Here is a 124597-nt window from a genome sequence, read left to right on the forward strand (position 1 = left end):
TCACACTTCCTCCTTCTCATCTCATTCCTGGGCTCAGAAGAGAAATAGTCAAGCAAGAGATGTTTTAGGAATCAGGCAGAGCTCTTCCAAATTCTGCCATCATCACTCATGCATTATAGTTCACTCACCTCTGTACTTCAATTTTCTCATTTGTAAAAGAGCATATTATTTTTATTACTCAGCTCTTAGGTAAGTGTTTAGCCCCAAACCTGGTAGACAATAAGCACCCACTAAGGGTCAGAATGTTAGCCATTATCATTAGCTGTTTTCCTTCTTTTATTTTTTTCCTTCAACAAAATGCTGTCTAAGTCAGCCACATGCTAGCTTCTGTGTTAGATCTAAGATCAGGCAGAGATACAAGGATAGAGAAGTGTCCTCTATCTTTCTATGTCTTCTCTCTCTCTGGACCCCCATGGTCAATCAGGTGTCACTGATACATGTAAAACGGGTTATGGTAGGGTAGGGCCAGGACTTGAGTGAGTCAAATGAGACATTTGTCTTGGGTGAAAAATTAAAAGGGACACCAAAATATTCAGTAATCGAGATAAATAAGATTTTAATGCAATATTTTAAAAACATCAAAATTAATGCAAAAAATCTATGATGAAAAAAAGATTTAAAAAATCTAAGAAATTGTGGGTGGGGTGCAGTTATGGCTCACTGGTAGAGGTCTTACCTAGCGCGCGTGCGCGCGCACACACACACACACACACACACACACACAGTGGGCTGGGTGTTATGCTCGAATTCGAGACCCCCAAAAGACCACCAGAGACCAAGATCGATGTAAACAGCAAAGAGGTGTTTATTGCGAGCTAGCTCGGTCCTCCGCGCGCACACACAGCAACTGGTGACGCTGAGAGGCCCTGAGCCCAGGGTTTGCAGCAGTTTTATACATTCTTTGGAGAAGGCAGGGACCCCCACATACATCATAGCATCTCTTAGCAAATCATCACACACCGCGGGAAAATCAAATAACAACTCTAAAACATGATTAGCACATTCACTGGCGGGAACAAGTTGGGTAAGGGTGATTGGTCAGTACAAAAGGGGTATTCATTTGAACTGATTGGTTTAAGCCAAGAGGGGTGTTCATGCTGAATTACATGGTTTCCCAACACGTTATCAACCACCATAAACTACTGGGAGGGTCATCTGGCATCCCAGGTATTTCCCTGTCTCATGCTGATTGGTGGCTGCTAGGGGGTTACTATGGGTCTCCACCTAGCCTGACTGAGTCAGGGACACCTGGCGCAGCAGATCTCTCCTGTTATTTGTAGATAAACAACTTAGCAGGGTGGGAATGTGCCTAGGAGTGCTCTGTGGATCTTTCCAAGGACAAAGGTCATGTCCCTTCCTTGGACAGGCTTTGCTCTGAGGTAGAGGCTGGTTTTTCACTGGGGATGCAGCTCAGTGATGGGGACATATTTAACATGCCAATCCCTGGAGATGAATAGGAGGAAAGGTAGCTGGAGTGTTTTATCCAAGAGGCCCTTTGTGATGGTTAGTTGATTCTGTGTGTCAACTTGACTGGGCTATGGTACCCAGTTGTTTGGCCTTAAGGGTAAAGACAGGTTTCCTGGGAGAGGATCAATTCTGCCTCAGGATTGCCTGACTTTCCAGCCTGATGCCTGTCTTGAAGATTTTGGACTCAAGATGGCAACATCAACTAACTAACACACACACACACACAATCAATCAATCAATCAATCTCTCTCTCTCTCTCTCTCTCTCCCTCCCTCCCTCCCTCCCACTGAGCTGTGTCCTAGCCCTTTTTGTTTTTTATTTTGAGACAGGTTCTCACTAAGTTGCTTAAGGTCTTGCTAAATTACTGAGGTTGGCCTTGAACTTGTGATTTTCCCATTTCAGCCTCCTGAGTTGCTGAGATTACAGGCATGTACCACAGCACCAGGCTCAACATTAGCTCTTACATGATTTTCTAGCCTGCTGCACTGCCCTACAAATTTCGGATTTGCCAGTCTCCATGATTCTGTGAGCCAATTTCTTTAAATTACTCCTTATCACTTTTTTTTCAAAACCTGTTGGTTCTGTTTCTCTAGAGAACTCTGACTAAAACAGTACTCCTGCATGAGATAAGACTGTGGACATTGGGACAGATACTCATAGTGGATGTTGCACTAGAAAATGGAGCTTGTTTACAATTTAGGCCCAAATTGTCCAGATCTCTGTCCCATCTGTTGCAGAAAATTCTGATATTTTTATCTTTGATGAAGCCAGGTATAACACAGACTTCATCACAAATTAGTAACTTCCCTTCTCTGGGTAGGACTATGAACTTCTCTTGCTTTCTACTGCAGTGGGTACTCCCATTTTTACAAGTGAGGAGTTTATAAGCACAGCAGTTTCCCATGACGGCAGAGTCTGAGCTCTTGGCCACAATTTTTTTTTTCTTCACAATTCTCCCCATTTATTCAAGTCTCTATTTTATGATCCTCAAAAAAAGTCTTCTCAGATTATCTCTCTCCAATCTGCACATTGAGGAGAGAGAATAATTCTTGTTAAAATCATTCTTTGGGCTTTTATAATACATTTGCTATTGTAAATATTAGACTGGCAATATTGTAAATATTAGACTGACAAAGCAGTCCTCCCAGGTGTGGTAGGAGGAGTGGGCAGAGCCACACAGAGGCACGTCCTTCCCCTTGGTCCTCTCCTAGAATTTTTCCACCTGGACCTGTGGATATATCCAGAAGGCTTTGATCTCAAGGATTCCTAACCACCCAAAGATCTAGAGAAGAGGCCAAAAAGGAAGCCCTAAGCTAGAATAACCTTTTCTTTCTCATGGGAAATGAGCTATGTTTGCTGAAAGCTAATTAATATAGATTATAGTGTTTGAAATCAGGGATTTACAGAAACTCTTTGAAAGCCACTAATTATCAGATAGACTCTATAAATTCCCATTGTGGTAGTGGATAAAACAGTTGGGTACAATGGCATGTGTATAGGTGTTCTCAGAGTTGAAACCCATTGCCAGTCAGGGAGTTGGTGGTGTTTGGTGCTGGTGTTGGGTGAGGATTGGCACTAAGAAAACTATGTTTATGAGGTAATCTCCCCCCGTTCCATGAAATTTTATGTTTTAAAGGATGCCCCCAAACATCTCAGGGATTATGATCCCTTTAACCACTCAATGGAAAAGGTAACTGGAGGTATGGATTATCTAATATGTTTATGACATAACTTTTTTCAGCAGGACCTTAGAGGAGCATAAATAAATTCCTTCACATATTTTTTTAAAATTCCTTTATATCTTATCCTACTAGGAGAAGACAAATCTGAAGTGGTGTCTTGACATATGTGCATTCTGCCAGACTATAGTAAGATATGACAGGCACATATTGTCACAACAAGGGATCTGCACAGTCTTTGAAATGATATTGTCTTTGCTTACTAATGATTATGTCTTGAAATATCCTGGGGTTTAGCTGCCATAAGAGGTTTATGAGAAGCTATTCCAGGCTTGCCAAACTGCTGAGGGACTTATGGGCAGGGAAAGCAAGAATGTCTTGAAAATTCGAGAAGCAAAGCTACACTTTGGTCGCCTTGATATTGGACTTTTGGAATGCTGACAGGCTCTGTCATTAGTTATGCTGTCCTGGCCTTTGCTGCTGTGTTGAACCCACAGGTGCTAAATTGGAAGGTTCCATTGGTCAGGAGGTTGACCCCTTAGCATTTATTGATTCCTTGGTGATTTATAGTCCAACCCAATGATGGGCAAGCAAAGGTCCCTGCTGGGGGTCTCTGGAACAAGTTTTCATTCTATTGAAAGAAACACATATAAGAATAAGGTGGTTCCTCGGGAGCCCCCTGTGATAAAACCCAAAGAGTGAGCAGGGGATGAGAGAATCTAGGCTTTGTTGATATGTTGAGCTGGGGCTCAACATACTGGTCATGAGGTCTACTCCACCTTGGCATCTGTTATGTGAAATAACTCAGTGGGTTGTTTTAGAGCCAAAGGCAGGACCAACGGGGAATGTAGAGTACACCAGCCGAAAAGGACCTGGACCTTCTCCAAGGGCACTGAGACTTTGCTTTGAGTCTGCAAAAACCTAGAAAGCAATAATGAATAATTCTACCTGGGGAGATAAAGAGTCTTGGAGCCATTTCGAACCAACCTTTTAACTCAAGAGGTTGAGAAAGCCATGTCTTGTGGGAGGCTTAGTCTGTTGCCCATGGACGAGCTTCTCTGAGATCTCACAGATGAGGCAAGTCCTGGAGCTTGGATTTGTGCACTTTTTGGCTTTGGAACCAGAACACTAGGGACTGGGGAACATTCTGGAGTTTCCAGTTCACTTCACCTATTCTTCCCAGGGTTATCCCATACTGGATGCTATGGTAGAGGTGTGTCTCGGTATAAGGGTTATGGGACTCTGATAGAACTGACCCCAACCAAAAGAGAAGCTCTGAGAATGACAGTATGAAGTCCCACAGTTAGGTTGCAGTTCCGTAATCATGGGAAAGCTGTTTAACCAGTTTTCTCTTTATTAAAAAAGAGGATATTTGTATTGATCTGTTGTGAAATTTCCATGAGATAATGTATGCAAATCACTCAGAACAGTGCTCTGAACATTATAAATGCTCTCTGTTCAACAATGGTAGCAACAGCAACACAGGCACCCACTCCTTCCTGCCTCCAAGGGGACCCAGGATCATTGAACTACACTAAAGGTGCTGAGATCACTCAAACCTAAATAGAAGCTCAGTAGAGCCAAGGCCTGGCTTGATCTGGGCCTGTAACCCCACCAGAAAGTTTTCCTTACTTATTTTCAATTTGGACAGGTCCCTCCACAGCTCATTCATGAGCTCGGCTAGACCATGAAGTTCAGGGATTGTATGAGAATAGACAAGTATGGCTACTAAGATAGTGCTCAGGGAGCTTTCATTTTAGTTTACTCCCCAAACAGTTGAAAGCAGTGTAAAGAATAGAAATGAGACCAGGAACTATCCAGGTTGGTGGTTGCTGTTCTTCTGGCCTCTGTGTCACTCAAGGAAATGCACTCTTCAGAGCTTGGCCATGTTGGCAATCAGTGGGTGGAACTAGATATCTGCCAGGCTGTTGGAGAGAACCCTAAGTCCAATGCACCACACCCAGACACAATAAGAATACTTAATAAGGCAATAATTCTGTTATTCCAGCCATGTCACCCAGGTGCAAAGTCCAAGCCTTGAAATTCTTCTTCTTTTTTTTTTTAAATTGCTTTTATTTTTAAAATACATGACAATAGAATGCATCACAATTCTTGCCTTGGGGCAGTTACCCCTTATCTGTGCCTGTGCTGCAGGCAGGGGGTATTGTTGGCCCATAAGGACACTTGTGTGGCATTACTAAAAGGCACTCTTTGCTCCAGCAAATGCAGATCTATAATCAGGACACTTGGCTTGACCAGCTAAGCTTGTGCAGAGCACAAGTTGCACAACCACATATGGCAGCCATGGGTAGGGCCTTGGAGTTCCCATTTTTGTTTGGGGCCTCTTACAGCAATCTCTGCCTCAGGGTTCATGAGGGAAGTCAGCTTCACACACTTTAGGGAAAAAGTTAGGACCCTTATCATTTAGCCATGGTTGTTCTTTGCTATAACACAAGAGCAAATATATATATGATGCCAGGAGCTATCAAAGGGGATGGATGGATTTGAAACCCTGGGCTGCCTGGTGAACACTGAATTGCCTGTCTGTGGAAACTGACCTATGACCAAATGGAGAAGAGACTGGAGAACTTGACTAGGTACAAAGACAGGGTCAGTCAAGTGTAAAGTACCTGCTTTTTTTCTTTAGCATCTTTTTAGGGAACTTCCTTCCTTCAGTTTTAACTCACCTCACTTCCTAGCACTAGGGGTGGACCTATAACCTTTTGGCTATAGTGATTGATTTAGGGGTAGGCATATTATCCAAGCCAGGCACTCAATCATCTCTGAGACAGTCCCTGGAACTAGCAAAATTAAATAAATAAATATAACTCTCTCCCCTGTTCTTCCATCCCACGTCTCCACACAATCACTGATGGAATCATTAGCTGGGAAGGTAGGTGATAGAAGCTTAGAGTGGCTTGTGGCCATCTTTGCTATTACATAAGGAAGGAGAGTCAATTTGAACATTAAGCCAACACTGAGAAAGCAGAGAAGGGGAAAGAGAGGGTGATATCTGTTGGACTCCTGGATCCTTCTGTACCTGAAATCATTTATTTCTAGGTGTCTCCCTTCTTCTATTTCTTTTCCTTCCTTTCTTCCCTTTTCTCTTTTCTTCCTTCTTTTTCTTGTTTTGGTTGAAACATGTTTGAGTGTATTTTTGTCACTTTCAACCCAAAGAATCTGACCCATAAATAATAAGATGCACTGAACTAATTTATTGCTATAGGGGAGTTGGTAAAAGGGTTGTCTATATTCTCTTAAACTCAGGTCTGACAGGGAGAAAGCCGAGAGAAACTCCCTGGAAAAACTTAGGAAATGATACTTCTAACTCTCTAGGGAACAAAGAAAGAGAATCAAGGATTTGAATAGAGAAGTGTGGCTTTATCCTGTAAGATGCTCTTGAATCAGGCAATTTCCCAGGTAGGTCTTAAAGCCAGATGGGAGACCAGGAAACCAGAAGAATTTCCATTATGAGAGGAGGTGATACTCAAAATAGAGAGATAAGAGGCTGGTCCAGACTCTGGCCTCCTCTAAGTCCCTCAGGGCATGCTATACTTCAGTCCCTCCAAACACTGGTAAGATCATAATTTTTCTACTCGATTACAACCTTAAGCTCAGGCCTGCTGGTATTCTGTTGCTAACCAAGTCCCTCAGGTTTGCTTTGGAGAGATTGCACCCAATTTCCCCAGTGAGGTCTCTCTCTGTTGTATGTATGTATGTGTATATATATAGTGCCTCTGTAAAACCCCTCTTCACATGACTATGGCCATTTGCTTAGGGTAAACTTATAGAAGCAGAATTTACTGGGTCAAAGACTATGAACATTATTAAGGTTTTTGATTCATATTTGAGGAAGAAATATGATCATTTTCTAATTAGCTGGGTGTAGTGGTGCATATCTGTGAATCCAGCTGCTGGGGAGGCTGAGGAAAGAGGATTGTGAGTTCAAGGCCAGCCTCAGCAACCCCATCTCAAAATAAAAATAAAAAATAAAATGAGCTGGGATGTGAGTCAGTCAATTGCAGAGTGCCTCTGGGCTTAATCCCTAGTACCAATAAGTAAATAAACAAATATATAAAAATAAAAAAAGAAATATTATCCATATCTCAAACAGAGATGTGAAAAGTTCCAGCTCTTGTCAACTAGAAGGCTGATTGCCAAATAATGGATATAAGAGCTGACCTGTTTTTCAGAAAAACAGAGCCACATCACAATATCTATAATAAATTAAATTAGGACCATAAAATGTGGTGTGAGTGCAGCAGATCATGTGACATTAAGCAAATTGGATTGCCTGGTTCCCTGGAGACACACAGGACAGAAAGCACTGGAAAGATGATGTAATGGAGTTATCAGGATGCTTCCTTGAGAGTATCCCCAGAGTAAGAAAGTGTGGTGGTAATAGTGGTGGTGGCAATGGTGACAGCAGCAGCTACAGCAGCTATAGTTGCTTTTCTTTCTGAATAAATGGAGTTAGGACGAGGGGAAAGTGAAGAATTTTCATTTCTCTCTCAGGAACTCTTTGTCTAATGAGAGAGATCACTAACTACAAATAAAATTATCCTAAGGGAGAGATTTGGGCCCAGTATAAAAAAGAGCATTTAATAGTTGCAAAGATTAAAGTATTTGAAAGTACTGTAGAGACCATAAAACATTATTGGGGTGGGATAGGACTAGGTACTAGGGAGTCAGACATTATGGACATGGTCCCCATGGCTGGAAGCTCCCTGGACAATCACTCTAGAATGTGGTGAGACCTGTGACAAAGGAGTGTTAATAGACCCAGTAATGGAACTAATAAGAAAGCAGTGTTTAACTTCATCTACTGTTTTAAGAGGATTTAGAAGAGGTAACATGAGCTGATTCATGAAGAATGAATAGAAGTTCACTGTCAGGTGGGAAATTGGGAGAGACACAAGTAGAGTGAAGGGCAAGCATGGATCATATCAATGGTCCCCACAGTTTGGGGTGTAAATAGCATTTCCCTACTAGTCCCCTGAATTTAGTAGGGCCCCACATAGAGTGACATTAGTCTAGTCTGTGGCCCTCTGAGATTCTACCAGGATCCTTGGGGTTACTAATGTAGAGGGGAGGAAGTTAGTCTAGCTTGATTTTGGTTTGGAGGAGGGGGTTGAGGATTGGGGTGGGGGGTGTTATTGTAGCAGAGGGCTGTGGCTAGTGAGGAAGAGCCAGTCTAGGCCAGACTGCCCTTGGGGTAGAAGCTGGCAAAGTTTGAAGCCTGAGAAAGGAAATGGCCTTTTATTTCCCAACTTTGGGTTATGAAATTTTTCAGAGAGAGAAGACTAAAAATGAGGGTATTTTGTCATATCTGCTTTATTTTATTTCTTTTTGTATCTATCTAGGTGTATCTATTTATATATATATTGCTGTATAATTCAGAAGTAAGGTGTAGACACCATGATACTCCACCTCCATACTGCAGCATGTATCTCCTGGAACTAAGAATCATCATATAACCTCAATTGCATTATCATCTACAAATGGTGACAGTCTTTTTAAACTCTTCATTCCATTGCTGGAAGTTCTCTTAGTGGCCTAAAGTCATAGAGATGCAAGTATTTGTTGGAGATAGGAATCCTATCCTATCATACCCTGTGCCAGAATAAGGGAGGGTATCAAAACTGGCTGCAAGTATTTGAAGGGCTCTTGTGTGAAAGACTGAGTTGGAATTCCCTTTGGAGCCAGAGGAGTGCAATTGGAAAAAGAATGAAAGTTTCAAGGAGGCAAAATTGAATCTGGATTGGGGCTGCCAGGCCCAATCAGAGTGAGTTCCCTGTCACTGGAGATAACCAGGGAAAATTGGATGGCCCCTTCTCTGGGATGTTGGGGAGTGCCGCAGTCTGGCTGGGCACAAAATCACGAGCCACCACACAGCTTGTAGATTCAAACAGCAACTCTTTTTTTTTTAATATTTATTTTTTAGTTTTCCGGTGGACACAACATCTTTGTTTGTATGTGGTGCTGAGGATCGAACCCGGGCTGCACGCATGCCAGGCGAGCACGCTACCACTTGAGCCACATCCCCAGCCCAAAACAGCAACTCTTTATTCCCGAACTCACACCAGCCGTCTACAATCGCGTTCTGGGGAAATCCACGTTCTCTGCCCAAATCCACCCCCACTGGGCTTCTGTCTCCCAAAAAATACTGTCTGAATCCCGTGAGAACTCAAGGAGAACTCAGGCAGCAGGATACGCCCTATTCCCAGCAGGAATAACCTTAAACCCGGATTGTCCTAAACCGGGAACGCCCTAAACCCGGATTATCCTAAACCGGGAACACCCTAAACCCAGATCCGCCCTGGTCCTTGAGCAAGGTCACCTACATGCAATGTCACTGCAAAATGTCCTATTTCCACGAGTCCTTCCACTAAGCAACATGGGGTACGCTGGCAAGGAAATTGTCATACCTACTTGGCTAATGGCTCCCAGCAGGGGAGAGAAATTGTGTTGGGTAGAAACTGATTTATAGGACTTTTAAATCCTTTCCAACAATTCTCAGAAGACAGAAATAAGAATTTCTGGAGAGACCTCCAACTGATATGTAAGTTATAATCTCATTATAACTGTTCTACTCCACTCTGCCTACCCCAATAAAGCTGATTGTTCCTACATGAGTTCTGAGATTGGATTTTTCTCTGCAGTTCATTGACTGACCTTCTTATAGCCTGGTTGATTTTGGTAAATCCGGCAAATGCTCTTTCTTATATTTTGTATTGGCTTGCATAAAGACTTAGAAAACTCTGCTTTCTTTAGAAAGGAGGCGGCCTTTTCATTTTGGCAAAAGATTAAAGATAGGAAAAGATAAACAAGTGAAATAAATTCACATTCTCTGTCTGTTCTCTTCTGCTCCAACTCAGAGGTCTGAATGGGTCTCTTTTCCTTTTTATTAACTGCCTCAAGGGATGTATCACTAGACGTAAGAGTAGCTTAGATGGAATTTATATCTATGTCGATAATATGCTTCTTAAGATAAGAAGCAGCACTAGTTATTTTTAGAACTTCATGGGAGTTTGACTAATGAGTGGTATCACTGATGAGATAAAACTCAGGTCTGATAGGGTAAGAGGGGAGAAGCCCTGGGCTTTTGCTTGGTGGTGATGGCAGCAGGTATTGTCAGTTCTAAAGGAGGGCCACCTTTTCACTGTTTGATGGAAGTCAATTTAATTTTACGCAGGAAGTGGCTGAAGGGAATTATCTTTCTAAGAAGCCACACATTTCATTGAACTGTGTGTGGCTCTTCTGTTAACTGGCCAGGGCAAGTCCCTATATGTAGCCATTATTTCAGCTTCCTATTCTATAAAAGCTTTGTGTACATTTTACAGACCCATTGAAGACAAATGGGAAAGTGTTAATTCTTTAAAAAGTTGAGTATATAGGGTTGGGGCTGGGGCTCAGTAGTAGAACGCTTGCCTAGCATGTGTGAGGCCCCGGGTTTGATCCTTAGCACCGTATAAAGAAAAATAAAGGTACTGTGTCCATCTACAACTAAAAAATATTTTTTTTAAAAAAAGTTGAGTATATAGAATTACACAAATGTGAAGTATGAACTTGCTGCCACCTAAAGGATATCCCAGGCCTACTGGCTAAAAGCAAAGTGAGAACTTCCTACTTGGTATAATAAGCTTGCTTGGGAGGTCTTATCCTCAAGTAGATAAGATGTGAAGCGGAACTACTTTAAACAGACCTGATTTCTAACAAGGGTTTGGATAGAAACAGATTAGATAAATGTATTTAATATAATACAAATGTGTTCAAATCTGGTATCAAAGACTTTGGCAAGTGGTCCTTGGTGAACACCTGTTTCAGGTGTTTCAAATTGCTGAATGACTTCCCATCTGGCTTCACGGTCCCACAGTTCCTTTCCTTTAAGGCCTATTCTTGATTTATACACAGTGATTTTTTTTTTACAGAACGCTTTTCTGTGTTGCTCTGCTCTCTCTGGAAGTCTTTTCCCCTACTTTGGCTTCTGTTAAATATCTTAATTGTGACCATAAAGAAAGCAGGGGCTAGGATTTCTCCTTTTTAATTGTATTCTATCTCAGAGTCTCAGCAAGTATAAATGAGTGCAGCATAGCCAAGCTCTATGGATGATGGTGGTGGTGGTGAACGAAGGGGGAGTGATTTTTCACACTTAGGAGCTCAGTTCTCAGTTTTTGTGCTGCTTCATATTCTTCCTTGTGATGTGCAGTGTTCCAGGCTGGCAGCATGCTGTGAACAAAGAAAATTGTATTCTATAGCCTCTTTCAATATGCTGGGACTTGGCAAGGGCTGAAAGCTAATCATGCACCTGCATAACCTTTTCATCATGACAAAGAATCATGTCCCTCTCTTCCACAGGAAATGCTCCCAGATGACAGCACAAACACACCCTAATTAAGTCTTTCCTTGTGTTCCCAGGTCTTTTCCTTCAATCTTTTCTTGGGCTTAGATATGTAATTAAGAGGAAAGTAGAGAAACAAATCAGGTATAAGATTGAGAAGGGGATTGGCTGGGGATGTAGCTCAGTGGTGGAGTACTTGCCTAGTGTGTATAAGGCCCTGGGTTTGATCCCCAGCTGGGAGCAGAAATTTGGGAGCTTGGTAGCTACCTAATTACAAGTAAAGACTACCTATGGTGGCTTTTTTTTTTTTGGTACCAGGAATTTAACTCAGGGTGCTTAATCTCTAAGCCACATCCTCAGCCCTTTTTATATTTTATTTTGAGACAGGGTCTCGCTAAGTTGTTTAGGGCCTTGCCAAGTTGCTGAGGCTGGCTTTAAATTGGTGATCCTCCTTGTTGGGTGTAGAGCAGGCTGAACTGTGTTGTCTGCAGGGCAGGCTGAACATATGTTGGCTGCAAGATAGCCCACACACTCAAATCCCCCTCTATCTAGTCCTTTATCACCTGTTTGTGTCAAGTCCTGCTTAAGGCTGAACACTCAACCCCCCTTGGGCCAACAAGGCAGCTTGCAGACCCAGAGGCCCCATTAGATTTGGGCTATAAAAACTCCCTCCTGCCAGGCCCCCCTTTCTCTCTTGCTCCCTCTCTCTCTTGCTCTTTCTCTCTTGCTCTCTCTCTCTCTTGCTCTTTATCTTTCTTACGCGCGCGCTCTCTCTCTCTTTCTCTTGCTCTCTCCCTGTTCATCTCTTCTCTTTTCTCTCTCTCTCTTTCCTTCTTTCCTTTCTCTTTGTTGCACTGCTGCAATAAAGATCTTTTGGTTGCTCCGAGTGTTGTGGTCACTTTCCTTTCACTCCTGCCTCAGCCTCCCGAGCTGCTGGGATTAGAGGGATGTGCTGCTGTGCCTGATTCTTCAGATGCTGTTGATGAAAAAATCGGTTGCAATTATAGAACATTTTTTCAAATGTTTTGAGTTTCTTGCATTTCTGTCTTTTTGTCTCTGAATAAGGGAATTTCAGTGTCTTTTCAAACAATACAGTCATGCACTGCGTAAAGATTTTTTAGTCAAGAATGGATCACATATACATTGGTAGCCTTATAAGATTATATTTTTCTGTGTGGTCTCTGTCTGTATGTCACTGGCGGTGGTCTGAGGACATCTCAGAGAGGGAGACCTCTGCTCAGGACCACTGGGGTCCTTGACCAATTTTACTAAAGTTTCTAGATGCATCAGATATGGAACCACAGAGATTTATTCAGGAAAGCAAGGAATACACATTTAGGGGAGAATGTGGGCTATTTAAAGAGTGAGATGCATGACTGGGGACAGTGGCACATGCTTGTAATCCCAGCGATTTGGGACTCTGAGGAAGGAAGACTGCAAGTTCAAAGCCAGCCAGCCTTAAGCAATTTAGTGAGGCCCTAAACAACTTAAAAGACCCTGTCCCAAAATAAAAAAATAAAAAAAGCTAGTGGGGAGGGGGCGGTGGCAGATGTGGCTCAGTGGTCAAGTGCTCCTGGGTTCAATTATCAGTACCAGAAAAAAAAAAAGAGTGAGATACAGTTTTGGGTCCTGGGCTCTTCTTTTAAAGGAAATTTGATAAAGGATGAAGGGGTGGGCATGGGAAGGTATGTGGGGATGACATGAATATGGTCAAAGCTAAGATGGTTTATGATGGCCTGGCAATTCTCAGTTGACATCATCTCTTATTATCTGATTAATAGACAACACTGAGAAAGTACCCTGTGTTATAAGTTTCATATTTCCCTTACTCAATCTATTCTAAAAAATACATGTACTAATGAGATAATTAACATTGCATAGGAAAAAATTTCATAAATGGGTGAATTTCAAGCAACTTTAAGATTGTGAGTGAGGGTCTGTAGATTTTTCAGAAATTTGGGAGTATCAAGCCTGGGAGAGAAAAACAGGCTTGGGGAGTGAAGGTATGAGGAAATTTCGCACAAGGCTTTCAGATTAAAGTTAAAGTCTCCTTGTCCTTCTTTTTGTCTTCTTTCCATCTATCTTTTTAATTTCTTCCTTCCTACCTGATCTTATTTTCCTGTCCACTTTCTGCTTCCTTCTAGGCCAAGTGAAGGCCCCAGAAGCTCAGAGTTCAGTAGAGCTGTTTTTTTTTTTTTTTTAATATCTTATTTAGAAAAATAATCCAGTGTGAGATGGTGTCCTTAGCTGAATACTGAATATTTTCTTTCCAGTTCCTGAAGGGGCCCATTTGCTGGACAGACCAAGATTCACACATTTGCACTTTTCTAATCAGAGTAGGGAGCAAAAGAGACCAACAGTCTGGTGGTGCCTGAAAACCCGAGAGTCAGTCTCCTTTGGGAAGGAGAAACCAAATCAGTCCTGGAAAGGGTGGGCCTGTCTCCTGCAATGCCCCAGTTAGCAGCAGCTTCAGGCTGTCGCAGACTGCCTCTATGGCCTACTTCCTTTTGTAATTTGCACAATAGACCAGAAGATGGGGCTCTTGACCCTGGAGTCAAGGGCCAGAGGCTATGTTTTCATATTTGAACTGGAGGAAGGTCAGTTCCAACAGAGCTCATAAAAATCATCTCTATCTCCTCATTTCTCTTACTATACTGTCCACTCCTACTTGGCTGGAACCTATCTTCCAGGGGAATGGGAATGTAGGCATATCTTCCTTTTGGACAGCATCCTAGGCACCTCTTGAATTAGTATGTTGCCTGAGTCAGTCTAACTGGGCCCCTTGTCTCAGGTTTCTGCCTCTAATCCATTGTGCCCTCATGGCAGATTTCAGAGATAGCACTATTTTCATAAAACAGTATAGGACAGTGTAGCATAGGACCAAGAACTCTAGAACTAGGCCCTCAACTCATTTCAATCAGGTGAGGCTTTCCTCATCTCAGAGAAGCTCTCCTTGATCATCTCCCATTCTGGGAGCCCTCTATCACATAACTGTCATTTACTTCTTAGTAGCTATCAAAAATTGTAATAATCTTGTTTGCTTACTTGTTTACTGTCTATCCACCTAACTGGAGTACCCAAGCGGGCAAGAACCCTGTTTGTCTTTTTGCGGTTTCCTCACTACCTAACACAGGGCTGGATACATAAAGTCTCAATAAATGTATTCTGAATTAATAAATGAATGGTCAAATCCTAGCATAATGACTGCCTGAACTTGAGAAAGTTTCTTGACTTCACTAAGCCTTAGTTTTCTTAAAAGTGAAATGGAAAAATAATAAATACAATGACTATTGCAGGAATGTGTTTCCCTAAAACTTTCAGCAGAATTCTACCCCGTGTAAGAAAATAGTCTGAACTGCCAGCTCTCCAAAATTTGACAACAGGCCCCCCCACCCGCTAACTTCATCCTTTTTTTCAAGGTGCTGAGGACTGAACCCAGGGCCATGTGAATGCTAGAAAAGCACTCTGCCACTGAGCCACACCCCAAATCCTAACCATAGCCTTTCTTTACTACAAGTTTGACTTCCTACTGATTTTCTCTTTATATGTTGACTTTAGCTTATTACAATATCATAAGTTCTTTGATGTTAATGATTATTTTTCTTATTCCTTTCTGTATATTCCACAGAGCTTTGAAGAATGCTGGATACATAGAAAGTAGTTAGCAAATATGCTGGGCACAGTGGACACCTGTAATCTCAAAGACTTAGGAGGAAGGGAGATAGCAAGTTACATACAGGGTTTGGCCCAAATCATGACTAACCTGAATGACCCATATACATTACTACTCTTTAAGTTTTTGCCCAAGACTTGAGATACTTGCCCTTCTTATCTTGGCTCAATTAAATCTTACCCATATTTTTAGACTTAGGTCAAACTCATATCCTCTTCTGAAGTACTCCAAGTCAAAGAACATTTCTGAATTTTCATAATCTTCTAAGTTTTTGTAATCTTTGTTCCCCAAGCACACCTTTCCTTTATCCACCATCCTTGAAAGGAAGGGTTCTTGGAAGAGATGGCTTTTTGACTTAACTTTGAAGGACAGTTATTCATATGGTTCTTATTCTATGTTCTATTTTCTTGTCATTATATTAACATGTCTTCTCTTAGATTGTTAAGCTACTTGGAAATATAGTTTAGATTTCTTTGTATCTTTAGTGCTATATCTACATAGTAGATATTCAATATATTTTTTATTAGATTGAATTAAAAGGACATATATTTGCTAACTACTTTTTTCTCTTGGGGGGGTTACTCGGGATTGAACCGGGGGTGGGTTCTTTATCACTGAGCTACATCCCCAGCCTTTTTAAATTTTTATTTTGATACAGGGTCTCTCTAAATTGCAGAAGCTGCCTGGAACTTGTTATCTCCTTTCCTCCTGAGTCTCTGGGATTACAGGTGTCCACTGTGCCCATCATATTTGCTAACCACTTTCTATGTATCCAGCATTCTTCAAGGCTCTGTGGAATATACAGAAAGGAATAAGAAAAATAATCATTAACATCAAAGATCTTATGATATTGTAATAAGCTAAAGTCAACATATAAATAATGTACTTAAATAAACACTGCATAGTAACTGTTATGAGAAACATATGAAGTGAGGATTCTGAAGAGGGGGAGATGACATCTGTTAAGGGTGTCAGGGACAATAGCAATTGTCAGGGACAATTCCACCTCTTGGAAGAGGTGGCCTTTGGGACTGACTTTGAAGGATGGTTAAGACTTTTTTAATATTTATTTTTTAGTTTTAGGCAGATAAAATATCTTTATTTTATTTTTATGTGGTGCTGAGGATCTAACCCAGTGCCTCACACATGCTAGGCAAGCCCTTTACCTCTGAGCCACAACCCCAGCCTGACAGTTAAGATTTTTGATAGGCAAAAATGGGGGATGAAGATGGGATGTGAATTAAGATTCAAGGCATAGGCTTTATGCAGACATGGACAGAGAGTGTGGATATAGACATTAAAACTCAGAAACAGGGCAAGGAGATTATGCAGGGTTGAGAAATCTGTTTTTTTTTTTTTTGGGGGGATGGTAAACCCCAACTTTGTTATCAATTTCAGGGCCAGTGTAAAGGATGGTATGCAAATGCTGAACCTTAACATGTTCCCCAAGAGTAGTTTCTTTGGAGGCTGAGAATTATTTGCAATGATTTTTTTTCCCTAATAATGTGGACTCATCTACAGTCTGATATGATAAGTGTGTATAAGACAAAAGGCCCCTTTCTTCATCTTAGGGATAGAGAATATGTTGGATTTTAGCCAGCCTTTTCTTTTAAACCCAAATCAAACTGAATACATTCCTCATGATTTTCTAATCTCGTCATAGATATTAGTTCTGTTGTTAAATGATAATTTGCCTTAGATCATTTCCTGGAAAAGCTGAAGGGTTTTTTTGTGTGTGTGTGTGTGAAACTGCTTCAACAATCATCCCTTAGCCCAACTCTGCTTTTTGAAGCGGACCTGGGAGGGAGAAGACTTAAGATGTAGAGAGCCTGTGGAGCGGGCCTGTTCACTGCCTACCTACTATTCTTTAACGCTTTTAATTTGTCCATTAGCTCAGGGATTAATGATTTTAGAAGGCTGCCTCCCATCATCCTCAATGACTTCCTCCTGTAATCCCGAGGTTCATTTTCTCAGAATTTAAAAACCAACTTTTAAGGAATATAATCAGAATAGACAAAACCGACACTTTCTCAGTTTTCAAGAGTCAGGTGCAGTTGCAAATAGAAGCAGAGATTTTCAATGTCTAGCAAGCAGCTGGAAGGACCTTCAAACCCAGAGGCCCCTGAAGGGAGGGAGGCGGTTTCCACGGCAACCGGGCCCGGGAGCAGACGGCTCCTCCAGTTCCCTCCTCCTCCTCCTTCTGGTAGCCCAGGGTACCGCCGGACAGCGTCCTCCGGTGCTCTGAGCCCTGATTGGCTGCATTGGTCTCTCGCTGATTGGCTGCGGCGGCTGCCTCGCGGGCCGGTGGCTATGGAGGCGGAGGCGGTTGATGGTTGACCGTTGGCTCCAGGGTAGGGGTCGCCGCTCGTGTGATCAGTTCACACACGACCAGGGGGCGAGGGCTGCTGACGTTCTGCCTGGAACCCACTGGGGGGACCTAGTTCCGCTCCGCCATGCCGGCGGGGAGTAACGAGCCGGACGGCGTCCTGAGCTATCAGGTAGGGCTCCGCCTCCCGCCCCTCCCCGGGGCTGGGGCTCAGCCTCCTCATCCTGTGCCCACCCTCCTTTCTTCTGCCCCCAAGCCCGGGCTCCCTGGGCCACTCCCTAAGGACGAGGGGAGGCCAGCTCGGGACAGCAGGGGGCGCTCCGGGCGATTGGGGATCACGCCGTGGCTGCTTGAGAGGATGACCTTGGGCCGAACCGGGAGCCGGCCCATTTCTGCTGCATCCCTTGCACAGCCGAGGAGCCCTGGCGGCTGGCGGGCGGTGACCTCTGTTCTCGGGTCTTCGGGGTGGGAGACGCCCCCTTCTGACCTCTCATTGTCCTGAGGAACATGGACGAAAGGGTATCTAGGGAGCTTGCTCTGGTCTTTGTATTTTTGTTTCTGGGTGCTTTTGGTTTCTCAGTGGCTCAGAGGAAGAGCATAGAAAAGCTGTGGAGGCTGAGAACTGTCCCTGTTAGTATGGCCGGCTTTGTGATTATCCCACCCCATTGCACAGACATTTGACAAGTTCTAGGCAGGGGAAGAACATGGGCTGAGGAAATGTTGAGGGTTCAGAAACAGGTACTTGTTAAATGGAATGAGGAAATCAGGTTTAAGTAATTGATGACAACTGTGGGATAGCTCATGTAATGAAGCATTAGACTAGGTTTTGTGACCTTGTGTAAGTTACTTGCTTCCTTGAGCCTGTTTGATTTCTTAAAATGGAAATGGTGATACTTGCTTTGCTTACCTCATATGGCTGTTTTGAGGATCAAATGAGATGCATTTGTGAAGAGGTTTTGTGAAGTGTTTATAGTGTGATATCCAGTGAGTGGCAGCTTATTGAGTTCTCACTCCTCCTTTCCTGTGCAGGCAGATGGTGTGGTTACTGTTCTGGAGAGAAGGCTCTAAAGGGTGAGGGAAGTCAAGACAAGTGGAGGTCTGTGAAGACGATAATGACCATCTCAGGAAGGATAACAAGTGTTGGAGACAAGTGCCATCTTGATGTGACTCAGGGATAGTTTCTGAAAGGATGAAAGGAAAACATCTCGAATTTGTAGCAAAATGGATATCAGACACTGATTCCTTCCTTTCCTCCTGGTAATAGTTTGCTACTAGAAGATCCATAATTCGTTCTTTGTTCAGTCAAAAAAGGAACAATATCTAGATTTTGAAAAAAATCTTTCAATATCTAATATTTTAGAGGCCTGTTACATGTATTCAACCTCTGTTTGGGATACAATATTGAGCAAAAATAGGCAATGCTCTTGCTTGTCTGGAGATTACCACCATCTTTTGGGAAGCAGGATGAAGTAACCTTTTCTCTTTCTGTGTGTGTGTGTGTGTGTGTGTGTGTGTGTTTATGGTAATGTGGATTGAACCCTGAACCTTGCACATGCTAGGCAAATGTTCTACCACTGATTTATGTTTCTAGCCCTTTATAATTTTATTTTGAGACAGGGTCTTACCCAGTTGCCCAGACTGGCCTTGAACTTGTAATCCTCCTGCTTTAGCCCCCAACTTGCTAGGATAACAGATGTGCACTATGCCTAGCAGAAATCACCATTTTAAATAAAATAATCACTCAAATGATCATATTATTATAAACTGCGATAAAGGCTTTGGAAAAAAATATAGGAAGTCCCATGAGTGTAAATAATGATTTCATTCTCAATCTGAGACTAGAGAAGTTTTGTTATGGAAGAAAATTTAGATAAAGATCTAAAGGATGGGTGAATATCATCTGAGGAAAGAGGGAGATCAAAGGGACTTGGAGACAAAGATAACAGCATATATCAAAGTCCTGTGGCAGAAGGGGTATATACTAAAAGAAGCCTCGTGGTTAGAACCACAAGCAGCAATGAGGGGAATGGTGTAAGATATATTTGGGGGTTATAACCCCTGTTGAGACTCTTGGTATTTATCTGAGGAACAAGGAGATGCCACTGGCGGAATTTGAGGGGAAGGGGAAGGTTAGGCAGGAGAGAGGCCTCAAGAGAGAAAAAATGAGATCATGATCAGATTTTCCTATTGAAGATTTCTCTGGCTGCAGTGGGTAGAACAGGCTGGAATGAATGTGAGGAGACAGTGTCTTTAACATGCAGAATGTGTGCAGGTTATATTGACAGCATAATAGACCAGGTTTCTGTTAGTGTTCTGAGAAACTGATAATCCTGAGTGTTTCTGGGGTCGGGTAGGTAATAATTATCTCTTTTACAACAGTTTGTGAAACTTTCACAGGTGGTGGAATGAGCAGAGGAAATGGAAAAGAGTGGGAACATTAGGACCCTATAAAGACGAGTTAGGCATTAGGCAAATGGAAACATGAGATACAGTGAGGAAAAGAGAATGAGTGTAGTAAGAGGAAAGGAAGTGGGGTGACTTATGGGGAGAAACAGTCAACCAATTGACAATTACCAATTAAGCCTCCTGTGTGCTAACTAGGTTGTGTGCAGGGGATGGACCTGGCAAAGTGGGTACAAGTTTTATGACTTGTAAACAGAGAGGTTCCAGACATTACTTCTGTGTATCAGAACCTTGTGCTGTTACCTCTGATGTGAACTACTGCCCTAGCCTTCTACCAGTACCCTCTGTTTTCTTTCTTGACCTTCTACAGACCATTCTTCACATGCCAGTTAAGAGGGAACTTTTATTTATTTTTCTTTTTTCAAGATATTGGGGATTGAACCCAGGACCTTGCACATACTAGGTAAATGCTATATTACTGAGCTATATCCCCAGAGGGAGTTTTTAAAAACAAATCACATCCTATCCTATCCTGAAACCCTTCAGTGGCTTCCTAGTGCATTTTAGAATAAAGTCCAAATCCTTTGTCATGGTTTACCAAACTTTATCATGGTCAGGGTCTTACCCACCCCTGCTCTGGCTTTCTTTCTGTTTTTTTTTTTTTTTTTAAATTTTTTTTTTTAATATGGACAGCTCCTTCAAACTTCAGGAGCTTTGTTATTGTCATTCCTTCTGCCTAGGACACTCTTCTACCCAGGCCTCCTCATGACTTAGTTCACATCTCACTTCCTTGGAGTGGCTTTCCCTGACCTTCATCACTAGCCACTCTCCTTTATTTGACACACCTCTCTCTCTGTTTTCTGCTGGGGATTGAACCCAGGGGTGCTTTACCACTGAGCTACATCTCCAGCCCTTTTTATTTTTTATTTTGAGACAGGATCGTACTGAGTTGCTAAGGGCCTTGCTAAATTGTGGAGGTGCCTTCAAACTTTTGATCTTCCTGTCTCAGCCTCCTAAATTTCTGGGATTATAGACATGCACCACTACACCCAGTGCATTTTTTAATTTTCTTACCACATATAACTTATCTGAAATGTTCTTGTTTTGACTTCTTATTTATTATTTTTTCAAATAAAAGCTTCATGAGGGTAAGGACCAGGCAGAAAAATCTTACCAACTAGCACAATGCTTGGAGTAAAATTACTGCTTGGTTGCATGAGTAACTGAGTAATTGTAGTCTCCTGTATCCAAAGCCAAGGTACCTCTCCTTGGGGAGTTTATGGTCTAGACAGGATAGCATAGAGCAATAGATAGCCATTATTGATTACACAAACACTCTCACTTCTTTGCTGCTGTTCCTTTGCTCAGTGTTCAAAGTGGAAAATCTTTCCCTTCCTCTCTACTGAGGAAATTCCATTTGTATTTTAAGGTCTGGTTCCATTTCACTCTATCAGAATTACAGTCTTCTTTACCCACAGAGCTTACCAAGTGCTGTCACCTTCCACAACCACTTGAATACACATGAACATACATGTTCATCTCAGCTGCCCAATTGACACAGCTCCCTTTGCTTTTGCTGTTGAGTTAATTTTTACTGACTATAGCTAGATGTGGTGGCACACACCTGTAATCCCAGCAATTCAAGAAGCTGAGGTAGGAGAATTACAAGTTTAAGGGCAGCATGGGCATCCCTGGTACTGCAAAAATAAAAATTAATAAATTAATTTTATTGAGTGTTTGCCATGTGCCAGGCACCATGCTAGGTGTTTTCCATGCACTATCCCATTTCCTTTTTCCTCCTTTTTTGCCACATTGGTGAACAAAATCCAGGGTCTTGCACATGCTGGGCAAGTATTTGACCATTTACCATTGAGTTACACTTCCAGTCCCACTATTACATTTAATTCTCTCTATAACCTTAAAAAGGAATAAAAAAGGGAAAAAAAAAAAGGAATAAAAATAACCCTTTTTATTCTTTTTTTTTTTTAAACTGGGGATTGAACTCAGGAGAGCTAGTAGAGCTACATCCCCAGCCCTTTTAATGTTTTTTTATTTAGAGACAGGGTTTCCCTAAGTTGCTGAGGCTGGCCTTGAACTTGCCTGTCAGCCCCTTGAATAGCTGGGATTATAATCATGTGCCACTTCACTCGGCTTTACTCCCAATTTTCAAATGAGGAAACTCAAGAGAGGTTAAGTAACTTCTAATAAGTGATGAAGCTGCTTGTGGTTCTGCCAAAACCAGGGCTGCCTCTTTCCAAAGGATGTGTGTTTAATTACTGTGCATTACTGAAGCTTGTGTCTTTGAAATATGGATCAGTACCCGATTCTGAGTGAGTGCTTAAGAAGTATCTGGGGGCTAGGGATATAGCTCAATGGTAGAGTGATTGCCTACTGTGCATTAGGCCCTGGCTTGAATCCCCAGTACTGCCATAAAATAAAATAAAATAAAAAATGTTTGGAAAGATACTGATGGCAAGGTGTACAAAGGCTGTATTAGAGTGGGAGAGGCTGGAATGAGGGAGGCCAGTTAGGGGGCTATTGGTGAAGTTTAGGTTGAGTTAATTAAGGTCTGCATTATTCATTTTGATGAAATATCTGTGTTATTGAAACTTTAAGAGTTGATGAGCTCTTATAAGGAGTAAGTAATAGAGGAAGATGACCAGACAGCTTTAGGGAAAGCCCTTTCTTTAGACTGGAACTGGGAACATCTTGTAGCTTCACATTTCTCCTCCTCATCACTTTCAGAAGTGACCAGATCTGAGGAAGTGCTAAAAGAAGAAGGCTGCAGAATTGAAGGGAGGTTTAGGGAGAACGGAAGTGGAGGAGGGGGAAAGCAAGTGATTTGGGGCAATTATGAAGGCTTTGTGCCAGGGCTGCTCAGAATGGAACATTTTGGAGATATCTTCAGAATACCAAACTCTGGTAAATGGTATTAAGATGCATGACTAATGGAAAGAGAGTCACAACCCAGGTCTTATGGTGGATCTGAAAAAATTCCCAGACAGGAGTTTCTGGTGCTTGTTAGCGCTTAGTAAATATTTGCTGAGTGAATGAATGAATGGCTCTGTAGGAAGCGTATCAACTTTTCTGAGGGTCATGCTCAGTTGATGGTAAGCAGTTAGTAAATATTTGCTCAATGTTATTGAATAAAACTTTACCTAGATAGCAGTTTCTCCTCACACCATATTGCAGTGTGCATTTCATGCCCATCCCCCATTCCCAACACAGATGAATTGGTATGTGGGAACTAGGGAGTCTGGGCATTCTCTTTACCAGCCCTGCAGGGAAGCTTCAAGAGAGATGTTGGTTGTCTGTTCTGCCAAGCAGAGACTTGAGCAGAGAACTGGGGGACAATTCAGAATGTAAGTTTACTTCCTTCAAAATCTATAGATAATCATCTTAGCTTTAAGGTTTGCCTTGGCAGTAGTAATCAAGACAAAGAAAAGCAACTGTGCTTGTTCTAAATCTGCTGCTAGGTTGCAGTAACAAATCTTAGATAATAGAGTGGTTGGTTGTTTCCCATAAGGTAATAATAACAAGTTTACTCTGGTCTTGGTAGTTAGGAAGTCATAATATTTATAGAGTATCATTTTCCTATTGTTGCCATGACAAATTATCACAAATTTAGTGGCTTAAACAATAAAAATTTATCATTTTACAGTTCTATAGTTCAGAAGTCTTGACACAGGTCTTACTGAACTAAAATCAAGGCGTTGGCGGGGCTTCTTTCTGGAGGTGCCAGGAGGAAATCTGTTTCTTTGCCTTTTTCGTTTTCTAGAAACTGTCCACATTCTTTGGCTCAGAGTTACCTTCCTCCATCCCTTTCTCTATCTACAAAGCCAGAAACCTCATCTTTTAGACCCCAATTTTGTTGTCCCATCTTCCTCTCTGGTTCGACTCTTCTGTCTCCTTCTTCTACTTTTAAGAATCCTTATTATTACGTTGAGATTACTTTGTAGTTTACATAATTCATGATCATCTCATTGTAAGATTCCTATCTGCAATCTTAATTCTCCTTCCCCATGGAAGGTAACATATTCATAAATTCCAGGGATTAGGATGTACATATCTTTGGGAGTCATTATTCTCCCTATCATCATGTACTAACCTAGTCATCTATACTAGATAAGAGTGAGTCCAAGTGGGATTCAATAAAAAAAATCACTGAGTGATTTTTTTGGAATTTTAGTTCCTTAACAGGCTGCTGAAGAGTCAAATGGAAAGCTCGTGGGTATTTAGGAGCTCATGGCCCTGAGAAGAGGAGGTCTGAAATAGCTGCACAAGTTCTCACAGAAACTTTTTCCTTGCTATTGGGTGTTTGTAGTTAGTAAGGAAGTAACTGAGGGCATTTGAGTTGGTAATCTGAGTTAGATTCAGAGACAGGGTCTATGAGGGGCCAGAAGTCAGATGCTCTGCTGAATGAAGAAGAAGATGGAAATGAATAAGGAGATGGAAAATAATTGGAGTTCTGGTCAGCAAATGCACAATTGGCATATGAGGTTCTGGAGTACTAAAGATTTAATGAGGTATTAATGTGGATCTTGAACTATTCTCTTTGTGGGCATTAATCCATGATTCAGCATCCTGAACTCTCTAAAATGACTAGGTTCTTTGATTTTGACAATATTAGCACATAATAAGAAAGACAGACTTGAGTCTTCCTAGCCCATTCAGCCCTTATGAGAGCTTATTTAGCCTTGACTTAGAACTGTTTCAAGGATTAAGTGAGGTAATACTTGTAGAGAAAATGCTAGGCATATAGTGAGTGCTCAGTAAACATTTCTTCTTAATTCTAATTGTACCAATTTGGTTTGCTGACTTGTAACCCTGGAAGTAGTGCTGAGGATATAGTTCAGTGGTAGAATGCTTGCCTAGAAACCCTGGAAATCATCTTTATATTTGCTGATTTTAAAATGGTTTAATGTTATCAGAAGTCAATAATTTTTTTTTCCCTTTGTGTGGGTGTGGATGAGGTTTTTGAGGATTGAAAGGTTATGTAATGTCTGAAAACATTGGATCTTTAGGAGAAAAAAACAGTGAAAGGGGTCTTTGAGATAAAAAGTCAGAGACAGGGTTCAATTGGACAGGTCCACCATCACAGGGCCAGAGTGGAGCTACAGGGATAATGTGTCAGGGAGAGGGCTGTAGGTGGGCTCTGCCCATGACTTCTTCCTCTCCTGTAGCTTCTGTGGTTGCTTCCAGGAGTTTGGACCATCATATAAGACTCAGCACTGTCCCTGCCTTTTAATTTGTTCATTACTGGAAGTTAGAATCTGTCTGCTACTCAGCCATTAAGTAGCTGTCTGCTACTCAGCTATAATTCATTCATTTTTCAAGACTTATAAGAATGCTTGTAATTTTAGTGTCTTAATATATATTTAACCCTCTTAGTTCTTTTTATTTTATCTAGTCCTTGAAGTAGGCACCCTCAGGTTTACGTAGCCAATCATGTCAGTGAACTAGGAGGAAGCACAAAAAAGAATACTTAGAAATTGGGCTTTTTCTCTATTTAACTCTCCTTTCTGTTTCCCTCTGTCCTTTGTATCCTTTTTCTCCTAAACATATTTAGTATGATTCTCATGATTTTAATCTTTTCTGAGTAACAAGCCCCTTTGAAAATCTGATGAAAGTTATGGAACCTCTGCCCCACAAAATTCACATTCTCGCATGTCACTACAGATCCTCTGAAGCCCATTCATAGGTACCCTAGAAATTTATGGACTCCAGGTTGAGAAATATACTTTGCCATAAATAGTGATGATGTAAGAGGAAATAGTAGCCAACTGGTGAGAAATCTGCAGCAAGCATAAACCAAAGAGACCCAATGTTCCTTTCTTTTCATTTTTAATGATTTCAAACTTTGGATATGCTTGAAATTTACCAAACATTTCAAGCATATATCAAAGTAGAGAGATTTGCATAATGAATCATCATGTACTCATGATTTGGCTTCAGCAATGAGCACACCATCTTGTTTCATCTATGTCTTCATCTATTCTCCAAATACATCAGATCATTTCATCAGTAAAAGTTTGTAACACAAGATTATTACCATACTTTCAAAAGTAATGATAATTACTTAATATAATCAAATACCATTTAGTTGTTTAAATTTCTATGAGTGCCCTATAATTATTTTTATTTTTAAATATTTGGTTTATTTAACCATGATTCACACATTCACATTCAACCTAAATACTTTGGCTAATGGTCACTGAAAGTGGCTCTCTTTTCTTTGGCAAGACAAAGAAAGTGGATGAACAATTTATTCAGTGAATTTAGGCTGTGGTCAATCAACCTAAATTAAGAAAACTAACAAAAACACGTAGTTTTCCAATTCAAATTTTCAGATGATTGACCTTACTCTTCATATTTTGATTTTATAGTCTTGGAGTTAAGAAATTGATCATTTCTTCCCTTCCTCCCTCCAGATTCCAACTATGTCAGCTGTTTGTGGATATACCAAGTATCTGAATCAATTTATCCCTGCCCTTTGAATATTAAAAACAGTGGGAAACCATAATAATTATTCATTTTATAATATTTTTATTCATATACTTGGTTTATGAGAAAATATATGATATCAAATAAAGAATTCATAAAACTAATAAATACTTGTTGAAGTTTATTGGATATTTATCATGTGCTGGGCATTGTACTGGCTGCTAGGTGAACATAAGATACAGTAACCACCCTCCTGGAATTTAAATAGGTGCATAGGCTACTTACAGTGGTAAGCTTTTATTTTGGCTTTTGGGAGAAAAGAAGGATGAAGAACACATTATGGAAACAAAAACATTATGCTGCAGTCAGGGAATTCATGATCTAAAAGATAAGCTAGGTGAGCAAATAATAAGTCCAAAATAAAGCCAAGTTTATTTCCACTTAAAAATTATTCCTCAGGGGCTAGGGATTTAGCTCAGTGATAGAGCCTTACCTAGCATGTGTAAAACCCTGAGTTCAATCCCTAATACCATAAACAAACAAACAAAAAACAAAATGCAGGGCTTTCTACATGCTCAGAAAAACAGTATGCGAGAGTCTTTACAGCTAAGCTGGAACTAAAACTAATATGCAAAAAATTGTGTTAATTAAATCAAAACACCTATAGTGTTGAAGAAGACATTGAGGTTAAATATTTATCTGTATATTTTGAATATTATTTTTATAAAATTTATAAAATTAATATTTCTAAATAAATTCTTTTGCATATATAAATTTTCTGTTCATCTGAAAATATTTCAGTATATATCTCTTTTTTCCCCCGGTATATATCTCTGAAAGGATAAATGTATAATGACATTTATCCACCATTATAGTATCATACACAGCATTTTCATTCCCTAAAAATCTGTGTTTACCTATTTATCCCTCCCTCCCCTCTAATCTACCTGATGACCATTGATCTTTTTACTGTCTCCATTGTTTTTCCTCTTCCACAATGTTATATAGTTGGAATTATACAGTATATAACCTTTTTTTCAATTGGTTTCTTAGTAATATACATTTAAGGTTCCTCTACGTCTTTTTATGGCTTAATGGTTCATTTTCTTTTAGTACTGATTAATATTCCATTATTTAGATATACCATAGTTTATTTATCTATTCACCTATTGAAGGGACATCTCAGTTACTTCTAAGTTTTCACAATTATGAATAAAAACTGTGTTCAGGTGTTTGTGTAGACATAGGTTTTTGATTATTTTGAGTAAATACCAAGCAGCACAATTGCTAAATCATATAGTAAGAATATCTTTAGTTTTGTAAGAGCATTTTGCTCTTCCATCAGCAATAAATGAGAGTTCTTATTGTTTTACATTCTCTTCAGCATTTGGCATCCTGGATTTTGGCCATCCTAATAAGTGTGTAGATAATTTTTGTGTGTGTGTGGTGCAAGAGATCAAACCCAGGTCTTCTGCATGCTAGGCAAGTGTTCTACCACTGAACCACATCCCCAGCCCTATGTAGATAATTTTTTAGAAAGCTTTTAGTTAGTTGTTTGAATCAGGATCCAAATAAAGCCTACACATAGCAATTGGTTCATTGCTTCTTTTAATTGTTTCTTTTAAAACTGATTCCTTTTAGTAGAGAATGCTATTTTAAGAGACTGCAGTCTAAGCCAGGCATGGTGACTCATACCTATAATGCCTCATAAAACTGAGGCGGGAGGATCTCAAGTTCAAGTCCAGCCTGGACAATTCAGTGAGAACCTATCTCATAATTTAAAAAATTTAAAAAGAACTGGGATATTGCTCAGTGGTAGAGTGCTTCTGGGTTCAATTTGAAGAAATAGATATATAATTTAGGTACTAATGATACTCATTCCTACTGATTGATTGGTTGTGTTCCTATAGTGTTGTTTTCCATGGAACTCTGTTTTATAGTATTTTCAGTAAGTTGGTATTTGAATTTAGAGGATTAATCAGATTCACGGACAATAACTTAAGATTACATCATGGATTTTCTCTCTTGAGACATTAGCAGCCATTGAAAAATCTATGTAGGTCATTAGAGATTGCAAAATGGTGATGTTGTATCAATATATCTATATCTATATCTATCTATATATATATTTTAAATCATTCCTTTTTCACTTATTGACTTTTGCCATCTATGATATGGTATAATTTATGTAGAAAATCCCAGATAAATGATCCTTTTGTGTGCACACATGTGCAGGGGTTAAACCTATGGCTTTGCATGAGCTAGGCAAATGCTCTACTGCTGAGCTATATCCTGAGCCCTTTGTTTAATTTTTAAAGTGACATTATAAACTCATGGATCTTAACATATTTGATATATACAATCTGTGGCTATTGATGTTCAATTTTTAAAAACATATTTTTAGTTGTAGTTGGACACAATACCTTTATTTTACTTATTTATTTTTATGTGGTGCTGAGGATCGAACCCAGCACCGTGGTTGGCTAGCATTCTACTGCTGAGCCAAACCCCCAGCCCCTTGATGTTCAATTTTTCCAGTATTTGACAAGGGTTCTCTTTAGATTGGCTTCACAGCTCTTTTGACATGACCCCAGGTGGTCTTTGAGTGCTTTTTAAAACTATTTATAATGACAAGATGTTTTAGACCATCTAAAGTCATTTCCTGACTCAGAACTGTGACCAGCCATTTATCCAAGGAGCTCTGATTCCTTTTAGTAGAAAACTGTATTTTAAGAGACCACAGTCCAGGTGCTAATGATACTCATTACTAGTTCATCATATGTGCTAGACTTTTTGAAGGGATAGAGCTAAAAAGAAATAAACTTATTAACTTAAAAACATTTAAGAATAACCAGGCATGGTAGCCAATGCCTGTAAGTAATCCCAGTGTCTTAGGAGGCTAAAGCAGGAGGATTGCAAGTTTGAGGCCAGCCTGGGCAACTTAGTGAGACCCTGTCTCAAATAAATGATAAAAATCCCTATACTGAAAAAATTTTTTTAAAAGACTGAAATGTACCTCAGCGGTAGATTGTTTGCCTAGCACATGAAAAGCCTTGGATTGAATCCCCCTTTTGGGGAACATGTACAAAGTAGTAACATTGGAATAGTAATCTGGAAATTTGAACAAGATCTGGAAGAAAGGTGAGGACTAGTGTGCTAAAAATTTTAGAGTAAGGGCATATTAGATAACCAGATCTCATACAGTTTGAGCAAAGGTATGAAGGTGGGAATATGCACAGTGCTCTTGGGATCAGTCAGCCTGGCCAAATCACAGATTTGAGAAGGAAAATAGATTTGTTGCCATATCAGTTAAGAGTTTTTTGGAAGCAATTCAGGATTTAATAAGGTAGGTGCTATTTTATTTTTTTAACAAAGATTTACTGAACACCTACTGTGTGAAAAAGCTGTGTTACATGCTGGAATAAAATGTTGAGGAAGATAGTTCCTCCCTATAGGAGCAAAAAGAAACATTTCATTACTAAAGAGAATTGTGGTATACTATGAGGACATATAGATGGGGGACTTAACTTAGTTTAGAATTGGGGATAAGTTAGGGACATCTTCCAAGGAAGTGCATATATGATGAGATCTAATAGATGATGACTATGTATTAGCTGCCCATGTGGGGTGGGAACAACAGGGAGAGAATGGTAGGAATGGTAATTCCAGGCAGAGAAAATAGCCCTCAGGGAAGAAGGTGGGTGTGATTCCAGCACCCCCCAAAAAAACTCTTTCTATGATCTAAAGGACTAAAGAGTGTAGGGTAGAATGAATGAGAAATGAGAGAAAATTTGAGAAAAATTGCAAATAGGGACTTGATAATAAAAGGGAACTAATTCCCTGAAGGCATATGGTAGACATTAAATACATGTAGAATAGATGAATAAATAAGTTTGAAATTTCTAACAAGAACTAAGAAATGATGGTACCTGGGTAGTAATAAATACATCACGACAGGGTACTACTTTTGTATTTTATCTTTTTTAAAAAAATTTTTATTTGTAATACTGGGGATTAAACCCAGTGCCTCGTGTATGCCAAACAAGTACTCTATCACTGAGCCATATCCCCATCCCAAGGGTACTACTTTTTAAAAATTTTTTTTTAGCTGTAGTTGGACACAATACCTTTATATTATTTATTTTTTTATGTGGTGCTAAGGATTGAACCCAGCACCTGGCACATGCTAGGCGAGCGCTCGACCGCTGAGCCACAACCCCAGCCTCCCCAAGGATACTACTTTTGAAAGGAAGGTTTGTTTGCTTTTAGATACATAGATTTTGAATTGCAGCATCCCAGTGCCTCATCAAGTCCTGAGCAACACAATTTAAGGCTGTGGTTGAAATTGTAAAACTCAAGGAAGAGAAACAAAGAGAAAAGAACTCTTCCTTGGAGCATAAGATGGTGACATATGCCTGTAATCCCATCATCTTGGGAAATGGAGGCAGGATGGTTGAAAGTTTGGGGCCAGTTTGGGCAACTTAGCAAGACCCTGTCTCAACATTTAAAAAATAAATAAATAAAAGAGCTGGGAGTATATAGCTCAGTGGCAGAGCACACCTAGGTTCAATCCTCAGTATGGTCAATAAAAAGGAGGGGCTGGGATTGTGGCTCAGCGGTAGAGCACTTACCTAGCATGTGTGAGGCCCTGGGTTCAATCCTCAGCACCACATGAAAATAAATAAATAAAATAAAAGGTATTGTGTCCAACTACAACTAAAAAATAAATATTTTTTTTTTAAAAAAAGGAGAGCTCTTCCTTGGAAATTAAGGTTAGAGGAAGAAGAAGATGAGCCTTTGGATGAGACAGAGAAAGCCTGATCAGGAGCAAGGAGGAGAATTTCAAGGACAGTGTAGCAAACATTCAAATGTTGCAGAAAGGTCAAGGAGACCAGTTTGCACCAAAAGAGACAATATACTTGACAGCATTTGCAAAATGCCAAATCATTATATAGATGCATAGGTGGAGTAGGGTGGTGGAAAAGATACGAGATCTGCAGTCACAAGACCTGGGCTCAGTTCTAGCTCTACCTTTTATCATATTCATGACCTTCAGTCAAAATTATTTAGTGTTCTCTGAGTCTCAGGATGCTTATTTATAAAATGAGAAAAAGAGTGGCTGCCATATTTGCATCTCAAAACTACTGTGAAGTTCAAATTTAAATATTTATGTAAACCACAAGCTCCCCACTCATAATCTCAAAAGGGTCTGGGCTCAAGATACTTTAGTGTTTGAATGAATATATGTGTAGTACTATGACTATTTTTTGTGTTTGTGTTTCAACAGAGACCAGATGAAGAAGCTGTTGTAGATCAGGGTGGGACCAGTACAGTTCTCAACATTCACTATGAGAAAGAAGAACTGGAAGGTAAGAGCTGCTGCTCTTGTTTAATAAGGGAAATTGGCAAGAGGCAGCCTGATGCAGGAAGAACAGACCTGGCTTTCCCTCAGGAGACCTAGGTTTGAGTACTAACTATTTCTCATGCTATAAGACCCTGAGGAAAAATCACTTAATTTATTTTAGCCTCAATGTACTCATCTGTTAAATAAAAGCATAGCTAATAATCCCATCCCATCTGGATAGGGATATCCTTAGGAATTGACAGCATATGATACAGTGTCTTAAGCGCTGTAAGGTTCAATCTAAATACTAATAAATAATCTATTCCTTGAGAATGTGAAGTATTCAGTTCAGAGTTCAATTATTTGATTCTTGACAAATTCCTGGAAGTATGAGTACATAGAAATTTTTAAAAGAAAATAAAATACAAATAGTTTTTAAAACTCAATTTGGCTATAAAACCCTTTTTTTAAACCCCATTCACAATATTTGCTTTTCCTATTCTAACTATACCCATTTCTACTTGATGTTTCACCTAAACAAGAAAAGAGAAAACAGGAACATACCTGTGACATACTCTCTAGGAGTTCATAGCTCAAAGTTATATAAAAACCTCAGTTGAAAAACTCAACTGACGGGGCTGGGGTTGTGGTTCAGTGGTAGAGCGCTTGCCTAGCATGTGTGAGGCACTGGGTTTGATTCTCAGCACCACATAAAAATAAATAAAATAAAGGTCCATTGACAATAAAAAAAAATGTATAAAAAATTAAACCCCAACTGACTCAGAAGGAAGAAAAAGGCACTTTTGCTGACTGGCTCTAATTTACCTTATTAGGACTCTTCTTCCTTTCTCTTCTCTCCTCTCCAGCTCCCCACACATAACCGTCGCGATGTCCTAATGCTTTTCTTTTTTCCATGGAGCCTAGTTGGAACTTTGGCAATCATACGCACATTTAGCCATGATTCCTGATATGTAATGTTCAGTTTTGTTTAGAAGAATCTGTTTTATGTATTCCATAAGTATAGCTTTCTTAAGAAGTCACATTTGGCCCAAAAGTCTTTGTGAAGTATCTGCAGCATCCCCTGCACAGCTGAAAGCTATGATACAGCAACTTTCTGATGCCTTAGACAGCATGTGAAATGTTCTCTCTGTACTGCTTGTTCCTATGATGGGGTTTTTCATCAAAGTTGTGCAACCCTCAGAGAAAGCTTGTCCTTTGGATGGGGAGATAATGAAGGCTGACTCAGCCATGAGAACTTATATGGGCGGCTCTATGGTGGTCAGTGGTGTTCAGGTATATCAAGGTCAGGTTTTTCAAGTTATTTTGACCATACAGATGAAAAGCCATTGTAGGTTTCAGCAAATGAGAGAAAGTAGGAGAGACAGGGGAAGGGTGTGGAGCGAGAGACTACTATTTATCGAATGCCCTTTAATTTTAGGCATCAGATTAAGCACTTTATGCAAGTTGTCTTTTGCATTTTCTTAGTACTCTAGAACAGGTATCATTATCCAAATTTCACATCTGGGAAAACTGCACCAGGGTCATCTAGTTTAATATCATTGGATAGAGTCCTGCTTCTTTCATTTTGGCACATTGCCTGCAAGGGAGGACAGTATCCAGCATTAAAGATCCAATTTCAGTTTTACTCCATCAGGTAGGTATTTTAATGTTGTGCGTGCCTCTTCTTCTTTGCTGATAATCCTGTTCTCTACCTTCTTATTACACTTTGGGGGACATGTTGCTATTTGTTTAGTTGTCCTCTAGCAAAGGAGGTAAGCATTTATGAATACTTTTGTCTACTTGGGAATAGAATTATAGAATTATAAACCTGGCAGGCATTCAGTTCCTGAGGACTAGGTTTCATCCACAGAAGTCAGCTAAGTAATTGGCAGCAGGAACAGCATCTCCAAATGACATCATCTGTTCCTTCTACAATGCTCTATTTTGCTGTAAAGAAGGCCGCATATGATGATAGTGTTTCTAGAGGGTAGTGTATCGGGAAATGGTCCTTTATGCATAGACCTTTCTGAAAGCTAGGATCTTTTCTACGTAAGCATTTTTTTTTTAAAAAAGCACTACAGGCAAATAGAGGACAAATGGTACCCACTCCCTAGGCTTGATATGGTTTGAGAGCAGCTCTGAAGAAGAGAGGGAGTTGGGATTTGCTGTAGGATTGGCCATACTGTGGGGGCCACCCTTGGCTCACTACTGAGTGCATTCTTCAGATTCAGTAAGGCTGAACTCAGGGTGGTGGTGTCTCTTGAAGAGATGGAATAAAATCAGTCCTCATTTGATGGAAGACAGAAATGTGTTGTGACTCAATAAGGACAGAAGAATAAAATTGACATTATTATTGCTGTGGGTAAATACGTGACTGCATGATCAATGTAATTCTGCAACCACTACACTCAGAAAAATGAGAATTATATCCCATCTGATTCAAATGTATGATATGTCAAGATCATTGTACTGTCATGTGTAACTAAGTAAAACAAATTAAAAAATAATAATATACATGCTATGATACAAAGTTCTGGCTGCAGAGAAAGTTACAGATCTTCCTGTCCCTTTATTCAACACCTGCTACCTACATGACATAAACCATTCCCTAACCCCATTTTCAGAACAATTTCTGTGGGTCTTCTTGCACCAACTAATTCTATCAGTAAGAGAATATATACTATATCATGATGTTGCCGTGTGTGTGTGTATAATATATACATGTATTATATACCATATATACACACATATATATACACACACACACATATATATATATTCAAAAGCAAACATTAGAACAGAGTTTCAGAGATAAATGCAAGAAGAGAAATATTCCATGATGTGCTTTATAGTCCCAGGGGAAAACAGGGCAGTTGCTTTAGTTAGAGGAATGTTTTTTCCATTTTTTTTTTTTTGGCAGGTCATTATTTTTGATTAAATACTAGATTTATAAATCCTGGAACAAGTTTAATGACTTTGTAAGTTTTAGCAGATGTAAGAGCCATTTGATCACAATTATTACTTTTTAAAAAAAGGCTTACATCTGTTCTACACATAGGTTACCCCCTGTGATTTTGAGTCAACCTCTCAACCCAGAGGAGCAGAACATCCTTTAGTATATGCTAATGGTTCTCTGTGAATGTGGAGTAAACAGTGTGAGTGTACTGCATTATATATTGGTCACATGGTAATACCTATGGTTTCTATCCTGCTCCACAAGATTCAGTGCCAGCTTAATAATGCTTGTACTATATATGTGGATATATACTTATTTTAAAAAAATACACACTAAAGTTACATCTTTCTCATAAGTTTTGCTTAATTGGAATACTTTTTTGCACACGGATAGCCACAATAGACTAGTTTTGATACTGAGTAGAAAAAAGAATGAGGAATTAGATGGGAAGAAATGGTTTTTTTGTAAGTTGGTAGGTAGATGAAAGGGAAAAGACTGTGGGTAGAAGAGTAATTGAATGACCAATGAAGTGGCCACAGGATTAGTTTGGTAAAGGACTGCCAGAATCCAGTTAGATGGACTGAACTTTATTAGTGCTATATTTCTTCCTAATAATGTATTTGTCATCTTTTCTGCTAAATTTCATCCAGAAAATACAAATTCCTACTTCAGAATCCCCAGCCTAGAAACTGATATCAAATTTTCAGACAACCATTTGGTCCTTCTTAGCTGTGACCCCTGTTGAACTTGTTTTCATTTCTGCCCTTCTCTCTAAAGGTTTTTCTAGAGGTAGGCAGAAGGTCTTCCTTTCTCAAGATTTTTGTCTTACTTGCTCCAGAAACTTGCTCCCATTATACTCAGACTCACAGAGTGGGAACTTAGATATCAAGCAAAGCCATATATGAATTAGTCAGCAAACATTTACTGAGTGCCTTCTGTGATCCTTCTCTGAAGAGATAAGTAGAGATAGTTAGAACAATTGAACCATTGTGTTATCTCTAAAGAGTGATCTGGCCTGAACCTTTCCTAGAAATTGAATATTAGAATCTGGACTCACCGTCATCTGGACAAGATGTAGGAAGTCAATAAGGAGATCTACTCTTTTTGTTTTTACTAATAGTTACAGTGAGCTAATTAACAAACAAAATATGATCTAATAACATTGATTCTAATACCTAATCACTGCCTTCTCAATTTCTCTTTAGAATATAATTAACATTAAATAATACTAGCAACATTCCAGTGTAAGCCTAGTGGAAGTATTTGGAATGTGCTCAATGAGAAGTGGGGGTCATAGCCTGACTTTTGGGGGCATTTTGAGGAAAGAGGAAGCCCATGGTTGAGGTGGATGAAATGAAAGACTGAATTTCATCCCTCAGTGAGGTGGTTCTTTTCCCAAGTCCAGCTGTACCTACACGAGCCAAACTTTTCAACACCAACATCACCAATTTAAGGGCCATTTGAAGTGGTTTTCTGGGATCTAATTATGTTTTTCGTGGCCTATGGATTTACAATTTGCTCCTGCCAGTCTTTCTGTCCTCTTTGAAATCCTTTCCTTCCTTTTTCTACCTTGCTCTGGCATTACTGGATGTCATTTTACCTTGGAACCAGCCCTGCACATTCTAGCTTAGGGCATGTGCACTTGATCTTCCCTTTCCCTAAAATAATCCTCTCCCAAGTTTTCTTTTGGCTTTACTATCTCATTATCATGACTTTCCCTCTAATCATCTTAGCTAAGGTCTTGCTTCTTGCCAGGCATTGTTGAACATGCCTGTTATCCCAGTTTCTCAGGAGGCTGAGGCAGGAGGATTGCAAGTTCAAGGCCAGCCTGGTTAACTTAGCAAGGCCATAAGCAACTTAGTGAGACCCTATCTCAAAAAAAAAAAAAAAAAAAAAAAGAACCGTGGATATAGCTTAGTGGTAAAGCTTTCTTTGGTTCAATCACTAATACCAGTAATAAATAAATAAATAGTCTTTCTTCTCCATTCTACCCCCTATTACAGACACTTTGGCACTTTACCTTTGATTTTCAATTATTAATATTTGAAGTAACACCTTTTTATTTTTGTGATGTCTGTCTCCCTCAACTAGAAATACATCCTGAAGACTGTGCCATTCACAACTGTATCCCCTGCCTTTGGGACAGGATTAGATGACTCTAGTCTCCTGTTAATGTTACCTGGATTGATCTCAGTGGTGTACCATAAGGACTTCATTGGTATACTATAGTGGAATATTATTAATTAACAGATGATCTTCAACTTAATCATTTTCATATTTTATACCCTTTATATTTTATAATGTCAGAGGTCTAGAATCCCGATTCTTAGCAGCTGATCTCCTTTGGCTCTATATTTTTCTCTTTGTGGTACAGGGGTTGAATCCAGGGGTGCTCCATCGATGATCTATATCCCCAGCCTTTTTATTTGTTTATTTTGAGACAGGGTCTTACTAAGTTACTGAGGTTGGCCTTGAACTTGTGATTCTATTATCTTAAGCCTCCTGAGTAGCTGGTATTGCAGTTGTGTGCCAACATTCCTGACTCTCTTTTTCTCTTTCTATGAAGTTGTAAGATGGCCACATTATATTTAGAGATCTATCAGTCAAAAATGTGCTGAGATGTGTATGAGGCAACCTAAGACTATTCTTAGACTGGAGGAGGGTAAAGGTGCAGTTCTATCAGATGCTAAACATTTTATCCTCCTGCCTCTCCACAGTCTAACAAGTCTCTGACCATTTCTCATTTAGTTCTCATTGTTTCTGTTCAATTTTTCTTTATCACTTTGGAATTTAGAAAATAGGAAAGACAAAGAAAGGAAGGGGGAATAGACAAAGGGATATTAGAGCAGTACCCAAGACACTTTATCACCACTTGGAAGTGGGGCGTGCTAACAAGGAAGCTGAGTGCAGTTTTAGGAAATCCCACTACTGGGGAAAAATGTATAGTTGGCAACTCTTCTCCTAAAGTCTGCCTTTCTGGGAAGTCTTCCTGATTAAGCTTTCCATTCTCAGGTTGCTAAGGATCTTCTCAATCCCCCATGCTCTGGTTAGTGCGTCATCTACCCTAAACACCCTTACTTTAGTTACAGGTTCCTTTTGTAGCATCTTTCAGATCAGAGACCCTCTTAGGTCAAATGGTATAGTCCTGAGGGAGTCCTAAGGGTTTATACTCCTAGGGGAGGCCCTTAGAAGACATTCCATTTGCTGAATGTTTGTGGAGCACTGACAATGTGTAAGACCCTGTGCTAGGGATTCTGAGAGTCCGTCCTAGGACCTTGAGGAGCTTGTAGATGAATAGTGAGGAGATAAGACACCTGCTAGACTTTAATGCAAGGCAGAAAATAAGTGTATAAGAAAAGTGCTAACCAAGGGATCTGAGTATTTAGAGAAAGGAGACAGCACATCTGATCAGGGAAATCAGAAATAATACTAAGAAGGAAGGTGCATTTGCAATGAATCTTGGATGAGAGAACCAACTCAGTGCCCAGAAAGCATTGGCACATTTGTAGAATAACAATTTGGTTCAGGTAGAGAAGAACTGTATGAGAAGGTAGTACATGGAGGATTTGCCTTTTATGTCTCTTGAGCTGATCTCTTGGAGGTCTTCTTTTTTCACATTGAATGTATAACTTGTCCTAACAGAAGAAAATACTAGAAAGGAGGCTGAGGATTCATCATGAAGAATCGTGAATTCAAAAAGATGAGCTGTGATCAGAGATGTGACCAGGAGGATTAGTTTGTAAGGTTAAATTAGTATGAGAGGCAGGAAGGAGGCCCCCTGCTTTGTTAACTTCTATGGAACATGGAACAAGGAATTGGTAAGGAAAGAGTTAGGTCGGTGAGTTCTTGAAAATGGTTTGATGGAAAAGGAAGGAAAAGTGGAAATTTGGGAGAAGTACTGCATTAGGAAGTTTTCCTTTTAAGATCAGGGAGGGGAGGGGGGATAGGAAGGGGATAGGAAAAGCAGCAGAATACAACAGACACTAGTATGGCAGTATATATAAACGTGGATGTATAACCAGTGTGATCCTGCAATCTGTATACATGGTAAAAATAAGAATTCATACCCCACTTGAATCAAATGTATGAAATATGATATGTCAAGATCATTGTAATGTTTTGAGCAACCAAAAAAAAAAAAAAGATCGTCAGAAACCTGTGGAAGGGATGGATAGAAAGGAGAGGCTGAGGATAGCTGAGGCACAGGGACTCCAGAGGGGTGGGCAGCAATGGGATTGAGAGCCTGACAAAGAGAAGAGCCAGACTGAGATGGAGAAAGTTCACATGAGAGGGCCTTGGTCTTCTGGGTAAAATATAAAGCAAAGTCACCTGATCAGACAGAGGGAATATGGATAAGGTTTCAGATTTGTAGAAATCAGGTAGAAATAAGGGGAAGACCAAGACTCTGTGTTTTGGGGGTGGGAGAAGCTCTGTAGCTAGTGATTCTGAGCTCCAGGTTTGGCAGGAAGGCTGATGAAGCCAGTAGGAGAATCAAAATAAAAAACAGGCTTATTGAAGGAATGAGGGAGTAGGGAGGAACTAGAGTGGAATGTTATGGATCACTTATTTTCTCATGTTCCTCACTCTTTGTACAATATTTAATATTTCTCTTTAAACCCAGCATCATGCTCCTTATGATTTATAACTAATCTTTTACTACTATTTTAAATTGTGTATTCTATAATTCAAGAAAAAAAATGCAAGCCTATCCTAGAATGTATTGGCTGATGTATTTCGATATTACATTAAGCATTTACATGCATTATCTTATTTACTACTTATGACAAGCTTATGAGTCTAAATAGTAAGCTTTTAGTATTTCTTCTAAAAGATGAATCACAGAGAGATTAGATAACTAGTTCAAGGTGACATGGCTAGCAAATAATGAAATGGAGTCTTGGATCCAGGCAGGCTCTTTTGAGCCTTAATTGTGCTCTTAAACACTTTTCTAAACTGCCTCCCTGCCAAGACTTGCCAGAATCATCATAAGCAAATTGTATTGCATTTTTAAAAGTTAGATTATCATTGTAATAATAATAACTTAAATCATATAGGCCTTTACAATTTGCAAGTCATATTCATGTGTCTTTTTTTACAGGGGTGGGGGAGTTCTAAGCATACACTCTACCACTGAGTTATATTATCAACCCCTAATGCACATTATTTCTTTTATCTTCCTAACATCCCTGTAAGGTTTGCAGCCACATGCAGGACAGAAGAAGACACCTTCATCTCTGAGATTGCTATATCTGTAGTCCTGGAAGTCTTTGAAATTTTTTTTTTTTAATCAAAAACTGATTTTTTCTGTGATCCTTTTGCTCTTAACTATGCTAGGCTCCTTTTACTAAAGGAGCTAATTCCACAGACCTTCTGCTTCTTTCCAGGTCACAGAACTCTGTATGTGGGGGTTCGGATGCCACTGGGCCGGCAGAGCCATCGGCACCACCGCACCCACGGCCAGAAGCACCGAAGACGAGGGCGGGGCAAAGGAGCCAGCCAGGGGGAGGAGGGCCTGGAAGCTCTAGCCCATGGTAACAACTTGGGGAGGGAGGGTGGGTATCCAGAAGGCTTGATGAGGCGAGGAGCATGTGAGGGACAGAAGTAGATGCACTTGATCCTCTAGACCTTTGGAACGGTTTTCAGAGCTTGCTTCCAAGTGGAAATCCTCTAAGAACCAAAAGTATCTTCATGAAAACTCAACAGTTTAGCAACTCCTCCCTAGTTTATACAATAACAGGTAAAATCCTTTGCTAGAGAGTTAACCATTCATTTTGATCAAATTTGTCATACTTTAGGGTTTTTATGGGATTTCTGTAAGTGGCCTTAGTTCATAAATTTTCCCTCTCATGAAACTACTTCCAGAGAATAGCTTTTTCTCTGAAAATAAAGGAAAATTTCTGATCTGTACTAGGGATCCTTTTCTATACATTCCTGAAGTTGTTAGGTAAGGCAGAATGCTATTTTTGTTCTAGTTTTGAGGCTAGATGCAGACATTTCTCTGTGATTGATTTCATAGACACACCATCTCAGCGTGTTCAATTCATTCTTGGCACTGAGGAAGATGAGGAGCATGTACCTCATGAGCTATTCACAGAGCTGGATGAGATCTGTATGAAAGAGGGAGAAGATGCAGAGTGGAAGGAGACAGCCAGGTAAAGTCCTAAAATAACCTGGATCAAGAACTGCTTGGGCAGGCAAATGAGAGTCCTGCTTGTCTTTTCTTTTTGGGAGAAGTGATAACTGACAATGAGGACTGATGTTCCAGAGTTTTCTATGAGGAATCTTAGTATTGGTCATTTTATGATGTCTCTGGTCATACCTGTTGCTTAGTGAACTTGAACATGGGATTGGTGACATACATATGTAACTTTCAGGGATTCCTCCATTTGTTTGATGGTCAGAGTAAGTTCATGGGCTCTCTTGATACTACAGGCCTTGTTTAGAAGATGCTGAACAGGGCCACCTTGGTTGTGACCCGGCTGAGCAGACAGCAAGCATAGGTTCAGACTTTTTCTGTGGGTAAACCATAGGGTCATTTGGGTTTTAATTCATTGACAGTCCCAGAATTTTTGAGACTTTAATTTCCTCTGGGACAATTTAATCTTACAGAGACCATTGAAATTATAACTAGCTCAATACTATATTTCCTGGAGTTGCTGTAGAGTGGTTCTGTTTGTCTGAGACTCAAGTCCCAGAAGAGTCCTCAGATTAACCAGGGTCATGTCTAGGCTCCTCTAGTAACTGGCCAGTGATCTTGACAGATGATACAAAGCCAACATGCCTGAACTTTGGGAGGCAAGGTGGGTAACTAGCAAAATGTAGCATCAGCTCTCATTGAAATAGCTGTTCCTGGATACCTGCTGTATCATGGACATTTTCTATGGATAGAGAGTGTTAAACAGGACAGTCAACCTGATATCAGGTGAAGAGGCAATTATTCTCCTGCCATTCTGTCTTTGTAGACTCCTAAAGGTCACATAGAACATAGAACTACTAAAGATCATACAGAACACGGATTAAAAAAAGAAAAATATTGATTTATTAATATGATTTGGCAGTTTTGTCCAAGAGATATAAACTAGATCTTTTTTTAATTGTTCAGGTAATGCATGCTTATTATAGAAAGAAAATAAAGATAAGCAAAAAGAAGAAAATGAAAATTATCTATAATCCCACTACCTTAGGAATAACAAAGAATATATTTGGTATCTTATACATGTATATAATTGTATTTTAAATTTTTTCTTTAAATAAAAACAAAATTAAACTATGGTCAATATTGCACTGTTACATTGACAGTGAAAAAAAATTGCTTTTTTCATCGAACAATGTATCCTAAACATATAGATCAGATTTTATAATGTTCAATATGACTATTCAGATGTTTTTCTCTCTTGAAAATTCTTCACTTTCTGTCTTTGGCATCTAGTTATTTGTAATGCTTTTAGGTGGCTGAAGTTTGAAGAAGATGTTGAGGATGGGGGAGAGCGCTGGAGCAAGCCTTATGTGGCAACCCTCTCATTGCACAGTCTCTTTGAGCTAAGGAGCTGCCTCATCAATGGAACTGTCCTTTTGGATATGCGTGCAAATAGCATAGAAGAAATTTCAGGTAAGGTTAGTGAAAAAGGAATGCTTGTGTATGCTTTAGAGGGAAGAATAGTGGTGGTGTGTCCTTAGGCAAGTCATAGCCTTCTTGACCTCCATGTACTCAGTAGGGGGAAGGGTTAGCTACTCTATTTCCCAGGCTTTTATGGGATTCAGATGACACAGCACTTAGTCTTACATTTGCTGGTTCATTTGACAAACATTTATTTTGTATATATTATACACTTCATAATGTGTGAGGCTAGGGTTATACAGGAAAGATTGTTTCTACCTTCAGGGAGCGCATCTTTTAGTCAGGTAGTGGCTATGGAATCAGCAATTAAAGTAAGTGCATCAACGAAGACATGCTTAAGAATAATTAGGTCAGTAGTAAATTGCCCCTGAGTTAAATGCTTAGTACCCTCCTCCAAAAGAATAATTAGAGAAAGAGGCAATGGGAGTTGTGCAGAGAAGAGGGAGTTAAAGAGAATCAAAGGTTTTAAAATATGGCATCTAGAAAAGATATGTAGGAAATCAAGCCATAGTATTCTCACATTTTCAGTAAGATGTGAAGGGGAGATCCATGTCTTATGGAGTTTTCCTGGTGTGATTGGATGTTAATTTACTATGTTTTGGTATCACAGTTGGAGAAACACCTAGGTATTCTCACCTATGGGGACTTTCCCCTCAAATGGGCTTTGTTTAGCAAGACAAGTTAAATAAAGATGTTTTCATGCCTTTCTCCATTTCAAGAATCTAAGTAATTCTGCTTCTCTGCGGTCACATGGAGATTTCTTGGAAAGCTGGGAATGGAGCCACCATTTGACCCAGCTATTCCCCTTCTCGGTCTATTCCCTAAAGACCTAAAAAGAGCATGCTACAGGGACACTGCTACATCAATGTACATAGCAGCACAATTCACAATAGCAAGACTGTGGAACCAACCTAGATGCCCTTCAATAGACGAATGGATAAAAAAAATGTGGCATTTATACACAATGGAGTATTACTCTGCATTAAAAAATGACAAAATCATAGAATTTATAGGGAAATGGATGGCATTAGAGCAGATTATGCTAAGTGAAGCTAGCCAATCCCTAAAAAACAAATGCCAAATATCTTCTTTGATATAAGGAGAGTAACTAAGAACAGAGTAGGGACGAAGAGCATGAGAAGAAGATTAACATTAAACAGGGATGAGAGGTGGGAGGGAAAGGGAGAGAGAAGGGAAATTGCATGGAAATGGAAGGAGACCCTCAGGGTTATACAAAATTACATACAAGAGGAAGTGAGGGGAAAGGGAAAAATGATACAAGGGGGAGAAATGAATGACAGTAGAGGGGGTAGAGAGAGAAGAGGGGAGGGGAGGGGAGGGGAGGGGGGATAGTAGAGGATAGGAAAGGCAGCAGAATACAACAGACCCTAGTATGGCAATATGTAAATCAATGGATGTGTAACTGATGTGATTCTGCAATCTGTATACAGGGTAAAAATGGGAGTTCATAACCCACTTGAATCAAAGTGTGAAATATGATATATCAAGAACTATGTAATGTTTTGAACAACCAACAATAAAAAATTTAAAAAAAAGAGATAATGATGATGGCAATATGAAAGGTGAATTGAAGGGAGAAATGCATTAGACTATTATAGTAGTTCAGGTGAGACTACTACACTATGAGAAATGGTAGTAGGGGAGGAAAAGGAGTGAGACAATTTCTAGTGAAGCTGGGCATGTAGAACTGATGAAACCCATTTGACAGATTAGTTGAGTTCTGAAAGAAAGAGAGTTAAGGATTCTGACTTAGGTGGTTGGGTGACTAGAAAAGAAGCAGGTCTATTGGAAAAGAGAGTGGGTTTGATTTTGTACATATTGATTTCCAGAGGTGTGTGGAACATCTAGATGGAAATGTCTAGTGGGTAATTGGAACTTCAATGTCATGCTTAGGCGAGAGATCTGAACTAGCATATAGTTTTTGGAGTGATAAGTTCATAGGCAGCTGGTGCTTAAAGTCTTAGAGGTGGTTGAGATTATTAAAGGAAAGGAAGATCAGAAACTGGGAACCTTCAATGGGTAGCATAGCGGGCTTGTGGATATTAGAAGAAAAAAGTTTAGCCAAGGAGTCAGAGAAGGAGTGCTCAGAGAAGTGGGAGAAGAATCAGATACTGGCCATAAAATTTGTATTAGTTTCCTAGGATGGCTGTAACAATTTCCACACAAACTTGGTAGATTAAAACAATAGACTTTATTCTTTCACAGTTCTGAATGCCAGAAGCCCAAAAATCAAGATATAGGAAAGGCCATACTCTCTCTGAAGGCTTTTGCAGGGAAATCTCACCTTGAGATCCTTAACTTCATTATATCTGAAAAGACCCTTTTAAAAAATCAAGTAACACTCATAGGTTTGAGTGGGGCAGTTGGGACAGAAATCTTTTGAGGGGCTACCATTCAACCCATAACAAAAACTAAGAGAGGGGAGAGTTTTATATATCCATGTCAAATGCTTTAGAGAGGTCACCCCACCTGATGGCCTCAGTTTGAGTGTTCTTATGAATGCCTACTTTCTAGACCTGATACTGGACCAGCAAGAACTGTTCAGTGACCTAAACGATAGCATGAGGGTTAAAGTGAGGGAAGCCCTTCTCAAAAAGCATCATCATCAGAATGAAAAGAAGAGAAACAACCTTATTCCTATTGTTCGCTCTTTTGCTGAAGTTGGCAAGAAGCAGTCTGATCCACATTCAATGGATAAAAATGGTAAGGTTATTTTGAATGGTTGTTGTTTCTTTTATTAATAAGTGATGGGGGGAACTCATTGGAGATGCTGAGTTACTGTACTTGTCAGTATGTTTCCATGCTCACTTAGACACTGTACTTCGGTGACTGGTGAGGTGAGTAGCTGGGACTGGTACTTGTCTCTCTTGCAGCACTTGGTATGCTTGCTTTTGATAGATCTTAGTGGACTCAGGATAAAGGACTTATACCCCAGGGTGGTCTCATAACTGATGTAGCTTTGGGGCCATATAAATATTGGGAGTAATTTGGGGTCAGAGAAGGTAAACTGGAGCCTTTTAGGAGTAAACAAATATCTTAGACTGGGGAGGCAAAATATGATAGTGTAGACCCTTGAGTCAGACTTCTAGGCTTGTGTTTCTGGCTTTATCACTTGCAAAGCATATGACCTACTAAACTTCTTTCTTTCTCTCTGGTAAAATAAAGATAATAATAGGACCTACTCTTTCAGTATATTGTGAGATTTCAATGAGTTAATCTCTATAGAGCCTTTAGCCAGGTACATGGTGGGTTGTAACCACTCATTGAATTTCGGTTGCTGTTTGCCTCATCTATGTTCATTTCTTGGTCTCCTCATTTATTGAATTGCAATGTGCAGAGATATGCCTGGGAATCTGTATTTTTGAAAAGTTCTTCAAAGGAGTCTCTCCTATATACTTCTGGTTAGGAATTACTGCTTTAACAGAGAAAGAAAAGAGAGTCACTAATATGTTTAGAAAGGTACAAAAGTAATAAGACTTCTGTTTCCCTTACCACTAACTAGTAGGTAAGGAGATAGGTATGAGTGGATCCCGGCTTCATGGTCACCTTAACTTTTCTCCATGTAGACTTTGCAGGAGAAGTCCTAACCAACTGGTGATGGATAGGGTGTGTCAGACAAGGAAAAGGGCAGGCACTTAGAGGATTCTATTTGATTTTCTCCAAATAGGTCAAACTTTATCTCCTCAGTCTGTTCCAGCTACAAATCTTGAAGTGAAAAATGGAGTGAATTGTGAACACAGTCCTGTAGATTTAAGCAAGGTAAGCAGAGACATGGGAAGTTGATTTCAAAGCTTAAGGTTATCTCTAGTGGAACCATAGGTCCAACTGCTGGAATCTGGGCAAGCTTTGCTATTTTAATACCCTTTTTGCAAGACCAGAGTTTCTTCTGTGGAAAAGGAGGCCCATCTGCTCAGGTCTTCTCCCCACTACCTGACCCCCAGGTGGGATTGACTTGTCAGTTTGTTCCTCCAGGTTCAAAATGCTGAAAATTGTGACCAGCTACTGAGAGTCCTCCCCAACCCAGACCTCTTGATTTTTTTCACGTATTTTTTGGTAGCCAGTCTCCTGCAGCTCCTTCTTATATCCAAGAGTTTTGCCAAAACAGTACTTTTGCTACCTCATGGTAGAAACACGTCTTGCAGGCTGTGACTGTGTAATCTGAGGCCTGCAGCAATAGCAGCACCTCACTGCAGTTTCTGGTCTAAACCTTGATCTCCCTGCTTCTAACCTCTCCTTGCTCTGGTCTACCCCGGCACTATTTTTCTAAAACAAAATAGTGTCATATCACTTTCTCTGCTCGAAGATTCCTGCTTTATTTAGAAAACCTGAAACCTCTGACAATGGATTCAAGTATTTAAAAAGTGAAATTATGTGACCCAGAGTTTCAGAGTCTGGGGAAGCATGGTAGAGTAGAATTCAAACCAGAATACCTGTATTTATGTTTGTTTGTTTGTTTGTTTTGAAGTGCCAAGAATTGAACCCGGAGCATTATACATGCTAGGCATGTGCTCTACCACTTAGCCACACCCCACCCCCAGCCTTCAGAATACCTAAATTTAAATTTGATTCTTTATTTTACAGCCCTGGGCAAGTTAACTTTAGCTCTCTGGATCTCAGTTGCTTTATTTTTTAAATAGTAATATTATTATGGCCTGTCTTATCTATCCATACAGAGTTTTTGTAATGATCAAATAAGACTATGAGAAAATACTTGTTAACCATAAAATCACAATGTGAATTTCAGGTATGAGGAGAGTGGTTTATATTTAAGATGATGGCTCCCAAATTGTCAGAAGGCTCTTTTGCACTTTCAGGTGGACCTTCATTTTATGAAAAAAATTCCCAGTGGGGCAGAGGCCTCAAATGTCCTGGTTGGAGAGGTGGATACTTTGGACCGGCCCATCGTTGCCTTTGTGAGGCTGTCTCCAGCTGTTCTTCTCTCAGGCCTGACAGAAGTGCCAATCCCAACAAGGTAAAGGCAAAGATAAAACTTTCTATCTGGAGTATAAATCTATGTGAACACTGGTAGAAGATAGCTAATACCAAAAGTTAGAACTGATTAATTTAGGAATGGTGTTAAAAAATTTGGCAGCAAGCTCAGAAAACTGGGGTATATTTGATTAACTGCTATGCAAAGAAATTCTGATTTTTAAGGCTATGATTACATGGTACCTACAGCCTTGAAAATGGAAAATGGAGGAGCAATCAGAGGGCATAGCAAAGGCCAGTCACTTGTTATAATAGGAAGCCTAAATCTTACTCTCTCAGTTCTACAGAGCCATATTCAAGGGAAATTCTTTAAGCAAGGGTATTGGTGTCTCTTTCCACAATTCTGGAAGGGTTTATGTGCTTTGCATATATGCCTGCATTTGTTCAAAAGGCTATTCATGTGCTCTGAAGGTGGTGATGCCATTGATCCAGAGCCCCACAAATTATAGATAGTATTCAGATGTCCAGAACAGAGGTTAAACTTCTTTATAAGGCTTGATCATTTCAGCTTCCTTATCCCTTTCCTTTTTCTGCATTTTCTTATTAGAACAATGAATAGGAGTCAGATAACCTTGAATTTGTACAACAATGCCATGTTTTGAAAAGATGTCCTTCCTACACTTAGGAATTGTGTCTATGAAAACCCTAAGAAATATAGCCACAGTATTGAATGATGTCATACAAATAGCTTTCAGTGTCCATAGTGGGGCTATTAGGTTAAGGCAACTTGAAATGATCCATCTCTGTTTCTCTGTCTCTCTGTCTCTCTCTCTGAAGGTACAATGATGATTTTTTTTTTTTTTTTGATAGGAGAGAAAAATGTTTTACTGTCTAGAGAGGAATAAGATGCTGCTTCTACAGAGTTACTTATGTAATTTCTTCTTCTGTGTGTTTTGCCAGATTTTTGTTTATCTTATTGGGCCCAGTAGGAAAAGGTCAGCAGTACCATGAAATTGGCAGATCCATGGCCACCATCATGACAGATGAGGTATGTGCCATTTCTGCTTTTCACTCATTCATCTCATAAATATTTATTGTTTATTCTGTGCCAAATACTGTGCTAGTGATTGGAGATAAAATAATTACAATTGCATTGTCTGATGGGAATCAGTTCAGGGCATTTTTCTGAGAGCCTCTTGTAGGAATACCAAGCCCTCTGGGAGATTTAAAAATTTTTTTTTTAATTTGTTCTATTTGATTATACATGACAGTAGAATGCATTTTGACACATTGCACACAAATGAACACAACTTCTCATTCCTCTGGCTGTACATGGTACAGAGTCACTCCAGTAGTGTAATCATACATGTATATAGGATAATAATGTCTGTCTCATTCTATCAACCTTTCCATCTCCAGTGCCCTACCCCTCTCCTCACTCCCCTCTGCATAATCCAAAGTTCCTTCATTCTCCCCACACCACTTGATCATGGGTCAGCATCCACTTATCAGAGTGGCCTCTTTTTTGGGGAGGGGGATTGGCTTATTTCACTTAGCATGATATTCTCTAGTTCCATCCATTTACCTACAAATGCCATTCTTCTTTAAGGCTGAGTAATATTCCATTGTGTATATGTACCATATTTTTCTTATCCATTCATCTGTTGAAGGGCATGTAGGTTGGTTCCATAGTTTAGCTATTGTGAATTGAGCTGCTATAAACATTGATGTGGCTGTGTCATTGTAGTATGCTGATTTTAGGTCCTTTGGGTATAAACTGAGGAGTGGGATAACTGTGTCAAATGGTGATTCTAAGTTTTTTGAGGAATCTCCATACTGCTTTCCATAGTGGTTGCACCAAATTGCAGCAATGTATGAGTGTACCTGTTTTCCCACATACTCACCAACACTTATTATTGCTTGTATTCTTCATAATTGCAATTCGGACTAGACTGAAATGAAATCTTAGAGTAGTTTTGATTTTAATTTCTAGAGATGATGAACATTTTTTCATATATTTGTTGATTGATTGTATTTCTTCTTCTGTGAAATGTTTGCTCAGTTCCTTAGCCCATTTATTGATTGGGTTGTTTGTTTTTTTAGTGTTCAGTTTTTTGAGTTCTTTTTTTAAAAATATGTTGAGGGCTGAAATCAAGTCAAGATGGCGCCTGGCACTTTGCCAGGAGGAGTGGTCTGTGAAGCAATGCCAACAAGCCATTAAGATGATGAGGATTCCTTATTGGTTGACTGCTGTATCTTGTTTATGTTAATTGAGTTAAGCTGTGTGTAATTAGTTAAGTATATATACCTCTGCTGTCCAGCAGAGAAGCGGCTGCTGCTATCTCGGGTGCCCGCTACTTTGAGTTCTCGCTCAGTTCCTGCTGAGTTCACTCGCAGTAAAGTAGTTCCTGATTCAACCTTCAAGTTGCTTGTCACCTCTCGGTTATTTAACCCAGCCGGACTAGGGCAAAAATACTCTTATTTATTTATTTATTTTTATGTGGTGCTGAGGATTGAACCCAGTGTCTCACACATGTGAGGCAAGCACGTTGCCACTGAGCCACAATCCCAGCCCATTGAGTTCTTTATATATCCTGGAGATTAGTATTCTGAGGTGCATATGGTAAAGATTTTCTCCCATTCTATAGGCTCTCTCTTCACATTATTGATTGTTTCCTTTGCTGAGAAGAAGCTTTTTAGTTTGATTCCCATTTACTGATTCTAATTTTACTTCTTGCACTTTAGGAGTCTTATTAAGGAATTTAGGTCCTAAGCCGACATGATGAAGATTTGGGCCTACTTTTTCTTCTGTTAGCCACAGAGTCTCTGTTCTAGTGCCTAAATCTTTGATCCACTTTGAATTGATTTTTGTGCAGGGTGAGAGATAGAGGTTTAATTTCATTTTGCTATAGATGGATTTTCACTTTTCCCAGCACCATTTGTTGAATAGCCTATCTTTTCTCCAATGTATGTTTTTGGCACCTTTGTCTAGTATGAGGTAACTATATTTATGTGGGTTTGTCTCTGTATCTTCTGTTTTGTATCATCGGTCTACATGTCTATTTCGGTGCCAATATCATGCCATTTTTATTATTATTACTCTGTAGTATAGTTTGAGGTCTGGTGTTGTGATGCCTCTGGCTTCACTATTCTTGCTAAGGATTGCTTTGGCTATTCTGGGTCTCTTATTTTTCCAGACTAATTTTCTAGTTCTATGAAGAATGTCATTGGATTTTTTAAAATATATTTTTTATTTGTAGATGGTCACAATATCTTTATTTTATTTATTTATTTTTATGTGGTGCTGAGGGTCGAACCTAGTGCCTTTACCACTGAGCCACAATCCCAGCCCCATGTCATTGGGATTTTAATGGGAAGTGTATTATATCTGCATAACGCTTTTGGCAATATGCTTTTGACAATATTAATTCTACGTATCCAAGAGCATGGGAGATCTTTCTATTGTCTAAGGTCTCTTCAATTTCTTTCTTTAGTGTTCTGTAGTTTTTTCATTGTTGAGGTCTCTCACTTTTTTTGTTGGATTGGTTCCCAAGTGTTTTTTTTTGTTTGTTTGTTTATTTGTTTATTTTTTGTTTTTTAACTATTGTGAATGGGTAGTTTTTCTAATTTCTCTTGTAGTGGATTCATCACTTATATATAGAAATGCGTTTGATTTATGGGTATTGATTTTATATCCTGCTACTTTGCTGAATTCATTTAGTTAAAGCTAATTTATTTATTTATTTATTTATTTAATTCTAGAAGTTTCTGGTGGAATTTTTTTATCTTCTAAATTTAGAATCATGTTGTCAGCAAATAGTGATAGTTTGAGTTCATCTTTTCCTATTTGTATCTGGGGATTTTTCTTCCTATGTTATCTCTCCCTTTTTGGTTAATTAAGGATGAGGAGAAATCCTTTTCTGGGAAAATTATTATTTCCAAGTAATATATGGAGAGAAATACACTTAAAGCTGACTTAATTTCCTAGAGAATATGGTTAATTAAATATATCTAAGCTATTTGCATAAAATCTTCACTCCCACATAAATGAGACCAGTTTGTATAAGGTCAGGTGTACGATCTTAGCCAGTGTCATGTGAATGTTCTTGTTTGGCATTGTACGATCCACAGTGCCAAACCCTGGAGAGGACCATGTTGCACATATGAACTGCAAAGCTGAGCTTTCAAGCATATGTTGTAGTAGGCAAAGGGAGGTATGGGCTATTTTTTCAGCTCTCTTTGGGAGGCTTATTTCAACTTCCTTAGTAATTCCATCCAGTTTTTCTAAACATTATAATCAAAAAAATTTCCATACATCATTTTCCCCCATCCTTTGAGAATATAATAGCTTTGTATATCTTTAGAGTCATATCTATTTCTTCTTATACTAGCAGATATTTATTAATTCTTTTTGACCCAACTCATCTCTAAAGGTTCATTTTTTAAATATTTTATCTTTGCACTTGTTGCCGCCGTCTGGCTGGGCACAAATGCCGCAGTCTGGCTGGGCACACAATCACGAGCCACCACACAGCTTGTAGATTCAAACAGCAACTCTTTATTCCTGAACTCACACCAGCCGTCTACAATCACGTTCTGGGGAAATCCACGTTCTCTGCCCAAATCCACTCCCACTGGGCTTCTGTCTCCCAAAATATACTGTCTGAATCCCGTGAGAACTCAAGGGGAACTCAGGCAGCAGGATACGCCCTATTCCCAGCAGGAATAATCTTAAACCTTAAACCTGGAACCTAAACTGGGAACGCCCTAAACACGATTATCTTAAAACCGGGAACACCCTAATCTGCCTTGGTCCTTGAGCAAGGTCACCTACATTCAATGTCACTGCAACATGTCAGCAACATGGGGTACGCTGGCAAGGAAATTGTCATACCTACTTGGCTAATGGCTCCCAGCAACTTGTCTAAGTGCTAAATTTTCTTCTTCTCAGGTCCCTATGACAGAGATAAATATCAATAATTTGAGTAGAGTAACTTTCAACTTTCATAAGAGTTTTTCCTTTTTTGTAGATTTTTCATGATGTGGCATATAAGGCAAAAGAGCGAGATGATCTCCTAGCAGGGATTGATGAGTTCCTAGACCAGGTGACGGTGCTTCCTCCAGGGGAATGGGACCCCTCCATTAGAATTGAACCACCTAAAAATGTCCCTTCACAGGTAATGTATGCACATTAGCCAGTGGTGGCTAGTGTCACTGAGTGCCCACCATGAATAAAGCAAAGGCCATGTGGACATATACTAAATAAATTGAGATGTGGTTCTATTTTGGGGCTCCTAGAATGTCAGAATAATAATAAAAAATGAATATTCAGTAATATTGATTGTTTTAGATGCGATGAGATAGCAGGGTTACATGGGAATGAAGTCTTTAAAATTTTTTATTTGTTCTTTTTAGTTATATGTGACAGTGGAATGTAATTTGACATGTTATATGTACATGGAGTATAACTTCCATTCTTGTGGTTGTACATAATGTAAGAGTTACACTGGTTATGTGTTCATATATAAACATAGGGAAGCTATGTACTACACATTCTACTGTCTTTCCTATTCCCAACTCTTTCCCTTCCCTTTATTCCCCTTTTTCTAATCCAGAGTACTTCTATGCTTCCCTTCCCCCCTCCCCTTATTGTTTGTTAGCATCTGTATATTACAGACAACATTCAGCCTTTGATTTTTTGGGATTGGCATAGTTCACTTAGCATGATAGTCTTCAGTTTCATCCAATTACCAGCAAATACCATAATTTCATTCTTCTTTATGGCTGAATAATATTCCATTGTGTATATATACCACATTTTCTATTTTTATTCATCTATTGAAGGCACCTAGGTTGGTTCCATAGCTTAGCTATTGTAAATCAAGCTGCTATAAATTGATGTGGCTGCATCACTCTAGTATGTTGATTTTAAGTCCTTTGGGTATATACCAAGGAGTGGGATAACTGGGTCAAATGATGGCTCTATACCCAGTTTTCTGAGGAATCTGCATACAGCTTTCCAGAGTGGTTACACCAATTTTCAGTCTGGGCATGAATTTTCAGCCAAATTTTGAAGGCATTGATGTAGAATGGCAGAGAGGAGAAGGGAGAACATTTCTTGACAGTATATTATGTTTAAAGTTATCAAGTGAAAAAAAGACAACAAGCTGTATGGAGAGAACAAATAGGATTTCTTTACCTTTCTGACATATTAAGAGTGGGAAGAAAACTTCTGCTATGTACTAGGTACTAGGGCAGATGCTTCATACATGTGAATTCAACTTTCCCAGCAATATTTCCTCCAAAAGGTATTGTTATCTTTAGTTTACACATGAGAAATAAAATGATCTTAGGGCAAGGTTTTATGGTAAAGTAAGATTATACAGAAGCAGATCTGAAACTGAAACTCTGATGCCAAAGCCTCCATTTTTTGTTTCTGGGCAAGATACAGTTAGGAGTCAGGTTCTATTGCAGAGGAAAAGAAATTTTATTATTATAATATATATTATTATATATATATATTATTTTATAATAATAATAAAATTATATATTTTATTATTATAATTTTATTTAATTATATATATATGTGTGTGTGTGTGTGTGTGTATATATATATATATATATATATATATATATATATATATATATATATAAATTCACACACACTTTTTTCTTCCCCAGGAAAGTCAGTAAATTGCATCAACTCAGTAAATGCATTTGAAAACTACAAACACTTGAGCATTTGGGTTGCTTTTGGGTTATCCCATCACCACTCCCCACTGTTAGCAGGAACTACAGATAAATACTGATTTTACTAACTTTATGGTCTTCTGTTAAAAGGAGAAAAGGAAAATGCCTGGTGTTCCAAATGGAAATGTTTGCCACATAGAACCAGAACCACACGGGGGTCATAGTGGACCAGAACTGCAGCGTACTGGGCGGTAAGTTCTGGGTTATTTCACAGCTGATGCTGCTTACTGTGCAGAAGTTGTGTGAAGGAAAGAAGCATCCTTTTTTGTTTTCAATCTTCTTCTCTGTAGTGGGACTTTATTGTCTGGAAATAACTTTTCAGATGGAATTACCAAGTATAGGTATTATAAATATATCAAATGTATTCATTCATTCAAGTTTCTGAAACTACCTATCATGTTCTGTCTCGTGGCCAATCCTTTCCACACATTGTTCCCTCTGATTTGAACACTCTCCACCTTCCTCATCTCCTGGCTAACTCAGCTCAACTCAGGTGTCCCTTCCTTTGGAAAGCTTTCTTGTGTTCTCCATAGTCAAAGGTAGGTTTTCCTGGGGTGTAATGCCTCAGCATTAAGTTAGAGGGAAAAGGTACTATTTTAGGTTTGTATGTCTCAGAATAGGCAATCTAATCTTCTAGGCCAATATTTTTAAGAACAGATGTCCAAGGAAAAGGGCTTTTATGGTAGGTGAGAGCAACAATCTCCAGATTAGGAGGTTTTATTTCCCAGCCAGGAAGGTGGTAAAAGAGGGGATGATATTTGGCATTGGTGTGACATCCAGTGGTGTTCTCAGATTAGAGAATGTTACGACTCTGACTCTGGCTCTGTATTTTTGTGCTGAGAAGAATGTACTGGATGGAGATTCACATATCATAAAAAAAAGCTTTTATGGCTTCTATTTCTTTTTTTTTTAATCCTTTTTTTCCTATCTTACTTGAGATTGCTTTCCTTTCGTCTTTTATCCTTAGTATTCTACCCAGTGGAAAGTCATATTTTTGTTTGTTTTGTTTTGAAATTATGGACAGTGATTTACTTTCACTCATGAAAATTCAGGGAGAAACTAGGAGAAACAAGAGAATGGCACTTATCTAATAGTATCCTGATAAAGTAATATGTTCTAGTTGAAGGAGTGCATTCAAGAAGATAGCTATGCTCTGAGAGGGAGCCTTGGCACAAAGCAGGAGCCTTTGAAAGGAAAGAGTCACTGAGAAGAGGTCTGAATGGCAGGGAGGCCTGATCCTGAGAGGCAATAAGGGAATGACTGTCCTTAGAATTGGCTCCAGGATTGGGACTGTCTTAGAAGAAATGGGGTTTGTAGTTGTTGTTGTTTGTTTAAGGAAAGGGTCTTGAGTATGGATTTGATAATTTCAGAATTATGACTTTTTTTAATAATAAAAAGGGTGTCCACACCCTAGGACTTAAAGTTAGAAAATAATGGAATCAAGAGCAACAGGTTTTCCTCAAACAGGTATCTGTACAGAGGTATGATTTCAGAAAAAAAAAAAAAAGATTTCAGTTTTATTTCCCTGCCAAAGAAAATAAATAATAATAATAAAATAATAAACAAGATAGCCATGTTTATGATTAATTCTACATGAGGATTTGGGAAACCATTTGATTGCATCTCAACCATTTTGAGATCTCAGAAAAGGTACCTAATGTATCCACAGAAAATTTCATATCAATAGGTCTATCACATGCTTAATCAAAAGCCCCAAGTATTTTTTACGTATGTATGTATGTATTTTGGTGCCAGGGATCGAACCCAGGGGCACTTAACCACTGAGCTACATCCCCAGCCTTTTTTATTTGTTTAAATATATTTTTTTTAGTTGTAGTTGGACACAATACCTTTATTATTTATTTTTTTATGTGGTGCTGAAGATCGAACCCAGTGCCCTGCATGTGCTAGGCGAGCACTCTACTGCTGAGACACAACCCCAGTGCCCCCATTTTATTTTTTATTTAGAGACAGGGTCTTGCTAAGTTGCTTAGGTCCTAACTAAGTTGTGGAAGCTGGCTTTGAACTTGTGATCTTCCTGCCCCAAGTACTTTAACATATAAATTCAGATAGAGTTTGATAATGTCACATCAGGAAATTCTGAAATTAACAAAGCTAAAAACTGGGCTCAGAGCTTAGTTTTGCTTTAGACCTCTTCCTTTAGACCTTTCCTTCTGAGCACTTAGTAAAGGGCCTCAGACCCATGACTTTCTTCTTGGACCAGGTGACTTACTGCCTGTATTGGTATCAGAGATCCCAGTTTCAGTCCATCTCTGGCCCCTTCTCCGTTTCAAGTTATGTGGGAAAGAAATGTGAGACATTTGCTGTAGATGGACATCCAGACATTTCTGGACCTTCCCGGACTGCACAATCTGAAAACACATTAGTAGCCAGGCACAGTTGTACATGCTTTTAATTCCATTAGCTCAGGAGGCTGAGGCAGGAGGATCTTAACTTCAAAGCCAGCCTCAACAACTTAGTGATGCCCTAAACAATTTAGTGAGACCCTGTATCTAAATTAAAAAATTAAAAGGGCTGGAGATGTGGCTCAGTGATAGTGGTTAAGAACCCCTGGATTCAATCTCTAGTACCAAAATAATAATAATAATAATAATACATTGTTAAATAAAAATTTAAAAAACTCATTAACTTGGGTTTTTCAGTTATACCACTCCTTAGTTTTTATCCTATTGAATTAAAGTCAGCATACTATAGCAATACATATATACCCATGTTTACAGCAGCATAGTTTACAATAGCCAAATTATGGAACTAGCCTAGATGTTGGTCAATGGATGATGGATAAATAAACTATGGTATATATACACAATGAAGTTTTATTTAGTCACATAGAAGAATTAAATTATGTAATTTTCAGGAAAATGGAAGGAACTTGAGAGCTTTATGTTAAGTGAAATATGCCAAACTCAGAAAGTTAAAGATCATAAGTTATTTTTTTATCGTATGTGGAAGTTAGAGAGAAAAGGGACAAAAAAAACGGTAGGGGGAATCTCATGAAAATAGAAGGGAGATCAGTAGAATAGAGGGAGGAGAAGAGAGAAATGGGAAGGTACTGGGAAATGAAATGGGCCAAATTATACTATTATATTTCATGCATGTATGCATATGTAACAATGAATCCCAATTTTATGTATAATTATAATGCACCAATAAAACATGTGGTAAACACATTATCTTGGGTTTTATAATTCTTCAAACCATTAGTTAAGTTTCTTTGTAAGCAAAGCCTGCTTTGTGCATATCATGTTATACAACGTTGAGGCAAAACTTGAAGACATAAGGGACGTTATTCTTGTTGGACTAAGAGGTATTTGAAAACGGAGTAGAGTAGACTCTAAGAAGCTGGGAAAGGAGTCAGAGTTGAAAATAGTACTGTGATTTCTGTTTTATCTGACCCTCCAAGCCAGGGCTATGACAGTGTTTTGAACCTCCCTGATGTCATCACAGACAGGGACACCATATGTTGCAAGAAAGTATGTCTAGAGTCTTCCTTGTCCAGAAGATCCACAGCAAGAAAGATACTCTGGAAAGGGGTTTTCCAGGGTAGATTTATATCCTTTATCGGAGGTGCCAGTTTGGGGGAAGGGTTAATGTAAAAAAAAGAATCAGGAGCTGCTATCTCGATGATACCCCCACACTTCAAACAGGTTTCTTCCAAAGCACACCAGACAAATGGATGACTGGCCTGTCCCTAAAGCCCTCCAGGAAAGGGCTCCCTAAGTCAGTGCTCCAGATCCTAGTGACCCTCTACACGGGTAAGTTCTTTCTTACGTCAAGCTTAAATTCATATTCCTCTGTGCCTCCTGCCCCCCAAAACTTGAACATCAAGAACAGTGTTGAAAGGGAAAGGAAGTCTCAAATATGAAAAGAAGCATTGAGGCCTAAGTTAATATCTGTGGTAGATGTGAAATTATCATCTGGTTTTATGCAAGAATGAGGTATTAACAGTATTCAGAAATTATTTTATTAAATGTTATACCATCAGTACGAGCCTCAAATCTCCCTCTTCTGTTTAATCATTGCTAGACAAACAGATTTCTTCCCTTTTTGTGGCTTTTCATAAGCACATGTCACATCAATCTTTTGTCTGTTGCTCACAGACTCTCCTCTCCAAAGATGCCTCCTGTGTCCAGGGATAGGCTAATCATGGCAGTGTTTCTGGTGGCCTCAGTGGGAGGTCAGAAGGAAGTTCTTTTTCGAAGATAATGCCCTTCAGAGGAAGGTTGCTTGTGATGAGGAGGTGACAGTCACTGGATGCTATGGTAGCTAAGTACCCAGAAACACTTGAATCTTATCCCCAGACTAATCACTGCTGCCTGTGAGATCCTTGAAGGGTTATTTATCCAGAGAAGAGAGCAAGACAAAGCAACAATCAAAATTTGAGGCTGAAGGCTCCTGATCTATGTTGAAGCCTCTAGATACTTCTTTACCTGAGCTAGGTTTGCCAGACAGTCTAAAATTAAAGGCAGGTCATAAGACTGGCTTTGCCTCTCTTCTCTAAGCCTACACTCAGATGTCATGTTACTACTATAGATGGAGCAAAGGTGAATCCCAACTACACCCACCCAGAGAAATAGAGCAAGTGGGCATGATAGAACAGTGTCTGCCCTGTGAACACCTGCATACCCATTGTGCAGCTAGATAAGAAAGAGTGAGTGGAGAAAGAACTGGCTGGGCTTTCTCCCCTGGCATGTGGGTCCTAGACCTCACCATACTTTTCCAGGCTCCTAGAAGAGAGAAGGGAAGAAAGAGCTGGCAAGCCTCCTTTCGTGAGAGAGTAACTTTTTTTTTAATAGTTATAGATGGATAGCATGCCTTTATTTGTTTTTTTTTTTTTATGTGGTGCTGAGGATCGAACCCAGTGACTCACACATGCTTAGGCAAGCACTCTGCCACTGAGCTACAGACCCGGCCCAACTTTTTTGTTTTTTATTTAGTTTTAGCTCTTTATTACGGAAAATTTCAAATGTAAAAAAAGGAAGAGAAGCAACTGTTATCAACATTTTTCCAATCTTGTTTTATCTATTTCTTCCCACTTATTTTTCTGCTTTCTAGGTTATTTTAAACCAAATCACAAAATATATTTTTCCTATAAATACCTCAGTATGTATCATGTTTGATAAGGACATTTTAAAAAATAATTATGCCATTATCAAATGTAACAAATCTAATAATAATTCTTTAAATCATCTAATACTTAAGTGCACTTTAAATTTTTTGTGATTGTCACCATCATCTTTTTAGGGTTCATTTGTTTGATGTAGGATCCAGTCCATTTTGCATTTGGTTACTATGTTCTCATCCTACAATAGTCCCTCTTCCTTTCCTTTTTCTCTATGCTGTTGATTTGTAGAAGAAACCAAGTGATGTGTCCTGTGAGATACAGTGTGGCTCTTTTTGTTACTCACTAGGCAGTTTCCCCCCTGGTACAGTGACTCCATTCTTAGAAAAAAATGACTGAGTCTGGGAGCAAGATCTCCTCCTTGGCTCTCCAAGATCTTGCTCCTCATCTGTCTCATCCATGGGAAGTGGAGAGGACTCTGAAGTCCTGCCACTGAGTCCTATTGATTCTACTTCCTGATTAAACCTTAAATCCATCCACTTTTCTCCTCATCCCAATTTACACTGCCTTCATCACACTGCCACAAGAGTGTTGGTCAATGGATGATGGATAAATAAACTATGGGATATATACATAATGAAGTTTTATTTAGTCACAAAGAAGAATTAAATTATGTCATTTGCAGAAAAATGGAAGGAATTTGAGAGCTTTATGCTTGTTGGATTATAAAGCTCCACTGTGTTTACAGTCCTTGAGTAGCTTGACTTAAAACTGTCATAAGGCCTTTCGTGACTCAGCTTCTTCAGCCTTGTCTGTTGGTGTTTGCCCCTTGCACTGTATTGTCTAGTCATAAATCTTCCAGCACCTTGAACCACTGTGTAGTCTCAACTCTAGGTGTCACCCATGCTGGTTCCTCTGCCTCATCTGGCTATCTTCCAGTCCATCCTTTGAGTCCCTGCTGAAATTCCCCTCCTTGTTCTGTGCTACCACAGTGCCTGTCTCCTGTACTAGAGGAGAGCAAAGGCTGTGTTTGTCTTGCTCACTGCTGCATCTCCAGTACCTTGGCACAGTGCCTAACACCAAGTATCTGCTACTACTTGTCAATGGCATGCACGAACGATTATGCTAATTCTCAAGAGGAAGGTAGGTAGTTGTTCAGAGTAAGAAAGTACGTGTGATGGGGCATTTCATCTGGAAAATGTGTAATAAAACTAACAATTTTATATCTCGAGTCAGTTTTGTATATTTCCTCCAAACAGATCAGAATTTGAAGTTTGAAGCCAATACTTGCTTCCTTATTAACTTTTTGAACCTTTTATTAAATGGGTAATATGATACCCAAATTAATTTTTTTGAATTGAATAAATCATTCAGATTTATAGTAAGCTATGCCTTGATGGCACATAGAATCTGTGCTGACCCCAGAGAGATCTGCTATACTTGAGGTCAAATTGAAGCCAAAATACTACTTTAGTACAGAGTACATTTAAAATGTTTTCAAATGTGTGCCATTCATTATGCATTTGTGAAAGAGGGGCTGTGTTAGAGGCCTGTCTGCTATGTTTCTGCAGGCTATTTGGGGGCTTGGTGCTGGACATCAAGCGGAAGGCCCCCTGGTACTGGAGCGACTACCGGGATGCACTCAGCTTACAGTGTCTAGCCTCCTTTCTGTTCCTGTATTGTGCCTGCATGTCACCTGTCATCACCTTTGGGGGATTGCTTGGAGAAGCCACTGAGGGACGCATAGTAAGAACTTTCAATCACTTTTAATGGTCCTAAACACAACTTAAAAATATTATGGTGGCAGCCAACTCCATTGGGAGGAAATTACCTGGACTAGGACTGAGGAAATTGGATTCTTTCTCTTGAATAACTGAGGACTTCTGTCTTCATATAAGAAAAACCTTCTCCCTCTTGAGCAGACTATCTTCTGCCCCAATGTCAGTTACAATGGCTGGTTGCCTAGTTGAATTGCTCATTGGCCCAAGAATGGAAAATGGATATATTGATGTCATTTGAAAATAAGATTTTAAGTGATTGTATGACAACTTGTAGTGTGAATAGCATCATCGTGCCTTTAATGTATTTTTGAATACTGAATTGAATCACCGAAGGACAAGAACTTAGTTAAGGAATCATATGTAAATGGATTTGGATACCTGAATTATTAAAGTGGGATCTGTTTACAAGAGTATTAGATGGTGTGTACACATCACCCTTGCTAAGAAATACAAGCAAATAACTGTCAAGGCACATATTAGGGCTAAGTCGGGAGTATATATAAGCCAACATTACTCTTTACTGATGGACTACGTGAACTTAAGTGATTTCTTTTCCTTCTCAGAGTGCAATTGAATCCTTATTTGGAGCCTCCATGACCGGGATTGCCTATTCCTTATTTGCAGGACAGCCCCTTACCATCTTAGGAAGTACGGGGCCCGTTCTTGTGTTTGAAAAGATTTTATTCAAATTCTGCAAGTAAGATATTTGTTTTTCTGAAAACTGTTATTGGCTGTGGTTATTGTGATGCCAGGGTTGAATAACAGGATTCTACACAAATTTAAAAGTAAGCAAATATTCTGAATTATAAGAAACCTGAAGAAAGAACATCATTTGGTCTATAATTCTGCCCCCAGGCAACACGTACCTAAAATTGTAGATCCTCTATTTTTTAAATTTATTTTTTAGTTGTTGATGGACCTTTATTTTATTCATTTATTTATATACAGTGCTGAGGATCAAACCCAGTGACTCACACATGCTAGGCAAGCGCTTTACCGCTGAGCCACAGCCCCAGAACCCCCCATTCTTTAAAATTTTTTTTTTTAGTTGTGAATAGATCTTTATTTTATTTATTTATTTATATATGGTGCTGAGGATCAAACCCAGTGCCTCACCCATGCCAGGTGAGTACTGTACCACTGAGCCGCAACCCAGGCCTGAAATCTTGACTTTTTAATCTTTAAAAAAACTTTCCCTAGCTAACCCCAAGTCTTCCATGTCCATTTCAAGTCAATTTATAGTTTTTCCTGCTATCCCTCCTTAATGTTCTGGTGGCTGGTGGTAGTAGGGGCTCTGCAATGTCTTAGATTTCCTATTTTTTCTATAAAGTCTTTTTTTCCATTTTGTACTAGAATTAGGAGAATATGGGACTAGAACCATCTCTTTTTTCTTATTGCATGAACAATCTCTTAATTACATTGAATTTTAGTGGCAAAAATGTGTTCAAAAGGATTCCTTCCTTCTCCACTTTCTATATAGCTTCACAGGCGAATAGCACTTGGGAAACAAATCTGTAACATACCTGTCCCAGGGCACTATTTAGAACTGAAGTTCAGTCAGAATTAAGTATCAGCTGGGTTGCAATGGTGGTGTAGCTGACATGAGATGAATTAACCATATTTGACCCTTTTGTGTCTTCGTGCCATTCATGCTTTTTGATGAACTTTGGTCTTGTTTCAGAGATTACACCCTTTCATACCTCTCCCTTCGAGCTTGTATCGGACTGTGGACCGCCTTCCTGTGTATTGTCCTTGTGGCAACTGATGCCAGTTCTCTTGTCTGCTACATTACCCGCTTCACTGAAGAAGCATTTGCCTCCCTGATTTGCATTATTTTCATCTATGAAGCTATAGAAAAGCTGATTCATCTGGCAGAGACCTACCCTATCCACATGCACAGCCAGCTGGACCACCTTAGCCTCTATTAGTAAGTATGCTTTCTGCTTGTCTTTTTTTTTTCTTCTTCTTCTTTTAATGGACAAAGGGGCCCAAGTTTAATAGCTTGTGTAGTGTGCCAGGCAGCGCTTGTAGCTTCTGTTGAGGAAGCATCTTGGCCTTCTGGGAAACAGAACTTAGATATGAGGAAGCTTGGAGGACCGCCAGAGAAGAACAATCAAAAGTGATGACAAAGGATGGACTGAGAATGAAGCCCAGAGCAGACTTGAGAAGTTCTTTCTAGAGAATGTCTTTTGGGTCTAGGCCTTGAAACAAAAATAGGCTGCAAATGTAGCAGAGAAAATTTGAGTTAGTTATTGAAAAGATCTTCTTTTTGTAAGGACTTGTGAGCCCCCGGGACCACATCATCAAGTGAGAGAATGGACTCTTTCTCTGAAGGTGTATAGGCAACGTGTAGGAAATGTTAGGTAGAGATGGTTTAATAATTCCTTTCAGATCACGAGTGACTCCCACTGTATCATAAAGATCTAGAAACCTCTTTCTTTACTTCTAGATTTCAACTCAAGAGAGTGTTTTCTTCATGTGTTTGACATTATTTGGACCAATTAGAAAATAAACACCATATCTAGCTGTATTATCAACCATCTAGGAAAATCTAGTCCTACATATCATTTCTTCTCTGGAATAGTATTTTCCAAATTATGATTAAAGATCCTCTTCCTCTGGCTCTGTACATTATTCCCTCCTTTCTGACTATATAGTTCTCATGTGGAGAATCTGATTGGAAGCATCTGCCAACCAGCCACAAATATACTTTCATCTATTCTAGTTATCCATTCATTAACTTTTATTAAAAAAATTTAAAGTATTTTAATACAAAGTATTTTAATACAAAATAAAGTATATATATATATATATATTTTTTTTTTTTTAATATTTATTTTTCAATTTTAGGTGGACACAATATCTTTATTTTATTTTTATGTGGTGCCGAGAATTGAACCCAGTACCTCACGCACACCAGGCGAGCTCACTACCACTTGAGCCATATCCCCAGCCCCTAAAATAAAGTATTTTAATAACAATGATTAAGGACTATCATTTCCAAAGCCTAATGAATTGGGACCTATTGTCATTGAAGTTCTTACTTTTGTAAAGTTAATTTTTTGACCTCTTTTTAATCATTCATTTATTTAAAAAATGTTTGTCAAACACCTGTTATGCACCAGGTACTGTTTTAGGCCTTGGAAACAGTAGTAAACACAATAGTCAAACAGATCCCACTTTAATAATTCAGGTATCCAAATCCATTTACATATGATTCCTTAATTAAGTTCTTGTTCTTCGAAGACTCAATTCAGTATTCAAAAATACATAAAAGGCACAATGGTGCTATTCACATTACAAGTTGTCATACAGTTACTTAAAATCTTATTTTCAAATGACATCAATATATCCATTTTCCGTTCTTGGGGCAATGAGCAATTCAACTGGGCAACTTAGGATGCTTATATTGTAGTGGGAGAAGACAGACAAAAGTGACCAGCCCTGGATTAAGTTTAGACTTCGTATCTGGAAGCTGAAATCTTTTTTTGTTAATAAAACTGAAGATGGGGGACTGAGGCTCTGTAGCTCAGTGGTAAAGTGCTTGCCTTACATGTATAAGGCACTGGGTTGAATCCTCAGCACCACATAAAAATAAATTAATATACTATGTGTTCATCTATAACTAAATAAATATTTTTTTAAAAACTGAAGATGGTATTTTTTCTTAGTTACATTTGACTTTTGTTTCATATGGAATTGATGTGAAATTAGAAACCTCCACTCTTTAAATGATTTTATGTTAATGTCCACAAAATTGATTTTTTAAAAATACTTTATTGCTGGGTGTGGTGGCTCACATCTGTAAACCTAGATACTTGGGAGGCGGAGGCAAGAAGATTGTAGGAAGATAGCAAGTTCAAGGCCAGCCTGGGTAACTTAGCAAGACCCTGTCTCAGTATAAAAAATAAAAAATGCTGGGGGTGTAGCTCAAGTGGTAAAGTGTTTCTGGGTTCAATCACCAGTCTTAGGGGGAAGAAAGACTTTATTTTTTAGAACAGTTTTAGGTTGACAGCAAAGTTGAGCAGAAAGTACAAGAGTTCTCCTAGACTCCCTGCCCACCTGCTGCTGTGTATGCATACCCTCCCCCATTCTCAACATCTCCACCAGAAAAGTGCATTTGTTATAATCAATGAATTTATACTGAATCAGTATCACCCAAAGTTGACAATTTACATTAGAGTTAACTTGTGTGTTGTATATTCCATGGATTTTGACAAATGTATAGATACATCTACCATCATATTATTATTATTTTTGTATTACTGGGGATTGAACCCAGGGATTTGTGCACTGAGCTACGTTCCCAATCCTTCCCCCCACCCCCGCCAATCCTTTTTATTTTTATTTTGAGACAAGGTATCACTAACTTATCCAGGTGAGGCTGGCTTCAAACTTGCAATCCTCCAGTCTTAGCCTCCCAAGTTGCTGGGATTACAGGTGTGCACCACCATATCCAGCTAATTTATTTATTTTTGAGTCAGGGTCTTGCTATGTTTTCTAGGCTGGCCTCAAACTCCTGGGCTTAAGTGATTCTTCTGCCTCAGGCTCCTGAGTAGCTGGGTCTACAGATGCATGCCACCAAACTCAGCTTATTTTTATTTTTAATTAACACATAGTAATTTTTATACATATTTATGGAATACAGTGTAACATTTCAATACATATGTATAATATGTAATTATCAAACTAGAGTAATTGGCATATCTATGGAATTTATTTTTTAACCTAAATGTAGAACTTTTATAGCTTTCCCCATTACTTTTTGTTTTGTTGGTTTCTTCCAATTATTTTGACCTGTTGGGAACTTTCTGAATTTTAGTTCTGTCATAGAAGGCATGTTTATTAAATTCACAGGTGAAACAAAGGTGGTGGGGACAGCTATGTCAATTGATCATACTGGGAGCCAGTTCAGGCAAGAAGCATGCTGGGATTGGGAGGCAACATGGTAGAACAGGTATGGTATAGTTTGGTTTGGATGAAAGAAGAGGCCTGAGGAAGCTATTGGAGCTGCTAGGCCTGGCTTCAGCATAAATATCCAGAAAATGACCAAGGATTATTAATGATAATGCAATGTGAGGAAGAGCTTGCATCACAATTAAGGAATCTCTGGTTTTTAGAACAGGAGCAGTATAGGAATAAAATTATCCAGACTTGGAGGAAATTGTTGAGAACTGAGTGGTGTATCAGAACCTCCTTGCCAAGTAGATTGAATTTCATAGCTAGAACCTAAGAGATAGAAGCAGGAAAGGAAACCACCAGGGCTTATTTATTCTGGGAAAATCATATGCCAAGTGTGGTTGTCAGCACATTTTTATCCAAGACCCACCTGCTGATTTGAATCTATCTTTAATAATGGCCAGTGAAAACTCAGGGTTTGGTTGTCCTTATTGGTCCTTGGCCCAAACTAGACCCATCTCACAGATCTGAAGTAGGCAAAAGAGAAAGAAGATAGGCTTTGTAGAGCCTTTAATCCAGTCATGTCTAAAAATACTTAACTGACTCTCTTACTGCTTTCCTCAGGAATCTTTTTTCCTTTCCCCCCAGCTGTAGGTGTACTCTCCCAGAGAATCCAAACAATCATACCCTGCAGTACTGGAAGGACCACAACATTGTGACAGCAGAAGTGCACTGGGATAACCTGACTGTCAGTGTAAGTCTGGGAGCTGCCTAACACCATGGCTACCAGGTTTAGGAGGGACTTCTCAGTGAAAGGCCAGTAGCCTTTTGGAGAATTCTAGCATTTAAGAAAGAAAGCTCTTTAAAAAAAACAATAAATTAATTAAAAAACAAACAAAAAATTGTTCTTACTTTTTTTCCCTTTCAAAAATTTTCTTGTACATAAAAGTAGATCACCCTTCTCTTTTCTACCATATGCACCCTACCCTGTGATTCTGCATCAAGGACATGTGGAGATGAAACCACATAGGGTAGGATCCAAGTTTGTGGAGTTTGAAGGATAGTAAGTTTGGAGGTCCTCTGTAATAAAAACAATTCAGATTGCTAAGGCCTTCCCAAAGCCTTGAAAGTACTGTTTGTTCAGGACATTTATAGCTTTATTCTTAAAACTTAGTTATAACTGTAGTAGTGCCCCATTTGAAAAAGGCCTGCAGGTGAGGGCCTCTCATAAGGTCAAGTAGATATTGCTGGCAGCCTATTCTGATAGGCAGCATCTATTTATTTCCTTGTGCCTAACTTTTGTCACCAGACTGCTTGTTCTTCCAGGAATGCCAAGAAATGCATGGAGAGTTCATGGGATCTGCATGTGGCCATCATGGACCCTACACTCCTGATGTGCTCTTTTGGTCCTGTATTCTCTTCTTCACCACCTTCATCCTCTCAAGCACCTTAAAGACATTTAAGACAAGCCGCTATTTTCCAACCAGAGTAGGTAGCATATTCATGCATTACTTTTGTGTTAGGATTCTAATATACTCAGCCTCCATACTTTCTGGAGTAGATTGTCAGTGGGGAAAGCTCCAGATGTCCCCATGAGGTACACTGCGGCAGTCAGTTCTAGTGTCTGGCAGCCTCTTTCATAGATCTTGCTTTCATAGATCTGTAGTATTGAAAACCTTTTTTATTTAAAAGAGCTGGGTAAGTTTAAGGTGGTAGTAACGTTCTTTAAAAGCTATTAAGTCTCGTTTCTAGAATGCTGTTAAGTGTCATTTCCAGAATTCTGGGAGACTTAGCATTAGTAGTTGGAGCTGGCTTGTGATGATGGTAATTGGGGTGACTGTCTTGGATACTTTAGTACTTAGATACTCTAGCTACGAAGTCCCCTCCCAGGAATGGCTTCTATAATAACTTATGAAATCATTGCCCACATTGACTATAGCAGCCCGCATGCTCTTGTCTTGGTTTGCATGATGGAAGCCTCAACAGCTTTCTCTGACACAGATAGCATGTCAGGAGCAGTACTCCTGCAGGGCAGAATTAGAGGCTGAGTGTGGGCAGCTAAGGGAGCTATTTCTTTAAAAGGGAGCTAGACTCAGGAGGAAATGTTTTTTTTCTGTGAGGTTTCAGTCAGGTACATTCACAGAATAGAGATATGAATGGGTAGGGGCACAGTTTATTAGATATTTATTATATACACATACATAACTAAAAAATATTCTTGGGCTTCATTGAACCTGCATAATAGTTAAGGGAGGCATGTCTTAAATAAGTTCTAAGTCTTTGTTTCCTATCTGGAAAAATACATTAACCTAAGTGACTGTTGGATACTGACTATGCTCAGACCCGGGGGCGCATAAACAAAGTTTAAAAGATGCTGTCTGCCATCAGAGAAGAAGAGGAGCACATGAAACAAGTAGGTGCCATATGCTACAGTAGTAAGTGTTGCAAGAGCTGGTGGTAAGCCGGAGATGTAAGTGCCACAGAAGTTCAGAAGAGAGAAGGGGCACTGAGCCCTACGATGGTCAAGCAGGGTTTCATAATTAGAAAGGGGTGATTGCTTCAGAGAATTAATATAACATTCAGGGAAGAACTAACAAAACCATGAAGAGGATGCTGGTTTAGTTACTAGTTAGTCAGGTTAAGTTACTAATGATGTTACGCATGGCTAAGAAATATTTTATTCTGTCTCTGTTGGAATTGCAGATTAAGACAGACAACAGGTCACTGCATTTTATTAAAGTGACACTAAGCTATAAAGTGAGACAGTTCTCGTGGGGCAGGTCTTCAATTGGAGAGAATCCACAACAAAATGGAAATAAGTGTTGTTGAAAATAATAAAGCAGGGAAGGGTGGCTTCTGATGAATTAGGATCTCATGAAGAAGATAGTATTTGAGTTAGCCTAAAGGAGGTGAGGGAACTACCCAAGAGGTTAATTGTAGGTAACATTTTAGGTAGACTCTGAAGTTGGAGTGAGCTTGATTTATTTAAAAAGCAGCAAGGAGACCTGTGTGGCTGAACTAGAGTGGATTAGCAGGAGAACATTAGGAGTTGGGACTGGAAAGGAGATGACACCAGTTGTATGGGCTTCAGAAACCAATGGGGCCTTTTAGGTTTTTAACTCAGACAAGGAACCATTTCAGGGTGTTGGCAGAGGAGTGATAATGATCCAATTTTTAAATTAGTATTCCAGCAGCTATATTTAAAGAAAACTGTGGAGGGCAGAGGCAGAAGCAAATGTGGAGATGGCTGCCATTAACCCAGCAAGAGCTGGTGTAACTTTGATCTGGGCAGGAGCAGTGGAGGTATGAGAAGTGATGATTCTGGATATGTTCTAAAGATAGGGCCTATGAACTTGAGATGAACTGGATGTAGGGTTTGAGGGAGAAGCACAGTTGGCCCTGATGCTAAGGTTCTGGGCTAGCATAATGGACTATGGCTGGTTTCAAAAAATTGTATTCCAAGTTTTTAGAACTAGAACCCGAACCTGGTTCTAAATACCCTAAAAAGAACTCTTCAGAGTTACATTAGAGTTTGTCAGAGACTTTTTCTCCTTCATCATATCCACACTTTGTCAGCATTAATTTGGTTAGTTGAAAGGGGTTTCATGATTGGGGGGAGGAAATGCTAATATATTCCTATGGTTTAAATATGCTTGTATTAGTTTAAATGTAAAATAAGGGAATTTTTTTGAGAATTTCTAAACCTTTTGCAAGACTAAATTCCTTTCTACTATATTTAACCTGCAAAAACATTGTTCTAATCCTTTCTCACGTCAGGTACGCTCCATGGTGAGTGACTTTGCCGTTTTCCTCACAATCTTCACAATGGTGATTATTGATTTTTTGATTGGAGTCCCATCACCAAAGCTTCAAGTTCCCAGTGTGTTCAAGGTAAAAAAGTCTCAGGATGCGTGGTGCCTCATGTAGTTTCATAGAATCTGATCCCAAGTTGATTTCAAAGGCCTTTTCACATCACAATCATAAGAGGAATCTTGTAGTCCTCTAAATCTGAACCTTGTTCCTCATACCTGGCCATTCAGAAAAGCAAACTCTTTAGATCTGGTAGAGTTCAAGTTGGAAAAGTGAGAGAACAGAAAATGTAAAGTTGTTTAAATTTAATGAATGAAAAGTATTATTTATTATCATAAATACTATTGTTAAGATTTAAAATAGTGCAATGTGCCCATTTACATATATATATATATATTTGGGGATACTGTGGAAATGTGGGTTCCTGGAAAAAGTCTGGTTACCAGTACCTTTATTGAGCAGCAGCTGTTTAAGGACACTGGGAAGGATGAGTAAGGTAAAGGTCTTTGCCCCTCCTCTCAAGGATCTTGCAGGGTAGGAGGAGGATGGACATAAGAGGGACTTTGTCTGGACTCTAGAGCCCTAGGATATTTATAGGATAGTCCTTTAACACTATTTTATTGTTTGTTTGTATAACTCTATAATCTATAGTATTTTTCAAAAGGCCTACACAATAAATGAAATAAATGATCAATACAAAGTCTTTCAGGTTCGGGTTGCTAAATAGACAAAGAAGATCAAAAAACTAAGTTAAGTTTCAAAGATTCCCATTGGGTAGAGAGGAGAAAGACTGAGCATGCTCAGTGACTTCAGAAGAGTAATAGAATGATGGGAGAGGATGTGAGGAGAAAACGGAAGGTAGACAGTCCCTGACTTATAAAGGCCCTGGTTTTGGCTTCCCTTTGTTTCTCTCCCTGAAAAAGACCTGGTTGAAAGTGTCTTTTTCCTTATTTTCAAAACATGTTTAATTTTATTAAATTTGCTGAACTTCTATCAGTTAGAAATTTATTTATTATTATTTTTTAGTTGTTGATGGACACAATATCTTCATTTTTATTTTTTTTTATGTGGGCCTGAGGATCGAACCCAGGGCCCCATATATTTGAGGCAAGCACTCCACCATTGAGCTACAACCCCAGCCCTCAGTTAGAAATTTGTGGGTTAACAAGCAAACACCCTTTTCTTTTCTAAGCATAACATCTCTGAGAATCTGGCATTCTCATCTTTGTGTGAATGAGCACACTCAGCTTTCTCTCTAATACCTAGCTGAGGTCAGCCCTGCAGGAGGAATGGATTTTGTATAAAAATAGGTAATTTGGGAGCATTAAGCAGTCCTTGGAAAAATTCCCTGATGGTTAGGCTTAAGAGCATCAGAAGGTGCTGAATTTCTGGGACATCTGTGAAGAAAACCTCTGCGAAGTAGGAGAGAATTGAGAAATGGAAATGGGAGAATGTCCAAGAAAATGTTGCTCATGGCATCCAGGCTTCACCTTCAGGAAGCAGAGAGAAAGTTTTCTTCTATTCTTCCTTCTTTCCTTCCTTTGTAAACCACATGACCCCCAAGTCCCAAGACCCAATATGAAGGCAGGTGCAAGTGTCTCTTTCTACCCATGGGATATTGGTTCTAGGATACTCTGGGGATGCAGATGCTCAGGTCCCTTCAATGAAGTTGTGTAGTATTTACCTATAACCTACATAATCCTCTATATACTTTTAGTCATCTGTAGGTTACTTATAATACCTAATATAATGTAAATGCTATGTAAGTGGTTGTTATACTGTAGTGTTTAGGGAATAATGACAATTTTAAAAGTCTGTATGTGTTAACACAAAAGTATTTTTTTTCTGAATATCTTCAATCTATGGTTGGTGGAATCTGAAGATGTAAAACCCACAGATAAGGCGAGCCAGCTATACTTTTACTAGGGGTTATAATGTCATTAAGGTTTTGATAGGTTTTTGTTTTGGTCTGAAAACTTAATGCCAGTTAGAACACTATTACTAAGGAAACAGGTTCTGTAAGCTTTTAGAATCTAATTCATAATTTGGGACTTGCTAATGTTATTGAAGTTTTTTTAATCCAAGAATCACAACTAATGTTTCAGATAGAATAGTCTTTGTTTATTGAGTTTGGGTCAATTCTGGGACAATTGAATCCCTGGGCTTTTATCCTCTAGCTCCACTTGCCAAAAAGGTGAACTTGTCTTCCCCAGAGTACCCTAGGAGTGGGGGTTGAGGACCTAGGAAAGTTTAGGTATGTCATGAACACCTCAATAAAATTTGTGAACAGTTGTCTTATAGGGGCATTGGAGAGGGTCCTAGGTCAAAAAGTTGCCAAGTTTAGCAGTCTTAAGCCTTGTGTCAAATCTCTGGTGCCTAGGCCTCCATTCGTCTGCTGATGGGAGAAGGACATTGGAACTTCCAATCTAAACCCAAGAGATTCATGCAACTGACTATATTTTGCTTTTATTTATGTTATAGACACACATTATATGGCTTCTGAGGAAAAGCAGTGATGAAGATAGTCTAAGATATTTATATTTGTCGTTGAGAGTCATTTTTTTTCTTCAACAACAGATTTAGCTGTTAACTATATTTTACTTGTGCTGATATTGAGATAAAGTTGCTTTTTCTATACACTGGAGCTTAGGGAGTAAATAAGAGGAAGAATAGGACTAGTGAATATTCCATAGGAGGCTGATAATGGAGGACTATTTCAAAGCGGATTTGGAGAAAGGTTATAGATTTCCAAGAAGTTGCTATATTTTGTGCTTTTTTTTTTTAAAGATTCTCATTCAAATGAGAATAAAAAGAAATGTGGAACTGTGGTTCAGTTTGATCTCTTGTGCTCTAATGACAATAGTTAACTTAAAATATAAAAATAATGTCTTGTTTTTTCCTCTTAGCCTACAAGGGATGATAGAGGATGGTTTATCAGTCCCATTGGCCCTAATCCCTGGTGGACTGTGATAGCTGCCATTATCCCAGCTCTTCTCTGCACTATCTTGATATTCATGGACCAGCAGATCACAGCTGTCATCATTAACAGGAAGGAACATAAGCTCAAGGTAACAAGAAATTTTGACCTAGAAGACTTCTTTGGTGGCTTGCTACGTTTTTTATTTTAGGGTAAGCCCTTCCATACCAGGAACTGAATAACCTGGATAAAAAGTCACAGAAGGGGCCTATAAGGAGTATTCATTCTCTACTTGTTAGTTGGAGATGAGACTAAAGTGAAACTTTGTGGTATAATGTGAAAGAAACTTGGATTCCATTTCTCTTCTCTCAAACCTGTGGGTTTGTGGCAGACAGAGTTCCTGGTGGTCCCTATTCAGCTACTTGTTTTGAGTTGGCTACCATTCAGCTTGTCTTCCTCAGGTTCAGGCTGGATCTTAGACTGCAATGTCCTAGAGGCAGTATTCTCTCATATTAAACCTGAGACCAAGGTTTACCAGTACTAGGAACAGTTCTAGTACATGTATTAGTGGGATGTTTCATACCTTCCATCTCTATGCTTTCCTTACTCAGAACAGGCAACATCCAAATCTGGCAAGGATCTGGAAGTGTGTTGTAGGAATTAACATTTATCTCCAACTTCTATAGTGTCTACTAGAATGGTCAAGATGCAGCTTGGTCTCTAGTTATTTTTCCAGAGAAGGATGGATTTTTGAATGTGTGGGACTCAGAGGAAGCTGAGGTTACTTAGATAAAGGATGGATATTGACATATAGGATAGGCTAATATTTCCCTTCTCTGTTCTCTCCTATCTAGGAAGATTGTAAAACTCCTATGGGATCCTTGGATTCCTTCCTCCTTACCCATATATCCCTTCCTGCCTTAGGCATGAGACTCTTAGCTCACTGTTATATGCCCCACTATAGCCAGCCCACTGATGGTGATAGATATTCTGTTTCTCCACAGAAAGGCTGCGGCTACCACCTGGATCTGCTGATGGTGGCCATAATGCTGGGTGTCTGCTCCATCATGGGCCTACCCTGGTTTGTGGCTGCAACTGTCCTGTCCATCACACATGTGAACAGCCTCAAGCTGGAATCTGAGTGCTCTGCTCCGGGAGAACAGCCCAAGTTCTTGGGCATCCGAGAACAGAGAGTGACAGGCCTTATGATCTTTGTGCTGATGGGCTGCTCCGTCTTCATGACCACTGTCTTAAAGGTAATCATTTACTCACTTGTTAGGCATATACATAGTGCCTTTGTGCCAGGAATCCTGCTAGGTTCTGGGAATACAGTGGCACACCAAACAGATACACATACAAACTACTGCTGCCCTGGAAAAGCTTATTCTACCTGAGTAAGATAATGTGTAATTAAGAAAATAAACATGATAATTATAGAATTTAATAAGTGATATAAGGAAATATATAGAGAGAGTTCTTTGATGCTATAGGGAATTAAAAGGTTCTCTTTTAGTTAGGATAGTCAAAGACAGCCTCTCTGAGAAGGTAATTTTTTTAAAAAAACTTTATTTATTTATTATTTTTATGTGGTGCTGAGGATTGAACCCAGTGCCTCACACTTGCTAATCAAGCACTCTACCACTGAGCTACAACTCCAACCCCTGAGAAGGTAATATTTAAAATAAAATGGAGCTAGCCTTGCCATGGATGGTGGAAGATAGCATGGAGGGAGGGGAGAAAAGCAGTCAAGTTAGGTCCTGAGAAAGAAAAGAGTAATATGTGTTGTGGAAAATATCAGGGTCATGTGGCTTAAGGGTACTGAGTTACAGCAAGAGCTCAGTGGGATGAGATGGAAGAGTAGACAGAGCCAGATCTCAGAGGGCCTTGTTCATACTAGTAAAGATTACTTTTGAGGGCTTTTAACAGGAGATAGACGTGACTCACTTAATATTTTTAAAAGATCATTCTGGCTGATGTCTAGAAGACAAGTTTTTAGGGTAGGGGAAGAAGAGAAGCAGAGAGACAAGTGAGAATAATACAGGTGAGGGAAGAAATTGATTTTTGATAAGAAAGTTGGTAGTAGGGATAAGAAAAAAGGCAAGGCTCTGCACATCTTAGATGCAGATCCAAAGGTCTTGCTGATTAACTGGTTGTGGAATGGAGTGAGGGAAATGGGAAAATCAAAGATGACTATTAGGTTTTTGACTTAGCCATCTTGTGGAAAGATGACATTTATTATGGAGAAGATAGCATTTTGATTTTGTGAGGAGTGAGGCTATGATCAGCACTTGAGTAAGAAATCAGGAATTATCTAAGTGAAGAGAGTAGAGGAGGGTTTTGGGTCAGTAATACAAACTTGGGAGCCAGTAGCACCTGGTTGGGTTGAACCAAAGAAGTAAATGAGCTCACTTGGGAGATGGGTGGATATAAAAGAGAAGAGAGGTTAGACAGAAGAGCAGAGTTTAGAGGATGGGCTGAGAAAGAGATAGCACAGTCTCAGAAGGAGCTGCCAGAGAGGTAGGAAGGAAAACAGGAAGGTATGATGTCAGGAGCCAAGCTGGGAGAGTGTTTCAAGGAAGGATTGGTTAGAAGCTGTCTGGAAAGATGAAGACTACGCCAAAGCCATTGGATTTAACAATATGGTGACTTAACATGACTAGACAAGAGCAGATTCAGTGGATTAGTTTCTTCTGCTTTTACATAATTTAGAAGTAGAAGCAAAAGCAGAAGCTGACTATGGTAAAAGTCTTTTTGTTCTAAAATGGAATGATCACCTGTAAGTTAAATCATAGGCCTCACATCTCAACCCTGTCTGGCTCTTACTTTTCCCTGAGGATAGATAGATGGGGACACACACACACACACACACACACACACACACACACACACACACCTCTTCTACAGAATTAATGCTTTTTAAATCTTCTGTAATCAAAATTATCTCCTCAGAGATTTGATGTATTTTGACATGGACTTTAAAACAAAATTTTCTTTTACTGGCCAGAAACTTGTGGGCAAGAGTTGGGGGAGGTATCTTATCAGAGAGCAAACTTTGTGGAATGATAAGGCAGAAGCCTAATTGCAGGTTTCTGAAGAGTGAATAAGAGATGAAGGAAGTAGAGTATGGATGCAGACAACTCTTTCAAGAGGTTGTTTGTGAAGTGAAACAGAAAAACAGCAGCTGGCTAAAAGAGGGTGTTTTTATAAAGGTGAAAGATGAGAAAAAACTTTATGGTGGGGGGCAGGGTATAAGCACTGCATCTGGGAAAGTGGAATGAAAGAAAAAGCTATCTAGCTATGTTGCCAAGGTCCCAACCATCTGGACCACTTTCCTGATTCTATTCTCCCTCTTTTTGATTTTTAACCGCCCCAGCCTACCCTGCAAATGCCCTTCAAGGGTGAGAATTGAGAGAATGATGAAGTATTTTGAAACCATCTTCGTGTCCCTTTCCTTTCCACTCAACTTCACTACCTGCTTTTCCTCATACTCCTTATCCATCTACTCTCTGTCTATAGCGCTCTTTTCACTTCCTCTCCTGATCTAGGTGCCATTATTAGGGACCCCAAAGTTACTGTTCCCCCAAGAATATAACCACAAGGGCCTAGTGGTAGATATCACCAAAAAAATTCTTTTAGGATCCTATCAAATAACTCTACAAACAAGGTCATCGCTGAATTGGGTTGTCTACAAAAGGGGAACGATGTGAAACCCAATGTGGATTTTCTAATACTGAAGAATTACATTTGAGATTGTTCTTTGGAATGTTTTTGGAATGCTCCCAAAATAATAACAAACTGAATTTAGTCTTCAGGGATGAAAGTTTTCTTACCTTGATTCTATAAGTCCCATTCTCTTGTCCCAGAGTTTCTCAGAAGATTATCTAGGTTGATAGATATGATGTGATGGGAAATTCATATTCAAGTACCATGTGGATATTCAAGTACAAAATAAAAACATTAATATGTTCCCCCAAATCATTCTTTCTGATAAGATATCTCCCCATTCATGCCCTCAAATCTCTGTTCAGTAAAAGATAAACTTTTTTAGTCTATGTCAGAGTACACCAAATGCTTTTTGCTTCTATTTCAAAATTATGTAAACACAACAGAAACTAACACAATGTTTATGAAGGCATTTTGTGATTTTGTTTTGTTCTTGGAGATTTAAAAGTTACATATCCTTGAACGTGCTATGATACCAAACTTAATTCTGGCCTTTCTGCCCTTTTGTCTGCAGTTTATTCCAATGCCTGTACTCTATGGAGTTTTTCTCTACATGGGAGTTTCTTCACTACAAGGAATTCAGGTATTGTATAGTTCAGCCAGGCCAGTGTCCTCTCACTGAGTTCACCTGTCCTCACCAGGGAGGGGCAGCTCCCAAAGGGAAGCACAATTCTTGAGAAATTATTTCCTAGTTTTTCTGGTTGAGCTGTTTCAGAAATTTGTTCAGATGTACAGTCATATAGGCACAAAAGTTCACAGACTTCCAGAGTAGCCTGGCTTAATATCATGGTTCCAGTCATTCATTCACTGATTATTCAAAATTTAGCACATATTAAACACAAAATGCTTTGCCAAATGCTGGTAAAACAAGACCTGAAATGTTGGTCAAGAACCAGACTGGTTTCCACACCTGTACAGCTTGAAATTTAGTGTCAGGTTAAAGTGTAAGAGAAGAAAGTTCAACTTTGAGAAGTAATAGGAGTTGCCCCAGGTAAGCAAATGCACTTTCTGTTATACTGTATCTTCTCCCATCTATCAACTCATTCCTCCAAGACTTTCAAACAGAGACAATTGAGAGCCATCATCAATAACTTGATGTAATAACTCAACTTTTTCTCTGGGTGGCCAATTCTTCTTGTATGGAATGTCTTGTGGTCATTCTTACATACTGAGTTCTAATGTGACTTTGGGCAGGTTGCTTAATCTCTGGGTCTCTGTTTTCCTTTTTTATACTATAAGAATGATCATATTTTCTATATCCAGAATGTTAATGAGGTTTCATTTTAAATAATAAACAAATAGCTCCTAACTTCACAAAGAACAAGTAAGAGATTTGGTTTAATAGTAAGCCAAAAGACGCAATTCACTTATTTTCTACTTTCCCTGAGAAAGAACTCTCTTAGGAGCCTCAGTGTGGGATAGGAGAAAAAAAGTTTGAACCTAGAATTAGAAAAGATTGAGTCAAAACTCAACTGAAATTTCCCAGTTTTGACCATATTTCCTGTTCTCTTGAGATTTAAGTTTCCATTTCTGTAAAAGTACCTGTAATATAAAATTCTGCATTTTAACTGTCCCGTGGAGATGGTGTTACTTACTTTTCAGAGCAGGAGATATAAGAGACATGAATGGGTCTAACACAGCTTCTGACCCAGCGAAGCCTCCTGAAAATAAATGCCAGTTCCCTCCTTTCAGTTCTTTGATCGTCTGAAGCTCTTTGGGATGCCCGCAAAGCACCAGCCAGATTTTATTTACCTGCGTCATGTGCCACTGCGCAAAGTGCACCTCTTCACCCTCATCCAGCTGACCTGCCTCGTCCTGCTCTGGGTCATCAAGGCATCACCAGCTGCCATTGTTTTCCCAATGATGGTGAGGTTTCTGGAATATATATTATTACTGTTATTGTTAAAGTTGTGGTAAAGTACCTATAACATAAAATTCTGCATTTTAACTCTTTCTAAGTACGCAGTTCAGTTGCATTAAGTACATTCACATTGTTATATCACCATGCATCTCCAGAACTTTTTTCATCTTGTAAAACTGAAATTCCACACCCATTCAATCCTGCCTCCCATTATCTCCTTCCTACCAACCCCTAGGAAAACACAATTCTATTTTCTGTCTTTATGAATTTTATTATTCTAGGTAATTCATATAAGTGGACTCATATATAGTATTTTTTCTTTTGTGACTGGCCTATTTCACTTAATATCTTCAGGGTTCATCCATGTTGTAGCATGTGTCACAATTTCCTTTCTTTCTAAGGTTGGATAATATTCCATTGTATATCTAAATCACCTAAATCACATTTCGTTTTTCTATTCATTTGTCAGTGGGCACCTTGTTTGCTTCCACCTTTTGAATATTGCTATTGTGAATAATGTTGCTACAAACTTGGGTATACAAATATCTGTTTGTGTAACTGCTTTCAGTTTTTGGGGAGGAATACAGCTAGGAATGGAATTGCTGAACCATATGGTAATTCCATTTTTAATTTTTTTTATCTAAACTTCTAGATCAATATCCTCCTGGTTTCTTTCTTTTTTCAGTTTTGTCAGAATACATGTAGAGCTCTGCATTTGTTTATTATATTCAGGGATTAAGTGTTTAGTTAAAAACATATCAAATTCCTGGGAACATCTGGAAGGAATCCTATCAATTTTAAATTTATTTAAAATGTAGTCATTAAAATTAGAAATATGGGGCTGGGGTTGGAGCTCAGTGGCACAGTGCTAGCCTAGTATGTGTGAGGCACTGGGTTTGATCCTCAGCACCACATAAAAATGAAATAAAGTTATTGTGTGTTCACCTACAACTAAAAAATAAATATTTTAAAAAATAAATAAATAAAATTAGAAATATGATAGAATTTAATGAGCCAAATTTGCCTCATTCCTCATCCTACCAAGAGATATAATTGATGAAAACCCAAGGGACCCAGGTACGTCCTTATGGGTTATGTGGTCTTCTTGAAAAGAAAGTGGAGCAGTAGTTGAGATACCCTGGACTTGCCTCTGTTGGAGAGATTAGCTGCCAGATTCTAGCCAAGACACTTCCTCTTTCTGGGCTTTGGTTTCCTCACCTATAAAGTGAACATCAGCCTAGGCCAAAGGGCAGAGATAAAAACCCTACAGATACACAATGCAGGCATAGAGCAAGGATTTTGGATAGAAATGTACAAAGGATTAGAGGGAAAAAAGATGGTCTTCCAAGGTCCCATCATCCCTGATGAGGCAGGCTTATTCTGAGTGCAGCTGGCCTACTTTGATCCAGCCCTGCAGAGGTTCTCCACTCCCATGCTGCCCTGTAGCCCTTCCTGATTACTGCAAACTAGGGGAAGGCAGTTGTCAGGGCCATCTGCAGATGATAGGTTTGTTTTTTCAGTGAGGAAATTAAATTAGTTTCTCTGTAATTTGTGGGGTTGTTGTAGTGATGGTTAAAATATTCCAGTACCTGGTACAAAGAACACATTCAAAATATGGCAACTATTGTGATTATTAAAAATTGGATTTTTCTTGAAATGTTCTCCTAATTGGCTATGAAAATGAGACTTTACTTTTCATTCCAGGAAGAAAATTGGCCCCTTTAACTCACTTCCTTTATTTTTCTTCAGGTTTTGGCCTTGGTCTTTGTCAGGAAAGTCATGGATCTCTGCTTCTCTAAGCGAGAGCTGAGCTGGTTAGATGATCTCATGCCTGAAAGCAAAAAGAAGAAGTTGGATGATGCCAAAAAGAAGGCCAAGGAGGAAGAGGTCACAGTCCTTGTACCAGCTTTGGGGCCTCAAGTTACAGAACATAGGAAAGGGCACATGAAAAGTCAGCATGTCTGGAATCCCAGGGGTTATATTTAGGAGCTGGGAAGATTACCCCATAATGTTCTCAACTGAGAGTGGATTCAGGATTCATGTTCTTGTCTGCCCTTCATTTTTGGATTTAATAATCAGTAGTTTTTCCCTTTGTTTTCTAGAGTCTATCCACCAGGCTACCATCTAGAATATGAACATAGAATCTGTTATTATCAGATCTGATGGCTCATGTTCTTCCCAAAGACCTAATTAACAAGTATATTTTCAGAGAGTATTTGTTATGTACCCCATTGCTGACAGTATTGTGGTTGGCACAATGCAGAGATAACTTGCATAGGACTTTGTGTCCTTCATTTCCCTTAGCACTTAGCATCTTGTCTTCTATACAGTGGAACTTCAATAATTGGCTTACACGTGCAAAGAAAGGATGTACAGCAAAATGAAAATACCAGACCAAGAGATGAATGCACTTGGAAGTGATTCCAAATACAGTTAGGGCCCCAGATAGTATTCTTTAAATATATTTCAACGTGCATTTTTTCTAATATCTTGAATTTTTAAGACCTTGTATAATTAAATAAGCTTTAGAAATTTTAAAAACAAAAGCAATGGAAGAAAACTTTAAATGGAATATTGACAGAATTTACTACCTTAAATGTGAAGCTTTCAGGTATCCAAAATTCTATAAACAAAATTTTTAAATAATGTTAAGACATTTGTCAAAATCCTTTCTATTCAAATAATTATCTCTAATAAAACAATAATAGAATGAAAATGAGCAGTGGACATAGATAATTTACAAAAGAAGAATACAAATGACTAATTACTTCATGACTGAGTTCATTCTCACAAATAAGCAAAGAAATGGAAATTTCAAATACATTTTTTACTTAACAAAGATTTTGAAAAAAAAATGTTGGTAACACTATTATTAAAATGGGTTTCTCCTACAATAAAAGTAGTAGTAGTATAAATTGGATATATCTCTTTTAGAGGGCAGCTTAAAGGAGAGTCTTAAAAATGTATAAGCCCAAACCAAGCACAGTGATATATACCTGTAGTCCCAGCACTTGGAGACTGAGATGGGAAGATTGCTTCAGCCCAGAGCCCAGGAATTTGAGACCAGCCTATTTGAGACCCTATATCCAAAAAAAAGTGAAAAAGTATATGCTTTTTAGCCCAGTAACTCCTAATTTCAAAATTTATCCTTAAGGATATGTAGGCAATGTTGACAAAAGATTTTAATTATGTCTACAAGAAAGAAAATTTAGAGTCTAGCCTAAGGCTAGCCTCAAACTTGGGAACCTCCTACCTTAGCCTCCCATAGCTGGGATTACAGGCAGGTGTCACTGCACCTGGCTAAATTAAAGAAAACACTTTATTATGGGAGATTTTAAACATTAGAAAGAAAAGTCAATATTCATATTTTCCCAATTACCTTATTATTTTTAACAATGTTTATTTGAATCAGGATCTAAAGAAGATTGCTATATTTCAATTGATATCTTTCTTAAATTTTTTTAGGGATTTCCTTTCCAGTTTTTTCTTTTTATTGACAAACTGGGTCCCTATAAGCTTTCCCATGATGCAGATTTTGCCAAATGTCTTCTTTGGTGTCATTTAACATCATCTTATATCCATGGTGTTTCCAGTCAAATTGGTCATTGAATCTAGAAGCTTACTCAGATTCAGATATTTTGTTTTGTTTTTTCCCAATACTATTCCATGTGTAGTAATATCAGATTGTCTCTTTTTGCAGTGACTCAAACCTATAAAAGACTTAATTATATTTTATAATGAATGTGAGAGAAAAATAAAAATTATGATAGTAGAAGAATGAGTGGTGAAAAAATTCATGATCTTACTTTGTCGAAGATATAATAATATCTCTCTTTTTTTTCCCCAGGAGGCTGAGAAAATGTTAGAAATTGGGGGAGAAAAGTTTCCTCTTGAAAGCAGGAAGTTACTAAGTAGTCCTGCAAAGAACAACAGTTTCAGGTAAAGCTCCCCAAACACAAAGGAGTTTACTATTTGGGATATTCTGTAAACATTCTGACTTCGTAGTAGGGTGTTATCAAAATGCAGCTGCTGGTGTATAGAGCTAAACATCCAGTCTCCCAGGTTCATCCTATGAAAATACCTTTTCCTTTTCTTTGTGGACTGAATGCATACTCTGTGCCCAGCACTGTACTAGGTGAAGAGGCGGGCAGTGTCCCTAGTGCCTTCCTCCATAATACAACTGTGCAGGAAGGTTTCCTTATATGTTCTCTGTTAGTCTTTACAACCATTCTCTGAGAAAGTCTCATTTATCTACTTCTGTACTTGTGAGAAAACTGAGGATTATAGGAGTTTAGGTAATTTGCCCAAAGTTACAGTGCTACTGAGTAGAAAGATCAATTTTCAAACCTGGTCTCAAATCAGTACTCCTTATGCTTTTCTTTGTTACCTTCCAAAGATGAATAGGATGTGTTTTTTTAATTTCTAGAGAGTTCTCAGCCTGGTGTGCATGACTTTCCTACGCTTAGGCCTGCCTTTGGGTTGGAATAGTCCATTCCAACCTGGCTCATGGCATCTATAGTTCAGGGACCCAGGGGGAACAAGCTGGGATCTTAAAAATGCCTTAGTTCTGCCACTGATTTTATTCCTTTCTCTACCAAACCTATTGGTCTCCACAAATTACAAGAAGCTAAATTGGTCCATGTGTGGTTTTGCTCCCGTCATCTTGTTTCTGTTTTGAAAGGGGCACACACAGTGTGAAGGAGCTTAGAGGTCGAGAGGGGCAGAGAAGAAAGAAAGAAAGGGCATCTGGGGCATCTGGATCTGGGGAAATTGACTGCTGAATCATTGGGTTCGTTGTGGTTTACACTGTGAGGTAAATTAGGAAAGTCTTTGGTTCCTAATAAATTTTCTATAAGTTATTATAGAAGAAGCCGTAGACTTTGAATTCTCTGTTTCTTCTCAAGTGGGATGCTGTCTTCACTCTTGGCATTTTAAGAGACCTCCTGGTGTATAGAAGACTTTAGAGTACTCTTGGGCTCTAGAGGACCAAAGACTGGGTTTAGAGTCTTGATTCCACTTATTGTCATAAGTGGACAAGCACTTAGCCCTATGATCTTTGGTCTCTGCACCTTCAAATGAGAATGTTATTAATCTCTGTTGCTATGATAGTTAATATGGTGAGAAAGTTCTTTGTTAACTATCAATGGACAAGATTTAGCCATGTAAATAAGAAAATGAATGAAGAGTGCCTGGAACCCAGCAAGCAAATAGTAGTTCCTGATTCTGTGCTCTTGGCATCATAACATGGTCAGCATTTCCAGTGAGGTCTTTCAGAGGACTAGCCATCACTTGGGACAAAAGCTCAGCCTGCAGAATCATCTCATAGGCAGCCTACCTTTTTCTGTTCTGACCTCAATGGCTGCAGGAGGAATGACCAGACTCCATCTGCATTCCCAGAGCTACTGAGAACTGTTAGCTAGTCTTCCAGTCTTTTCACTTCTAGTGGAGTGGCAATCATTATAAAGTAAGATATGTTTTTATCCATATGTTTGACATTCACTGTACCAAGCATTGATTTCAGATGTGACCCCTCTGAGATTAATATATCTGATGAAATGCCTAAAACCACGGTCTGGAAAGCTCTCAGTATGAATTCTGGAACCACAAAGGAAAAAAGGTAATTAAGGTTTTTATTTATTTTTGGCTTTTGGAAATGGTAATAATGCTAAAGGTAAAATATATATAGTTGTAAGATTGAATTTGTCTAATAAATAGCATGTCTAGGACTGTTGCTAACTCTACAAGAATAGATTTAAGCATAAGAAAAAATTAAGTAAGAATGGTTTCTAAATATTTGAAGAGAGGCTGTTTTGAGCTGTCCTTTTATATAGGTCCAGTCGGGATTAAATTATTTAAGATGTAAATTTGCTTTATCTGTTTTGTAACTTAATCCTCTTCTTAGTTCTCATTTCAAATTCTAAAGGATATCTCTCCTGTTACCTAACCACACAAACTGGAAAATTGCTACAGGTCTATATTAATACTGTTAATACAAACAAATAGTATTTATAACAGACTTGAACCTATTTAACTTGTTCCATAATGAGAATTATTGCCATGAACAGATTTTGAAATGTTAAATTATAACTGTTTTCTTATTTTGCATTAAAGTATGTTCTGTATATCATTTGCTAATACCATAGCTCAGTTTTAATCAGGTTAATGAAGAAAATGAAAGGACTTAAGACATCTTTGCCTACATTGAGGTAGGCTGCACATCCAAATTGCTTAAATAATTTAGTCCAAACACCATTTAAGTTTATATAGATAACTGAAGGGCAAAATCTAAGTCCTTATTAAAGATACCTTTTCTAGTTAAAAAAAAAAAAAAAGCCTAGGAAACCTGGTCCTGCTCTTAACCCTGCTGTGCAATTTGGCCCATCCCTGTTTCTGGTACTCAGTTTACTTAGCAGGAAAATGGACATAATGATAAGTTTGCTCTGAGGAGAAACTGAAGTGCTTTGAAAAGTCACAGCCACCAGTGGGTGGTAGTGGTGGGTTTTTTCATCTTCGAATGGGTTAAAATAAATCTGTGCTGAATGTGAGTGAAATATAGAATCTTATTTCCTTCAGAGGAAAATCCAGGCAGCTGTCGAACTGTATAACGCACACAGTTATTTTTAGTTGAGAACTAGTCTACTTGTAAATGAACTTAAAATATAGCCAAATCCAAATTGTGGTGACATCTTCAAAGTATTGTGTTAAAAGCAGGAATGAATCATGTGTTCCCTTTTTGTCTCATTGTAACACTTTTATTCAGTCTCTTCAACTAAGAGTCTTTGCTGGGATAGAAGATTTGGGCCATGAGGTGCCTCAGGGAAGTTCTGGTTACAGAGAAAATGGTGAGTCCCTCAGAGAAGAAGCAAGACCAAGTCTGGCCCTATCCTTGGTCATCTCAAAGCCATGCTGAAGCATTCAGTTATTCTTGGTGTGCATTGGAGGCCATCCAGCCAACCCCATACCAGCAGCCAGTCACCAGATGTGAACGTGGAAGCAGAAGGCCACCTCCTGTTGGTAGTCCTCTTTCTTCTTTCTCTTCAGAACTGCCACTATTAAAGACCCAGCTTCTCATTTTTCAGACATTTTCTCTGAAACTCTCTGCTGGCCTGCTGAGCCACGTGGATCCATTCTGCCATTGAGGAGTTGTGCATCGAGGTCCCTCTTCCTAAAGGATGAGGTGGGGGAGTAGCAGGAGAACAGAGAGAAAGGGGAAACTTCCTTAGTCATGTTGGTATCTGCAGGCTCCTAGGAAGCCCTGGGCCTTAGTTTGATTGCGTACCCTGGGTGGGGGGGATGCTGGTCATACCCAGTCAAGAGGTCTGCTACTAGGACGGTCAGCGCCCTAGATATTGGCCGTACTCACCACTTCAGTCAGGAAGACATTTCTGTCCTGGGGGGGGATCAACTCAGTGAGACCCTTGGAAGATACAAAAGCCAAGGGGGATATTAGAGTTGCTTAGCTTATTTAGGTAAAGATTTAGGGGAAAATCAGTAATGACAAGTAAGAATGAGAATCTTCTCTTGGTTTTCATTGAGGATAGAGTAAGAGAATGAGTTGAATTGCTACAAAAGAAATTAGTGTAGATGCCAGGAAGGACTTCCAATTCTGAAGATTGGTCAGTGTCTCCCTTCTAGATATCTAGGAAAGATTTGATAACAGTTGTTTGTGAGTAGAAAAGGAGGTATGATGTTTTTATTGGCCATTTTGTGATACTATTTGACATCTCTTGAGGATACATTCTGATTCCATCCTGGAGAGATCCAAGTGCTTTTGTACTGTCTTCTTAGCTGCCTTAGTAGTGAACCATCATCAGCTCAATGGACAAAATCCACCTTCAGCCACGTGGTTTCTTCATCCATGGGTATCTTTCAGTTGACAAAAAGTTATGACTCTCAGACATAAAAAGCTACACTGGGAAATGAACTGTAAGTGAAGTTAGTTTTAGAATGTAGTTTAAACTACTTTTGCATTTTTTCTCTTCTTTGTTGCAATGAATGTCAAGGGTCTAAGTGCCCGTGCATATAGACCTTCCCTGCCTTTGTGCACAGAATGTGACCAGCCAGCCCATTAGCACCCAGAAAACCCAAGCCTCTCAGTTTTCCATCCTGGAAAATCTTTGTACAGTGGGAAGATCCCCTAGTGTGCTGTCCTTTTATAGGTGAGGAGTTGGCTGCATCACTTTGTTGAATGTTGCATTCTTTAGACTCTTAAAATATATTAAGGTATTCTAGTCTTACTGAAATGACCTTTGATTGATGTCAAAGGAACCCTGCATTTTCCCCATATTTCCCTATCTCTTAAGACCACAGTTATTTTAATGCAGAGACGATTTTCAAGATATTTAACAACTGTTACAGGACAGACACCAACCACTCGGAACAGGTACCTGCTATGAACAAACACTATGATTGCACCAGTGCCTATTGGCTGAATGTCACACTGCTTTCAAATATTAAAATGGCATCCCACTAAATTGTAGAGTTCCTAGTTTGTCTGATTTGTATTCACAAGGCTGTTCTAGGACAGCCTTGGCTTTCTTTCACGTGGTGCAGACAGGATCAGGCATGTTTCTTTAAAATATATGGGCATTAAAATCTTTGTGAGCCAAAGCTTCACATTTTATTACTTTAGGACAAATCTAATCATTGTACCCCCTTTTCCCATTTCTTACCAACTTTCCCATATCACTCTTTGGCTACTTTCTTGCATTTCTCTTTTCCATTGTTTTAGTTCCTTGAGAATGTGCACCTTTTCTTGCTCCATCTTGCCCACCCCCCACGTTATCCAGCCACACTTTTGCATAGGAGGTTGGCAACTTCTGTTTCCCTAGCCTCAGTGCACCCATTGCACTGGGAAGAACCCATTGTGGAACAAAACCAGTGACAGTGTCATCAGAAAAATGTGTTTCCTAACACACTGATACCTTGTGTATGCTAAGTTGCCTGAGGATAAGGAGACCTGCCTTTGTTAACCCTGTGCAGTGCAGTTTCAGGATCACATGTAGGCTTTGAGTTCTCCCCAGTCAGAGTCTCCCAGATCACTATACCTTAGGAACATTAGGCACTTTGGAAGGCTGTGCCCACCCTTTTAGGTCATTAGATTTTTCTTCTCAAACAGTAGTCAGCCTCATTTCTGTTGTACCCAATGGTAGGAACCACTCCCTACTCTTACTCTCTCCACTCTCCCAGGTCTCACCACTCAGCCCCAGTCCTGGCTGCTTTAAGGGTGCTTGAAAGCTGAGATAGTAAAAGGGGGAAGAACTTGAATGATATCTTTCTTGGCTTAAGTTTGTGGTTGGTGATCATGGTAGCAATAGTCATACTGGCAGCATTTAGGGGCAAGAAACTGGGAGAGGCGGTGAAACAGCAGCAGTGTGTATGCATGTGTACATAGTGACAAACGGGACGGACTGTAGCTGCAGGTTTTCATCGATACTCTTAAGCATTTTGTGCACCTGGCTGTTAGAACATTGAAAAAATGCGGTCATTCTCCCATCTAGGGAATTCTCATCTGAGCTTCTTTGATAAAATAGCTTAAGGACAAATACAGGCAGATTAATATATGAAGAAAGGTGTTTGAAGTTCAATAAAGGAGAAACTGATTTAGAAGTAGAAAGAAAGACAGGTTGTTAGGTGTTTCTCAGGCCCACAGTTGCTTTCATGATGAGAGGAAAATTCAAGAACGGTTGAAATTGTTGGCACACCCTGACAGGCTAGTGGTGTTGTAGGAAGGGAAGGAGGCCAGGGATTTAAGAAAATGATGGTAAGTGGAATTTGGTTCTAAGTGGGCAATTTGCTTTCTAGTCATGACTCTTAAGGAAGAGTTGGTCTACAGAAAGGGCGAAGACCAGCAGAAATGTACTGTAAAATTGCCAAATATGTTTGATTGATAAAACACAGACTGACTCTTTGTGGCTAGATATGATTTCCAACTTCTGAAAGATTGTTGAGAGATAATGGTCTTTACAACATGCAGCTCCTCTCCTCAACTCTTGCTCTTAAAAACTTGGGGGGTAGAGGGCAAGTGAACCATATTGTTCCAAAAGACAATGTGAATAGTCATTATTTCTCTTTGTCTGGGTTGTGACTGGCTTGTAAGTTAGTTATTAGTGTTTGATAAAAATCTGGCATATGCTAAGAATTCAGCTTGGTTGCTAGCTCAGGTTATGAGAGCTGTGACCTTCAAGAGGTCTCTAGTGTTGGGGAATCTGTGGTTTCTGGTCATCCAAAAAGGACAGTTTCTAATTCTACTTTATTTTCTGCCTACTCAACTCTCCACACTTCCCTCTTAGTAGAGGAATCAATAATCTTCCCTGCATCTGCTCTGTTGATTTTGTTATCCATGTTCTGTATCTCAAGTTTTCCTGAAGCATAGGAACAGGTTTGATGCCAGAACCCCCTTTTTTAAAAAATCAGAATCAGAAACACTACCCACTTTGCTCTCTCTGCCACTTTATCAAAGTCTCTGAAGTTCTTTTGCAAGAGAGACAGCTCCTCCTCCTAGGACTTTTAAACAATCATTTTTGCAAGTTTGTCACTACATTTTTCCTCACATTTCTCAGGTTCCTAAGCTACATCCTAGCAGGCCAACCAGGAACCCTGCATTGAATGTTCCCAGCTTTCTTGACTTTTTTCTGGTGGTAGCCTTTGGGCCTCCTTTGAGCAGGCCCTGGCTAGCCAAGAAAGATGTCATTCAAGTTCTTCCCCCTTTTACTGTCTCAGCTTTCAAGCACCCTTAACTCTTCCTCCTACCTTTTCCTCAGTATTTCAAGTTCTCTTGGGAGGGAAGAAGTTCTTGATCAAAAGTCCCAAAACCACTACCAGTTTGGGGTAGATAGAGGAATAAGGAGGTCAATCAGTGCTGGGCTTCTTGGAAAGGGGACTGTATGGTTATGTTCTTATTTTTGGTGAGGGACTGAGGACTCTCAAGCCCTCAGGCTCATCCATATTTTAGTGTAAAAGAAAAAAACATTCCAAAGCCAAGTAGAAGTGATTTTTCTACTAAATCTATTCTTTATGACTCTTGCTGTCCCTGATCTCCTAACATTAATTATAGAGAATGGGTGGTTGACTCAGTTACATTTTTTTTTTGTCAGAAAGGAAGGTAATTTTCATAACCAAAAGAAGTGTGAAGTAACTATATCACTGCTTGAAGTGTGAAAAGAGGAAAGGAGTGTTACGTGAACCTTTCCAGTAGAAAATTCAGGAAGTTGAATGATTCATCCATAGGCATAATTCTTTTAGAAGATTCTGTGCTCAAAGGGAATGGAATGGTTTCTGACCCTTCTGAAGAGATAAAGAATAACATTTTTTCTTAAATTTAACCCACTTTCAGCATGGGGAATACAGAACTTTTTCTTCTAGCTGATGACATTAATATTTCTTGAGAAGAGGGAGAACCCACCCACGGCACATTTCTGAGCCCAGCAGAAATCAGCAAGCTTGGGCTTCTCTTAGCAGGTTTGCGGATGACTTCAACATGCAGGTTTTTCACATGTGCAATAACGCTGGAAACAGAAACACCAAACTGAATGTGCAACTACTCCTTTTGTATAAGAAGCCAAAATCCTCCTCTTCCCCTTCTCCCATATTCATTCCTCTGGGATAATAAGTCTCCCTCTTGTTTCTCTGTGTCTGTCTGTCTGATTGATTAGAAACGGCTGCCCTTCCAAGCTAAATAGGGTCGGGTGGAGAGTAGAGCAACCTTCCCTTGCAAGGGGACAACTTGAGGTGCTGGTACATTTCTCTTGTTTTCTATGTTGTTCTTTCTAGTAGGTCCCATGTAGAGATAGAGCTATTTTTGTTTTAGAGATTCCAAAGTATATATTTTTAGTGTAAGAAATGTACCCTCTCCACACTCCATGGTGTAAATAGAACTGGGAATAAATGTGTCATTGTGATAATCCCATAGCAATTTGTGGTAGGAACAAGACTCCTTTTCCAATCTGTGTCTGTGACCTAGGGCAGGTAATTGTGACACTGCATCTCCTAGACCTCTGCCTGCCCAGGCTTGTGTATACTCACCTCAACGGTGAAAATAAAATCTGTAGAAACTGTGTACCTGTAGTGTTCTTTGAGCCTGAATCAAGGGGCTGAGCCACTGTTGAGCAGTTGCAGAACTTGTGAAGAATTATGAAGATGGGTGAAACAAAGGTGTGGTGGTATTGCTGAGATGCTTTGAGAGGATATATGCCTCCTCTGTGCAGGTTCTGACTAGTCCTTGGGGCAGAGCCATGAAGGAGGCCATCCGGGCCTTTTCCTAGGGAGCTGCTCAGGCAGAGGCAATCAGGACAGCAGAAAAAGAAAGCCAATTATGAAGATAAAACCAGGCCATTGAGAGCAATTGCTAATATTTAGAAACTCTCCACTGTCCTGAAACTTAGATTTTAAAATCTGCTGTCACCTGGGTTGTTTTTGTGAGTGTTGTTTCTTCTTTTCTCTCAAATCCCATTGCTATAGGGTTGGCGAAAAGGGGATGAGGGAAGCAATGGAGGAAGAGCAGAGAGACCAGTGAGGGAGTGACAAGATAGATGGTCGGGGAGCCAGTCAGGAGGCTTTATTGATTGACAAGAAAGGCATCACCTTATTTATTTGTTTATACATATGAGGGATTGAGCCCAGGGGCTCTCAACCACTGAGCCACATCCCCAGCCCTTTTTAATATTTTATTTAGAGACAGGATCTCACTGAGTTGCTCAGGGCCTTGCTGAGGCTGGCTTTGAACTGGTGATCCTCTTGCCTCAGCCTCCCTAGCCACAGGCTTACGCCACTGCACCCAGCCACTGAAAGCCTCTGTCAAAGAGGGTGAGGTGAGCATTTTATGAAGTGAGAGCAGTACAAGCTGGGCCTGTAGTCTGTAGACACAGAACTCCCTGGTTGTGAGGGCTTTTGCTGTCTTTTGGCTGTTTTTAAAATGCCTCAGGAGCATATACATCATGCCCTTTGCCTCACAAAGAGACATGCTTTAATTTCACTGCGTGGCATGTAGCATGTGAGAAGGCTACTATTAGAGGAAACAGCCAGTTCTGATGGCTCAGGCTGTGGCCTGGTGGGGGTGCTGGTGCAGAAAGGCGGCCCTTATCATCTAGCAACATCAGGGTTGTTAAGGATTCTGTAGTACATGAAAAGGGTTTAGGACAGCACCTGGCTCATAGTGAGCAATAAAAAATTTCGAAGTTGGGCTGGGATTGTGGCTCAGTGGTAGAGCACTTGCCTAGCACATGTGAGGCACTGGCTTCGATCCTCAGCACCACACACAAAAAATAAAAAATAAATTTATTATGTCCATCTACAACTAAAAATATTTTTTAAAAATTTTGAAAGCACATGGCTCCTGGGTTAGTTAATTGAGCAGTAATCACATAGGGATGGAATTATGTTTGGCTCACTTGATTAGGCTTTACCCTCTGGGACTGAGCCCATCTTTCTAGAACCATATTGCTGCCCCAGTACCTGTACAAAATCAGGATTCTGTTAGTAAGGAACAAGGCAGGAGTTATAAGTGATTCAATATTTGAAAGTGCCTGCCAGTGAAAGGAAGAGAGCCTGAACCCTGGGCCTCCTGCTGAGCTCTAGCAGGCTGTGGCGAGCCATGAACCTTGGCAACAGGAGCTTCTCTGAAGGTCAGCATTCTCCACCCTTGCTTTGCCTTCTGGTAGATTCACCTGAGTGATTTGTAATCTAATGCCCAGTTCCTTCTCTAGCCCAGTTAAACAGAATCTCTGCTGTGAGCACCAGTATTTGCTAAATGCTCTCCAGATGATTCCTAGGTGCATACTGGGTGGAACACCAACTGCTGTGATCCTCACGCTGCCTTGGCTCAGCTCTTCTGTGTCTGCCTCACCTCCACCCAGCTCATTCTCACCCCCAACTCTATGATGTTCTCCTACGTTGTAGCTCTGCTGCAATGTCAGTTTCCTTGGCCTCCGTTCCCACAGCCTTAACCACCTCCAGATTCTTTCAGTTTCAACCCCCACTGCTCACAGCTTCACTCTCTTTGTATTTCCCCAATGATTCCCAAGACTGAGAATATATTTGGTCCCTGCTCATCATTTCTTAACAGGCCACACTGAAGGCCCTTAGTTTATAGCTCAGCCTATAGCTCTGAGACCTTTAGGCCTGGAGCCATTCTTGGGCTAACTGGGAAAGAGTAAGGACCACTGGTAAAGAATATGGCAGTTGAGGGAATGTTCCTCATCCCTTAGGGGCGGCTTAGAAGGAGACAAGGGCCAGCGCGATACAGTAATGATGTGTCTAGTTATCTTAGTGATGATCAAAGTCTGTTCTCCAAGTTACAAACCTGGACACAAATTTGCCCCTTTCACCTTTTGGTTGTGTTTAATACTGGGACACACAGGCACATACTTGTAAGAAAATCATACAGGTTATTGCCTGCTCCCTCACTAGAACACTCCCTGTGAGCTTGCTTGTCTTATGCTGTCAGTGCTCGTAAATGGAGAGAGGCTCAGATGAGAACTTCCAGGAGGCTGAGGGCACAAAATAGAGTCCCTTAGAAGAGGCAGGGTATAAAACAGGCAAATCAGAAATAAGTCTGCCTGAGTTCAAGTCCCAGTTCTGACCACAGCTGGATGACCTTGGGCAGTTTGCTTCAGTAATGCCTCAGTTTCTTCATCTTCAAAATGAGAGAGATAATACCACCTACTTTAAAGGGTCAGTAGAGGAGACTCAATGAATTCACAAGCATGCTAAGGCTGCTGCTCGCCATGTGCCCTTGATGTGTCCTCTAGTTGCAGCATGTTCTCCTCCTATCCACCTGTCTTTGGGTTCATAGCTGTGTGGAGCAGTAGACTCCAGAGCCCAGGGGAAAGGAGTCATGGTCACCATAACCCTTGAGTCACTTTTAGGTATTAACTCACAGGAAGAAAGACCTTGGGCCTACTAACCCAAGCATGTTCTCCATCTCCACTTCTACCTGCACCTTTCATGTGGGGTTATGGAGCGCTTACTTTGCTCTAATATCATCAATACTTTGGCCATTGATCTTTGGTGTATACAGTAGGGAGAGAAGAGGTGAGTAGGTTTCCAAGCCTCTAAAGTTTAATGACCATTCTCTTCTTACCATAGACCCCAAAGCCCCTTCATCCTCTCAGACTTACACATCACCTGATTTCCCCAAGAATCACAGTGGATAAGGAAGAAGTGCCAGGCTTGTCTACCCAGGCAAAGTGGTAGTATAACAGTTTTCTAGTAATTTTGAGCTGTGTGATTCCATGCTGGACTTTTTTGTCATCACTATCACTGTTGTCAGAGGTCTGCCTTGGGCATTTCCTAACTCACTGTGCAGGGCTGAAGCACTTGACCTGGAGAATCACTGAGAGTAGTGGGCAGTATCTGTTGTGTCATGTGTACTTCACAGAGATGTTCTCTGATCAAATCCTCATGGCTTCTCATGGCACAGGCAGTGGGTACTGTCCTTCTAACAGATGAGGACAACTGGAGCTAAAGATGGAATAAGTTGCTGAAGTTCTTACAGCTGGTGAGTAGCAGCAAAGCCAAGAGTGAAGCCCTATTTATTTTTCCTGATATGTGCTCTCAGCTGACCCCTTCAAGTTCCTGCCTATAATGAGGACAGAGTTTAAAGCTCACGCCTGATATGTATAGAAAAATCAAAGGTTATATTGAAAAACACTAGAGAAATGTGAAATTGGAGAACATACCAAGTTAAGTCACTGGTAAATAGCAGAAGAAGTCAAGAAAATTAATAACCCAAATTCTTATTCTGGAATAATCCAACAAATTCAAATTAAGAAATACATTCCAGAAAGAACCCATACATGAAAACAATATTTTCTTAACTAAATGACCAAGGGCAGTAGTGACGACTCCTGAGAAGTCCTGGGCAGCTTGACTAACATCCAAAATAAAATAGCAGGTGTAAAGCACAGTAGTGAGGACTATATTCTACAGGGTGAGGAGAGGATCATTTCAGAGCCAGTGAAGCCTCCAAAGGGGAAAGAGAAGCATGGCTTGGAACCCAGAGGCAGGAGTGCTATGGAATGTTCTGGTAAGAGTGCAGTCACTGGTTTACTTGCATTTGAGGGTTTGTGTACATAAAATTGGAGACAGACCATAAACATCAGTCTAAGGGGTGAGGACTATCCTATAAGCTGCAAGGTCCCATCTGGGGGGGAAATGGATGCTTTGAATGTTTTTGAAAAATCCATCTTCTAGCTGATCCAGTGAGTGCCTGGACATGGGGAACTCAGGTGACATGAAACAGTGCTCCAGCATCACATGTCTGAGACAAAAGCTGTCATGGAAAATAATGAGTGAACTCATTTGACAGAACCCCAGGAGACGTACCAGGACCAGCTTGTCTCCTGGGAGGCAGATTTGACTTGTACAATAATGGAATTAGCTGCCTTGGGACTGGCCATGTCCAGCACTGGGGATGCCAGGCACCTGCAGATGTGAGAGGAAGGTCTTGAGGGTCTGTGACTCTGTGACAGGGGACAGGGGTAGGGAGGATGCTGCAGACAGACAGCATCACCTAGGAGCAGGCTGAGAGATGGGAGGGTGGTGATGAAAGAGTGGGTGGGGAACAGATGTCTGAGCTGAGAGCGGGGAGCAAATGGGTGTGGGGAAGAAAAGAGTAGGACGAGGTTGTCTGTGTCTGAGGCGGAGCAGGTGGGTGAGGGCTCAGAACTTGGAAGGCCCACTACTCTGTGCTGGGTCTTTGGGTTACATGGGACCCAGGTTTTGTGGGTTTAGGTTAAAAATAATAAGGTGCTATAAGATCATAGGAGTGTATGTATATTCTTATCCCTGCCCCCTCACTGATATAGTAGGGCCTCCAGACCCTCTTTTAAAAAGGGGGGGGGGCGTGGCTGAATCATGTTTGCTCATGAGCACGATGACCTCAACAACAGCCCTCCATCAGAGGCTCCAGTGCCAGCTCTCTCTGTCATGCCCACTGTTGAGCAAGCCCCTGCTGCTGTCACCACCCCCACTACCCGTGGCAAACATAGTATGCCAGTTCCCTCTGCGCTGGGCCAACACCCCTATGTGCTGATGGCATTGGCTCCCAAGGGCTCTCAGGGCAATAATACCCTGCCATGGCATTGGGGCACCTTCTGCCAATGGATTCCCACAGCTAAATTGCCTTGGCTCCTCCAGTGGGCCCAAAGCAGAGTTCATTTCAATTTGAAGGCCCATGTCCCAAGGAAAGGACTGAACAGGCTGACCCTATTGCCAGTGTTGGGGGTCATGTGGACTGCAGGCTGTGAGTAGGGGCTGCTCCTAGAAGGAGTTGTGGGGAGGGACCAGCAATGAGCAGCATCACTAATGCAGAAAGCCGAAGAAAGCCGCTAGCCTTTGAGAACTCAGCTGTGCCAAATGCATGTCCAAGTACTTTAAATTCACCATTTAACTCTCACAATGACTTTTTTTTAGTTGTAGATGGACACAATACATTTATTTTATTTATACATATTTTATGTGGTTCTGAGGATCAAACCCAGTGCCTCACACATGCTAGGCAAGTGCTCTGCCACTGAGCCACAACCCCAGTCCTCACAATGACTCTTTGAGGTCGGCATTGTGATTATTACAGATCTGGAAGCTGAAGTTAAAAGTTAAGCAATTTGCCTGATGATAAACAGCCAGTAGATGGCAGAACTAGGATTCAAATCTAAGTTTTTGAGTCCAAAGCACTTGCATGCTCAAGTTCACATTATTATATTCTGATACGGTATTTCAACTATCCAGTTTTCTAGGCCCCAAAGATCACTTTGAAAGCTGGGTCATTTAGCAGAGATATCTGGACTGGTCCAGGCAAACTGGAGTTTGGAATCCATCAGGTGAGTGCTTGAGGCGGTGGTAGCAGGGTGAAGAAGTTCTTCATAGGACCTGGACCTGCAGGAACTCTGTTAGAGGTGGTCTGATGCCTGTGTCCCTGTGCTGTCTCCTGGTTCTGACATACTGACATCAATAAAAGTCCAAAGTAAGGAGTTCATGGCCTTCAATCTCTTGCCTGGAGAGCACAGTTTCACTCATATCCTCCCTGGGTTGTAGACTCAGCTTTGCATGGCCTTTGATTTGTGATTGGAAAAGTCTAACCAGAAGGAGCCTCATTATGGTACTGAAAAGAGAGCCTCCCCCACCTGACAACACTGTGACCCTGCAAACCAAATAAATCTCTGGAACTAGACTCTTCATACCATGGCAAGGTCCCAACCAGGAAGGGTAGAAATGAACACGTAGAGACGGCCCTTTCTAGTCCTCCTCATCAGCCTTCCCTCATCTCCATGACAAATATCCCACTACTGATAGACACTGGTTACCTCACCAGCTGCAGAGAGATAATGAAAGAGGTTATCCATCTGCCTCTGGGTCCCCCACTTCCCACCAGTTACTCCTCTGGTGTCAACCCTTCATACATCTTCAACTGCTGGTTCCTTCTCGTCCACATCTCCCCTTGCACAGGGCAACTATCCCAAGATGTTTCATATATCAGAGAACATTCTGGGGCCTCATTCACCAACCCCCAGCTCCTGGTTTCTGCTCACATCTACCCCCTCACAGTGCATGCCCAGCAGGGCCTGGAGCCTCATGTACCTTCTGCCTACTGCTCCTGCCTCTCCAGATAATTAGAATCAGATGAAGTATATGGATGCTTGAGTTAGACATGATTTTAAATAAAGCATAACTTTCAGCAGTACTGTGTAATAGGAATAATTATATTTTATAGATGAAGAAAGTGAGGCTCAGAGATGCTAAGTAATTTTCTCAAGATCACATAGCTTTTAAGAAGCAGACCTGTCTTCAAAGTTCTTTTTCTACATTAGTTTACCTCCCATCATCCTTAGAGAAGGCTTTCTTGAGCTTTTTAAACTCCTGTCCCACTAGCCAACAAGATTTTGTCTAGCTTCAATTTCTGTATCTTGTATTAGGAAAATAGGCAATTTTTTCTCATTATCCAAATACACGATTATTTCTTAATATTAAATGTGCTTTCCCCCCACTCTGTGTCCTGCTCCTTCCCTGCCTCCTGCCAAGCAGTCTGCTGTGCATTCACAGGAAGAGATTCTCACCACCCCCACTCCAGCTCTGAGGGCCATGAGCTGCCTCAGAGTGGTGTGATTCCCTCTGGGGAGATTTCCAGAATTCCCCTGTACTTAGCCAAAAGAGCATACCCAGAAAGAAAGGTGAGAACCAGTGCCTTTAGAATGAAAAGCACGAGTGTCTTTGAGCTGGAACGACAAAGCTCAAGGCACAGACTTTTTCAGGACTCCAGGATGGGATCCAGGAGTCTGCCCTTCCTCTCTCCTCTGTGTGGGCCGTCAGGGTCAGAAAGTACCCACTCTCCCTGGAAAGCAGTTCCCCTTGCATTCAAGCTGGCCTGAGCCGGAGGGCAGTGGTAGAGCTGAGTGGCTTTCTTCACAACAGCCTTTCTGCAAACAGCATCTTTCTTGATCCTTGAAACTGAGGACAGTTCTGTTGTTTCCTTTATAGAGATAAGAACACTCAGGGCCAGAGGACTGGTTAATGCTGTCCCTCCTGTCCCTCAAGCCTCCTGTCTAGGTTTGTACATTCTCACACCTTTTCCTTTCAATGTGGACATCTACCTGCAGTTTGCTTAATAAGTCAGATTTTTAAAAATTACCCTAAAAATAAATTTTAGAACTGTGATGCCCAATATGCTATCCACTAGCAGTGTGTGACTATTTCAACTTAATTAAAGTCTAAAACAATTCAGTTTCTGGGTTTTACCAGCCCCGTTTCAAGTGTTTCTGTGTGGCCTCATGTAGCTCATAGCTAGCCTAATGGATGGCACCAAATAGACCATGTCCACCATGGCAGACAGCTTGACAGTGCGGCTATCAAATATTTAGAACGAACAGAAAATTATAAAGTTATGTGGGAGTATAAGTGCTTTTGTTTTCTATTGCTGTGTAACAAATTACCACAATCTTCGAGACTAATACACATTGGGGCTGGAGATGTGGTTCAGTGGTCAGGGCTCGCCTAGCATGTTTGATCATCAGTACCTTAAAAAAAACAAAACTCATTACAAAAAACATCATTATTAATGACTGGATAACATCAAAAGATATATTATGACTTATTAAACTAATTCCCTATTGTTGACATCTGTGCTGTTTCTAATTCTTTGCCTACTATTATCAACAGTGTGACTAATATCTTCGCACATAAAGGTTTTTCTATATGTCACATTATTTCCTTATAATAGATTTTTAAAATTTTTCAGTTGTAGATGGACACAATACCTTTATTTAATTTAGTTTTATTTTTTTAATGAGGTGCTAAGGATCAAACCCAGTGCCTCACATGTGCTAGGCAAGGGCTCTACCACTGAGCCACAACCCCAGCCCAGGATAGATTCTTAATGGAAGTTATTGGCTTAAAAGATATAATAAATTCTTAATACAACTAACTAATCGATTTCCCCAAAAGTGCCATTGACAGTCTCCCAGCTGTGTATGAGCAGGACTTGCAGCTCTCCACCAGACAGCCCAGCCTCCTCCTCCTCATCCTCCAGGACTTGAAAAGAACCTTTACCGAGAGGCACAGCTTTTCCCCAGGCTGGAGAGAACGACAAGGGCAGACTGGGCTAGGGCCTCCCCTAGACATCCTAACATCAAGGAAAGAAAGAGTGGGTTCCCTACTCTTGGGGGCTCACTTGCTATTTGTGCATCCCAGTTAATACAGTGCACTTTAAGAGAAACAGAAACTTTAAGAAATATTTTGAAATTTAGAAAACTTATGTCCAGATTCTGGGGAAGATTCTCCCACAATACACCGTCAGTTTATTATTGAGAGCAGCATGCCCCTTCCCTGAGGTTCTCATTATGGGGAGAGGGATTCCCTGCCATTACTGAGCATGCTTAGGACTCCCCTTCTGCTTCAACCTCCCAGATGAGGAGCAAAAGCAAGGCCTAGTGCACAACCACTGGTGAGCCTTCCCCGGGGGCCAGCTACCCTCCCCATCTGGCTATTATTTTAGCTCATCATCCCAGCTCTGCCACTTGCTAGCTGTTGTGACCCACCCTGAAAGACATTGCCCTATGCCAGCATTGGTTTCATTCTCTGCAAAAAGAGGATGTTGAATTCATCTTATCTCTATCACTTATGATATATTTGAAATGACTCTGCTACAAAGTAATGTACACATTATATGTTTATTGTTATTTTATGGTACATAAATATCATCGAGTTGGCATTCATGGAGGGGATGGTTCTCTGTGTTTAATCCACAGGCATCTCTATTGCATGTGAGCAGAGCTGATGCTGAGCTAAGGGACACAGAAATGGTATAAAGGATCAGAATCTGAGATGCTGGCACAGCCAAAGGAGGATGGGGAGAGGGTGGGTTCAGAAAGCAAGGACAAAAATGTTGATTTGCCTTGCTCCCTTGTTCTGGAAACTACCTTAGGATGGAGACCTACCCGCCCTCATTCCTGCCCCTTCTGAGATATGTTTCTGAGGTCTTTTCTTCCTGGCCTCACTCAGATTGCTACAAGACTCTGGAAACCACTGCAGCCAGGTGCCACAGCTGGGTCCATACTGCACCTTTGATGAGAATGCTTACAGTGGCTCAGCTTTGCCAGAGCCTCTCTGGACTTGTTCCGCTGGCTTCACGTAGGTTGGAGACTGCAGGCAGGGCTGCCTCTTCTGCCTTGGGGTTTCCCAGGGCCACTGTGTACCCAGGTGCAAGTTGTGCCCTGAAAGGCGAGAATGGGAGCTGGAACCCAGGCCACACACACTCTACTTGCCATGCTGTGTGCCTGATACACCTGTATTTGGTCGGAGGGAGGGACACCTTTTTGGGATTTACACAGAGGTGCCCTAGGGCTGTGTGATCCTGGGTTTCCCAAGTTCCCATCTGTCACCCTCTTAGCCCATCCACCCTTACCTTGTCTTAGAGTTCCTAATCTCTTCTTACCCACTGAAATGTGACTCTGAGACCTCTTGATCTGCCCTTGGGTGTGTCCTCTTGAGCTCCTGCTTCTATCCTTGTTTCTGCCCTAGCCTGCTTCTCAGAGGACACCAGATTCATCTGTCACCAGCTCATTGATTACTTGAGCCTAGCATCAGCATGTCCTGGGGAAAGTCTAGCTTCAGTGAAAGCAAAATGCCAGGAGCATTAGCAGGAAAGTCCATGAATATAGAGGAGTATGCTCAAAAAAGAAAGGGGGTCCCTAAGGATATAAGGAAAGGGACTGTTAGGAAGAGGCCAAGAACATGAGCCTGGGATGGAGGGCTAGGCTGAAGGGCATGTGAGAATAAGATAGCACCAGAGCTGGAAGGGGCTCTGGGATGGTGACATCTGCCACCCCTAAATCATACAGCCCATTGAACACCGGAAATGAGTCAGGAGCTACAGGATGGGCTTGGCACAGCAGTTAATGCCCATAGGATGCCAGGAACAGGGTCTGGGATGTAGTAGGTTCCATGTAAGTGTTTGACATAAGTATGTAGCACATGTTGATACGTCCTGGGGACTCCCTGTCTCAGAGGATAGCCTTGCTCCAAGCAAAGCTCCTCAGACCAGTGCCTCAGACCAGCCACAGGAACTTTAAGGACTGCTGGTTACAGGTTCAAAAGTCAGGGCTAATCATAGAGAAGGAAAGGAACTTTCTAATCCACATCTTTACCATCCTCACTCTTCCCCTGCCTGCCCTTGATATAGATTGTTATCTCAGAAGAATCCTTTACAGGACCAGGTCTATGAACTGGCCCACAACTAGACTAGACTCTCAACCTCTTGAAGACAGGAATTATGTCTATCACATTCATTTTTGCTTTCTTTTTTTTTTTTCCAGTAAAGCACTGCATCTAGCACACAGTACATGTTTTTAAACTTTTTGTTGAATGAACATATGGCCCTCTGAGGCAGAATTAGCCTGCAAGTATATCCTAATTAGGAACAATGATATTTAGGGAGAAGTCAGATCAGAACCATATATTGATGCAGAACAGGCTCAGCTGGGTCCATGTTGAGAGTCTGTAGATGTCAGTGCAGGAAAGGGTTAATCCAGCAGGCCCGGGTTGCTCTAACCTTGCACATTCCAAACAAAGGCCTCCAGTCCTGGTAATTGCCTCGCTGCTAGAATGACTTTTGAGTCTGTGGAATAGCCTGCTCAATAAGAATTGTTGTTGTTTCTCCTCCTCCTCCTCCTCCTTCTTTTTGAGCTGAAGACCTTAAGCCAACTGTTAAGCTTAAGGCTTAACAGACCTTAAGCCAGTCTGATCAGATAGCTCATATGAACCATATGAATTATGGTGAATGCCTATTTTTGTATGTCTGAGGTCCTAGGCCTTACTCTATCAGTATGGCCCCAATAAAAACACTGGACCACAAGGCTTGAAGGCACACCTCCCACTGGCCATACTTTGCACAACACTGTCACACATAATTTCTGGGGGAATTAAGTGTGTCCCTAGAGGAGGAGCCTGGTTTCTCCTGGGTTTCACCATATACTTTCCCTTTGCTGATTTTCATCGGTAACCCTTTTGCTAGAATAAACCACTGCTGTGAGAATATTGGCTTTATTGAGTCTGAGTCCTGCTTCTGCATCATGGAACCCACAGGCAGTCTCAGTAATTAAAGATGATCAGAAGTAGCCAGATGCAATGGCACACACCTATAATCCCAATGACTCGGGAGGCTGAGGCAGGAGGATTGTGAGTTAACTTAGACTGTCTCAAAAAAAAAAAAAAAATAGAAGAAGAAGATCAGAAGTAGGTAGTTGATTTCTAATAATCTTTGTTTTTAGCTGGATTGATGCTTCTCCACAGAGGTGCTTCTTCATGCCTGATGCATTCATTCATGCTACAAATATTTCTTGAACACCTACAATGTACAATATTGCATTCCAGTCACTGGAGCATACAAGTCAGTGAACAGAGACCTCTGACCCTCATGGAGCTCACATTCTACAGGGGCTGGGGGAGAAGCTAGAAGCAATAAGTATAATAAATAATGTGATAAATTCTGTGCTAAAAAGAAGCAGAACAGGTACAAGGGATCAAGAGCATGGGGTTAGGGTGGGGCGCATTGCAAGGGTGAGACATGACTTGGTGGAGGGGAGAGAGCTGGCATGTGGGTCTGCATCAGTTCTTGGAGGACTGCCCTGTGTCTTGAGTGTTGGGCAGTGGTTCTCATTCTTAATGAACACAGAATAACTTAGGGAGCTTGTGATAAAGCAGAGTTTTTGCACCCTATTTTTGGTGGTGATGGGGAGGAGTTGGGGGACTAGAGATGTCCTGCAGATGTGCGGGAGGAGTTCATTAATACTGTATCAATAGAGAGGGTACACGGGAGCAGGAAAAATGGTGGAATGAGATGGACATCATTACCCTAGGTACAAGCATGACTGCACATAGGATGTGATGCTACATCGTGTACAACCATAGAAATGTGAAGTCTTGCTGCAATTGTGTACAATGAATCAAAATGCATTCTGCTGTCATATATACCTGATTAAAATAAATAAATTAATTTTAAACTACTGTATCAAGCAGTTTCAGTGAGTTGATGTTGGACTTTGGAACTACAGTTAGACACACTCCATTAGGCAGCCGAGGACCAAGGGACACAGCCCTAACTCTCAAAGAACCTCCTCTTCAGCAATCATCCAGGGGGCATCGGAGTACATGGCAAGGCTTTTGGGATCACGTTTCTGCCATTAATACATCCATGGGGAAAGTCAATTTCTAAATGATGATCAGCTGAGAAAAGAGAACCCTGAAGGGACATACTTTGAGGAGACAGGGTAGGAGGTTAGGGGACAGAGGTGAGGACTCCTGCAATAAAAATCTATTTTTTTATTGGGGCTGGAGTTGTGGTTCAGTGGTAGAGAACTTGCCTGGCATGTGGGAGGCCCTGGGTTCGATCCTCAGCACTGCATATAAACAAACAAACAAACAGCTAGGTTCCTAGGAGCAGGGAAGTGCTTAGAGGCCAGAAATGGCCTCTGATGGAAAAATTTAAAAAAAGCATTGAATCTTCCTAGGCCCCATCCCCTAGGTGGCTCTGCCTGAGGGACAAAGTCTTCAGTGATGGGGAGTCTGAATAGATAGGAGGGGCTGCAAGGTCCAGACCTCCCCACAGGACCCCAGCTGAGGCTGGGACTCCCTCCCTGTTCTGTGTTACCCACTCCATTTTAGGATTTTCCTGAGGATAATTTCCTTAGTGAACCTCTTGCACATGTCTCGTCTGACCTAAGACACAGAGATAATTCAAGCACCAAACAACGTGGACTCTGGCACACAGTTATTTAAGAAGTAGGGGGAAATTAGCTGAACCTGTTCCCATGGCAACCCAGAAAGGCATTTCTCTCCCTTTCCCAGCCTGGACCTCCCAAACCTGCCTGGCTTGGCTTCTCTGGAAAGGGCATGTTAATGCCCATGGAGAGGTGGCTTCCAGACAGGTGGCACCATGCTTCAGATTGCCCTGAACCACAGGAAACATGGAAAAGGCAAATTGACTGCCAATTTCAGGCAAAACTAAAGGAATAAATCTGGAGTCCAACATTGGGGTAATCAACTTCAAAGATCATAGAGTTCGTTCTCATCCTTCTTAGTAAGCCCAGAAATCTGTTCAAAGAGTTGAAGATGTGCAGAGATCCACGTGAAACTTGGCCAAAGAGGCCGACTGCCCTTTGGGTCTTTGCTCTGCCTGCCCTCTGCTGGAACAACTCATGAACAGCAGCTGGTCAGAAAGGAAGGAACCCCAGCAGAGAGGTCTTCAAAACCCCACTGCAATTGTGCTCATCCTTTAGGGTTCACTTAAAAGTCACCCCCTCCAGGAAGCCTCCTCTGATCCCTGCCTCTGGAAGCAAGTTTTTTTTTGCTATGAGAGCTCGCAGCCCTTCCTTTACACTTCCGTAATGGCACTGCCTACCTTATGCCATGGCTAAATATTACATATGTTGCCTTCCCAACTAACTCTGAGAACTCCCAGGAGAAAAGGATTTTTTTTTTTTTTAAAAATTGACTCCTGAGGGATTTTGCACCTGCCTAGAAATGTCTGCTACAACTAAGCCTTAAGTTTGCATTATTAAACAGAGTCTTTGAATTCAGATGTTGTATCTCCAAAAAGGCCCAATTAAAAAATAACTCTTAAAAGATGTAAACAAGTTGCCTGGCTGCTGAGTCATTAACTGTTTAAGGCATTAGCACATTAGCAGAGCTCAGAGAGTCATGGTATTTTGAGAAATGATTTTAGGTGGAAAAAAAAAAGATAAGAAAAGGAAGAGGGTAAAAAATAAAGAGGGAGACGGTTGAGCCTAAGGAACTTCTGAGACGAGTGACTGACAAGGTTGGTGGGTTGGAGAGAGGCAATAAGGTACTAAATACTTACCCTTGGGTAGGGAATCCAGAAGGACAGGTGGGGGGCACAAACCAACAGGATTGTTTATCTTGTAGTACTCGGAAAGGAATTATTAGGTCCAGATGAAAGAAAAAAAAAAACCTTCAGTAAAGTGGAATTAGTAAGTGCTTAATTAAATGTCAGCAAAACATAACACTATGTCAACTTCATTAAATGCTAAATTTGGCATTTATAAATATTCATTACATTTGAAAAGAATTTGTGGGTTAGATTTTCTCACTTCATAAGAATTCCCGGGTAGAGACTGTGACTCCTGGGAAATCGAAGCCAATTGTAAATTATATATTACTCATAGCCAAATAACTTCCAAAGAAAAATTATAAAACTCCTTTCAAATTTACAGGGCAAATTATATTTAATGTAGGATGTGAGTATATTTTAATATAGTTAATATAATAAAATTGGGTGTCCCTGGGACCTACAACATTTTATAAAATGGCCCTGAGAATCAAGGACCAGTTTCCTCTATCCACTTTGTAATTTCATCCTGTATGATACCACAGCCTTCACCTTCCAAGTCAGACAAGCACCGAGGTGAGCTGCTTCAAACACAATCTGACTTCATCTTCTTGTCCAGCTGCATAAGCAATTAATTGATTAAGTACTTGGAACAGGTAACCATGAAGTTTTCCCACTTCCAAGGGACCCTCCAGTTAATAACCAATGTTGTTGGCTGGATATAGTGGTGCCCCTGTAATCCAGGGGCTTGGGAGGCGGAGGCAGGAGGATCATGAGTTCAAAGCCAGCTTCAGCGACTTTAGCAAGGCCCTAAGCAACTCGGCAAGACCCTAAAATAAAAAAAGGGCTGGGGATATGGCTCAGTGGTTGAGTGCCCCTAGGTTCAATTACCGGTACCAAAACCACAAACAAAAACAAAACACTAATGTTGTTCATTTGTTATATATATTTTCTGAGTATTTTATGCACTTATTAGCAAAAACTGAATATTTATATTCCATCTTCCCCTTGAACACAGACATTAATATTCTGTGTACATGGCTCACACTCCTACATTCCTTGCCTTTTCTATGTAACAATCAAATCCCCTCTTTTAAATCCATAATTATAAGGAAACTATTAGTAAGTTTATTTATTACTTCTGACCTGAAAATGGTCAGAAGGGGGAGAAAAATACAGTCTTCAAGGTAGCAGCTGTTTGCATTCAGTCAGAAAACACTGAGCTACAGAATGTAGCCTATGAGAACTCTAAGTCATTTATGCAGAAATAATTTAGATGCCAGTAGAGCAAGTCAAGGTCAGGGGATACGGAATAGATGTGCTCTGAAGAAGCCTGATGGCCAAGAGTGATATATGTTTTTTTCTTCCAAGAGAAATCATGATGGGGAGGAACAGTGTATCATCTTTCTTCTCCCCCACCTCACCTCCTCTTCTAATTCCTCTCATTCTTTCTGGAAATAAAACAAGTAGCCATAAGTCTGGAGGAATAGCCACTTGCAAGGGAAGAGAGGCCTGTCCCTCAATAAAAGTTGAGCACCCTGGTGGTGGTGGTGGTGTGGGTTTACAGATGGGGCACCTGGGCACAGCAGGGCTGCCAAGCGGAGAACACGGCATGGATACCAGGGACCAGCAAAGCTGAATTGGGCCCATAGTTCAGAGGAGAAAGGAAGAAAGTCTAAGTTTAGTCATGTTTTCTTTACTTGAATCTAGAAATTTCGAGAATACAAAAAAGTGATATATGTACCCAAGTGATACGCTGCTGGGTACCAGGTGGCAGGTCACAGCAGTGAGCAAAACAGATAAAGTCCTTTTCACACACTGACTTTCTAGTCAGGGAGAAAGACAATACGTGAACATGTGGCAAATATATGTGACATAATATCAGGCTGTGATCGGTGGGTGCTACAATAAAGAAAGCAGGGTAAGGGGACAGAGAGGGCTGGGGCTACAAGGGGGGTGACTTTGGACAGGAAAGTCAAGGGAGGCCTCAGTGAGGGCAGAGACCCCCAAAAAGTGAAGGACTAAACTATCCCAGTGTCTAGGTAAAGAGTGCTCCAGGAGGTAGCAAGGGCAGGTGTAGAAGCCTGGCCCTGGCTTGGGAAGTGGGTCAGGTGGAGCAGAGTCCCAGGGAGAAAGAAGCTCATCAGTGGGCTGGGACCAGCCCTTAAAATGAAATGGAGCCAGTGCAGTGGCACATACCCACAACTCCAGTGACCAGAGAGGCTGGCACAGGAGAACTCACCAGTTTGAGGTCACCCAGGACAACTCAGCAAGACCCAGTCTCAAAATTTTAAAAGGGCTGGGGATGTGGCTCAGTGGTAAAGTGTCCCTGGGTTCAATACCCAGTACCAAAAGAGGACTGGAGATGTGTTCTGCAAGACTCTGCTAGTCTAGAAACTAGCCTAGGCTGCTACTTGAGGAGCATCAGGAAGCATGGGAGCTCTGGCACACAGATGCCATCACTTCTTATTTCTCTGACATTAAGAAGTACAGGTGTGGTGTTTTATAGAAAGTTCCCCAGTTTAGGTGTATGTAATGTTTTTCTCACACTGAGAATGGGCTCATGGGTTTGGGGGAGGATTGGCCCAGGAGCAAGAGCCCCCAGCATCACTTCTGAACAGGCAGATGTGACATCAACATGACTCACCACTGCTGATGTTAATCTTGATTGTTTGGTTTAGACAGTGTTTGCCAAGGGTCACCTCTGGACAGTCACTATCTCCCCCATTTCCACATGAGATTTGGATGTGAGTTTAGCCCACACACAAGGGAGACAAGAATTAAGCTCCACTTCCCACAGAGGGATGGTCTACTATTTGGAATTCATCTGTAAGGAAGATTTGTCCCTTTTTCCCACCTATCTATTGAATCACTAATGTATATCAATATAAATTTATTTATATTCACTATCTGGGTTGTAGTCTGATATCACACTATTTTGTTGCTCAAATTATTCCAGCTTTGGCCACTATGAGCTCTTTTAGTCAGTTTCTATATTTCTTTGACATTCTACATTAATCCATTTCCCATTGCTATAATCAAATACCTGATTATAAAGAAAAGGGGTTTATTTAGCATATAAATTCAGAGAGTAAATGTCCAAACAGCATATTGCAGGCTCTGAAAAGGGCTCTCCTTGGCCGTGTGGCCTAATGGCAGATAGTAGTGGCAGGAGCATATGTGGGAGCAAGTGATCACATTGTCAGGAAGTCAGGGTGGGGCCAGGCTTAGGCCTTTTAACCCTGCTTTCTGTTAGAGCTCCCACAGGGTCACATGAGAACTGCCTTAACCCATCCTAAGGCAGCTCCCCACTTGACCTAAGGACCTCCCACTAGGCCCCACCTCCTCCTAGAGGTTCACCACCTCCCTGAGGACTAAGCTTCAACAAATGAGACTTTGTGGGGACAAAAGACAACCAATCCACAGTGCATTCCTTAGTGGTTTTTTGGTTTGTTTTTTGTTTTAAGCACTTCCTTGCTCTTTGGTACTATAAGTCACTGCTCTTTATTTATTTTATTTGTTTATTTATTATTTTTGGCATTGCTGGACATAGAGCCCAGGCCCTCTGGCATGCTAGGCAAGTGCTCTGCCACTAAGCTACATGCGCAGCCCTCATCTTTATGTTTGAAATCTTGCCCTGCAGTGACTGCTTTTATTCCATAGCAAAAATGTACATTTTTGTAGTGTTATATTAGATACGAGCAGGAAGGGGTGAAACAAGAAGGTCTCTACAATATCTATTGCCTTTTAATATCTATTCTCCCCTTCCTCTAAGATTATAAAATTTTATCTGGAGAGGAAGTCGCAGGAAGTCATTTCCTAGTCTATCTGCTGCTGTATGTATCTAATGAAATTTAGGCCAATGGTTTGTAAGCAGAAATGATACAAATGAATTCCAAGTTCTTGTTCTTAAAAAGACTAAGCAAGCTGAGTGCAGTGGTGCATGCCTATAATTCTAGCGACTCAGGAGGCTGAGGAAGGAGTTTGGCAAGTTCAAGGCCAGCCTCAGCAACTGAGCAAGATCCTAAGCAACTTAGTGAAACCCCATTTAAAAAAAAATTTTGTTTTTGTTTTGAAGAGCTGGGGAAGTAGCTTAGTGGTAGAGTGCCCCTGAGTTCAATCCCCAGGGCCAGGGGGGTTGGGAAAGTCTATTGATGTGAATGAGCACCCTAGATCTGTCCCTTCCTCCCTGCTGCTGGCAGATGGTGAGATCCATAGCAGCCATTTCCTATTAGCTGCAGCAGCAAGAGGCTAAACTCTTAGTTGGGTAGTGCTTCTCCAGCTGCTGAACAGAGGGAGTCCCCCAACCTGCTCTCTAGCTCTAACAATCTTCTTAATACCATCACACAGGCAAGAGAAACTGACAAACAACACTCTCAGAGAGTGGACGTCACCATTGAGAGTGCACAGCTGGTGACCTTCTGGAAACAGGTCTAGGAAGGTGCACCAGGAAAGAGATGTGTCCCCCGAGCAGGAGCAGCCTGTGAGCTGAAGTGATTTCATCAAGTGCTTTTGCTTCACAAATTCACTCCGAAGGGTTTTTCCCTCTTGCAAAAGTGAAATATTTATCTGCAGACTGTCCCCAGCTGAGGTTCCCCTGCCATGAAAGGGGAGACTCCAGCTACTTCATGGTACCAGCAGTCAAGCCACTACTGAGAATGCACTCCAGCTTGGGAATAAGTCATCCAAGCCAGGAAACTAGACCCCTGTTTCAAATGACAGTTTTCTTAGCAAAACAGGATGTCTGAAACTGACACCAAAGAATAGTGTGTTCTTCAGTGGTTGGTACCTCACTGCCTGGTATTGGGAGGCAGGAAGTTAGCAAGCCAAAGGAAGCACAATGGCAGATGGAAGAGGCCAAGTGGCAGCCTCTCCGTAGAGTTGTGAAAGGAACAGAATCACTTCCATTTCCAAGGCTTTTTGAAAAATATCTTTTTGGGTCTTTGGATTCCAAGGTAGTGAGGCATTAACAGAGTTATAGAAATCAATTCATTCCAACAGTGGGCTCTGAGCACCTGTTAAGGAACACGCCCTGGAGATGCAGAGAGAACACAGTGTCTGCCCTCAGGTGACCATTGCAGAGCTGTTAAGTGCAGACACCTTGGGTGCAAGTGGCCTTGAATGTGACTGTCATGATACCTGAAGTAGTTGTGATGTGATATAGCAATATTTGTGGGTTTTATTGAGAACAAAGTTACAAGCACTGCTAATTCTACTGTAGTTTTTTTTTTTTTGCCTATATCCATAATTGAAGAAAACGCTAATTTTAATTTAGCAATCAGAAAAAAATAAAGATTTTTTTTTCCATTCACATTCATAAGCTCACTAAATTCTATCCATAGATGTTTGGTGTCATGGCTTAGATATGAAGTATCCCCCCCCCAAAAAAAAAAAAAAAACTCTTTGGTAAAACAATGCAAGAATGTCTAGAGGTGAAATTAGATTATGAGAGTTGTAATCTAATCAGTGGATTTAATCCACTGATATGGACTAACTTGGTGGTAACTCTAGGCACTCAGTTGTGGTTGGAGGAAGTAGCTCACTGGGGGAGTGACTTTGGGGCTTGTGTTTAGTCCCTGGTGAGCAGAGTTCTCTCTGCTTCCTGGTTGTCATGTCCTGACCTGCTTTTCCCAGGACCCCTTCTGCCATGATGTGCTGCCTCACCTCAGGCACAGAGCTCTGGAGTCGGCCATCTATGGACTGAACCTCTGAAGCCAGGAGCCAAAATAAACTTTTCCTCCTCTACATTGTTCTTGTCAGGAATATTGGTCTTAACAATGAAACAGATAACTAAAGCAACTGACTCAGACCCCTGTGTCTAATACAACAACAAAAATGAGAAAACATTATTGTAGCCCAGGTGCTCAGGGAAGTAAAAACTGGGCCCAGTGGGAACATGGGGAGAGAGGCCCAGTGGAAGGAGCCCAGGTGTCCTGGGAGGATGCCTTTAAGAACTGGGTGGTAATCCCAGCAGCTCGGGAGGCTGAGACAGGAGAATCACAAATTCAAACCCAGCCTCAGCAATGGGGGGGGGGGCACTAAGCAACTCAGTGAGACCGTGTCTCCAAATAAAATACAAAATAGGGCTGAGGATTGGCTCAGTGGTCAAGTGCCTCTGAGTTCAATCCTTGGTACTCCCCAAAAACCGTGGGTGGTGCTCAGGCCTTGCTGTCCTCTGTGCCCCTTGATGAGTTCACACTAGTGTCCTGCACTCCTCTGACAGAGCTCTCCTCTGGCCTAACTCCGGTTCCTTTATAAATGTGATCCACAGTGGATTTGGTTGCCATGGTGTTTTAGTTTTTGAATTTTTAAGAAACTTTTTATTTGAAATAATTTCAAACTTACAGAGAAGGTGCACAAATGGTACAAAAAACTCAGTACGCACTTTTTGCATGTTTATCAATTTTAAGCATTTATCATTCCCTCGACCCCTATGCATGTATAGATTATACGCATATTTGCATTCAAATACTCTATGGAGACACAAATTTTCTAAACAATTTGAGATAAGTTGCACATATCATGTCTTCTTACTCTTAAATACTTCAGTGTACATTTTCACTCTACTGTGACTAATTAGGAAAACTTAGTAATATATTACTTTCGTATTTATCTATCTGTTTATCTATTTTTATTACTATGGGTTTTTGTTTAATTCAAATAGGTTATATATAATTCTCCTTAATTATTTTGATATTTAATTTTCCAAGGAACTTGATGTGGTGGCTTGCACCTGTAGTCTCAGCTACTTGGGTAGATGAAGTGGGAGGATCACTTGAATCCAGGAGTTCAGGACCAGCCTGAGTAACACAGTGAGACCCCCATCGCTAAACAAACAAACAAAATTTCCATCGCCCAAATTTTGCCAATGGAAATCCCATAAAACTAATTCCCACATCTCTTTTACATAGTCCCATCATATTTTTAAATTACTTCCTTACTCTCTGGCATAACAATCCTCTGAAATAAGTAATTTTTTTCAAGAAAAATGTTTCACCAAAAAATATACTCTTGGCCAATAAGCACATAAAAAATGTTAACTTCATGAATCATCAGGAAATTCATACTAAAACCACAACCACTATACACTCATTAGCATGACAATTAAGAAGCATTGACAAAGACATATGTTACAGGTTTAGATCTGGAACATCCCCCAAAGGCTCATGTGTTGAAGGCTTGGTGTCCAATACAGCAATGGTCAGAGATGGAGCTTTGGGGAAAAAATTGTATCACAAATGTTCTGACCTCATCTATGGATCAATCCATGAATGGATTCTTTTCTTTTCTCTTTTTCTTTTTCTTTTTTTTTTCTTTTTTAGTACCACAGGGACGCTGAACCACTTAGCACCCTTCCCATCCCTTCTTATTTTTTTTTTCTAATTTAGAAACAGGGTCTTGCTAAATTGTTGAGGCTGGCCTCAAACTTGTGATCCTCCTGCCTCAGCCTCCTCAGCCGCTGGGATTACAAGCAAGTGTGACTGCACCTGGCAGATTCTTAATTTGACAACAGTATTCTGAGGTGGTAAAAACTGTTGGAGGTGGGGCCTAGTTGGAGGAAGTAGGTTCCTGAGGGCATGCCCAAGAAGGACTTTTCTTATCCCCCTCTTTTCCTCTCCCTGCTTTCCAGCTGCCATGAGGTGAGCAGCTTTCCTCCACCACATCCTTTCTGCCATGATGTTTCTGCCTTGCCACATGGTTAAAAAAAAAGCTATGGGCAATGGAATCAGCTAACCATGGACTGTAAGCCCTGAAATCATGAGCCAAGTTTCATCTTTTTTCCTTTGAGTTGTTTTTCTCAGGTATTTTGTCACAGTGCTGAAAGGTTGACTACACAATATGGATGACAAAAATGTCTACACTGCTGTTGGAACCACTTTGTTAAAAAAAAATAGCAATTTAGGGCCAGGCATGGTAGGCCCATTGGCTTGGGAGTCTGAGGCAGGAGGATTACAAATTCAAAGCCAGCCTCAGCAATTTAGTGAGGTGCTAAACAACTCAGTGAGACCCTGTCTCTAAATAAAATACAAAACAGGGCTGGGGATGTGGCTCAGTGGTTGAGTGCTTATGAGTTCAATCCCTGGTACAAAAAAAAAAAAAGCAATTTACGGGCTGCAGATATAGCTCAGTTGGTAGAATGCTTGCCTTGCAACAAGGCCCTGGGTTCAATCCCCAGCACCACCACCAAAAAAAAAAAAGAAAAAAAAAATATATATATATATATATATATTATATATGTGTGTGTGTATGTATAGCAATAGCAATTTATTTTTTTTTAAAGAGAGAGAGAGAGAGAGTGAGAAAGAAAGAATTTTTTTTAATATTTATTTTTTAGTTTTCGGCGGACACAACATCTCTGTTTGTATGTGGTGCTGAGGATCGAACCCAGGCTGCACGCATGCCAGGCAAACACGCTACCGCTTGAGCCACATCCCCAACCCATATAGCAATTTAAAAAAATAAAATTACACTTAAAAAATCTTTATACTTATCATATGACTTAGAAATTTTAATCCCAGCCTAGCATGGTGGCCCAAGCCAGTAAATTCCCTGTAATCCCGGTAATTTGGGCAGCTGAGGCAGGATGATCACAAGTTCAAGGCCAGCCTCAGCAACTTAGTGAGTCCCTGTCTCAAAATTAAAAAAAAAAAAAAAACATGAAAAAGGACTGGGGATATAACTCAGTGGTAAAGTGCCCCTGGTTCAAGCCCCAGTATCAAAAATGAAAAAGAAAGAAAATTTAATTCCTTATATAAATAGTCTAAGAAACGAAAATTTATGTTTGTACAAAGACTTGAACATTCATAGTCACTTTATTCATAATAGTAACAGCCTGGAAATAACTTAAATGTCCACTCATAGATGATTGTATCAATAAATTGTGGTGTATCCGGACAATTAACTGCTGCTCTAGGATATAAACAGAAATGAGCAACTGATACACAAGACAACAAGGAATCTCAAAAGCATTATATGAATCCGAAGAAGCCAGATACAGAAGAATATCTACTATATGATTCCGTTTGCATAAAACTCCAAAGACAACAAACCTACCCTGTGGTGATAAAAGCAGATAAGTGGTTGCCTGAGCTGTTGGTAGGTGTGGGGCTTGACTGGAAAGAAACATCATAAGGAGATCTTTCAGGGTAAAGAAATGTTTTATATTTTGATTGTGGGGCAGTGATTACAAAGGTGCATGCGTTCGTCAAAACTCATCAAACTGTGTACTTGGAATGGGTTCAGTTTGTTGTATATGTTCCATTTTAATAAAGTTAATGAAAACCTATTTTAAAAAAATTATGCTCAAAGAAGTGCCACTTCCTTCCCTATGCCTGCTACCTGGTGTTGTGCTGGAGCCAGCTTGCACTTGTTTGCAAAAGGAAATCTGTGCGTCTTTTTTTTTTTTTTGCAGGGAGCTAGAAATTGACCACAGTGGAAGCATTTACAACTAGGAAATGCAAAAATGTTATAAAACAGGGCTTTTGCAGAGTTTTTTGGGGGGCTTTTTAGAGAGCTGATTTCCCAACCTACCATTGCCTCTACCTTATCTACTTCCTGTCCCTTCAGGGGACTTATTTCACTGGTTTCTGATTGCTCTGCCTGTATCTTTTGTAAAAATAAGCAGATATATGTGTCTTATTTCCTCTTCTTAAACAAAAGGTGGCATACTATCTATGGTCTTTTGCACTTTGCAGTCCTGATCATAGACATCATCTCCATTCTCTATAGTTGCAGAACATTCTGATGTATGACTATACCTTATGTTATTCAATCAGTCTCCTCCTTTTGGGAATTTAAGTTTTTTCTAGTATCTTGCAACTACATGTAATACTGCAATAAATAACTAGTGCCTGGGTAGTTTTGTATGGCCAGAGGGTCTCTTGAATTTAAATTCTTTTTTTTTATTTATATATGACAGTGGAATGCATTACAATTCATATTACACATATAGAGCACAGAGTTTTCATATCTCTGGTTGTATACAAAGTATATTTGCACCAATTCGTGTCTTCATACATGTACTTTGGATAATGATGTCCATCACATTCCACCATCATTTCTAACCCCATGCCCTCTCCTTTCCCCTCCCACCCTTTGCTCTATCTAGAGTTTGACTATTCCCATGCTCCCCCTCCCTACCCCACTCTGAATCAGCCTCCTTATATCAGAGAAAACATTCGGCATTTGGTTTTTTGGGATTGGCTAGGGGGATTGTTGGATCTAACGGAAAATGTTTACATAGTTCTGTTAGGTATTGCCAACAGCCTCTTTTAGGGGTTGTAATATTTTTATAGTGGTGTATTTTTACCAAAAATGTATATGAATACTCGTATCCTCATGACCTTGCCAAATACGTATGTTGTTAAACTTTCACATTTTTGCTAACCTTATGGGTGAGCAATGATATCTCAGTGTAGTTTCATGTGCATTTCTCTTATAATGAATGAAGTTGAACATCTTTTCATGTAAAAGGGTGTGGTGTAAACTCTTTTCCTGGCTATATGAAAACTTTCCTTTGTAGAGTCCATTCCTATCTGACCAAATCTTATTCTTTCTCTTGGAGAGAAATCCAATTGGCTTATCTGTTTGCAAATGAGTTGCTGTCCCTGGTGGTGTCTAGGCTTGTCCCTTGGTAGGGGACTGATGGCTCAGGGAATTCTCAAAAGAGGGTGTGGCTTGAACAGTCTGATAGCATTTGAGTGAAATCAATAGTGAGAATATATTAGAGCCAAGATGCTCTACTAAGGCTGTTATCTGTCAATGTCTTCATTCAATGGATACTGTTGAGTACCTACTATGTGTAAAGTACTGATAGAGGCCCCAAGGAAGAAGCATTTTTTAAAATTAAAAACTCATGTTGGTGTTGGAGTGTTGCTCAGTGGTAGAGTTTGCCTAGCAAGCCTAAAAAGAAAAGATAAAGAAAAACATTATGGGAACATTTCAAACATATACCTGAGTAAATAAATAAATAAATAAACTGAAACTCCATGGACCCCAGCACAATAATTACTCATTTTCATTTTTTTGATCTTTGTGCCACATGCCTCCCTTACCTCTTGATTTTATCCGTAAATATTATAGCATAAATCTAAAAAAAGACATAATTATAATATCATTTTCAAATCTTAAAAATTAACAATAATTGCTTAATATCAATTATTCACTTAATTCAGATTTTCATGTTTGTTTTTACAGTTTGTTCAAATAAAATATCCAAGTAAACTTCATATATTGCAATTGATTAACATGTCTCTAAAGTTCTTTCAACCTATAGCTTCTCTCCTGTCTTTCTCTTTCCCCTACAATTTGTATATTGGGGAAACCAGTTCATTAGTCCTACCAGGATTTTGCTGATTGCACCTGTGTTATTATTTATAAATTCCTCCATTCCCTGTATTTCTTATCAGTTAATATTTGACTTGGTGGGGGTAAGGACTCTTCCAGACAGACAAAACATATATAGTTGTCTGTCCTTTCAGGATGTCAGCTGCATGTTCAATCTATTACTAACTTTTTTGGGGATACAAAATGGTGATATTTTAATCCTATCATTCCTTCTTTCTTAGATGGCATATTTCCATAAAGAGAAACTTCTCATTACCATTTGGTTATTCATATTCACGGTTCCCATAGAAAAGACAGGATAAATGCTTGAATCTTCTTCTTCTTCTTTTTTTAACCCGTTTTCAAAACAAACTTTGGTTCCTTAGCATGGAAAATACAAATTGAGTCAGGTAGGCAGACAGGATGAGAGAAGCCATCGTTCCTAAGAGGCAGAGCTGGGTTCTGAGTCAGTCCTTCCACATGAAGGTGGTAGCACTTGAGCTGTGCCTTGAAGGACAGAGTGGTTCCCCAACATCAGTTTAGTCCTCACCACAATTCCCCCTTTTTTCAGTTGGGATCTAACTGTGTGGCCCAGGTGAGTCTCGAACTCCTGGATCAGGTGATTCTCACACCTCATTCTCCTGAATAGCTGGGAGTACCACATACCCAGCCCATTCTCCCTCCTTCAATGCTTAGGTTATTGGTCTTCTGGAAATAAGATGATTCTTTTTATTCTCCCTTCCACTTTGGGGTGGCCATATGACTGAGTTTTGCTATGAGAAGAAGCCATTTGTTCAATTCCCAGGTTGTATCTTTAAAGACAGTGGGCAGGCCCTTCTCTCCCCTTCCCCCATCCTACTGCTTACAAAGCAGATGTTGTGCACCATCTTGGAACATGAGCATGAGGCAGCACCTGAAGATGACAGAGCAACAGATAGAAGGAAACTGCTGGGTTCCCGACGTCTCCTGTTACAAGCCACCAATACCAGCCCTGGAATGCTACCCAAACCACTATAAGAACAAGGAGTAAACCTCTTCTCTGGGGAGCAGCGCTGGGGAAGGGTGTGCTGTCTGGGTCCTCCCTGCAAGAAGTAGTGTCCTGCTGAGGCTGTGAAGCGGCAGGGAAGGGAATCCAACTTCATGTAAGAAAGGAAAGTTTACGTTAGAAAAAGTGCAAGACAAGGTAAGTGTTCTCACTAGTTTTACTCATTGAGGAAGAAGAGGAGAGAACAATAAAAATAACCAGTCTGGGGCTGAGGTCGTAGCTCAGGTAGAGCGCTTGCCTAGCATGTGTGAGGCAGTGGATTCGATTCTCAGCACCACATATAAATAAATAAAATAAAGGTCCATTGACAACTAGAAAAAAAAATTATTAAAAACCTCATCTGTTAAGGGTAGGGTTAGTGGAATTTGAGAAATGAACTAATTCTCCCTCTTCACTCTTGGGGTGTTTAAATCAGGCTCACTCTGTTACAATAATGGTTGGAAGGCCTGAGGAATCATTCCTGTGCCTTAAAAAAGCCATATGGGGCTGGGCGTGAGACAGAGGTGGAGGGATTGCAGAAAGCAATGTCCCAGGTTCGATCCTTGCAGTGAAACAGCAATGACAATACAAACCAGTGGGGTGCTTTCTCAAATGTTTTCTATGTATTCTCCTAAGTTATCTCTTAGAAGATTTAGTATTTTTTTTTCACACTTAGATTTGAAATCCTCTTGGAATTGATTTTTACATATGATATGAGGTAAGGACAAAGTTTCAGTTGTTTTAAAAAATTATTTTCCTACTGCTGTACAATGGTACCTTTGTCATACAATAAAGGCCCTTGGCAATATCTATTAAAATTGAACATACTCATACCCTCTGGTTCACTAATGCCACTTCCAGATATATACCTATCAGAAATGCATTTATATATGCACAAAAAGATTCAAGAATGGTTATTGCAGCTATTAAATTAGCTCTAAAATGGAAATGATTCAACTATTTATAAATAGTAGAATATACAAAGGAATTGGGTTATATTTGCTGTAAGTTAATCTAGATTATTCCCAAAGTCTTGATCACCAGGTTGGTACTATTGGGAAGTGGTGGAAACTCTAAAATTCCGGACCTAGTGGGAGGTCTTTCAGTCATTGAGGATGTACCCTTAATGGAAATGAGGGAATTGGGGACCCCTCATCTCTTCCTCCTCTTCTTTCTTTCACACTCAGCCATGAGGTGAACAGATTTCCTCTGCTATGCGCTCCTCCATGAGGTACTGTGCTACTATAGGCCCAAAACAATGGAGCCAAGCAGTCAAAGACCAAAGATTCCAGAACTATCCGCCAAAATAAACCTTTCCTCTTTGTTAAGTTTATTAGCTCAGGTATTTTGTTATGGTAATGAAAAGCTGACTAAAACAATATTTGTGCAATAAAATAATACAAAAACTGAAAACCAGTGAGTTAAAGCTACACACAAAAACTGAAAAAATTCACCACATATTATTGAATGAAATAAGTCCAAAGTAAGATGGCACCTTTGGGGAGCAGAGTAAATTAGTGACTGGGAGGATCCTGCAGGAGATTTCTGTGGTGTATGCCACTAATGTTCTATTTTTTAAATGTGGGTGGTAATCACTTTGTGATAATTCACTGAATGTACATTTATAGTGTTTTGCATTTTTTGTACGTATGTCATACATCAATCTTGAAATTATTTTTAAAAGTTGGATCTTATGTTGTATTCTTAAGAAAGTAAAATTGCAGAAAGGCATGATGAAGTTAGGACAGATCAAATGTGGAGGATCATTTGGTTTCAAATTATCTGTTGGGTTTCTTGAGTGAAGCATCAAAACATATGAGATATTTGATATACATGCAAAGCAATGTAGTGTATTTGATATACAATGGTGGCTAGAAGAGGAAAATAAGACTAGTAAAATTTAAGCAAATCTCAAATATTTCCGGCCATAAAATGCACTTTATTTTATAAATGATTAAGAAAGAAACAACTGCTGCCAACTGGATATGAAATAATGCCTTAACAATGGTCCCAAGTGATGCATGAATTGGTCATATCAGCTTCTCGTTCCTTTGGTTTCTATGATTTATTCCAAGGGATTTGGCAGTTTTTCCTGTCTTCAGTTGCTTTGTCTACTTGGCTTGTGATAGACCTGCTTTTGAATATACTTCAGGAACAAAATGGAGTACAGCTTCGTCTCATTGTGGGTCTCTTCCTTTCTTAGGCCTGTAAAGCTCTTGGTTGATTTTTTTTTTTTTAGAAGAACATTTAGAATTTTGGCAATTCCTCCAAAGTGAAATGTTTGCTTTATTACTCTTGATTCCCCCTGCTGCTCCGTTTTCCTGCCTTTCTATGACCACAGTAACTTTTCATTACAATGAACAATCTTTTTTAAAAGATATTTTAAATGTCAATCAAACTCCTCAACAGTGACGCCAATAAATCAGCTCTGGCCAAGCTCATGCTCGTGAGGGCAGTGACACAGCTGCTGCCTGGCCATCAGTGACTGGAAGAGGCTCCTTGATTTCAGAGATGTTAAAATGTGACAAAATATGCATCTTAGAATTGATGAATCAGTATGTTGAAGGGAAAAGCAAAGTCAGAAAATTACTATTTACAGAGTTAGAGGAAGTCTTACATACTTGCATAATTTGGGCTGAAAATAAGCAGTGCTGTATTTCAAGGACCTAGAAGAAAAATCAGGGAATAGGTCAGATGAAAATAACATATACTATGCCTAAAATAAATATACTATGCTTGTTGAGGTTGGTGTTCATTAACCTGATACAGAGAAGCACGGCCAGCCTCACTTTCCACTTGGAGACAAGGTGATCGATATCTTAGAACAGTGCAGTGCTGATAAATGTTTAGTAAAGATGCAGAGCTACATTTTTTTCCCCAGGGAGTCAGATTGTTTGTTTATTATGAACTTTTCCCAAAGAACTAGCTTAATATATATTTGTTATAAATTTTACTTATACGAAAGATGTCAGGCACTCATTTATAAACAGTATTAAATATATAATATTCTATATATAGATATCTATATATCTATAGCCTGATGATTCTCACAGAATGCTTTTGTTGATTTTTCCTGGACTCTGTATCCATAACCAACTTAGGGTTGCAACTGAGAAATTAGTACATTTCTGACGTGAATGTTGGTTGATATATTTATTTACTTTCATTAATAAGATCAAAGTGAGTTAGGAAAGACATGTTGGAACTTTATTCACTGTCAATGACATAAATGGCTTTGCTGTACTGGATAATGGTTTTCTAATACTGGGAGAAATATTTCCTCAGTATTTTTGTGTTATGAAAATGTAACAGCTATAGACATGACACATTTCTAAGTTTAGTCTATATTATTAACATTTCCTACCACTTCCTTAACTCTAGATAATCAACAAAATGATAAATCGAGGCCTGATTTGTAGCAAGTTCTAATTGCTTTGTTGTAAATCTTCCCATCTTGGCCAATTTCTTTTATTTTTTTATAAAAAGAGAGAGAGAGAGAGAATTTTTTTTTGGTTTTCGGCGGACACAACATCTTTGTTTGTATGTGGTGCTGAGGATCGAACTTGGGCTGCACGCATGCCAGGCGAGCGCACTACCGCTTGAGCCACATCCCCAGCCCAACCATCTTGGCTAATTTCAAATTGGGGTTGGGAAGAGACAAGCAGGAGCACAGCATTGTACAGTGTTTTCATTGTACACATAGAAACAAGGGAGGTAAATAACTTTAAAAGCATAGATGATAGTAAGATGCATTAATAATAATTAGAAAGGGATGACTTTTGAGTATTTATTGTCTTGTTTTAATTAGTTATTTTTGCCATGCTGGGGTCAAGCCAGGCCTTATGCATGTTAGGCAAGCACTTTCCCACTTAGCTGTACTCCAGCCCTATCTTGATCTAGTGTGTTTAATTATAAGTTTATATTATTTAATTTTTCATAACAGCTGTTTAACAAATGCTCACAAAATTCCTGAAATTTTAACTATCAGCTCTTTTAAGCCTTTATGAATCAACATGCCTGTGTTTATATGCTTTAACATAGCACCATCTCTTTGAAGACATTTATAAAATGCCTTCCCTATGTATCAGGTACATACTAAGCATTGAGGATAGAGGACTAGGCCTTGGATAAAGACATGATAAAACACTTAGATAGTGGAATCTATGCGCCTCGAACACAGAATGAGGAGGCCATGTAGGGACCTGGGAAGATTTCTGAGATACTTTGTTAAATGAACAAAACTAAGTCATACAGGACTTTGTATATGATACCACCCTTTATGTAAAACATGAGGGAAGGTTAGAATTTTGGCATTTTTAAAAAATATTTTTAGTTGTAGGTGGACACAATATCTTTATTATTTATTTATTTTTATTAATTATTATTTCAATTAATTTATTATTATTATTTTTATGTGGTGCTGAGGAGCAAACCCAGTGTCTCACTTGTGCAAAGAGAATGCTCTACCACTGAGCAAAACCTTAACCCCCTTGTGTGTGTTTTACTTGTTTAAAAAGACCCAGTCCTTATCATCGTGAAGTTTATAGTCTAGGCAGTATACAATAGTAAGTGCACAACTGATGTACAATGGATTTTGTTCTTAAAAAATATATATTCTAAAACCTTCAAAACTCCCCTGAAATGATAACCACCACCGTGGCAGAGAGGTCTGCCACAAGAGAAGCCTCTTGCTCCCTTCTCAAGTGTAGAGTACAGGAAATGGCTTTGAGCAAAGGACCGTGTTTCCCAACCTTCCTCACATGTCGGGCAACAGGACTGAGTTCTGGCAGAGGAAATGTGGGCAGCAGTGATGTGACCACTTCTAGTCCCAACAATAGAGACCTCCGGGGTGGGGGGGTCCGTGGGCTCCCTCTTCCCCTGCCTCTTCAGGCTGGATGTCAATGTCCAGAATTTTCCTGAATGACTGGGGAGTGAAGCTCCTTCCACCCTCTCCCTGGTATTGCCCAGTGGGCCTCTTATGGGAAATGGAATTCTATTGCGTTTAGCCAGTGGGTCACAGCTATTGCAGTTGGTGTTGCCTTTGTTGATGCACCATTCCAGTATACAATTCTCTCAGGGTAAAATGTTGATTCCTTCAGACTCTTTAATAATTTATCTCCTTTGATAAGCCATTTTTTTTTGTACTGGCTGGAGCACCCACTGAAAGAGTTCTACAAATTGCTTTTTTATATTTTCACCTAATGCTATGGTATTATGATCCTCCAAAACACAAAGCTCTGCCACAAGCATATGTGATATCTCAATGTGCAAGTGATCCAAAATTTCTATTTTATTGCAAGAACTGTATTTTCTTAGACCTTTTAACTTCTGTCTCTAGAGTTAACAGCTGCCAGCTTTCCTCTTCTCTCTTCTTTGTAAAATTTTATTTTATTATGAGATGCATAATACATACAGAAGAGTGCACAAAACAGAGAATAGAGTTTTCAAGAAAAAGTGCAAAATAGACTTGGTAATCACTGCACAAGTCAAGAAACAGAACATTATCCAGCCCCCAAGAAGCCCTTAAGTTGTCCCTTCCCAGTTACAATTTCTTTCCTTCCCCCACAGAGGTAGCCATATCCTGACCTTTCGTGATAATGATTTTCTTGCTTTTAGTTATAATTTTTACTACTAATGTATGATCCATAAGTTATACAATGTAGTACATCTGTTTTGGAACTTTATGTGAAGGGAGTAATCGACTTTATTTTATGTCTAGTTTCTGTGTTCAACATATTCATGAGACTCATTCACGTTGCTTTGTGTAGCTTTGATATATTTTCATAGTGTTTATTCTTTCTGTGACTATACTCCATTTCACTTATGCATTCTGCTGTTGAAGGGCATTTGGTTATTGTGAACATCGCTTTTTAATATATATATATATATATATATATATATATATATATATATATATATATATAGTAGATGGACACAATACCTTTATTTCTATGTGGTGCTGAGGATCAAACCCAGTACCTCACACATGCAAGGCAAGTGCTCTACCACTGAGCCACAACCCCAGCACCCCCGCCATGATCATTGCTTTTTATCACCCCTTTTTCTCATGTATCCTCATGCTGCGGCACATGCATTAGGATGTGGAATATTCCTATCTTTGCTTTTGCCAGATAATGCAATACTGTTTTACAAATGGTTGTGCCTCTCTGTGTGCCCACCAGTGGTGGATGAAAGTTCCCCTTGTTCTTCATCTATACCAACATTTGGTGTTGTTGGACTTGAAGTTTTTGTGTCAACCTGGTAGGCATTTCATTATGTTATTGCTTTGAAATTTTTTTATGATTATTAAAGTTGAATATCTCTTTATAAGTTTATTAACTATTGGATTTACTTTTCTGTGTGGTGCCTATTTAAGTATTTTTCCCCACATTTTTATTGGTACATTATAGTGTACATAATGATGAGATTTGCTGTTACATATTACTACATACATACAATATAACAATATAATTTGGCCAATGTCATCCCAGCACTTCCCCCTTCATCCTGGTTTCCCAATCCTTGGTCCCTTTCCTCTACTGATCTCTCTTTGGTTTTCATGAGACCTGCCCCACCTTTCTTTTCCTTCTTCCTTCCTAGCTTCTGTATATGAGAAAAAAACATATAACTCTTAATCTTCTGAGCTTGACTTATTTCATTTAACATAATGGGTCTCTACTTCCTTTCATTTTCCTGAAAACAACATAATTTCATTTTTCTTTATGGCTGAATAAAATTTCATTGTGTATATATACCACATTTTATTTATCCATTCATCCATTGATGGACACCTAAGCTGGTTTCATAGGTTCACTATTGTGAATTGTGCTGCTACAAACATGGGCATGCATATATCACTAATAATTCTAATAATATGCATATATCACTAATTCTTAGGATTTTACCCAGGAGTGTTATGGCTGGGTCAAATGGTGGTTCCATGCCTAGTCTTTGGAGGAACCTCCATACTGATATCCCATAGTGTTTGTTTAATTGACAATCCCCTCAATAGTGTAAAATGTTCTTTTTTCTCCACACCCTCTCCCGAATTTATTAATATTTATGTTCTTGATGACTGTCATTCTGACTAGTGTGAGATGAAATCTCAGTGTAGTTTTGATTTGCATTTCCTTAATTGATACTGATGTTGAACATTTTTTCATGTACTTTTTGGCCATTTGTATTTCTTCTTTTGAGAAGTGTCTGTTTAATTCATTTGCCCGTTTATTAATTGGGTCATTTGACTTTTTGGTGTAAAGTTTTTTTAGTTATCTAAATCTTCTAGATGCTAATTCTTTGTCAGAGGAGTAGCTAGCAAAGATTTTCTCCCATTCTGTAGGTTATCTCTTTACATTCCTAATTGTTTCCTTTGCTGTGCAGAAGCTTTTTAATGTGATACTATCCCATTTATTAGCACTTCTTTGCCCATTTTTAATATTTGTTTTAATTATGATTGCAGGAGTCTTAATCCTAGACCTGGGCCTGATCTATGCTTTTTAAACATGCTCCCTACTTTATTTTTTTCTCTCGAAGAAATATTTTTAATTGATTTTTAAAAAATGACAGTGGAATGCATTCCAATTCTTATTACACATATATACCACAATTTTTCATACCTCTGTTTGTATATAAAGTATGTTCACATCAATTCGTGTCTTCATACCTGTACTTTGGATAGTGATGTTCATCACATTCCACCATCCTTGCTAATCTCCTGCCTCCTCCCTTCCCCTCCCACCACTCTTCTCTATCTAAAACTTATCTATTCCTCCCATGCTCCCTCTCCCTACCCCACTATGCGTGTTCCCTACTTTATACTTTGTCTTTTTTACTCCCTTTATGGTATCTTTTGGAAAACAGACACTCTTAATTTTATCTGGTTTGAATT

At 39.9% G+C, this 124597-nt stretch overlaps 1 protein-coding gene across 2 annotated transcripts; it reads left to right on the forward strand.

Annotated features, from left to right (window-relative positions):
* Positions 1–17459: 17459 nt before the first annotated feature.
* Positions 17460–90083, forward strand: Slc4a8 (solute carrier family 4 member 8). Of its 2 annotated transcripts, none has more exons than XM_046436174.2 (25): positions 17460–17658; positions 31621–31702; positions 40018–40164; positions 40650–40785; positions 42082–42242; positions 44787–44975; positions 45940–46031; positions 47087–47244; positions 48162–48249; positions 52232–52378; positions 54042–54142; positions 60606–60780; positions 61379–61512; positions 62497–62742; positions 66363–66468; positions 67041–67202; positions 69492–69605; positions 72431–72592; positions 73446–73697; positions 76679–76747; positions 77857–78030; positions 79775–79912; positions 81873–81964; positions 83547–83642; positions 84786–90083. In XM_046436174.2, the coding sequence occupies exons 1-25, from the start codon at positions 17614–17616 to the stop codon at positions 84796–84798; spliced, it is 3279 nt and encodes a 1092-aa protein (XP_046292130.1). In that variant the 5' UTR covers positions 17460–17613; the 3' UTR covers positions 84799–90083. The 2 variants fall into 2 exon arrangements, with proteins under 2 accessions (XP_046292130.1, XP_058432253.1); XM_058576270.1 differs by lacking the exon at positions 17460–17658 and adding an exon at positions 17712–18005.
* Positions 90084–124597: the final 34514 nt, after the last annotated feature.

Source organism: Marmota monax, unplaced genomic scaffold, assembly GCF_021218885.2.
Source record: "Marmota monax isolate L192 unplaced genomic scaffold, Marmota_monax_Labrador192_F-V1.1 WCK01_AAM20220418_F8-fsc00012, whole genome shotgun sequence".
Taxonomy (NCBI): Eukaryota; Metazoa; Chordata; class Mammalia; order Rodentia; family Sciuridae; genus Marmota; species Marmota monax.

Bases quoted from the DNA above. Each gene is read 5' to 3' on its own strand.
- Slc4a8 (XM_046436174.2), top strand. From the start codon at position 17,614: ATGCCGGCGGGGAGTAACGAGCCGGACGGCGTCCTGAGCTATCAG. The intron at 40,786-42,081 runs GTAAAGTCCTAA...TAATGCTTTTAG, and splicing joins GAGTGGAAGGAGACAGCCAG to GTGGCTGAAGTTTGAAGAAG. The intron at 47,245-48,161 runs GTAAAGGCAAAG...GTGTTTTGCCAG, and splicing joins GAAGTGCCAATCCCAACAAG to ATTTTTGTTTATCTTATTGG.